The sequence below is a fragment of the Betta splendens genome, chromosome 4, assembly GCF_900634795.4.
Source record: "Betta splendens chromosome 4, fBetSpl5.4, whole genome shotgun sequence".
Lineage (NCBI taxonomy): Eukaryota > Metazoa > Chordata > Actinopteri > Anabantiformes > Osphronemidae > Betta > Betta splendens.
In genome coordinates, this window is record NC_040884.2 from 27,532,836 (window position 1) to 27,654,999 (window position 122,164).

A 122,164-nucleotide genomic window follows, 5' to 3' on the forward strand; every position below is an offset into this window, starting at 1 on the left:
GCGGCGTTATCGGCCTGTGTTGCGCCGATGATCTGTTTCTACCGGTGTGGATTCTGGGGTGAGTTGCCAGTTTTTAGTCGTTGTGCCATGCGTCACACGAGACACGAGAGTCGCGAATCATTGCTTGTCGTTTGCCAGGATCCTGCAGTCACCTGCAGCCTATGTTCCCCTGGACCCAGAGGCTCCGGGACTTCTCTCTGCCAGAGTCATTAAGATGAGCGGTCTCAAGTACTGTGCTGTGAAGACGGACCTTCTGCAGGTCAAATATTTCAAATCAAATATGATGAAAACACGCGAACGTGTGTTATGTGTTTCTCTAAGGAATACAACTCAAACAATAAAACATATATGTGAACATCAGAAACCCAGGACCAGCTATATTTGATAACAGCCTACGATATTGTCTTTGGATCCATCTGGCGCTCCTCGTTCATGACCTCTGTGCAAGTGAAGGCAGCATATGCTTGTAATCAAATCTACGCAAAACTTTGTGTGGAAATCTAAGAGATTGTTAATTCTGTTTATCATCACATCAGGTTGATTTTGACAGCCCTCCCTTGTTGCCCACTAAATGTAATATTTATGCTCAATCTCTTGTGCAGAGGTTCCAAACTACACTTATCAAACACGCGGCTGTGGAGGTTTGTGTGGTGTTGTCCAAGTTCAACTTAACCCTGATACAAATCAAGCCACTGCCAGTCGCACAACATGGTCGAGGACTGGAGCAAACTGTGGCGCAGACGGCTTATGGTGCTGATCTCAGTGATGCAGCAGGGGTGGAAAAGGACACTGGACATCAGGACTTGGCCTATGTGCTCCACACATCTGGAACAACAGGCCTCCCTAAGATTGTGAGGGTCCCGCATAAATGTATACTCCCAAATATCCTGCACCTGAGGTGAGTATTAAGTTGCTTTTGTCATTGCTTATTAGAATTTTGATGTGGATTCACACATTGTTCTTTCTCTGTCAGAACTTTGTTTCAGATGAGACCAGATGATGTGGTTTTCTTGGCCTCACCGTTGACCTTTGACCCCTCTGTTGTGGAGATGTTTCTTACCTTATCATCTGGAGCTCGGCTTCTTATCGTTCCTACTGTTATGAAGAAAATTCCCAATAGCCTAGCTCAACTTCTGTTTAGGAATCACAAGGCAACTGTCCTACAGGCAAGACTCACATCATCAGAGATCATATTTTAGATAAAAGTCTCAGTCACTCAAAGGTTTTCTTATCTCCACAGATCACACCTACTCTGCTCGCTCGATTCGGGCACCGCATCATTCGCGACAAGGTGCTGTCGCCCGGCTCCTCGCTGCGGGTGTTGGCTCTGGGTGGAGAGGCCTGTCCCTCACCCGCTCTGCTGAGGAGCTGGAAGCACAAGGATAATAAAACGCACATCTACAACATCTATGGTATCACTGAGGTTTCCTGCTGGGCCTCTTGCTACAAAATACCCGAGTCTCTGTTGCAGTCCAGCAATGGGTGAGTTCACTTGTGTGTAAAAAAACAAAAAAAAGGTACTGACACCTTATCTTTGTTTAATTTCTAAACCAGCTGCGTACATTCCAGGTCCTCCAGCACTCTTCCTTCTGTGCCTCTTGGGACTCCTCTGATGGGTACTGTGATGGAGGTCCGCGATGAACATGGTGCAGTTGTAACAGAGCGTGAGGGACAAGTTTTCATAGGTGGGACACATTTTAGACAATTGATCACACCAAGGTGAGTTGAATTCAGATAAACTCTAATCTTCTGTTTTCTTTTTCTGTGGAGCAGGTGGAGAGGACAGAGTTTGCCTCCTAGATGATGAGCAGACAGTCATCGCTGGGACAATGAGAGCTACTGGAGACTGGGTGAACGTACGGGACTCGCAGCTCCACTATGTGGGACGTAGAGACAGGCTGATTAAACGTCATGGGAAGAGAGTTAACTTGGACAGCATACAGCAAGTAAGGATGCCTTCAGTGGAAGTGAAGTGAAAATGACAGTAATTCACGTCTTTATCCACTTGGGGGCAGCGTCAACACAGAAGCCTCATTCATATCCACACAGTGCACTTGAGTTGCAGACTAACACACATCCACCATGCACAGGGCTACATTAACATTCACTTTCATTCCATCCACCAGCTCATCGGGACTCTGCCTGAAGTGGAGGCCTGTGTCGTGGGTCTGTACAAAGGCTCTCGGCTCGTTGCCTTCGTTGTGCCATCCACATCTGGAGATCAGGAAGCAGCTTCCCCTCTCTCGCCCATACGGCAACGTGAGAGACGAACACCTGCATCCTCGGCAGAGCGTCAGGAGGATGCATCGTCCCCCGTCGCCCAGCGTCAGAGCGAGACGGGGAGTGCAGGAATTCTGAAGCAGCTGTCTCTGCTGCTGCCGTCTTACAGTGTTCCTGACTCAGTGGTGCTCATCCCAGCCTTACTTCTGACTCATCACGGTGAGCTTTGGACACAGTTACTAGGCTCTTTTCTTTATGGGTTTAGAAAATTTTAATTTTATTTCCTGGCAGGTAAAGTAGATATGGAGGCACTTATGAAAATATACCAACGACAGAGACGTCTTTTACAGTCCCAATGTAAAGATGTCATCAGCCTGAAGAAGATGCTTCAGCTTTTATGGCAGGTGAGTTTTCACATTAAATGGCCCAGTATAGACTTACTTTGTCTGCATATGTTTAGCTACAAGATGTTGGACTTAATGTTAACAGGAAGCTCTAAATCTTCCCGAAGACGCAACCATCAGTGAAGAATCCAACTTCCTGGTGAGTGGAGGTGACTCTTTGAAAGCGCTGTGTCTTTGCGAAGACATTGTGACCACTGTAGGAATCGACTCATCAGAGCTTTTGGAGATTATTCTCGACAGAACATTTTCTGACATCCTGCACCACGTTGCTGGACAAACACTGCCAGCATCACTATCTGTGGGCAACAGACAACAAACTGATGCTCAGCCGGAGGATTTGGCAAAGAAAAAGCGGAGAGCGACTGAATCTCATGCATTAGAGGAGATGCACAAAAAGGAAAGGGTTCTTAAAGTTATAAGACGAGCAAATGAGCTGACGGAAGTGAATATCAGACGTCCCGAGAAAGCTGCAAGCTCGTGGGTTGGTCCGTTCGGAGCTCTGGACATCAGTCTGAGCTGGTCCTCAGACACAGGCAGGTGCGTGGACGCATCCCCCGTGGTTTTGGTGCAAGAAGGGACAAATCAGAAAGGGCGCGCTACAGTTTTCATCGGCTCACACTCGCACAGGGTCCAAGCCTTAGACCTGGACTCTGGGAGTCTTCTGTGGGAGCGAGTTCTCGGGGGCAGAATTGAGGCCTCAGCTGCTGTGTCTCACTGCGGGACCCTGCTCGTTATTGGTTGGTAACATTAACGTTATGGTGCAGTATTCAGCTGTCCTATACTATGCTGAAGGATTTTTCTTGTATTCCCCAGGTTGCTACGATGGCTGTGTGTATTTCTTGTGCACCGCTACGGGAGAGACGCGCTGGATGTTTGAGACGGGAGACGCAGTGAAGAGTAGTGCTGCTGTGGATCCCCTCAGAGGTCTGCTGATGGTGGGCTCACACGACGGACACGTCTACGCACTGAACCCAAAGGTGCGTATGGTTGACACCTAGAGGATAATATAACGACTTATTCAGAAATAATAGTTCTAAGATATGGCCCATCCAAAACAAGCAGGATCGTAGTGTTTAAGGACCCAGAACCTTAAAATTCTGCTATTAGTTTTGAATAAAACAGAGAATGATTCCTGGGATTTACTTAAACAGAATAATTCATATGCCTTTCATAAGAATTGATATGTGCCAAATGTTACGTTATTATTACTTATAGACTATAGTTTAAAGAATCATAAGGTAACCTCCACCCTGTGATTTTGCAGTTTTCTGTAACAGATGCTAACATGGTGTGAATAACGTGAGAACTAAAGGGTTCCCGTCTGTTTTTAGGTGCGCCAGTGTGTTTGGAAGCATCACTGTGGGGGTGGGGCCGTGTTCTCTTCTCCGTGCATCCACCCCTCTCACAGACAGCTGTACGTGGCGTCACTGGGAGGACACCTGCTCTGTCTGGACCCAGTGAGTGAGAAACTAGCCGAAGGAAGAGGCAAATGCTGTGTAAATGCAGTGATGTCTGACATTTGTGTGTATTAGACTGTTAGAAATGTGCCATGTTTGTTTCCAAGGGGAGTGGAGAGGTTCTGTGGTCACTTCGTAGAGACGTCCCGTACTTCTCGTCGCCAAACTGCTCCTCTGGTCACATGCTGATCGGCTCAGTGGATGGAAACATCTACTGCTTCAGCGATGCGGGGAAGCAGGTGAGAAGCAGGACCGCGAGCGGTGCCTTAGCTCCAGTCAGCAGATGCAGGTGTTACTCTGTAATGTTCCCCTGCAGCTCTGGCGGTTTGAGACCAAAGGGCCGATCTTCTCCTCCCCGTGCGTCACGCCCGACCATCGGATGGTTCTGTGCGGGTCACACGACGGCGTCCTGTACTGTTTGAACAGTGCCGACGGCTCGCTAGTGTGGACCTTCCAGACATCAGCCAAGGTTTACTCCTCGCCATTCGTGTTCGATGACCTTGCTGCCGGCGGTAGGAGAACTCTGGTGGGCCTGGCCTCTACGGACGGCACCGTCTGGGTCCTAGACAGCGAGGACGGACAGATGCTGGCCTCTCACTCACTGCCCGGGGAACTGTTCTCATCCCCAGTGGTGCATGAACAGTCGCTTGTGATCGGGTGTCGCAATGATTATGTGTATTGTTTGAAACTGACTGTCAAGCAGGAAATGGGGGATTAAATGGAGTTTGATGCAGATATTGGTGTAGCAGAGTGGAGAGTGCTTTGGGAAATGGGATTTTATTTGAAGTTCAGGGCTCAAGATCTAGTCCAGAAATAATGAGCCTTGCACATCAGACATCAGTATTTATTTACATTTTCCATAACATTTTATTTCTTTTTAAGAATGTTCTCATGAATATCTTTTTAGTGGGACAAAAAAAGTGCAAATAATACCAAACATTTTTGTTACATATACTAACACTGCGTACACTACACTATTGTGCACGACCAAAGTTAGAAACAAAATGACAAAGTGACTGAGCTGCCTTCAAGGCCTCTGATCGAAGCCCCGAACGCTTTCGACTTACATACAGTACATACTTACATACATACAGAGCATTAAGTGAATGTCTGGAAATTAGTGCTTTTTTGTTATCGTCAGAAGAGATGCTCATGTTGTTGTGTAGGATTGTATTACATTTATAAGGAAGTGATGGGAGAAGCCTACAAACACAAGTGTGTTACATGAGGACTGCTACGAGAATCGTATGTTACAGCAAGCGGGTGGACGGGTCCCCCGTCAAAGGAGCAAGATGTCCGGATGACTTCATCACACGACTGTGAGGATAGTTTGGACTTTATTGGAAATGCCCAGTATCGTGTGGTCTTTAGTGCAGCGGATAGGTGTGTGTGTGTGTGTGTGTGTGTGAGAGAGAGAGAGAGAGCGATCAGGACAGGATTCTGTTCTAGTTGTACAATAGCTTTGACAGCCGTCACAGTCATCACGGACACAGTGAGAATTGTTACGCCAAGGTTTCGAGTAAGAGTACAAAAAAAACGTTTAGTTTGTACAGGACAAACGAGGCTCAGAGGAGATACAGTATCATTTCAACATGGATGAATCAGCTGTCGTACATAAATCTCACCATCCAGGGCAGAGGAGATGCCTGTAACATCCTTCAGCTGTTGACCAGCAGACTCAGCAGGGTCACGTTGAGTTATTGTTACTTTTAGCCCTTAAAACACAGTTCAGTTCCCCTCTGTCATATGTCAGAGCTTCAGCTGTTCAATACAAAAGTGTTAAATTGTGTTGGGTGGATTATGTATTTACAACCATGGTGACACTATTGGCTACAAAATAAAAAAGGGGTTTGGCTATTGCACTGGCCAGCCACGGTTGATTGGCTGCTGAGGACTCTTTTGGGGACATATACTTTGTGTATCTGTATACAGTATGTGCATGCTCGCAACAGTTGTTTACATATATCTGCAATTTTATTACAATATTCGAATGTGACTTCATAATAGTTCCAGCCAGTGTGTGTGGTTACGAGGTGATGGGGAGCTCAAATTTGTTTGTTCACAGTTAGGAGCATTCTCATGGTGACGGATCAGATGTGGAGCTTTAGGGGGGAAGCAGGCATGTGACGTCGACTCTCAGGGCGCTTCAGAGCCTGCGGGGCAGTGTGCGGTCTCGACGCGGGCCGGAGCCGAGAGTCGTGTCAGGACGGTGTGTTATTTGATGATCTGTGGACAGTCGCTCCAGGCTTTGGCCTTTCGCTTGGCCAGGGCCAGCCAGGCCGGCTCGGTGGACACCTGCGGAGAGTCACCGGAAGGGAAGCGCTTTGACACCTCCTTGACAGCAGGGGGCGATGGTGTAGAGTCTGCAATCTCGACTGAAACTATAGAACAAATGAAGAAGCTGCTTGTAATTACGCAGATAATTTAGCTGAAACTATTATTTTATGGTTGTCACTAATAATTTTCGGCTATACATATGTCGCTCTGTTTTGTATATGACAATTAATTCAATCAACAGTTCAAACCCAAACATGAAGAGAAAGCATCCATTCTTACCAGTGACAGAGCTGGGCAAAGTGTTGGCTTTTTTCAGGTTTTCTCTGCGCTCAAATCGTCCCAGGAGGCTGTCGGGTCTTTTGGGCTCCTCTGGTGTCTGAGCTTTAGAAGCAGGACTCGTGCTGGCACCTCCTTTGCTCTCTGTGGGACTCACCAGTGTAATCTGCAAATGGGATTTGTGATTATTTCAGGGGATGCAAACTGTGCCTATTGCTCTGCTTGAGCAACAAAAGAGTTAAAAGGCGAGCCAGTCTGGGAAACATACACTGTCTCTCTCTCTAGCTTGCTTCTCGGCCAGTTTGGCCTCTCGTTGGCTGCGACGATCCTCCCGGTTCTGCTGCTGCTCCCTGAAGCCTTTCTGCTTCTGTAACGCCAGCGTGATCCACAGTGGCCCAGCCTCCTTCTCCTGGACCCTGGTACTGTCCAGTGAGTGCCTGCTCTGGAGGGATGGTTTTTCTGTAGGACACATGTTACCATGTTAATGGGAGGTTGACCTTTTGACACTATCCCCAATATAATACCTGACTGTGCTAACATGTTGGATGTCAAATTCCTTTATTGCATGTATGTGTCCCGTGCATCTCTTTCACTGACCTCGCCTGATGAGCTCGGTCTTCCTGTCCACCTTCTCTCTCCAGGGGATGTTGATAGACGGAAAGAACGATCTTTTCTCCTTCGGCTCCTCCTCCCCTTGGACTTGACCCTGGCTGCTTCCGTGCACATGGGCGCCTGCTGAAGCTTCCTCACTCCTGCTTGTGACCTCCTGTTTGGACAAGTCTGCCCCCACTGAGCCCTGTATCAAAGCATCACTGGGAGGAGCATGGGTTGCTTTAGGCAAAGGTGACGGAGGAGGCGTCGGGACCGACCCGGTAGGTTTGGGGGACGTAGTTGGTCTGCGGTAGAGGGAAGGTTTTGAAAGTGCTTTCTCACCTTCGCAGTGTGTAGACGGGCTGCTGGACTTGCTTGATTTGGCCCGAGGGGTGCCAGGGGAGGCACATGAGTGCAGGTACTTGCTGACTGCACCTTCTTTTTGGGGTGACACAGGACTTGTTTTGTTTGAAAAGACAGAGGAAGCATCAGAGTCTGGCTCAATGGGGGTGAGAGGTGAAGGGACTCCATCGAAGCTGTCCCCAGCACTGTAGCGTTTCTTCCGTTTCTCTGTCGACTGTTCACTGTGAAACCTCAGGGAGTAGTTGGTTCTTCTTAGCTTTATGCCAAAAGGCGAGGGCATGTCTTCGCTGTCCTGGCCAGGCTCCTGTGCCTTCTCCCTGCTTTCAGAGGTTTCTCCCTCACTCTGAGCCCTAATCTTGAAGTCTGCTCCCTCGGGTTTTGCTCCAGGACTGGGAACCAGGAATGACGGGAGGTCTTTGGCAAACATACACTCCTCGGACCCTCTTTCTACTATGCGGACGCTTTTACTCACCCTGTTCTGAGGTTTGCTAGTCGGACTTGAAGAGGTTGCAGTCGGACTGTGGGAGCATGTCGGTTCTTCTACTGCTTCCTTATCATCCGAACCAAACACCTCAGAGCTTCGGTTCGAGTCGCCAAACTTCTTTTTTGCCGGGGTGATTGAAAATTTGGCGCTGGCAGACACAGTCTTCCTGAGGTTTGTGTGAGCAAACGAAGGCTGGTCTTCAATGCTGGGCTGAGGCTGGTTCCTGCTCGGGTCTGGATAGTCATCGTACTTGCCATCCTCCACCCCTTTGAATATCTTTGATCTGATACTCGCCCACTCTGCTAAGACAGCAGCACTGGACTGGTCCGTAGAGGCCGAGGACTCGTTGAGGGATTTAGTTTTGCCAGACTTGCGGTCTGGTGACACCTTAGTCGTTGTTGGCAGTGGTCCCTGGACCTTTCTGTCCTCCCCCAGTCCCAGCAGAGATTTGCATGCCGTGTCTTTGATCTGGTCTAAATTGACAGCTGTCCCACACAGTTGGGCCCCGGTGACTAGAATGGCTGTGTGGGGGACATACGGAGATGCTGGCAGGGTCGGGGAGTCCGCTCCTTCAGGGAAAGCAGCGTTAGCTCCCTCCCTTTGTTCAGTGGTAGCACCACTCTGGTGGCTGGATGTTGGTGTAACAGGCGTCAGGTTGACTTTTTGGAACAAAATCTGCTTCTCTCCAGAGGAAACCTTGAAGGTAAAGGGCCTCTGTCTCTCCTCCATCTCCCTCCAACGTAGCTCCTCAGCTCTCCTCTTTCTCTCATGTGGATCCAAACTGGCGTCAGACTCCTCTAACGCCATCCTCCTCTGCTCAGCCTCCGTTCTCATGATCTCCTCTGCTTCCATTTTTTTCTTTTCCTCCATCTCCTTCTCTCGTCGAAGCTTCTCTGCCTCCTCCTTTTTCCTCCTTTCCTCTACTTCCTCCTCCAGCTTCCTTTTCCTCTGAGCTTCAAGCTCCTGCTGCCTTCTTGCCTCTTCTTCCTCCTCTCGTTTCTTCCTTTCTATCTCTTCTCGCCTCTTTCTTTCCTCCTCCTCCTTCCTCCTCTTCTCCTCCACTCGTCTCCTATTTTCTTCCTCTTGCACCCTCCTTTCCTCTTCCTCCCTCCGCATCCTCTCTTCCTCTTCTCGCTGCCTCCTTTCCTCCTCCTCTCTGACCCTCCTCTCCTCTTCTCTCTTCTTCTTCTCTGCCTCCTCCTGGCGCCTTTGTTCTTCCTCCTCCTTCAGTTTACGACACCTTTCCTCCTCCAGCTCACGCAGTCTCAGCTCCTCTAGTTGCTTCCTTCGTTCCTCTTCCTCCTGTCTGAGCCTCTGCTCCTCAAGCTCTCTCCTTCTCCTAAACTCCTGTCTTTCTTCCTCATGGAGTTTCTGTTTTTTGAGGATTTCTTCAACAGATCCACGGCGCTGGGCATCTGTGGATACACCAGCCGCCTCATCGTCCTCTTGTACGGCACCAGGAATGGATATTTCCTCGAGGTCCTGAGAACGAGGAGGTACACCTAGCTTATCTACACTGTCACACAACAAGTCATTGACAGGCTTTTCAACAACTTGTTTGTGGCTCACCTGGGTAAAGCGCCGGTGCTTGCGGGAAATCCTCTGATTTTTTGGTTTAACAGACAGCTTATGTTTGGCAGCGGTGTTGTCTAAGCGAGGAACAGACTGTGGGACAGCATCTAGGTTGATGGACTCGATCGTACCAGTGGGTGGAAGAACTCGTTTTGACCTTGGGGACTTTACTGGGGAGCTCTGTGGTCCAGCCCCCTGGATCTGCTTTAGTCAAAGAAACAGAGCCGTTATTTTGATTGACAGTCATATCAAAGCTTAAGATAGCAACTTACAGCAGTGGAAAAACTGTGAGTTGCTGCTAGGCTGCATGATAAGGTTAATGCTCTCTTACCTTTGGCTCCATTTTCGCTGGCTCGGCTTCTACCTGGGCCAACACCCTTAGAGGGCTTCGTGGCAGATCTTCATCATCTGAACTTCCCTCATCTCCTTCACTTCTCCTCAGGGAAGGAGGCCTCTGTCCAAACTTTATACCTTGTGCTATTTGCCTCTGTTAGATCACCAAAACAAGTTTTGGTGCAGAACATGCAGAACAAGAACCATTAAGCAAGTGCAGATGTAGAGTAGACTGTGACTCACCTGCAGATTTCTGACTTTGTCTGAGACGTTTTCCTGGGACATGCTGTGATCAGCACTGGGCCCTGTTGCCGGCTCCTCTGGGATAAAGATGCTGTCGTGTGAGAGAGCTCGCGATCCAATGGGATTCAACTCCCTGCAGAGGTATGCAATGCACCATGTCATCACTGTCATTCATTTATTTATCATGAGCAGGCTGCAACGTCGGCCCCTGTAAATCATATTGCACAAAGGGACGCATGACCTCTTTACAGTTTCAGCCCATCAATTAAAGGCTGGGATGATGTCACGTTTTTTGGAAGCTGTGTTTGAGAAGAGCTTCACCCTTTTTTATACAGATTATGGTAGTACAACTTGAAACATTTACTATATGAGCCTGTTAAGAAGACTGCATCTACCCTGTGTGCCTGTATAAAGGTGACAAAACATGGCCAAACTTTCTGTGTAGATAACAAATCACTGATAAGACCTGTGGCTGTAGCTTTATTCAGCAATAGCAAGAAGTGACTAAAGGTTCCATGTTGTTGTGTTCTGTAAAAATTGCTACTGACCTCAGATTTTGTATGGCCTCTTCATCGTCGGACACAACGCCGTTGCACACTTCCCCAGAAGAAAAGCCCGTCTTTACATCTGCGCTATCAAAGCGTCTTTTTGCCTCTCGTTTCTTCTTCTTGCCAAACAGTCGTCTGAAGGGCTGGAATTTGCCCTGTCGCCTTCTCTCTGTTGACCAAAGAAAACGGATGATAACCACAGCTACTCAGATCATCGATCCTAGGTGACCCGATCCGCAGTGCATGTTTTTGTGTATGTGTGTCAAATGAAATGCAATTGATTGAATTAAAGGAATGAGAAGATAATCATAATAGCGGGTGGAATGAGGTGGAAAACCTGGGCTCTTCATACTTACTTGATAAGTGGAACAGATAAACCACATGCATAAGAAGAGAGCACCTGCATCCATCCCTGCTTTACAAACAACACATCCTTGGTTTAATGACTGAACATACTCAAGCTGCTGATTGCTCCCAAGAAATCATTGAATCAGTGATAAATCCTGGTCATAGGTTTTCGTGTGCGATTTAAGTAGAGTAAACTTTGACCCGCTAAAACAAAGACAGACAGGAAGTGAAGGAGAGTGAACTTTCATTGCTACTCATCACGTGTTACAGCTGGTGAGTCACTTCTCTACAAATGTGTCCAATCAGAGCAACAAATTAGAAATGAGCTGCTAAAGATAAAACCTGTCTAATCCAACAAACCAAAACATGCCAAAGAAAAACACTAGAAGAACAACAAGAGTTGGGTCAGGAGGAAGTCCTGAACTCGGTAAGCACTGAACTTCTGCTTGATCTCTTTGTTTTCTTGTTGAACCGTTTCACATAATGTCAAAAAAAGCTGCGTGTTTTGGTTGTGCCTGCGTGTTTGTGGAGGTCCACTGGCTGAACTAAGTGGGTGCGATTACAGAGCCACTCTACACCGCTGTGCAGGCAGGCGTTCTCGGGGCCCTGTGGATATCCATTTCTGAGCTATAAGTAGCAACTGGTGTGGGATTTCACTTCGCGTGCTGCTCCCTAAACCAGATGCATCATGGGAAATTATACAGTAAACGCATTTCCCCAGTCAGACCTCTGACCCTTGCATGTGAGTCATCAAGTTTATGTAGGAGAGAAAATTCTAATTGTCGGGTTATTAAAACTAATACATTCTTTGTACAACCAGGCCACAATTACATGATTTTTACAGTCACCAGGATATTTATTACATTTCTGTATCTATCCATAGTCCCATTTGTCAGAAATCACTGTAAATGTTTCCATTGTTGAAGAAATACTAATGACATAATAATAATAGAGCTTTATTGATTCCACATTAGGGAAATTAATCTCTGCATTTATACCCATCCCCTGAGGGGAGCACTGGGCAGCCACATTGCAGAGCACAGAGAGCTGTGTAATGTGTCTTGCTCAAGGACACACCTGGTGTCCTTCTGCTTTCTAATGCTCTGGCTACTGAGCTACCAGGTAGCCTGTTTAAAGGATTTCAAGTGCTTCACGCATATTTTGATCACCTGCCATGTATAGACAACATGAAAAAACAAAAAGCTTTGTTAGAAAATGTAAAATGTTTCTCTGCAAAACAAACTTACATAACAAAAACATAAAGACAAGACGGAAACGTTTGCTGAGTTGAGCAATTCACTGGATGTAAAATGGGCCAAAACATCAGAGCAGTAAAATTACAGTAAGCTCTTTTTTTCTAAATCTACCATGAACCTTTAGAGGATTTTATTGCCAATTTACTAAAGAATGCTTTGTTTGGTTTGAGCTATTAGCTCAGAGTTAATGAGTCACTGTGACTGTGACTGTGTCGTTCTTTTTAAACAAACGTTCACATCACCGGTGAAAGTGACAGTGCGCTCAATACCCTGTCCGACCCTCTCCCACTTAGCCTTCGTCCAGCGAGTGATGTGATGGTGTAACGCTGATGCTCTTTCAGCATCAGGGCCCGTCACTGCTTCAGTGGCTCTGGTACAAAGCCCATAATGCACCGCCGTGGGCGTGCTCACACACTCATGCGTGTAACGAGAGAGGACGCGTTTTTCTGCAGCGCAGACGACTCGGCGGCGGCGGCAGCAGCAGCAGCAGCAGCAGCCTCCAAACCAATGCTACGGTTAACTTGTGCTTCCTGTGGGCTCGCAGCGCTCAGAGTTGTGACCCTGGGCCTCTGGACCCAGACCCCTGCTGCCGTGTGATCAGGGAACATTTCACATCTGGTGAGAGGACCAGCAGGAGTTTGGCTCGGACACTGCTTTAGAATTCCACAAATCTGAGATAAGATGCAACACAGCTGCTAAGAAATTGAATGACACCAGAAATATACTGTGCTACAGTAATAAAACCATTTAAGAAAAGATCGTTTCTCAGTCGTCAAGTCAATTTAAGCTAAACTAATGGCCTAATGGTCTAATTGACTATTTAATTGGTATAATTGTATCCCAGTGTGAGTGAGTAAGTCTATTTCCTAAAACATCAATTTATTGCACATGGTTATTTGCACTTCATGGAAACAAATGTCCTATTTTACTAATGCAGTGTTTGAATAGAAGAAAACAGTCCCCATTATGTAAAGGTCAGTTCTTTTAAGTCATTTAATTTGATTTCACTGACTGGTTCACTGACTGGTTGATCTGTACAGTGGCTTTTGTTGAACTGGACTTTTGTTTTCTTGATGTATTTCGTTTTTGCCAGAAGACTGTTCCACCTGTATTGGGCTTGACAGATACAGGTGTATTTCTACTACAATCCCTGAAGCACACTCACTGCACTGACCACTTTTAACTAACCATGTGATCTCTTAAATCATCTGGCTGCACCAGGGATGATTTAAGTGAGTTACAATGCTGGAAAGAATCATGTTGAAGCTGGTAAACGTCTAGGAAATCAGAAATATACCCATCACCACACCATGCACTCCTTAAAGAGACAGTGGGTAAAAGTGCAGAAAACGGCTCTAACACATGATTTTACCAAGAAGTCAGTTACAATACACCGTCTCTTTAAGGCTTCACTAAAACACTTGGTTTTTCCAATTTACCTTGGCCTGTGGGTTCGGTTACCTCTAAAAGCATCTCATGCTTAGTTTCCGTGGCGTCTGTTGCCATGGTCACTGCGCACCTTGGCTGCGGTGAGAGAAGGAGGAAACGAACATGGGGATGCTGTTATCCACTTAAAAGCAAGGGGTTAAAAAGAGCAAGGGAAACAAAAGTCACGTGAGAGGTCCCAGAGGAGGCTCTGGACATTTAGAGCAGACCTAGGTTGACTTCTGCATATCTTGTTCTCTACATCACCCCCAGCAACAGTATCCAAAAGCCCAGATTTGGCTGTTGGCGATCAGTTTGCCTGATTGCCTCCACTGTCTTAGAAGGCAACAGAAGCCCACTGAGGATGCTAGCTCATAAAGAGGGATAATGAAACATAATGTTTTCTTCCCCCACCCCACGACTGCCGCTCCACCAACACATACTGTATCTGCAGCACATCAGTCGAGTCACAGGTTTCCTGATGTTCTGAGGAAATGCACGTAGTTGGTAAAACCACAAACAGCTGGAACGACAGCACACGCCTATAGAGACAGTAGTGAGAGAGCCGGGGAGAAGCCTGCTGTTGTCCAGTGGGACCAGCATGCCCTGGGCTTCCTTCCTGAGGCTGACAGAGACGGACAGACTCTCTCAGAAATGTCTCGCTCCCAAAACAAAGACTCTTTGTTCTGTCCGAGTCCAGTCAGTGCAGAACAAGGAGTGAACAAGCATGTTTGGTGGCAGGGGTGTGTGAACGCAGCCAGTGTGCGACACTGTACGTGGCAGGCGTAATGGGACATGTTGTGTTATTGTTTGTCTGCTTGGCCGAAGGGCCGAGTGTCTGCGCGACACTCGTAGAAGCTTGTTTCTGACCCGCGGGCGTGTGTTGGTGGCCCTGCTTAGGAAGCAGGTGGAGGTGGGATGAGAGAAGCATGAGGAGCAGCCATGTGCTCTGCAGAAACAGAAATGCCATCTACAGTGGCAGCTGCGTCAAAGCACGGCGCTGTGTCTGAGCCCTTCGTCGACCCATCGGCTCAGCATCGTTTGATGATGACACAGCTCTGCACCAGAGCGGGGCCGGACCACCGCCGGAGTCCTGCTGGCGCGGCTCGGTGCCGTGAGCTCACGCACAAGTAGCTTGCTGACAAAGCAGACGGACGAACGTGAAGGGCCCCCGCGGCGGTTTTACCTATTTCAGCTGCGCAGCTCGAGACGGCTGCGCACCACTGCAGTAAAACTTTAGGAAACATTGATCTGCCCTCATGCACAAAGCTGGCTTCACCCAGGTGAACGCCGCGGCTGCCTCCACGGCGGCTTTGGAGGGAAAACGGGGAAATAAATACAGACAAGAGACAGATGAGCAAGTTTGTGTCCGCTGGGTCTGTTTACATCGGTGTGGAACACATGACGTGAGAGGAGACACGGGGGAGGGATGGGTGAGGAACTAAAACTAAGAGCATGACTCATTGTGATGAAGCATGTGACAGAGTGCTGAGTCTATATCGTAAATAGTACATTTTTACTATCACGTTCACGTCTCATTCTTTATAATCCTGAGTTGAAGCAACCTCTGGTTTCCATGACATGTTTGGAGCAGGCAGAGGAGGCAGACAAAACCGGAACTGGCACCACAGCCAGTGGGTCGCAGACAGGCTCACGTTTCATTTTTCTCTTTCTGAAACTTTTTTTAACGTTTGACCTCTATTGCTGTTTTGCACCATACTTCCGAAAGAATTTGCTGGTCTCCCCTAAATAAAACCACAAACAGACAGCTGTGCGTTGCCCTACGCTGCGTTCACGCTAATAGAGACGCATCTAATGAACTGTTCTCGTCCGTTTTCACCAAAAACTGATGAAGGCGATCGGATTCCTCCTCTGAGAACCAGCACAGACTGAACACAGGAATTCATTTGAAGTCATTCTACATTTCAATCTGTTCCAAAGCGACAACTGACAACAGACACACTCCTACTGAAATGGGCTAAACAACACACGTCACCTTCGTCACACATCTGCAGTATGTGAAGGAGGAACGTGGGGAGCGAGACAGTCCATACGTATGTATCACATGACCCTGGTTGTATTTTCCATTGTAACTGGTGGTTCAGCCCTCAGCCATGTAAACAACAACAAAGACACATCTTTGTCTTCTTAACTCACAAACTGTAAGTCACCGACAACAACAACCTGAACGTCGGAGTTCAACATGGACACGCTAGACTGGGCACAACACGAGCCACTCGCTGAGGTGTCGCACGCAGACAGCCAGGATTCGAACCGAAAGAATACACACATCAGTTCATAGCACGAGACCTAAACATGACAGTCGCTCAACTCTACGAGTGTCAAAAAACCCTTCTTACCGTCCGGCGGTCGCTGAGCGTGCAGAGCTATCTGCGAGCGTGTGGCCGTTCCACCTGCCTGCTGTCACTGAGGATCTGGGGCATTACCTGGAGTCAGGTGTCAGATGCAGTGAGAGCTGTGTGTGTGTGTGTGTGTGTGTGTGTGTGTGTGTGTGTGGGCGCACAGGAGAATGACGGACCAAACATCCCTTGATATTCCCATACTCATGAAAGGTTTGATTGAGCAGATACATGAAGGGTTTGAGTGCAGGAGGTGTGTCTGCGAGGGATGGGCGTTCTCCTGTGTCTGCTAGCGCTGCTGTGCTGAGGAGGCACAAAGTCACACTTTGTTCGCCCGCCAGATAGCCAGTGTCCAAGAACAGAGTGGCATTCATCTTTTCGACTGGCTCTTTGGCCACAAAGACTCTCATTGTGGTTTAACAGTAAGCACATATGCACGTGTGTGATTATTATTCTAGCATTATGGCCGCAGGCGCGCGTTACAAGCCGCTCCGAGTGAGCTCGCGGCCTTGCGAGCGTCTGTGACTGCAGGAGACAGAGACCTTCCTGTAAACGGGATGAAGCGGCGGCTTTGCTCATTTTGCAGCTGTATCCTTATCCGTCGTGATAACCGTGCGCGAGCTGCTTTTACTGGTGGAGCAGCTCGCTGAGCTCTGCTCTGGCAGCGTCACACTGCTCTCTCACAGGGATATGCTAATGATGGGGCTTCACCAACCTGGACGCTGCCCACACTACAGCGGCGGCGGCGGCCTTCGGGGACAGACGGCGTCTGTGCCGGAATAGAAGCAGCGCAAACACGCCGACGTTCACACCCGCGCGTACGAGCGGAGCCCCAGCGACGCTCTGTGCGGATGAGGGATCTACCGCTCCCACCGACACCAGAGCAGAGACATGAGGTGATGGGTAATATTAGGGGAAGACAACGAATGAGGAAGACAAATACCACACATAAAGTAAAAATAAATATGCAAATGAGATGACATTTCCAGAATCCTGCAACATGAATCAAAATCAGCGTTGCTTTCTAGACTGCACGTTGTTCTTGTTGCTTTAGACACATGCTGGAGACTCTGTGACCTATATACTGTACATCAAACCTGTCAGATGTATTCAATATCAGCATGGATTCTAGCAGTATAAAGAGGGAAGGGTTAAGGACAGTATGTAGCAGAGATATGCTACATAAACATGTTCTAACTATTTTTTGGAGCTAAATCTCTATAGAGCTGATTATGACTCGCACCACACAGGACAGAATAATTAGGACAGAATTCATAAGGACCCAGACTGAGGCTGACTGTAATTAAAATATGGTGCTTTAGATAAGCAAAGACTGGAATACTACAAATATCTGCATATTATACCAAGTACATCCACCAATAAAACACATAAAAGACCTGTTCCAGTATCAAATTAAATGCTGACATGTTTTAATGACTTTTATGACTATTACATTGCTACTCAGCATTTGATTCAATATAATTTCTAGAAAACCTAAGTCACTTCTCTTTTGTTTTCCATAAGATGGGGGTTTTCCACCTTTGTTTGACTGCAGATCATTTGGGCTTTTAAACCCACAGACACGTGTGACTCAGATCTTCGCCTGCCTCGCGGTGATTAAATTCCCATCCATAGCTGCAGTTTAATATCAGGTCAGCTGGTGACAGGTGACTCAGACTGTAAAGGTTCCACAGACGTCTCTGAAAAACACTGTTAGTCACAAATCTTGGATCGCTCCGCCAGATCACTGTTTACTGTGCATCAGCAGCTGAGAATCCAAACCATCTTGTAGGACGTGAGAAAGAACAGTCCATTATTAAACATGACTCTGGGATCAGTGATAGTGGACCAGTCGTTACTATGACAGCTCTGCACTATTTATTGGGCAAAACAAAGAGCAGTGTGGCACACAGAGCAGCCCCGAGGCCCTAAGTGTCACCATTCAACCAATCAATGTGTTGTTTTTTTATTTTTTTATTTTGCGTTTCACATACCATCCTATACAGATATTGCGCCTATAGGCAGCTGGGCGACAGAGAAGCGGGTGCTTCACGCACATCTGAAGCCACGCATCCAAGAGCTGCGAACGGTGGATTTCTCTCCGACAATCCGCTGTTCGCTCGTCCCGCGTCACATCACGGCACGGGAGTGATGATATCAGTTCAAGTGACGGGCAAAATTAAAAGCACATGTAGGCCCGCACCATATGGCCTGTGCGTGTTTTCCAGCTTACGCAAACATCTTGACACTCTAAAGAGCTGCACTGACCATATCGCTCGGAAAGAGGCTGTAGGGAAAGACGAGCTGCATCAACATGGACCTGAAGGCGCTGATCGATAGCCCACAGTACCGTTAATGGCAGATTAGCGGATGCTGCCGCACTGGGATTAGTCTATTAATTGCCGACGGAGAACAAAGAATCTGGCCTTGGCTTTTTTACCATGTTGTCAGGCATCGCATCCAAACGGCGTTAAACTGATTAGCATCACGCTGGCTTTGTTAAATGACTGATTTAAAAGCCCACACTTCGGCCTGTTGACATCGGTGTTTGCGCATTTCAAGTCGGCTCAAATCGCCAGTGCCATCCCGTTCACAGCGCGCACACACGCGCATCCGCGAAGGATGGAGCGGAGGATCCGAGCAGCTCGGTGGGAAATGAGGAGTGGGATACGGTGACAAGGTCACGAGAGCAGTGAAAATGGAAATCAATCGCCCGTGAACGCACGAAATGGGGAAGCAAAGATGAAAAAACGTCTCACCGCCTCGTCGAACCGTTCGTCCCTTCGATCGGCGCTGAGGAATCAGCCCAGCTCCGGCTGCCTCGACCCTTTTGTGTTGCTGATGCTGCGGGTGCCCGACGGCGAGACGCACGCACCGACCGTCACAGCCCCGCACAGCTGCACGCGTGCGAGATGGAGAAGGGAGGGTGTGGCCGTGAGAGCGCGGAGAGCGGCGGCGGCGGCGGAGCGGGGTGCAGCCCGACGCGTGAGCCGCTGTCACGATGCGAGCGCGTTACTGTACGTTCACAGGAAGTCAGAGGAGAAGCAGCGGGGTGGAAACGATGTAGGCATCAGCGGGAGCACACACTGTGTGTGTTTGATTGGAATGAATCAGGTCTGAGGTTTGACCCAGCCCACACCGCTTCCTGTTTAGTTACTTTGTTTATAGAGAAGATTATTACTCCCCTTCATTTTACTGATGTGATGAATTCAGCAGAAGGGAACAAAGAAAATTATTGTCCCACTGAAAAGGAAGACCTTCTTTGAATCATAGCATAACTAATAACAACCTTATTGTAAATCGTGGGCACTCACTCAAATCTTGGGGTCATTGAACCTTTATTTCAGATTTTTCTTCTTAGTCTTTTTTTCAGAATTCTCCCTCCATCTTCCTTCTAAAGTTTTGTTTCATCAGACCAGAAGCCAAATCCCCAAACTCATCCACATGGTTGAAATGTTTACGGCCAAACCTCAACTCATCTTGTACTTGCTGTTTTGTGAACAATGTTGTTTTCTTGGTTGATGACGTCCACTAGAGAACGACTTCACATCAGTCCTCCTTAAAGTAACTCCAGACGATGCCAGCGAAGCAACAACCACCAGACAGGGATCCAGGGAGTATTGTTAAGGTCTCAGACTTCACTTTTTGTCTAATCACCCAATCACTTCCAAAGTTCCAGACTGAGTAACCAAAGATCTCTGCTTCCTGCCTATGTGAATGTAGCAGAGAACCAACACAGAACAAAGAGAATCTGCAACCATAAAGCAAGGAAGGGTGTAAACAGTGGTTAAAAATAGAATCAAATGGATCTGTATAATTCAAGTCTTGAGTATTGTTCAGTTTTGGTTATTTAAGATGATTGATGAGTGCATTACTTTCTCCCTTTTGTAAAATTAGTTTTTGGATACGTCTATCCGCTGGATGCACTGGCCAGACTACATCTCCCAGCGGGCATAGGGGCACTTAAGGCTCAGGAGGTGGTCTTGGGAATTAGAGGAAAGTTCACAGCACCTCTTTCCTTATTACGCAGTTATAAACACAGTTCAACCGACAACAACATGTTGTGTTTTGATTCCGAATTCCCTGTATTTGCTTTATTTATGATCGTGGACGTGTCTGATGAGATGAGGGCAGTTTTACTTTGAAAATGTCCACCGGACGTCTTTTTCGAACATTGTCATTAGCTTGACATTTGATTCCTCAGTTAAAAATACCTAGAGGGAAACCGATGAGAAGTAGTTGGGTTTATTCGTCCTAGTAATTCCGCAGTAAACATTTGGCTGGAGACTGCGTTGGTTTTATTTTGACAATTCGTACAGGAATACCTGCATTACGGCAAAAAACAACTTTACGCAGCTTACTTTTAAAGTTGAGTATGGGTACGTGTTAGTTACCAGAGTTTGTTCTCAGAGAACACTTAGGAGTGGTAGGACTGAGAGGCAGCGCAGTATCAGGTCGGACACAAAGCATGGCTCCTCGCAGGCAGGAGTACGGAGCCGCTCGGTCCGTGGGAGCGCGGAACAGCTCGGTTCTGGGCTTTAGGACCGTGAGCTCGGGCTCAGTCCGCCGTGGCTCCGCCGTGCTCCCCTCGGTGCTAACGTTCCTGGTGATCGTAGCATCCGGTGGCCTGCTGCTCATGATAGAGAAAGGAATGCTGAACAGCATGCAGACACCTTCACCGCGGGGGAACGGCCAGAGGCTGCGCTTCAGCGGCCAGGTCGGGAAGCACGACGCGGCTGCGGTGGACGTGGAGTCCCAGGTAAGAACCGCCATGCGGTGCGTGATGGAGAGCCGGGGGTCTGTCAGTGGATGGTTCGGAAGATTTGGGTTTTAGCACGTTATTAACAGATGGATGAAAGTAGATCGCAACTAAAATTTGTTTGCGATTTAAACTAATTAATAATAATTAGTTAAAGATGTCATCAATATAGTTAAAGTTAATAGTTAAAGATGTCATCAATGTTTAAATAAATAGTAAAGACATTACGAATTTTTTTTACTTATAACGCTCTTTACTACAATTCCCATAATGCCAGCGACTTTCTTTTTCGAGTGTTTTCCTTAAACCTTGCTTGGCGCAAGCCCAATTCCTTCCGAACGTTACACATACCGTTGTGTGCAGACGCAAAGATGATAGAAATACAAACTTCAAGAAGTTCAAGGTATTAAAGTTCCCTGTTTAAGAGGATGTATTCGCATTTACATGTGTGAAATGTAAAAGAATTCCACTAGCTGGAAAGCAAATATTGACATTGATGCCGGCCACAGACGTAAGTGTGCATAATACAGCTTTTCAGGCTTATAGCAAACAACTGTTTGCTGCATTTGGTGGAACTAAATGCAGGTAAACAGCAGCTTGTGAAGGTGAAGCTGATTCAGAACCTTACACAACGACAGCTGATTCATCCCCAATAACGCAATTTAGAACTTGTACAACTGCAAAATGTAACTTAGAAGTTCACTGGTGCAGAAACTACAGTGTTTTTCTCCAGTGAAAACACTTGAGGATATTATTGCAGTACCTCAGAAGTGTGTGTATGAACAATGTTGTTACTGTACCTGCACTTTTACCACCTCTGGTTCTAACACGTTTTCACTGAACGTGAAAGCTTGTTTTGTTGGTCTTAACAGAACTGTGTGTCTCTGATTTGGATTTGCCTTTCAGATCCTCCAGGAGATTCGTAACCGAACCATCAGGAGCATGTGCCGCCAAAAGAACATGCCCCACAGCATTTGGTCCCTGAGCCCGTTGCAGAGGAAGACGCTGCTGCAGCACATCCTGGTGAATGACGAGTACCGCTTCCTCTACTGCTACGTCCCCAAAGTGGCCTGCTCCAACTGGAAGAGGGTTCTGAAGGTCTTGAGTGGAGCGCTGGAAAGCGTTGGCGTCAATATAAAGATGGACCATCGCAGCGACCTGTTGTTTTTGTCTTCCCTGAAACCCGATGAGATCCGCTACCGTCTCAGGCACTACTTTAAATTCATGTTTGTGCGAGAGCCGATGGAGCGCCTGCTGTCCGCTTACAGGAACAAGTTTGGAGAGATCGAGTCCTACCAGAAAAAGTATGGCGTGGAGATCGTGAAGAGGTACAGAAAGGGCCGTGCTAAGGACACATCCATCACCGGAGACGACGTGACCTTCGCAGAGTTTGTCCGCTACCTGCTGGATGAGGATGTGGAGCGAATGAATGAGCACTGGATGCCGATGTACAACTTATGCCAACCTTGTGCCGTCTCTTACGACTTCATTGGCTCCTATGAGCACCTGGAGAGGGATGCAGAGTTTGTTCTGCAGCGTGTTGGAGCTCCTTCTGACGTTCATTTCCCAGAAAGGCAAACGTGGTACAAGCCTGTTACCACGGAGACATTGCACTATTATCTGTGCAGTTTACCTCAAAAACTACTGAGGGAACTTCTGCCCAAGTACATTTTAGACTTTTCCCTCTTTTTGTATCCTCTGCCCAACACAACCACTGAACACTGCCGGCACTAAAGCTACAACAATGTATAGGTTGGACAGTTTTTATAGAGAATCTTTGTATTTTTATGTCTAGGGAACAAACTGTATTCGACTATCACACACTTTCTGTTTACACAATATTAATTACATAAAGACTTTAAAACCACTAAAGCTTGAAATCAACATCATATAAAAAGGAAAATCTATGTTACATGCTCTGTTTCAATTGCACCAATCCATTATATGCCTTAGAGGAACCTTAGAGGAAGAGAATTGTTTGTATCCTCATATGTACATGCTGGAGAAGCGAAGTGGTTAAAGGCTTGGGCGGGCATTCAGTGGTTTAGCAGGCTAAAGCACAAGCTACTCGCAGGGTTTTAAAAGTTTTAAAAATTTGTCAAAGTTTTGCACAGCCGTCCAATCTTTACTCACTTTTGGCTGTTAACTATTAAATAAAACAGAAGCTCAGGTTCTGTGATACATGACACTGCAATTTCTGTAACACCATTTTAAAAATATATTTTTTAATTTTGTGAATAATTTAATAATTTAAACAGTTAAAAACACAAATACAAAGCATGTGGCATATGAATGAATATTTGCCACATGAAGTTTTACCACCATCCAATTATTTTTGAGCAGCAGGAGTGCGTATTCGCTTCATATTGACTTCTGAGCATAAAGTCAATGGGAGAATACCAGAGTAAAAATACATTACAGATGTCAGAGCTGTGATTAGCTTTACTAAAGACCCAGAAATAATTTAATTTCATGTGCCTTCGGTTGGCTGGCAAAATAAAATGGCACCATGGTCCTACAGTCAAATAATGATAAGGATTGTTGAGGCCTTCATAAGTCAAACCCATACATACAGCTTCAAGCACAGTCTGCGAGTGGTTTCTGACTGACTCATCAGCTCCTTCATTTGCTTGTCTGCGATAAATCCTTAAAGCTCACACTTCTGCAAAGACAAATATAGTAAGTGGTAAATGTTATGGCACATTGGTTTTGATTTTCTATCTAAAGTGAATGCTACCATTGTTTATTATAAACAAAGAGCTAAATTAAATCTAGAGACCATTAAATTAAGCCAAATATAGGCTCAAATAGCCTAGTTTCTATATAAGTCTTACTTGTCTGCTGTCTTGTCAGAGCGGTCAAGACTTCGGAGGATGGAGCGTTCTGGGGAGAGTTGATGGGGACTAGTGGAGACACTGAGGGGAGGTGAACTATGAAGGGATGAGAAGGACAAACCCTGTCTGCGCATCTCCTGAACTGCTCTTTCACTGAGGATACAGAAGAAAAAAAAATCTACTACAAAAATGATATACATAATATTCAATAAACCATTATCATAAAACTAAAAATACCAAATTTGAGACACTGGTTCCAATGAATTTCTGTCCTGGAGCTATAGTTTGACAAGGTGAAAGCTGTGGAACTCACCGTTCAAAGCGCTCACTGGTCAACTGTCTTTTGAGGACGTCCATCTCTGTCTGCAGCTGAGACACTCTACTGCGAAGTTGGGACACCTCTTTGGAATGCTCTGCACTGAGTTATTACACAAAAATGACATTCGTTTTTTAGTTAATCAAGTTAATGAAAATGATATTTTATTTCGATGCAGTCTAATCAGTTAATGAACTGGACGTGTTTACGTTTTGCTGTCAGCCAGGGCGAGTCGGTCACGTAGAATCTTTAACTCTGACTCCCTTTCGCTGGCTGTCAGCTGAGTTTGGAACTCCTTGTGGCGATTGGTGGAGAGAAGCGTCTCAAGGTTACGAACAGTCAGTCTCTCGCTGGCCAGCTGCTTTTTAAGTAGCTCCATCTCACAGCGAACATCCTCCAGTTCCCCTGTGACCTTAAAAAAATATGCATGTGTTTACAACAAGAATAACTATCCAATGACAGATAACGGCTTGTGCAATGGAATGCAACAAGTCAGTCAAAAAAAGAAAAGAAAAGAAAGCAAGAGACCTCTTGCAGCAGACCTCACCCTCTCAAGGTCCATACTCTTGGAGGTGAGCTGCCGTGCAGCTAGTTCCTTTCCAGAGTCCAGCTTGACACAGAGCTCCCGAACCGAAGCCAGATCAGACACAAGATTAGCCTTCTCCTGCTGTGCTTTGTGCAGCTCCTCCTCCAGTCGAGACGTCCCACGCACCAGCGATGATACTTGACCATCATAAGCCTGCAGAGCCTGCAAGTGCTTGAAAAACATCAGATTTATAGTAATCTGTGTATGAGCTCAGCAGTTCATTACAGCTGCTGTTAATATACGTCTATAATGTGAAGGTATCAGCTGTGTGTACTAACCTGCTGTATTTCTCTCTCCTGTTGACTGACTGTATCGCGGAGGTGTCTGCGTTCTGTGTCTGATGAGAGAAGCTCCAGACGGATGGAGTTATTGAGGCCCTCGGCTTTCTGCAACTTTTGATCCCGTTCCTCCATCTCAGAGTGAGCCATTCTGAACCTCTCCAGCAGGTCCCTGTTCTCCTGCTCCTGTGGGTCCAAATGACAAAGGGTGTTTGTTTATGACAAAAGATCGTAAAAAAAAGAGGTTATGGTCAAAGCTTCCCAAAGAATATATCTACCATCTAGAGACTTGAACAATGAGAATAGAGGACACAGCGGTTTCGCACCTTTGCAGCCATCATTTTCTCGATCCTAGACACTTCAGAAATGTAAGCGTGGACTCTCAACTTCAGCTCATCCTTGTTATGCAAAACATCTTCCATCTCCATATGTACAGCCTGAAAAATATATATATATATATTATATAGGTTTATTTTGTTTGTCAAAGCATTTATATAGTAGCCTTTAAAAATTATGAAGGTGGAGGAAAAGCAAAAATACCTGGTTCTCTCTGGTCATTGTGACCAAGTCGTCTTGCAGCCTCCTGTTCTCTCTGATCGTGATTTCTTTGTCTTTCCTGAGTCCAGTCAGCTCGTCCTGAGCAGCATCCAGCTGTCTGCGCAGGCTGGTTATCTCCCTCTCACGGCTGTTTAATGCCCCTTGGAGCTGACTGCAAGGACCAGGCATTATCATCTCCACAAGAACAATAATGACAGTTTATTAAAAGAAATGTTGCTCCGAAATTTAATGTTTAAAATATTTGTCATTTATTTGTTGTAATATGAACCCTCTAACAAGGCACTCACCCTAATGACTTGTCCATGTTTGTGACTGTCAGTCTTACATCTTCAAGGGTCTTTTCCTGTGGTAGGAATAAAATTTCAACACTTTTTTGGCAGGACTTTAAACTTAGCAATGCAAACTTAAGTTTGAAAATCGTACTTTATTTGAGAGCTCTGCCTGGAGAACAACCAGCTTTTCCGTCTTTTGGTCCACCTCATCCAGCAGACCATCTTTCTCCCTGTCCAGGGCAGAGATTGACTTCTGAAGAACAGCCATTTCCTCCTTGTGCTTTGAGTTACGCTGACTCAGCTCCCCTGACAGAAAAAAATAGAATCAAGTCAACGCCTCAAGAACTCAGAAAAAAAAAGGAAAAAAGAAAAAGAAGAAGCAGCAGCACGTCACACCAAACATCTATTCAGAAAACTGATAAATATTCACCTATTTTCTCCTCCAGTTTCTCAATCTGTTCATGGGCAGCACACAGCTCATTCATCTTCACAGACAGTCTGTGTTGTATGTCAGACAATGACTGCTCCATCTGCTCCTGAAGCAACCTATAAACAGAAAGGCAGAAGTTAATCAGTCTCCAGTCTCCATTAGAACAGAAACAAGCAGTTAGAAGCAAATCTGTACACCACAGACAGTATTTTAGTGCAGTCTCGGTCAAATATGAACCCACAATTTTGAGCAATATTGTTTTTAGAATATTTTAATTGTTTTGAACTTTTTGGTTCAACACAGACCTCAGAGCGTTCGACTCTACTCGCTGCTGTGCCACCTCCTCTGCTATTTGGGCTTCAGTAGCAGATCGAACCTTTAGTTCTACTTCCACAGCCTCCTTGCTCTCCTTCAGCAGACTAACCTGTGACCGAAGGTCAAGTCTCTCCTTCTCCAGCTACAAAACAAATGCAACAAATCACACCAGGCCAAACTATCCAGCCACAAAAACTACTGAAGATCAAAATACACAAGTAATCAGTACAAAGTAATTATTTGCCTGGATTTGCAAACAGGTTCTGGTTAATATACGTTTCAAGAGTTCCAGAAACAGACTTACACTCCTAACTGCCTTCTCCAGATCAAGAACCTTCTGCTGCGCTCCCTCTCGGTCTATGAGAGCTGAGGTCTCGGTAACCTGCAAAGTGTTTTGGTTCCAATTAGTAAACAGATAAATAATATGACATTGCAGTTTTGAACAAGGTAAGTTCAGACCATGAATCTTTTATTATTTTTTTTTAATGATTTGAACCTCAAGTCTAAAAATGTGAGAAAATACTAAACTAGTCACATTACCAACCAAATGAATTTAGTTAAAACGTTTATATTTGTTGAAATGTTCAAACCAGTGAACTTTTGCTTAGGGAAGTAACTTAAACCTGGCGATGAGGCAGTTCTAGTTGCTACTAACAATTGTACTGACCAATACATTTACTGATTACACACAGGAATTTAATTACTGAAAAATTAGAAAACAATGACCAACATAAATGCATGTACATGTGGGAGAAATGTACTTTTCTGGTAAAAAAATAGTCTCATTAACTTTCTACATGTTGCAATAAAATTATGCACATTCTGAAACTAACCTTTAATCTCTCAGTTAGCGTGTCTCTCTCAATGGATAATTGCTGCATTTTAATTTCTGCCTGTTTTATCTCCTCCTGCAGTTTTATGACATCAGCTGACTGGTCTGTGCCATGCGCCACGTCACCTTGTGCCTGAATACACAGCAATTATAGAATAAGCATTTTCAAGTACATGTGTGATTATACACATGTTTTTAAAGCTCACCTTTCTAAACAGCGCTTTGTAATGGTCTCTTTCTTCACCAAGTGCCTTTGCATTGGTTTGAACTTCATCCATGTGCTTTTCAAACTCCACAAAAGCAGCTTGCATCTCATCTCTTTCCTTTAGTAAGCGCAGCAGTTCTTCCTCTGCAAGACCTCCCTGAATAAGCCATAATATTGTAAACCTTTTGCATATTTTTTCATAAACATAATCTAGGAAATATAATTTAATATAGTTTCTTACATGATTGGCTTTAGACTTAGGGCTCCTGCTCTTGCTTGGACTCAAACTGGGGCTTAAGTCCAAAACACCACCTCTTCTGGTTCTTTTGTAACGTTCAGCTTCCTGGCGATAGTAATCTCTCTCCTCTTCTAGACTCTTTACAAAAGCATCCAGACGAGATGGGGAGCGTTCCCTCCCACAAACACCATGTTTAGTCCGCAGGGCCTCCAACTCCAACACTAGTTGTTTGTCTGAAACACAGACAAGTTATGTATTAATGTCAGCAATACAAAGTTCAGCTATGGTGTTATGGTATGTCAAACTGTTGCTTACCGGCAGCCATCATTTTTTCAATTTTGTCTTGTAGCCTGATTTTCTCCTCTTCTAGGAAATTTACTAGGCCTTCCATTTTCTCGTTCTGGTCTTTGAGCTCCACCAGCTGATCTCTGAGACGGTCTTTCTCAAAGTCACCTTCAGTCTGCTCCTGAATTAACAGATGCTTTTAGCTTGTGTAAAATTACAACACAAGACATTTTTTTGGCAACGATAAGTCACTTATGTTAACTGAGGAATATCAAACCTATAAAGTAGAGTATTTAATTGTATAATGAATAGTGCGCACACCCTCCTGATTTTTGTGATGATATCCTCCAAGCCTTCAATGACTTTCTGTTGCCTTTGAATTTCATTCTGTTTAAAAACAAAACATCAGTAATGTATTTTGTTTCTAAATGTACTGATTTACTATGTTTCCTGAAAGAGTGTGCTGTTGATAAGACATATGCAGGGTTTTGTGCCTTTAGGATTCTTACTTTATTTTCTTGGAGTTCCATGTCAGCAGTTTCCAACACTCGCTCTTTGTCCATCTCTAGCTTCTTTGCAAGGTCATCTATGTGCGTCAGCTCCTCACACAGCTCCAGATTCTTTAAAGAGAGATTGGCTACTTCACTGGAGGCATCCCTCTTCTTCTGCTGAAGTCCCTGGACTGTCTGCTCTAGAGTTCGGTTGGTCTCCTGCAGATACTCGATCTGTAACCCATAGCAACCGTTGACATTCTCAATACATTTGTTTGGCAGAGAAACATAAATGTGTTTACATATCAACCGATGCTTGCCTGAAGATTAAGATGGGAAATCAGTTTTTCATTGCTGACGTTTTGAGCCTCAAGGGAAATCACATCATGGGGTCGTCCTCCATGAAGTGCCCGATTCAGACGCTCAATCTCTTTGTCCCTCTCCTCCACCTAACACAAGTCAGTCAAAAAAACAAAACAACATATTATCTTCACAGGGCCCTTCATCATGCCATGACTGTTTATTCCGTGAGGTGTTTTGCTTCTTACCTGAGTATTTGAATGTTTTATACATTCTTGAGCATTCTCCAGCTCTAATTTAACTTTTATGATGTCTTCTTGCAGTTCATGTATTCTGTGAAAGAAATTTGGTTAAGATGCTTGGTATCATAGCAGTAAAGTTAACCAGCACTGCTCTCCATAACAGTTCAGGTGCAAAAAAAGCAAACCTTCCATCAGCCAGCTGTATCAGGTCAGCAACATATGGATCATCAGGCTGCAACACAGGATAACGCGACGTAAAAGGTGGAGGCAGGAGCTCGTCAATCTGCATTCGCTGACGTCTGAAGGGTATGCTGCGCTTCTTTCCACCTGGGCCCAAACACACCAGGAAAAAGTGGTATTATAACTGATCTCATTTTAATGAAGCAGGAGTTTATCTTTACTATCAAAGTCAAATATCGCTTTACCTGGAGTCTGTACCACAGCTTGCATGTTCTTCTCCTGCAACTGTTGAATGCGTTCAGCTTTAGCTTTGCTGTCCTTCTCCAAGCAGCGCACCTTGTGCACATACTGATTATTTAAAAACTTTAGGTCGCATGTCTCATGGTCAAGTTTTCTGATATGGTTCTTAAGCTCTGTAAGGACACAAGATGTAAAGTGGTTAAACCACTGTTTAACCTTTGTCAGGAAAGACTATAGGAAAATGTGTTGAATTGACTGGTTGGTTAGTTTACCTCTAGTCACACGATCCTTCTCCTCCTTCAGTTTGAGTAACTCTAGGTGCAGATCATTGTTTTCCCTGACCAATCGACCATTTTCCGTTTTATACGGCTCCAGAAATGCGTCAAGGTTCTTGTTTTCTTTCTCGGTCTTGCCTGCTGAAAGTTTGGCATTGCGCAAGCTTTCAGTTGTGTGGACTAGATCACTGTAAGAAAAACAGCAGAAGGCACCGCTGAACAACATCTGATCACCGGTGACGGGCCGATTGGAAAACAACAAAAACAAATGCATAGATTGGTTTTACCTGAAAAGTTTCTCAACCAGTGGCAGTGACTCGATTCCCAGTGGCTGTCGGTAGCCGAGCTGATCGAGGCGTTTCCTGAGATTGACGAACTTTCTCTCGGCAGTGCTCATGGCTCAAGGTGCGGTCCTGGCGGAACTGTAGCTCAAACGGCACAGCAGTGTTCGTTGGGCAGTGTGGATAAATCCATTCGCGTTCAGAACGCCACGGAATGGCTAACGCTAGCTACTAAGTAGATGTGTTTAATACTGCAGAATGTGGCCGCTTTACGCCGAGCAGCATTAATGTTAGCCTTTCTGTTTGGTTAGTGTTTGCTAACAAACATCACAAGGCTTAAAGTGAACAGCCCTCCAACAGTTCAGTAACCAACGCCGTTTTACTACAGTTTAACCAGCTGGCTATTATTAAATCAAGAACTTTCGAGCCTACCTTGTGTGGACAGACGTCGCCGTGTTGGCAGCTAGCGTTAGCTTAACCAACGTCAACTTAGCTAATTCGGCATCGCCATTGTACCAGTCAATGTATCGCTTTCACCAATAATACTGCACTGCTTTCATTATAGCGTTGCCGTATGACCTCTGTAAATGAATTGACCAACAATGCTTAACTTAACATGTTTTCGCGGTAAAGCGGTTTGAAAAGAGCGCCGATTATCACCGATTTGGGATTCGTCACCATGGAAGTGAGTCTCCGAACATCCAAAGAAGCGTCTTTTGCATACCGGCGTGGTCCGCTCAGATGCGGAGGGGCGGAGATATGGCAACCATGAAGTTAAAAACGTAAAGTAAGTCCAAATATCACACAGAACGTTAACTGAACGGAGGGGAATTTATTTATATACATATGGCATAAAGTAATAACAAATATATAACAATACAATGATTTTAGAGCTGAGTAGTAGCAGATATCTTCATCCGCTGTGCAACGTACACGTCCTTTTCATCGAACACACATATAGAGGAAATGTTTGACCAAAGCAGAAAGGCAGGGTAATTCGCAAGCAGCTAGTGTATGTGAGGAAGTAGTGAACTGCTAGTCATAATCACAGGTAAATTAGTGGGACTGAGCAATGCTGGAGAAATACTCCAACATGTCTTGGATGGTGAACTCCATGGTGATTCCAGATCCAGGGTAGCACCTGCCAATCAACCCTTCAAAGTGCTTGTACTGACGGATAAACTCGTCTTGCATGGAGTGCCACACCACCTAGTGGAGCAAATCAGGACGTACGGCAGATTAGATGAGGCTTGACAGACACCTGTCTCACCCAGCATCCAACACCACACATTCTCACCTGCAGCAGACTTTCCTCCTCACACAGGTGTTTATCAACCTTCTTGTAAAGGTTGTCGAGTCCCTTCTTCACCTCTTTGCCAGGATACTCCTTGATGACCTTGCGTAGCTCTTGTTTGTTGAAGGCCAGCTGATAGCTCACCTCATCCTCACGCACACCCTGGGCCACACGCGCCTCGACGCCTTCGAAGAAATGCTACAAGCAAACAACATGAACAATAGTTTACCTATGATGCATCGAAATACACCAGTCACAATAAAGGTTACTAAAGAAAACCAATAATACAACTCACATTCAGTTTTTCTAGAGGCTGACCCAGAGAGTTGATTACATAGGACTGCAGATGATCCGTGTACTTGTGCTTGGCCTCTCGTCTCTCTGCATCCAGGCAGGAGATCTTCAGACGTGACAGTGTAGAGAAGATGTGGTGAAAATTCTCCATCATTACAACATCCCGTGGTGTTTTCTGGCTTTCGTTTGCCACTTTCTCCACTGGAAAGACAATTAATATTCAGCACTGGGTTTTCAGACCAATTAGTAGTAGTTGGCGTTAGATGCCCAGTGTTCTCACCATTTATAAAAACAGCCCTGATGAGTTTGACATAAGCTTTATCTAAGTCTCCTCGGCGTTCGGCACTACGGAAGATTGTTTCAGCCAACTCCGCAAACTCCTCGAATCCAGTAACAAAAGACAAGATGCCAACTTTGCTTTTCTTGGAAATCTTCACCTCCTCCATTTGTTTAATTTGGCCAGACTGCAAGAAAACACAAGATTACTACATAAAAAAACTCTTGACTGCTTAACAGTGCACTAAGTATAGTTCTGACGACAGACAAATAGGAACAGAAAGATGTTACTCATAATGCCAACTTCACTCACAATGCATTTGTCAAAGTTCCTCTTGACAGTGACCAGCACATTTCCCAAAGTAGTGCTGAGGTAAGAGGCCGGGTCAACGTTCTCAGCTGTCCACACATGGTGACTCATCTTCACCAGCATGTAGAGAGAGTTGAAGCTGTCAATCTTGTCACCCAGAGCAATGAGACTGTTGAGCTCTGTCTCAATGCACTGGAAGATTTTATTCATCATGAGCCGCACCATGTCCTTCCTGGGTTGCAGAAAGAAAGTTAAAAAAAGCAGGATGCTCAAGATGATCAGTAGCAATATATACAGCTAAATATCCACAAATATTTCTGGCTCCGAATATGAGTGATATATTCAGCAGAAATGTGATTTGCAGCAACTCACTCTGATGACAAGGAATGTCTTTGTTCAGCCTGAGAAGGCATTCTCGATGGCACACTTCCATCTAATTCCTCTGTTTCAGGCTGAAAGGACAAAAACTTGACAAATCTATAGGAACCTTTTTGCCTTTTTGAACTTTAGTTAAAAACATTTTTAATGGTATAATTGTAACTTATTCTAAGCCATTTCCAGGTTGGAGTCACATACTTGAGCAAGAGGTGGTATAACTGTGGGGTGTTGCTGCAGCTTAAAGAACTTGCTGATGAAATCTTGTTCTGCAAGACACAGAGGCTCCAGCTCACTGAGGACCTGCTCAAATATCTGCAAAACCAAACACACAAAAAAACACAATTTCAATGCAGAGTAACATGTGTAGACAGAGTTTTATTTTCAATATCTAGCAATTTGCTGGGAGTCTGGAAAGTTTCACCTTGTCAAACTTTGTCCTATCTGCCACATCCAGGTCAGAGGCCGACATGTTTCCCATGTCCAACAGTGAGGAGGACTGAGAACGCCTGCTGTTGGAGCCCTGCACTGTGAGCTTGTTGAGGCTTGAGGTGGAGCCTGTCAGTTTCCCAGAGCTGCCGTGAAGGCCTAAGACAGTAAATACAGCCATATTCAGCTTTTTGTAGTGAGAGGTAACCTTCTTTTCCATATAATCAGAATCTGTGACCATACAGCGTTGTGAGGACACAACCATCCATATATAGTAAATGAAAAGTACAGGTTTGTGGGGCTGGTGGCATATACGGAGACAATAAAGGCGTTTGAGCAAATGATCCTTAGTGCTGTTATGTACGACACAGTGGTACAAAGCAGATTGGGTAAATGACAGTGGAGTAGCTCTAGCTGGATGTCATACTTACTCTCTGTTTCTTGTTTGAGTGCACTCTCTTTCCGCGGAAGCGTGGCTGCAGCCAGTTAGAAAGGCAGGCATCAAAGACAGAGACAGGTTAGGCTTAAACCATGCAGCATGACAGAGGGGAGGGCTTGATGTTAGATGTACAAAGTTACATATATGCTGATGTGCACTGCAGTGGTTTGATTACAGCTTTAGACAAACTTTGAGAAAACATTTTTTTTTGCTTTCTAGAAGGAAGCTGTCATTACATTAGGGCATACCTACAGCTGGGTTTTCCAACAACAGAAATAATCAGATTCGAAACATTTATAAAGCTGAGATTTGAATATGAAATGAGACAAATAGCTTAAACAAGATGTTATTTTTTTAAGCACAACTACATGGTGGAAACCTACTTATAGAAAAAAACCATTATTCTGAAACAGGTACAAAGTAATAAGACAACTGATTTGGTACTTATACATGAATATTATATTAATTTATGCTTAATAGCACAATAAAAAAAAACTAGAAAATCATCAGAGGCAGTGGAATTTATATTAAATTGCAGAAAGAGAGAGAAAGGAAACACACAGATATTCTAAGCTCCACAAGAATTGCAGGAGGCAAACATGCTCTGTATCAACACTAACAGGTTTCTTACCAAACTTGCTTTTCGCTTCCTTGCTTGTACCTGCCATCTTTATCTTGGCAACCTCAAAGAACTCTTTGATTTCTCGTTCATATAGTCTACTCATGTAGTCAACATAGGTCTGGAAAAGGGAAAAGGTGAAAGATTTGTTCAAATGCAAAATACGACATTATAAATGCATATGGAAAATGAATAATTAGACAAAGATAAATAAACTTTCCATTTAATTAGATGAAGATATATTTTCTGGACTATTAATATGCATGATTCCAGACTTGAATATCTTCTTCTGTTGTTGTATCTTAGCATATTTCTTTCTTTCTTTCTTTAGTAAATAAATCAGGCATGTCGTCATAGAACTCTTTAGAGCTACTGAAAGTCTAGAACAGCAGAGACAGTTTTAGTGAACCTTCAGCAGTTGCTAATGTGACAGTAACGTATCTTTCTGTCGGTTCAGAAGATAAATGCTTAACTATTTTAATGTACATAAAGCAAAGCAGCTGCTCAGCAAGTGTCAGCACGCTGTTACCCCTCTAACAACGAACACTTTTCACAAAGTGCACCACTAATCCTCATTCGTTGACCGTTTTTTCACATTAAAGCACTGACCCTTGAAAGCCCTTCATACTTTTCCCTCTGGGTGTTCTTTAACCACTCCATGAGTTTAGCGTAGCGTAGCAGGTCCCTGTGGAGGGGGTTGTGCTTGGGCAAGGTCAGCTCTGCTGTGTGCTGGGACAAGGTGGAGCTCTGGTCATGGCCCTGGTGAAAGAGTTAATAGACATCATTATCAGCATGTTTCATCAAACAATATAAAAGTCTGTGCTCAAACTCTTTCCACACATGTCACTCATATTTTATTCTGGTACAAGACATATATACTGTACCTCACATTAAAATGGGACCAGACAACAAACTCCACAAACACTTCTTCAGCTTATCTTACAGACAATCCTAATGAAAAGCACAACCCTCATTGCCAAACTGATGTGATGTTCTCCTCACTTCCCCTCAGCTTATTCGGCCTCTCTACTGCTTCCAAAACAGGACATGCACGCAGAGCAAACAGGCGCAGGAGTTTAATGCTATCTTTTGCAACAAAGCCATGTTATCACCCAAAACATAACAAGCACTTTTTCAAGTGCAGAAAATTAGTGAAGAAGGAGACAGGTGATCTCTCTGTAACTTTGAGATCAGATGAGAAATGTTAGGTATTTAGTAATTTATGACATGCAAAGAATGATATTCTATGGAAGGCTTTAGGTTTAATTAATGACAAATTGGAGTGAGGTATGCCAGGCCAAACATTAGCAAGGAGGGTCCACATGGTGGTTGCTGTGAGGGTACTCACTGGAAGTGACAGACAGGAGGACCTATAGAACTGAGGGATGGTCATTTTGAAGTGACTGAAGTGGTTGAACTGACACAGAGACAGAGAGCAGAGGAGGGTGAGAGCAACAGAGGGAAACAAGAATAAGGTGGGAGACAACTGGAAGGAAAAAAACACAAGGAAGCCCCAGAACAGTGCCAGCTAAACAGGAAGTCCACGAAGAGGGAGGGGGGTGGGGGCAACCTGGAAAAGAACAGGACAGACTCTATCCCACCAGGGACAGCCACAATGCTCCCTTATGGCCCTTACATGTCACCAAATGTTTATTCAAGTTCCTTATAACCTCTGTGCTAGGCTTCAGTATAACACACAACTGCAGTTACCTGGTGAACAAAAACGTTGTTGAGGTGATTGGTGAGGCGACGAGCGAAGGTGTCTCTGAGCTCAGCAAAAAGGAGTTGCTGCTGTTTCACAGCCATCAGCTTGTCGTGGCCTGCATGAGGAGTGTGACAGCACCTTAAATATGTTCTTTAATCACAGCAACCCACGTTGCGTTAGGTTAATGGGAAAGTATCTTGATCGCACCAACCTGGTCGGAGGGCCACATTCATGCACTGCAGAAGAGCTTCAGAGGCATTGATGCAGGCTTCAATACCTTTAGGTGAGGTAAGGTCTCCCTCCTGTAAGGCTCTGATATGTCCTTTTGATAGGTCCATGTAGTTCTACAGGAAGAGAGAAACATTACTCTCATCAGAAAAGGTCTGAAATCAACAGAATTCGAATTCATCCATTAAAAACTAGCATATAACCACACTGCGGCACAGATCAAGTAAAGCACAGTAAGAAACAATCAAATATGCTCCTAACCACTAAGAACTGGATCTCATCCAGCAGTTTCCCATTGTTGGTGTTGCTGATCTGAATTAGGCGGTTGCTCTGTGAGATCTGGTCCATCTGCTCTTTGACACTCTGAAGCATCTCCTCGTAACTGCTCAGCTTTCCCTCGATGGTGTCCACCTCATTCAGAGCCTCATCCAGAAGCTGCATCAAGATATTGACCTGCTTCTCCGATGCCATGATTGACTGGATGTTGGCCTTAAAAGAAAAACAAAAACAAAAAACAAACTATTACTATTCTACTGTGTTTATGTCGGCTAATAGATAGATAGCTAGATGAACTTTATTGATCACACAACGGGGAAATTCAATTGTTGGAACGGCCATAGGAAAACAATTGTGCAGAATTGCAAGAAAAGGGAGCATAAAAAATAATAGTAGTAATAGTAATAATAACAATAAAAAAACAAAAAAAACATTATGTACATGTTAAAAATTTAGAAATAGTGTCCAAGATGAAGTGGCCAAACAACAGTGCAGATTTGAGCCTGTCAGGCCTCTATATTGTACAGTCTACCAGCAGTGGGAATGAAGGACCTGCAGTACCGCTCCTTCCTACACTGTGGGGGGATCAGTCTGAAGGAGCTGCTCAGAGCTCCCACAGTCTTGTGCAGTGGGTGAGAGGACACCAACATGGGAACATCCCAGGACAGAGCTGGCATTCCTCACCAGCTTGTTTTGTCTTTTCCTGCATAGTGAATAACAGAGGCTACCACAGAGTTATGGAACGTCCTCAACATGGGCCTGCACACTCCAAAGGACCTCAGTCTCAGCAGGTGGAGGCAACTTTGTCCCTTCTTGTACAGAGCGTCAGTGTTATTAGTCCAGTCCAGCTTAGGGCTGAGGTGAACACGCAGGTATTTAAAACTGTCCACAGTCTCTATGTCTGAGCCCTGGATGTTCTCCCGTGTGTGATGTGTTGTTCTCCTCTGGCAGTCAATCACCATCTCCTTAGTCTTACTGCTGTTTAAGCAGTAAGTGGTTGTGTGTAAGTGGTTGCGCCCGCACCACTCCACAAATAATATATAATCTTAAATTCTTGTTATTGTGTTATATGTATTGTTATTATTTTCACCATCACTTTTTTAGACTTAAATCTGACGTTTTTCATTATAACCATTGTGTGGAGTCCTTCCTTGGCCCCTTCCCTCAGCAGCAAGGAGCAGCTGCTTCACTTACCCCATCTAAAACCTGCAGCTCCTTGGAGAGCGCCTCTGCAAAAGCCTCAGCATTAGAGATAGCGTCCTCGCACATCCCCATCATGCTTTCAATGTCCTGTTCCTCACGGGTGCTCAACTCTTGGTATTCATCAAGAGCATCCTCATCACCGCCAGCCACACTCTGGATCTCACCGCTTGGTACAGACTCTAATACACAGAAAAGATACAGAAAGTGTTCAAGGCAAAGTCAGGCGTATTACTGTAAATCATGTTTCATACAGATTTGGAGGGACTGAAAACATAAATACATTCGAAATGATTTTTTAAACTGATTTGAATAAAGATTACTGGTTTTTATTTTCTGTCATAAAATAATTTGCAGTAATTATGTTTTCAATAAGGCGTCAAATAATTCATTAAATCTTGCAAAGCATGTACGTACAACAACAAAATACTGCATAAATGTGAATCTTTAATAATTGTAATAGCAATTTATGTAAATTAATAAACATACAAACCTCCATCAAACTGACGTAGTAAAAAAAGTTAATTACAAAGCAGGTTTGAAATGGGTGTTATACTGATAAAATTGTAAACTAAACTTGCATTGTGTCCACTGCTCTTAAGCAGTAAACTCAATGGGTCTGAGTCAAATAAATATAAGTTGGCAATTAATTGATGAACACATGCCAGTAAATAGTACTATGAATTAAGGTGGAATGGCATAAAAATGCTAAAGGTGAACCAATAACATGACCTACATGTGTTTTTGATGATTAGGGAAAAAAATCATGCCCATCATTATTAGGTGACAATACAGTGAAACAGAGGACGCCTCAAGGAGGTGAACATTTCTAATGGGAGTTGTGGTTTGAGGTCACAAGATAAGAATGGAGACAAGTGAGGAGGGGGGTCGGGGAGTGAAGTCCTACCAACCTTCCGCTTTAGGAAGTTCTGGCCAGAGAAAGTTTAAGAGAGAAAAGTGAGAACAGAAGAAGAATTTAACACAGAAAGCCATACCACAAACCAAGATACAAGGAAGGGATTTTTAAAGTTACTCTTAATAGGTAAAATAAACCAAAATCCAGCAAACTTCCTCATTTTTGTTTTGGAATACCTCAAACAAAACCAATATACAAGGGGGACATCAAAGAGGCAACAGAAAAGCCTTATAATATTTATAATTCATTTATAAAAAGATGCATGTAGTCAAATTATAATGGAGAGTTTTCATACCTTCAAGCAGCTGAGAACTGACATTCACAAACTCCACCTTCTTTCTCAGATAACGCTGGTTGAGCTTCCAAATGCAGGAGATGAAGGAGTTTTTTTCAGCCGTACTGCTGGCCACCCAGCGGTAAACCTTCTCAAAGTGAAGGTCAAATTCAGGGTTTTCCTATAATGCAAAAGCAGAATAATGGGAATATTGAGCCTACATTAAAGAGGGGAAAGTATTCATCACAACTAAAACAATTCTCAAAGAAAATTAAGATAGAACAAAGTAAACAAAGTGTCAGACTTTGCTTGCATCTTTGGCATCGACTTCAGTCAAATCTCGAAGTTCCCAGGTCTGCTGACGCTTGTAAAAGTCCCCTTTGTCAGATTTTTTCACCTTCACCACTTTAACCTGAACAGGCCTCTCTGTGGTAACTGACAGAAAAATGCAGAAAATTTCAGAATTTTGTTTACATTTGAGATTCTTGTTTAATAAAAACAGTTTGTGACGGTCATGAGCAACTTACCTGTTGCACACAAGAAGCAGTTCTTCTTTTTCTTTCCGGCCTTGCAGACATTGACTATGCCGAGGAGACGCTCATCGTTGGGTGTGAAGATGTCCCTCTGGAGAGCATGCTTTATGGCTGTCATGGTGGATGCTGTTTTGGAAAGCACATCAGGGACTAAATTACCATAAGGGACATAACGTTGGATGTAACTTTGATGGCATTATGTTACATAGTAAGTAACCAGTGTCGCCTAAACACAAAATGTAAAGTGCTACTAATGCACCCACTGTATTTCAGCAGGTCTGACCGGTCTGTCTCTTTCACAGACCAGTCTGTCTGTGCTTTTGATGATGAGCAGGGTCAAAATCGCAATAAATTATTAAGCGTCGTTATACTGTTTGTGGGCTTTTGATGATTTTTCTCATGTCGTGTTGTAAAGGTTCTTCATAGGTTATAATAATACATTTACCAAACAGTCCTTTTCTTTCGACCCCTGACACAATCACCTGACACGAAACTTTACAACCACATGACAGGAACAACCGACAACAAGCTGCAGTTGTTGTTCAGATTAGACAAGAATAATAAAGCAGACACACACTGTCAAAGTAAATGTCTCTGTTAGGCGACTGGCTGCTAAATCTGCTGCTAGCTTGAAAAGGCTAACGGTAGCTACTGGTTATTATTCTTATTCACGTTCATGCGAGGAGCACGTAAAAATGTGGCTCTATCGGCAAATTGATCACCCAATCCAGTTTAGTTCCTACAATCAAATGCACTTTGTCTGGATTGGTTACAGTTAGACTAGATAAGTGTATATTACCTTGTTGTGTCAACCTAGCAGCCCTTTGCTAAGCGCCGCCCTCTCACTTCCTGCTTCTCAGGCGCAGCTGTCACGTGACGTATTGTCAACGTCACATCACGGCGGCGACCGTGCGCCGGTGAGTCTCAGATTTTCACATCTCCATCACATCAAACACTTTGCTGTACCAAAATAAAACAAGTATTGACGAATGGTCATTTGTTTTTTGAGTGATTAAACTTTTTCTAATGTGTAGTAGTAGATTATAATAAATCCAACAGTCCTGACAGTTAACTTGAATTATATCTTAAATAAGTGTGTTTCGCCAAATATAAGATGTTATCAGTACGTATCCCAGACTGTAAAGAGACTATTGACATTTTTTTAAAACGCACTTCTAGTCTCAAGAAGGTGTCAACATGTTCTGTAAATGTGATTTTGTACAACACCAGGTGGCATTGTTAACCTACATTACATTTATCTGTACAATTCTGTTCGGTCACAATAAATATAGTCTCTGCTCAGTTCTGAGCTGTCAAGGGTTGTAGTGACTCATTTTGTTTTGTAGCAGTAAAAATGATGTGCCCACACGGTTCTGGGCAAGAGCAGATGTACACAGAGGACACAAAGGATTTTAAACAAACACACAAAGAGTGAACTGAATGTCACCAGAGTCAACACACTGAGTCAGACACAAATAAAAAGTCAGGGATTATCAAGTGATCTGCAGACAATGCCTTGAGGTGCACTGTCTGTGCTGAAGCTCAGTGCTCGGTCCCCCAGCTGGTGAAAGTGTCACCAGCAGTTAAGTTCATGGCTTATTGCTGCATGTAGCATAAGCCTTACTATACAATAATGTCAATTATTACTTCATGACTTCAGGAATGATACAATAATAGTTTGTATGAATAAAAGGAAAGTATAGCCATTTAGAGAAAACGGTCTTGCATAAGTTATTATTAGATAATGAACAGTGTAGATTGTTTAACATCATATTTAAATTAAGTTTTACTGCAATGCAAGTGGGATTGTTGTTATCAAATTCTCACATCTGGAAATACTGTAACTCCTTTTGTTCATTTAATCTCTTTCAAAAATGATGACGTATTTCTTGTATACTGTGTGTCTATAATAATAATATCCCTCCTCAGTCCTAGACTCACACACACACACACGCACACACACACACACACACACACACACACACACACACACACACACACACACACACACACACACACACACACACACACACAACCATTAACTGAACTTTTGTTTTGCCACATGCTTTTCCTGCAGTCGTGATTCACCTCTAGCTATTCTAGCACTTAATGCCGGCATAGCTTGTGAAGGCCTGTTACCAGTGCTGACGTTGCTGCCGACACAAAAACACGGCGCTCACTAGATTGGACTTGCTGCAAAAAACTCATGGCAAAAGTTTGACGAAAACATTAAAAATACACAGGAGCACAAAGTCGCTGCGGTGATGGCAGATGAGAGGTCTTTGAATGAACTTGTGTCAGGAGGACTCTACGGCAGTGAGGGAGCCCCAGAGACACACATGGAGGTTGACACACAGATGTGACTTGCAAACAAAAGGGCTTTTCACGCCAACGCCGCAGCATCAGGGACGGATGATTACATCTGCATAATCTAGTTGACATTCACACCGGTGATTAAAAGCTGATACCATTTTCTATTTCTGTTTGGAATCAGGAATGTTTGAGTTCCTATCAGGATGGCATTTGGTGCAGGCCTTTAATACGCTTGAAGAAGGCCGCATCCGTTTTTGTTTTAAACTCATATTTGTTGTGTTGTTTACAAATGAATACATCCGAGTCAAGTTGGTTGTTGTGTTTGTTTTGAGTTTTGAGCTTCAAATAGAAACCTTTTCCTGACTGTTGTCGCGTGGCTTTCAACAAAAGTCCATAAATGACAGTGACACCTGACATCACGCATCTGCATCAATACGACAGCGTAGCACAACAAAGTGGTGGCAGGCTAGCGAGGACCCCACTTCTGTAACCTCAGTTTGAGGTGAGGTCTTTACTCATCCCTGCCAAATTACACACGGAGAAGAACACACCGGTTTTCCAAAGTGAAGTAAGCCTGAGAGCCGCTATTACATGAGCAATGTGCCCGTATAGAGCTCTCTGCTCGTTAGGAGGGTCGGCCGTGTATTCGATTTGGTTTTAAAGTAATCATGCAGCGTGCGTGTGTGAGGGCTTATGACCGTGTGAGAGCCTTCCTGTTTGTTTATGTACGATTAGGATTAGGTGACAGTCTGGGGATGTGAGATAAAATGAAATGAAGGTATTCGTATAAATTAATGTGAAGAAAACAGTTCAGATTAGAATGTATATGTTATGTATTTATAGCAAAATGCATTAGCTTCATAATCAGGTTCCTTTGTGTGTACAGTTACAAACAATGTTAATAATATTCATTCGTAATAAGATAGATTGCTTTTTGTTCTTTAGGAGACATTGTGTCATACGGGCTTTTTGGTAAATATATTTTCATTATTAGGTGTCTCTTCATCTCATTGAGGACCTTTATATTTTTTTAGGTCTTTTGTCTTCGCTGTATTTTCCTCATTATTATTTATGCTTCTCTATAATCATATTACAGCATTATGAAATATTTGTTCTGTTTCTTGTTTCTTTCAGGGGATGCATTTGTAAACTAAAGGCATAATGAGGCATAACAGTAGGTAATGATATTGATGATGTCACTCTTCTGTCTGATGAAAACAAGAGCAAAGCATTGTTTTTATTAGTCATTGTACCACAGTATCAGAGTTTGCTTTGGATCAAATAATAGACGGTCCACATAACTATGTGACAATAACAGTCTGATGTTTTCTATGTCACTGTCTTTCTTTATTCTCCCAAGGGTCTCAGGGGAGCTGGACTCTTTTCCAAATGTTTGTAGGTAAGAGTAGGGGAATTCACTGTGGACAGGTCACTAGTCCATCAATAAGTATATATCAATAAGTATATATATATATATATATATATATATATATATATATATATATATATATATATATCTATATATATATATCTATATATATCTCTATCTAATCTATATCTATATCTCTCTATCTCTATCTCTATATATATCTCTATCTCTACTCTCTATCATCATCTCTCTCTATCTCTCTCTCTATCTCTCTATCTTCTCCCTATGTGTGTGTCTCTATCTCTCTCTCTCTCTCTCTCTCTCTCTCTCTCTCTCTCTCTCTCTCTCTCTTCTCTCTCTCTCTCTCTCTCTCTCTCTCTCTCTCTCTCTCTCTCTCTCTCTCTCTGTCTCTCTCTCTCTGTCTCTCTCTCTCTCCCTCTGTTCATATTTATTATTGCATCCTATTACCTGGCTACACTGAAAAGGCAAGGGATTGTAAAATCTTTCCACTGTATTTTTCACATTTATTGCAGTGAGGGTAAGAGAATTGCTTTTTGCAGGATTATATTCATTTAGCAAGTCTGCCTACACCGGAAATTGTTAATGTGCTTGGACACAAAATGATACTCAGCGTAATGTTAAAATATAATGATGAGCCATGAAGGACCCATTTACTTTAACACAAACGCACAACAGCTCATATAATATGAATGCAAGAGATTCAGGAGGATTCTGATCCTTGATACATTAATGTAAAAAGCATTACACATGTAAGTTAAAGAGCCCCAGTAGATACATGAGTGAAAATGAAAAGATTTATGATGTTAGTATAAAAGTCATAGGCAGCTTTTCAACAACTCATATAAGATAAGATAATGTACATCATTCCTTCAATCTGGAAAGAAGCTTTGGTTCATCATATTCTTTAAGCTTAACTTTGCAGGAGAATGTGATTAATTTCAAACATGAACCCGGTGAAGTTCATTCAGAGCTTTTTTTTAGTATTTGTATAACGGCTTTAGAAATATGTAGTGTGTAATAAAATATATAATATGAAAGTTGTGCCTTGTGATGACTGTCTTACCTATCACAGCAGGTAAGCAGTATAAATGATCTCACACTTCTTATTTTAGGGGGACTATAATGGTTGTTGAACTGGACCTTCACATGCCTTAATATTTCAATGCATTAAAGACTGTCGTGCTTGTTGAGGCTTTCAGGTTTGACAGCGTGTGAATCACAATCATTCCATCTGTACCTTTGGGTTTTAACTCAAACAAACCAATTAAACACATTCATGTAAATGCCAGTCAATTTTGTAATAAAAGAAAACTCCTCAAAGGTCATGACATTTTAGAACTTTTCCAGAATAGTGGAAACCAAAGGGAGCCTGACTCTAGAGCTTTGTTTACCAAAGTAGCTTCAATAACAACAGACTGCGTCTAATAAAAATTAATTCTACTATGATAAATCTAGACAAACAATACACTGTAGTCATCTCGTTGCTATGCAAGCCCATTGAGCTCCACTGTTGCCCACTGATTTCTACTTAATTTAGGATAATAAGAAAAGTGGGAGATTAAAGCGGGTAGAGAGATTAGTGTAGGAGGATGACAAGGGTGGGGATGAGTGTGATTATTCCCAGGAACTGGTCAATTATCAGTGCTCTCCATTTGTTGCTGGCCATGCTCTGAAACAAAGTCATGCTTGGTCACAGGAAGCTGTTGTTTTTGTTTGATGTTAAGTATGTATCAAATTTATCTGTCTTAGAAATTAACTTTTATTTGTAGAGAAATAATATTAACATAATTTATTCCTACCAGACAATGAAAGCAATGAAAAAACTCTCAAAGTGGTTCCCGCTAAAACAAACCCTCATCTCCACTGATGTCATTTTGTTAATGTTAAACAGTGACTATTAAACCTGTGTGACATGTGGCACATGATCAAGGCTGCTACTCAGTCTTTCTATTGTAGAAAAGATTGAACTGATTTTTCTGTTTCTTCAAGATTTTTTTTTTACTATTGATAGAACGTTTCATCAATTATAACTAAACCACAATTATGCTGTTCCACTGCAAACAGTTTAGACAAGCAGTACAGTACAATGAAGGGTAGTCATGTCAGACAGAAAACAAAAAGTGGAGAACAGAGAGAGAGAGGATCAGAAGTGTCCTCATAGATAAATACTACATACTGTAATAAAGGACATTATTATAGACTGTTTGTCACTTAGTAACAAACAGTCTTTCAAGTGTTATTGTTATTATATTTGCAGTAGCTTCAGTTCAGTGTCTGTGGATGTGTTTTCAATATTTCCAATGCTTGAATATAAATGGTATATAGTACTGGAGTTGAGTTGTTTGTATCTACAATATTCAGTATAATCCCAGTATAGTGATTCCCATTGTGAGTTGATGGTTAATTCTTAACACACCTGTTCACAAGCAAACGTCAGCTCTAAAGTTCTGCATTTTTTAATTTGCACAATGCTCCTCTTAAATAAAAAAGGGTGAAATTGATAGCTAGTTTACATAAAGAGGCTTAGCCTATAGAATTAATACTTTGGATGAGCAGCATGGTCTGAAACAGAGTCAAATTGAAATAAATTTTGCTTTAAGTCTGTCTGTGTATTAGCTTTTACCAAATTAAATAGGAATAGGATCTATCCTATTTAAAATCCAGTTTTGAGGTTTTTCTTTACCAGACTAATGCCTAATGTAACGCACCTTTAAGTGAACTTCTGTAATTTTATTAATTTTGTTGCTATAAAGAAGTGGACAGAGTAAGGTTCATACCAAAACGAATGAGATTGTTTTCTGACCGTCACCAGTTCGTCGTGGACTTCACGTCTCTCCCTGAAGCCGAGCGCGGATCGGTCTAATAACTTTTTTTCACGCGCGCACAGATTCTCGTGACGCACTCAAGTGTCCGCGCGAGGCGGGCGTGCCTTCATATTCCTCTGGCGTGAGACGCAAACTCTCAAGGGCAACAAGTTAAGCGAACGGACGCGATTAAGAACAAGCAACAAAAAGGGGAGACGCGGGGCGAGCGAGCGCGAGAAGGATGAGGACCTTCCAGAGCCAGAGTCCGCCTGAGCAGCGCGGAGCCCCCCGCAGCGCCATGAACCCCAGCGCGGCCGGCGTCACCCTCGCAGCCCTGCTCATCCTCACCATCCCAGTCTGCAACAGTGAGTTGTGTTTGTTTGATTTTAGCAAATGAGATGAGGATGCATTTACATCAGAGTACTGCAGTGCTAAATAAATATTATTACCATATGTGATCATTAGCCCTTATGTATATTGTGTATTCCAAAGAAAATGGCTGTGTATAGCATGTTGTAATGTGATTATTTGTAGTGTTTCATAAATGTTCTGTATTGCTTTTCTTGTTTATTATTGATGATAATTTGCAGTGTGTATTAATATATGATACACATGTATTAATTAATTATTAATTAATTAATGAAGAGAGCGATACATCATTCAAAGAATATGTAATTATCCATCCATCAACCAGTTTGGCCAGAACGTGCTAAAAAAACAATGTTCTGGTTTCTGGTTTTCTGACACAATGTCTCCACCATGTGTTTCGGAAACGCTTCCTCGTCCTCCTGAACTTCGCAGTGGCCCAACATCAACCACATTTTCTTTCACCAAGGACAAACTTACTTCCCATCAATCAACACATTGATTGAACGCTTACTTCATTGTGTTAGAAAAGCTTTTATCCACTGAAGTTGCCAGTGGCGCAGGAGAAGCCGAGGAGTTTCAGCTTTAACTGTTTTCTTATTACTGTATTAAACACAAGGTGGACCAGCAGAATTCGAGCAGTCCACAAAAGATCAGAAGCAACTCCTCAGTCAGGTATGCAGCAATGCAACACTTTCTTTCTTTCTTTCTTTCTTTCTTTCTTTCTTTCTTTCTTTCTTTCTTTCTTTCTTTCTTTCTTTCTTTCTTTCTTTCTTTCTTTCTTTCTTTCTTTCTTTCTTTCTTTCTTTCTTTCTTTCTTTCTTTCTTTCTTTCTTTCTTTCTTTCATATTTTGCCATGCTTGCTGCAGATAGATGCTGTGTGCTCATCCTACCTCTCTGCAGACATGAAGTTTTGGGTAAGTGACATTGGATTATGTCCGGCCTATTTTTTAATATTAAAGCATCTTAGACATGTATGGTGCTGACACTATCATATTGTTTATTTTCCAGGCATCTGACATTTTAGGGGAACTCTGTGTCTTGATGTTGGTTCAGAAGTCAAAGGTATGTTATGAATACCTTACATTTTACATGTTAAATGACAGTGAAACAGAGAAAAGTGAAATTTTGTAATCCTTTCAGGAACTGAAAGTGCAAGAGAATAGTAAAAGGGTGAGTACGACTTTGTCAACTATCTGCCTCAACCTGTTTAGAATATATACAAATAATACAAATTCTACAATCACTGCACTGCTACGTTCTGATGCTTTTCCCACTGCATTACCAGTACTTTATATTGTTTAAAACTAAATGAGTTACTGTTTGGCAAATAGAAAATGTTGTACTAGTTCTCCCTCACCCGCTTGTGTGCGCTGCTTGTTAGACGCTACATAACAATCCCATGTTATGTGCAGCTACAACAGTATGACAAAACTGCTTTTTATAGTTTTATGCCTCTTTTACAACAAGTTGCTACTGGATAAAACATCAACAACATTAGAAAGTTACTTCTTCTGAACATTTACTCACATGAGACTGACTATTTCTATAAAACATATTTATTTTCCTTTGTACACATTTATTCTCAAGTGATATTTTCTCTTCAATGGAATGATTTCTATCTAGCTTGTTCCCCTCTACCCCTGGTGCTGTGTGGTAAATAATGCTGAATGTTATGTGGTCATCACTGATTGCACCAACAGCTGCACAGAAGAAGCGTTCTATTATGACCGTGTTGCTGTGTTGCATGTTGTTGTGTGTTAATTAGAGAGCAGCAGTGCTTCTCTCTTCCTGTGTGCACTCCCTGCGTTCTGGAGCGGAGCTCTTATTCATGTCCATGTGTCTGGCTCTACCTGTGTGTGTGTGTGTGTGTGTGTGTGTGTGTGTGTGTGTGTGTGTGTGTGTGTGTGTGTGTGTGTGTGTGTGTGTGTGTGTGTGTGTGTGTTGATCAGAGCCCTGTCCCTGTGATGCACCCTCTTCTTCATCTAGTTTCTCAGCTCCACACCAGAAGAGAACGAGGACTCTCAGCGCGCGTATGTACCACTCATGTCAGTTCTCTTTTCACTGCCCATTTGTTGTTTCTTTGCCCTTTACTAGACACCGTTATGACCACTGAGCGATAGAGCAAAGCTGTCACAAATCAAGATGCTTTGTTTACAACATACATGCATGTAGTTTTTTGAGAGAAATAGGAAGCATACTGCTGTAGTATGGTGGACCCATAATATGCTTTTTCACATTGTGTGGCTCTGTTCTCAGTAAGAGCTTATTTTGTATTAGTTGTTCTTTCCCAAGCTGACTATAATTATGGTTTAAAATGATTTCATCTGAGAGGTGAACAGACCCCACGGTGCTGTTACACCGTGACATTTGCATAGTGGATGCAGTGAAATTGTGAGATATAAACACGGACGGTGGTTGTTTCGGAAAATCCAGATGTGAGAGAATCCTGCCAAATTTGTTCTGTCTCTGTACAGGCTGAACTGCAGGGACCTGCAGGAATCCAGAGCAGAGGTTACTTCCTCTATCGGGTACAAACATTGTTTATGTCAGAAAATTCCTGTAGATCACACGAACATACAATTAAACTTTGCTTGCATTTGCAGCCACGAAATGGAAGAAGATCGTTAGAATATGAATAAATTAAAGGTAATATTCTAATGACACTTCAACATCCATAGATGCAGCTTCCAAGTAGACATTAATTGACTTTATTAAAGCCCAAGAAAAATTCAATAGGCATTATGTGTTACCTTCCTTTGAGATGTATTTAATAATAAACTGCTGTGAGGATGTGTGAAAATGTGCTTGTATCATTGTTGTCAATACAGATCTCGAGACTCAAACCACTGCCCTATGACTGAGGGACCAAACCACAGCCCTCTGACACTTCTGTATAGTGATGTATACAATGAATGTACATAAAAAATGTGCATTTTTCAGTTTTTATTTTGTCTTGTATGTGTGTTATTTAAATTAAAACTGCTATAATGTGATTAGATGTTAGTAAGTCGTATTTGTCACTGTGTCACAAACATTCATTTGAAAATTGGGTAATACATCACATTACAGATACAGTGGACAACACAACTATATGTAAATAAATAAATGAAAAATTTAAATCACAAAAGATGACAAAGAAGCTGAATGTTGGATGTTGCAACGAGTTACTGTCTAAAAAAAGAAGAATGTGGAGTTTTTGAGACCACAATGCGTGATGTTATTGTTACCACACAAATTCTTCTGCAAAAAATCAGGTTTGCACATGCTTTGAAATTTCGATGAGAAACAAAGAAGCTGTGAAAATGATAAGGTTACCTAATCACACTAGTAACTCTCAGCTTAGCATCCCTCTATAAATATACAATTTCTAATCTATATTTTCCAATGTGTAATTACTATTGTTGACAGCAGATGACGCCATCATCAGCTAGTTAAAGTTGACCTGGTTGGTTACACTGAAACAGTACAGCATTGAACAAGTTTGACAACAACAACAAAGAACGAATGATCTTTTTTATAGAAGATTTTAGGTTTTGACAGCTTACTGTGTCAAATTTCTACGCCTTATCTTAACAAAAAAGGGCAAGAACATTAGAACACAAATGGGTATTACTATTTTGACACAAATGAACATAGATTACATGATACTCATGTCAGGAGCTATTACTCCAGCGGGATGAATACATGTGCTTCTCTTGGCAATGCCACTGGAAAATCGTTGCTATTTATATTGTTGCCAAACGTCGAAAATATAAAATAAGATAAGAAAAGAAAAGACTTTAATAGTCCCACAGCGGGGAAATTACTTCACAAGACAGCAAGTACGGGGCAGAAGAATACAGCGACGTGAAGCAAAAACAGTTTAAAAACACTTTGTAACATTTCGTGTTCGCACAGTCCAATGCAGTACAGTACAGGTAGAATGAGTATGAGGTCTTGGAGGGGTTATTGCACAGTAATAAATATAAATCTTGTATTAGTTCGCACATATTTTGCACAGAAAAAATGGTGCACACTGTGTAAATATGGAATATATATATAATAATGCACAGAACTTGCACAAATATTGTTCAAAATATAGGAAGTTTTCAATAGATGCTTGCAAAAAAATTGTATTATAGACACTTTATTATGCCAGATCATTAACCGTCAAACATAAATAATAAAGAAAATGAATGTGCCTGGTTCCTTTTGGGGCAATGTTTCCATTCACCGTCATTTACTGCTTCGAATGTCTTCCTTTTAAAGTCGAACAGCGCCACATCCCAGTTGAATCCATCGTTGTGTCCAGTTGCGGTACTGCATCTTCTGCTACTTTGGCTGTTGCCATGGTGATGAGTACCACGCCAGGGAAGGGACGGACAATTAATTCACTGATTTTCCTTTCCTTACCCAAAGGTTAGAAATAAAGACTATACCAAACAATTAAAATATATATTCATATTCAGACTGTTTTAAATAATTATAAAAAACAAACAGTGTCATTCACAGGGGTCTTTTGTGTTTTGAATTATATTAGCACTAGACACAAACATGGGACATTATAAACTCGTAAAAATGATATTTTAGCCCTTTACCGTTCGGAAGTTAAAATGTTGAAACAAGTTTATATTTTAAACAGCATTTGTTAAGACTTCACTTCATTTCACTTCACTAAAGGGTCCAAAGTGGCATCTTCCATAGTTTAGTCTGACACATCGTGAAAACTAGCCGGCAAGCCCACACGCGATGCAGGTGATGTGAACGCGGTCGTGGGTCGCTCCATGTGCTGCCGACTGGAGCTCAGCGACGGGCCTCTTTGGCTCCGCTTCCATCTGCCTTCAGCCTGACTCGGCTCTGCGCAGTCGACCGTCAGCAGCGCCACTGGGTGCGGGGATATCCCGATGAGAGCGGTGACGGCTCGGGGTAAGTGTGACAGCCGGAGCGGGACACTCGGCCCCGCATTCACGTCGCCTTTGCGTGCGTCGTTGACAGACGCGGTGCCGGAGAGCGGACCGTTTTGCTTTTGCCGATCCGGTGACGGACTGGCCGGAGGCCCGGTGACCCACATTCTTATCTAACGCTGCACGCTAGCTAGCTAGCTAGCTCCGGCTAAAAGTGGGTTGACACGAGTTGAATGCTCGTTGCGTTATATTATAAAGTCGCTAGCGAGCGGAAAAAAACAAGGCCGGTGTCGTTCCCCGCGGACAAAGGTGCCTTGACAGTGTGTGTCACGCGTCACAGTAAGTGTGTCAAACTGTTACGCTTTTGTTTTGTGGCTTTGTCGTTAGCGGGCATGCTAGGCGGCGTTAGCCGCGTATCAATCACTGCCCGGGTTCACCGGCCGGCATCACCGGCGGGAGCGACGCGGACGCACCGTTGTGCGCTCGCCGCGTCTGTCGCCTCCATCTGCCGTTAGTTTCGGCGGCTTTGCATCAATGACAACCCTGCACATCGCACCGGTGCGGTGTTCCCCGCGTTTGCCGCTGCTTTTTGGGGGCTTGTGTATGTTTATTGTGGCGTTAACCACTGGGTCTGTGGCGCTTTGCATGTGCGTCCTGCTGCGCCTCATTCAAAGCGTAACATTTAAAGCACAGTCACGCCATCTGTTCAAGTACAGGACGTTCAGAAAGCGTCCCCACAAAGCAGTGTTTGTTAACGTTATGATCGAACCTGCTGTAAATACATAAACATGGCCGCGTATGTCACCAACGAAAGTTTGCATTTGTTTCTGTCAGAATAACAGGAAGGTGTGTTGGTTATTATGAAGTCCAGTAGTGATTTACATACATGGCCAAAGTCAAAGTCTCACTCTCTCATGTTGTTTTTCAGTTGTATGGCTCAATTCAGCTGAAAGACTGGGCTTAATTCTTATCTTCTATAAATACATTTAAACACTTTATAGGCACAAATATCTTCCTTACGATCCTAAGGGCTCATTTTCAAACACTAAGGTGATTTGACTTTATGATTTCATCTAATGGTATTTGATATTATGTGACTTATACAGAAAATGTGTATAAAATAATATCTACAAATGAAGTAATAGAGCAGCTCTAAGCATCATTGAATTATGTTAGAGCAATACCTCAGCATTTTACATTAATTATTAAAATTGCAAACAATTCTCATTGGCTTGGAACATGAACAATTAAATGTCTTGTGTAATTATTTGCAGGTGCTTCACAGTATTCAGTGATAATGACCGAGCTGTTAGTGGAGCATGGAAAATACGTTGCCTTGTTGTTGTTGTTGCCGTGTCCGTCGGCAGGTGAGAATTGGATGCAGGCACATTCCCTGCGTTTCTCTCCATTCTACACACAACGTGAATCTGTAGTTCCTCTGCTTGTTAGGATCACTGCGGCTTGTTTATTAAATTGTTGCTTCACCTCTTTCTTTCACACATTGAAACACGTTTATCAAGTTTCACAAGTTTCTCCAACTTTAAGACCTAAGATCCTTACACCTTTTATGTGTATTGTGTTGTTCTTGTTATAAAAAGAAAAATAAGCAAAGTCGGCAATGGAGATGTGGAAGCTTGTTTTTTTTTTGTCTCGCTTGCTGACGGAGGGATGTGGAACTGACAATGACACTTGAGGAATGAGGAAGGAGGAGAACACATCATTACATGTTGTCATAATAAATGTTTTAATAAACAAACAAATTATTGCTCTACGCCTGTCTTGTTGAGCTTGACAGAGCAGCATGTATTGATTTCGATGTGATAATCTTCAGCCTTCATGCTTTGTAATATTTTTAATTGTAGAACTAATATGATTAGTCATCTAATCATCTATCCTGTATTTCCAGACCTGCCTCTGTGAGGTTAAAGGGTTGAGTGTGTGTTTTGACCCGTGCCAGAGGCTGGCTTTGATCTCTTTGATCTTCTGTATTTGTATTTATGTAACTTCTCACTTTAAGAAGTAAAGGAAAAATACAGTACATTTACATTTCAGCTCATTGTACTTTGGTACTTTTAATGAGCTTGTGGATACTAGAATACGTGCAGCTATAACAAAGGGAATAAAGGTAACTCAATTGAAATTATTTATCATATATTTTATCTTATCTTATTCATTTACAAGTACAGACAAAGTACGAGCAAGTAAAAGAGGCAAAGAATATTAAGAAACACACTGAGCGACCCTTTTACAAGAGACCAGAAAGTTTACTTACTGTACACTTACAACACTTACAACACTTACAACCGCTTGCACGTGCTTAGGATGAATACATCCATAGACGGCAACATTAGCTGCAGGAAACTTCGTTCTGCTACACAGGAATGTTTGTGTCAGACTGACCTTTACCAGAGATTTGAAAGGAGTCCTCATGTTGAAGATCTGGAACAGATTTTTTTGTGAAGTTACTAACCTCATTTTCAAAAAACAGGTTGGTGATTCTTTTCTGAAATCCATAAAAAAAAGTACCTTTTTGTTGACCAATATTTATCTTAAACCACTAGAACAATTGTATCTTGTAAATATCAGCCAATCTGGGCTTCAATGCTTGTTAAGACAAAGGCACCTTCACTGCTGTATTACATCTCCATCTTAATTACTTTTTAATCATTGGACTTGTCTTGCTTGACTTTCAGTGTTACTTGTATCTCTTTAGCACTTACTCTACACTATGCGGTTTTCTTATGTCTTCATTACGCAATCATTTTTTAAGGAACGTAGTACTGTATGTGTAACTCCAGACAGTACCACCTTTACCATGTAGACACATTTGGTCAGGGAATTTCAGAGAGCAGCTGTCATGTTGAAGTTGACCTACATGAAGATCAGTCATCAACATGAAAATCAGTCATCAACTGTCTTAGAATAACACTCAATCTGATTTTACTATGATCAAGAAAATAAATGGGTCAAGTCTATTGGGCTTTCCCTCAAACGTGTTGGTGTAGAAGTACAATTCTTATCCGTCCACAGTCGTTAGCAAATGAATTTTACTGAATTGGCAAAGTCAACTAATTATTTACATAGACGCTGTGACTTGGGCTGAATCACTCACTCATTTTCTACACCACTTTTCATTAATTAAACAGAACTCTTGAATTAGTTCTTGGTTTAGAGAAGTATTTTTTTTTACCTTGTATTGATATTTAAGGCTCCAGTGAAATAAAAACAATTGTTTTAAAAATATGGCAGGGGTCCTTTTGAACAAAAGACTGTGTACATTAGTGTATTAATAAAAGCATGTTAACAATGCTGATGTTAATGAACTGCTTGATCTGTGTCATATTCAAGTTCAGATGTACAAACACACATCTCCACAGCTTCAGTGCCAAAACATCAATGCCTTTATAGGTATAGATTCTCATGTTTGCCTGGAACTAAACCACCTCCCAGCTAATGACTGATATTTTGGGTGGTGAATGAACTTCCTAGAGACTTGTGAGAGTCTTAGAGCTGCTCTCTTATTTCTGCAGTGCTGTGGGAGGTTCACAGTGACCCAGATGTTCTAGCTGTGTTTCACTGCTACGACTTTATTAACCATAACCTGCTTGTTTTTCTCATGGAGTTCTCATCTTTCTGTTCCACAGGTGGAGAATTCAGACCAGAGTTGGCTACAATGTCATCCATCATGAGGTGAAGCAGTTACCTCCTTACCGATCAGACAAAGACACAAGGTAAGACATTATGGATTACTGAATTGTGCTCTTCATGGCAGCTGTGGCTTGTTTCAGTATAAACACATAATGTATCAGAATTATTTGCACAGTAATATTAATAGTTTGGAGTCTGTTGTTATATTTATACCAAAACATGTTTTGTTGTTTGTCCATTGTCTCTTCTCTGTTATTGTACCCAGTCATTTTAGATTGTGGCCACTTATAATATTTGAGGATTTCCCAAGCTTTGACTTGTATTTTTATTAGTGTTGTAAAATTTACCTGATGACATGTGTTGAGACGCAACAAACCCATTTCACTCCCCGTGATGCTTAACAGGAACAGATGGATGGAACTATCCTATGTCTATTAAATTACTGATGCTTTACAATTCACATACAGTAACAGCTGGATGCAACTCTTTGATGGAAACCTCCATTTTCCGTTTATGTACGCTGAGAAATCGTTTCCACTTCAGAATTGTGCCCGCTACAGTTAGGCATTCAACAATGAGACATGAGGCACAGATAGCTGCTCTAAAACAGGTTTCTCCTAATTCACAGCAACCTGTTTTGCTATTATTTTTGTAAAGACCATATAGTCTGCTATCATATAGAGGTGATGGCTCTATAATTTTATGGCATATTATTTGAAGCTTCACTTTTCAGTCTTGTGACTTTTTGTACTAAATGTTTTAATCCTTTAATCCAGTGTGCCTACTTTTTGTGTTTTCCCCTACTGTGCAGAAATATTCTACTAGTTAATTTTAATCATGATGTCACCTTTTTGTTTAGTGATTAAATTTTTTAAATAATTGTTTTGAAATATGAGAAAATGTAAACTGGGAAAGATGTTAGGCATACACTCAGTATGTGCTGGAATCATCTCCAGCCCATCCTTGATAGACAAACAATGTTTTATTTTAAGATTGTGTAGCAGCGGTCTATAAAATTCCTCCCTGGGCGAATCAGATTAGACATCCTGTGTGTTGGGTGTTGGTGGTCAACTGTCAGTCCAATATCCTGATAATAAATTGGGGTATTACAGGGCTGTGGGTCAGTAGTCATCCCCCCTTGTTTTCTGTGGTCCTCCCGAACCTCCGTGACCCACTTGGCAAAAGTACGATGCACCTGGCTGAGCTCCTGCTCCTCTGGGAAAGGACGCCAGCAACAGTGGAGGGACCCCACTGCCAACTGCTGCTGCTCTGCCTCTCAGAAATTCCTGTCTGTGGGCTGTAGAGTAAAAATGCAAAAACAAAGGCTCCCTTTGTGTTGCTGCATCTGCCTGTGTTTGCAGTTAGTGGAAGCACAGCTGGCCAACACCTAGGGTTGGGTTAGTGCAATGTAAAAGACGTGTTGTGGATTTTATTGCTAATAGGCCAAATGATTATGACAATAGGAAAACCATCCCCAGTTGGGTATTGGGCTGTTTTTACAGGTAATAGTGATGCCTGTGAACTCAAGAAACTACATCTTCAATTGCTGTGTTGATGCCTTAAGGATATGCAAACCCTAAAGCTGGCGCAGACAGGATGTGCTACTGTGTAATTTATTCGTTGATGTGTTTTTGTCGACTTGTGTGACCTCCTTGGCAGCAAGGCTGTCGCTTGCCAGCTGTTAGGAACTGCATAATATTATCCTAGATATTCCCCAGTACTTAGAGCCGAATGAACACCCACCTCCTCTTTGCATTTTGAGTGGCAAGTAGCGTTTGTCTTTTGTTGCCAAATTTTCCTCATACAGAATAATGTCTCATAGAAACTTTTTTTTAGAAAGTACATAAAGGTTGTTCCTTCTTGTAACATTTGAGACTGTGAGGGTCCATAAATTGCCTTATCCTAATTATTCTGTATAAAAATACCACAGATATTGTGATTTATAATTGGTATTATAAATTCTCTAAGTTATAAATATTATTGTATAATGTAATAATTTTAATACAATTTTTTTGGTAATCAAGATTATTGTCAGGCTCAACTTTATAGAGCTACACTAGCTGTCAAGACTCCTGTTAATATTGTTGTTGTTTGATGAATAATGCTGTGTATTTATTATGATTGTTGGTTTTACAGTAAACAACTAATGGAGTTGAAGTGTTTATGGTCAAGTCCATAATGATCACACTCTGCAGTTGAGTATCTGTAGTTTCTCTTGATACGGTCTTTTGTAGAAAGCTCCACTTAATGGTGAACATAATATTAACACTACTGGATATCAGCACGTTAGTGTTGCCCTCGTAAGCCTGTTGTTATGCTGGTGTTGACATAGGGTGTAACGCCCCGCTATGAGCCGCCAGTATTACTGTAGACTCTTAGTCTAGTTCATCCAGTTTTTGTTATGCTTTCTCAAAAAAGGAATTTAATAGCAGTTTGTTTTCTACCGAATTAGAAAAATAATCACATTATTAGATTAGTGCAAGTGCTTATAATCTTTATTTTATGCAATTAACAGCAAGGTACATTGTACGTACACTGGATAATTAAATATCGAGTGATATTATGTCATTTAGTAAAACTTTAAAATCCTAAACCTCCACATCTGGTGGATATTGGGTTTTTTCATGGAGCTTACTGATTGAGTTCACAAATCTTTATTAGTTCATTTTTGCTTCATCTTTCTCCTCACAGATGATCCACTGTATAATAGAATAAGGATGAGACAGGATTCTTTTGCTTGTGTGAACGCAGAGCGTCCAGTTAGAGTTGTGCTGCACTGGTTAAGTCGTCACAGCTTTTTACTTTATTCATCCCAGCGTCCGGTTCTTCTCTTCTACTGTCCAAAACCTCCCACTGTGTGATGGAGGGAATCTCAGCTGTGGAGGAATTCAGGCGGGCTATTTTTACTCTGCACGGTGAGGCTGGTTGCTATGGCGTTACTCATTGGCACCGTTGCTGTGTTGGCATCTCGGTGCGGGGTGTGGCGGGGTGCGTGACAAGCAGCGCCATAGATCCACTTCAGAGTGACTCATATCCTCAGAGCTCCGCTGCCCTACATCTGAGTATGTGAGCGCACTCCCACACGCACACACACACTCAGACATTCAACAATGCTGTGTGAGCAGTAGACAACTAGTGATAAGACTGTTTTTGGTCCATGATCTGATGCATTTTAGGGCAAGATAAACATCTGTGAGCTGCGTTATTCAAATAGTCTGCTAATCAGCATGGTTGAATTGCACCAATACCTGGTATTTAGTCATTGGAAATTCTTCATTGCTGTTATTTACTTGCCGTGTGCCTGCTCAGGTTGAGGAAACACCAGGAAACGTTTGCCTCTCGTGATTGAATGATGTAATAATATAATGTAGAATGCAGTATATTGACTGCCTCCTCACATCTTCAGTAAAGGTGCTCGCCGTTTGAATTTCTTGGCTTTTAAAGGATTTATGTCGACAGCAAATATAGTGTTATTGGTATGAACAGGAAGGTGTTGCCTGTGGAGCTGTGATTAAGTTAGATCGGAGGAGGAGGAGGAAAGTAGGTCATTGGGCCAGCGGGTCAGTGAAGCACAGATGACATCACAGTTATACAACACCACCGCTCCTGCTTACACAACGCTCATTCTGTGCTACTGCTGCAAACTCTGCTGACGCTCTGCTGTTCGTGGTTATACTTCCTCCTGTTTTTCAGCCTTACTGAACTTTTAGCACAATACTTTGTCTTGATCTTTGTCTCCGTTCACTTAACTATTTCAGACATGGAAAACTGTGAATGTTGCGTGTTTTAGTTTTTAGTAGGGTCCCTCTCCACTTCTCCCATATGCAGTTGGCTGCTGATAATGAAAGGAAACAGTAATGCTAGATAAGACACTGCTCTTTATAGCTTGTTTGTCTCAAAAGCCATATGCCAAAGTCACATACATATCTGAAAGTTAACGAGTCATGGGAAAACCTGCTCCTCCTCTTGTTCACACGCTTTTCACATACAGGCCCTAACACGAAGGTGTAACCTGGTGACTTCCTTTCCATGTTTTGATGAACACAATAAGCAAATTAAAGGCTCAACACCAATAATATAACAACAGGCAGAGTCCTGGCTAAGGTTTCCCTCAGGGTGTTTTTGCCAGTAAACAGAATGACGTCTTAGTCAATAGTTTATATAAATGTGTAATCTATAGTATTGTAATTTTTTTTATTAATTCATTATTCATTATTCATTAATTTAATAATGTGGTGTTGAAATGTCCACAATAATAGTAAAGAGATTTTTGAGCTGATGATGGAAGTTTTTTTAAATTGGTCAGCTTTTAGGCTGCAGACCTAGTGTCCCAGTGTCCCTTCTTCTTTTTTATTTGAATACGTTGTGAACCTTCCTGCACAGGGAGAACAGATACAGATCAGAGAATGATTAGTGCATTCCTCACTCTTTTGCCAAGCAGTTCTAGCCTCCATCTCTTTGGCCATAATGTAAAAAATAGAATTCACAGCAGAGCCGCTCGTTGGATTGACATGGACTCTACAGGCTTACCTTATAAAGTGGCCACTAAGAATAAAAGGATGCTACAGGAGCATGAACAAGTGTTCGTGTTCCAAACAACATCTTTGATCTTAACGCATGTTTGGGTTCATCCAAGGATTATATTCCCTTCTTGCATTTAGAGTTAGGTGCTAATCAGATAAAGCAGACTTCAATTGACACTGTGTCAGACATGAGCCCTTGTGGCGACTTGTCCAGGATGCAGCCAGTCTTTACTAAAGTAAACTACAATTCTTCAATTTCAGACTCAGATGAGGCTGCCATGTGCCACACTCACAGTCGAAGCAGACAAAAACCCAAACTCGGCAGCTTTTATCAACTCTCTACCCTCTGACTGAGGACCCCTTCAGTGAGCTTCAGCCCATCATTGCTCATCATAGCAGCCTCACCAGCTCACAGCAGTGTGGACTTTATCGCCTGTAAGGCAAGAGTTGGATTTGAATTCAAACAGTTACTGGGAAATTGTTTTGAGATGTGTTTGTGATGTGGTGTTTTGCTCGTAAAGGTTCATTCACAAATGTCTACCTCACGATTAAAAGACCCCTTCCCAACACCACAGCGCTGAACAGGATACAACATGACATCAAGCATTGACCGGTGAGTCCGTTTTGCCTTTTTATTATGCTGTTGTGTAGTGTACAGTATAAAAAGTCAAGTCAACACATCAAGTTGGGTCATGTATTCTATTTATTACAATGTTTTCTACTAGAATAATTTGTCATGTCAGCTACCTATCATAATTGCCATTTTTTATTTTGACATAAAAATCAAACTTTAGGCTTTGGAGGGACTTTCTTGTTACAGTGTTCGTATAAGGTTATTAGGTGTTTACTATGAAAGGATCTACTCCAACTGTTAGTTTGTTTGCTCTGAAGGGATGACAGCAGTATCTTTGATGGCTTAATGGAAGAAAATGAAAAAGGCAAAGCAAAACGGTGAGATCCATTTAGTTTGTGTTCAGATAAAAGACATTTAATGATATTAAAACATCTTACATGACATTATTAGACCTGACTGTTTTTTCTTCATTATTAAAAGATTTCATACAGATTATCCCTAGCCTTGATCATGATGTGTTGTCCCAGTTAGATGCAACTAACTAGTATCGTTGTTTTAAGCAATACTCAAGGTAAATGGTGGAAAGAAAATTTGACATTTTTTTTTAAATCCACAGCGAATCCCGTAATAAGTCTGAGAAGAAGCGCAGAGACCAGTTCAATGTCCTCATCAAGGAGCTCGGCACAATGTTGCCAGGAAATACCCGAAAAATGGACAAGTCCACTATTCTGCAGAAGAGCATAGACTTTCTCCATAAACATAAGGGTGGGGAGCTTTCAATACTACTCAACATCAGTTTGTCATAGAGACTTGGATTTATTTACCCATGGGCTATCTGAAGTTCTGACTGGGCTTTTTCTTTTCCGTGGAAACGTTTCACCACCAATCCAGGTGGCTTCTTCAGGCTAAAGAAAGCTGGCTGAAGGCCACACGTTTATCCTTCAGAAAGTTTTTTTTTAATGATGGTTTCGTTATGAGACCAAAGGGCTGAGGGTTGTGAGGAGGTGTGAACTCTCTTATTAGAGCTACTTGGCTCCTCCCCTATCGCTACAGAGTCGCTGGGTGGGTCTTCTTGGGAACAGATGAAATGGCAGCATGATAAATGGGAGACAGATTGTGTCTGAGGCCTCCTCCTCTGTTGAGGGAGGGTGCGTTATTTATACATGTAACGCTTCCTTCACCCCTCTCAAACCACTTGTTATCTGGGTTCAGAATGTGAACATCATTCTCTTCAAACGAGTGGCCCTTTTCATTCAGCTGGAGCTCCACTGCTAAAACTGGGCCTGATGTGTTGTTCCATCTGTGCTGGGCCATCCTTCTTTGTAGTGGCTGTTTGGTTTTATCAGTGTACAGCTCTGAGCCTCTTCACTGCACTGGACTGCGTAAATGAAAAGCTCTGATTGATCCTAAATGTCTGTCTTAGTTTAATGGTGGGTTTGAAATAAACAGGTACAGTATGCGGAAGTTTCCAAAAATACTTTAAAGCTTCTGAAACACTGCTAATGTGTTTCAGAAGGAATGACCAGGTTCCTCTGCTGGTCTTGGGTCTCAGGCTGTTCTGTGGTCCTTCTGCCTTGTTGAAGGCCCATCTAGGGTACCCAAAGCTCTTAAGACCTGTGGTCTTTAGCCAACTTCCTTCCGACTGAAGAAGCCATCTGGATTGGTGGTGAAACGTTTCCATGAAAAAAGAGAAATCTAGTTGACACGATTCTACCTTCAGATAACTTCACCTGGAGCAGTCTCCATCGACTTACTCATGGGCTGAACCTGTTTCACGTATTTTTTTAAATTAGAAATCGCAGCGCAGTCGGAGTCGACTGAGATCAGGCAGGACTGGAAGCCTCCTTTTCTTAGTAATGAAGAGTTCACTCAGCTGATGTTGGAGGTGGGTCAGTGCACAAACTTTCATTTTGTTCACATGACAGTGTATGTCTGAATTAAAATATTATACTTTGTTTCTATCAGGCTTTGGATGGATTTTTCCTTGTAATTCAGACTGATGGAACCATTATATATGTCTCAGAGAGTGTGACTTCATTACTGGAACATTTACCTGTGAGTAATATGTGTATGTGTTAGCAATCATATTGTAAATATGTTAAATATATAAACCATATTAAGCTTTAATTCAGTATGTATATACTTATACAAAGATTATAACATTTTTGACATGTCTGCATGCCTCTATAACATACTGGATTCATTCATGTTTCAGTGTGATCTTGTGGAGCAGAACCTATTGGACTTCTTGCCTGTAGGGGAACATACAGATGTGTACAAAGCTTTGTCATCTCATATCACGGATGGAGAGACGCTGACGCCAGAATATCTTAAAAGTAAGTCTAGTCTGTGGTTACGCTGTGAGCTAACTGGTATATTTAGTTGTTAAATACCAAGTATCTAATGCTTTAATGCTGTTGTTTTTTTCTTTCAGCAAAAAATCAGATCGAGTTCTGTTGCCACATGCTCCGAGGAACTATCGACCCAAAGGAGCCTTCTGTGTACGAATATGTTAAGTTTATTGGAAACTTTAAGTCCCTGAATAATGGTGAGTCACATTTCACAAAGTGTCATAGCCTTGGGATAAATCTCCTAAGGAGCAAGATTGTAGTCTTTTGTTCCTTTCATCAGTGCCTAACTGTACCCGAAATGGTTTCGACGGATTGATCCAGCGATCATTTCACTCTGCCTTTGAAAACAGAGTCTGCCTAATAGCTACTGTGAGGCTCGCCAAACCACAGTTTATCAAGGTGAGGACCATTAGCTGTTCTTCCACTTCCCCTTTTATCTGCTTGACACACTTTTAGTTTCATGCTTCAGGGTTTGAAAGAGGGTAGTGTTAATTAGGACGAGGGCTCAACAGTAAATGTTGCCCAGGCAAAGCACATTTGGACTCCTGTCAACAATTATGTACAGTCTCCTGCTGCCGCTTTCCTTTGTTTAAGTGAAATAATTTTGTCCCTTATTTCAGCTATGTTTAAGAGCTATTGTTTATCCTAATTTCCTCTAGTATAGTCTTACTTCATTACACTTAGAAATGTGTGTAATTGAATAAAACACAGATCATTTAATACATATTGTGGGTGTTTTAAATAAATGTAGAGATTGATTAAATATCCTCAATCCCTCACAGGAGATGTGCACTGTAGAAGAGCCAAATGAGGAATTTACCTCCAGGCATAGTTTAGAGTGGAAATTCCTCTTCTTGGATCACAGGTAAATATTTGAAATTATAATATGTATTTATGAACATTCATTTTAAAAGAACAATTCCTTTTTTCTACTTTGTTTACTTTTTTGACCTGTTTCAGCTGTCAGATTGAATTTGCAATAGAATAGTGTTGTAAACAGTTGATAATACATTTAATAGGAAAATATTGCCTTTTAAACATTTAACGTTCATTTGTTTCATGTGTTTTGGCATGTGAGCTCATCTCAAACTCAAATGTCTTCTAGTGCTTCTACTATGATCTTCCAGGGCTTATTGTCGTTTACATTTCCGTTGTTCTAGAGCCCCGCCCATTATAGGTTACCTCCCATTTGAGGTCCTGGGAACGTCAGGATACGACTATTACCATGTAGACGACCTGGAAACACTGGCAAAATGCCACGAACATCGTAAGCATGATTACTTTTATTATGGTATTATTAAGACAAGTTGATGTTTGATTATCCACTTCCTCCTTACTCAAACGTTAAACAGAACACCTCTTCTCCTTGTGTCCCTGTAGTGATGCAGTATGGCAAAGGAAAGTCCTGCTACTACAGATTCTTAACCAAAGGGCAGCAGTGGATTTGGCTTCAGACCCAATACTACATCACGTACCATCAGTGGAACTCCAGACCAGAGTTTATTGTCTGTACACACACTGTTGTAAGGTATGTGGAACAATTTCCCTTATATTTACAGATAAATCAGGATGTTGTATACAGTTTTTTACACATATCTGTCGTACTGACCTTACAGTTACGCAGAAGTAAGAGCAGAGCAACGCAGAGAGCTTGGAATTGAAGAATCACCTCCCGAGGTCACAGCAGACCTGAAGGTAAGTTTTCAAGGATGGGAAGTAATTATTTCCACACCAATGGTGACTGAAGTTCATTTTAAAACACCCCTCAGTCACAAGACTCGGAATCTGAATCTCAGCTCAACACTCCGAGCCTGAAGGAAGCTCTAGACCGCCTCAACCACAGCAGGACGCCCTCAGCCTCGTCTCACAGCTCACGCAAGTCCTCACACACTGCTGTTTCTGATCCAGCCTGTAAGCACCAAGAACTGTTTACTCTCAACATGTTGTTTTCAGTGATGATTCTATATTGTTAGAATTGATTTTTTTCTTTCACATTTTACCCTCAGCATCACAGATGAAGCTTCAGGGAGACAGAAGTACACCAGGTCGTCAGTCTGTCTCAGTCATGGACATGACACCACAACGAAGATCATCTGTTAGCAGTCAGGTTAGTAAAGAAAAAACAGACACTTGATCATTATTATTATTCAAAAGTTATTATGTTCTGACTACGTTAACTACAAATGAAGAGATTATTCGTCTTTGCTGCCCTTTTCCTGAGTTTATCTTATCACTGTATTGTTTCTATCAGCAGTCAATGAGCTCCCAAAATACTGGACAAACCATGGCTCCATCCCTGGTTTCACAGCAGCAGTCTCAACAGCAGCAAGTACAGACTAGCAGCCAAGTAAGATATTTATGTCCTTCTTGTGAACGTCTACCTCATATTTATAAATCTCAGACTGCCAGGCTTTTATGCATCCCAGATCTGGTGATCAAGAGTGGCCTCTAGATGGTGTCTGGAAACACCTTGAAATGTTTATGTTGTTCTCCTTCATCCTGACCATTTTTGCACCGTGGTAGTGTGCCTAATCCTGCTGAGAGAGACCACTAACAGCAGGACATGGTCAGCCTAGTCATGCTCACTGGCTAATCTGTGTACAGTATAGTTAAAATAACACTTGGAATTTTTAAACAAAAAGCTTTTAGTCTAAAGCACTGCTGCTCTGTATTTTGGCTGATATATTCATTCTTTTTTGGACCATTCCTGTAACTGTCATTGTTTTTGACAGTCAATGGTGCAGTTCTCCAACCAACTTGAAGCCATGCAGCACCTGAAAGACCAGCTGGAGCAGAGGACCAGGATGATTGAAGCCAACATCCAGCGGCAGCAGGACGAGCTACGGCAGATCCAGGACGAGCTACAGAGGGTACAGGGACAGAACCTACAGGTGAATTCTTCAGGAATGTGTGGACAATTGGTAATTGTACAGACACATTAATTACTTCCATGCTTCCTATCCTTTGCTGCAGGAATGAGAATCCTTTGTTGTTCAATGTTTTTCAGATGTTCCTGCAGAAAGGAACTGGAGGATTAAACCTGGGCTCTGTTCAGATGGCCCAGGGGAACGCTGTACAGCAGGGGGGTGCACTGAACATGCAGGGCCAGGTGGTGTCTGCAGGGCCTCTACAGAACAGCGTACTACAACAACATGCTGTCCAGCCTCAACCTCAGCACCAAGCCCTCTCACAGGTCACATAAGCTCCATGACAGATGTCACTGACTCTGTATTTTCTATGTATTAAAATCTCAGCTGTTGTCTCTCACTCTACAGCCCCAACAAAATTCACTTCCTGCATCTCTCTACAACACGATGATGATCCCTCAGCAAAGTCCTGCTAATGTGGTTCAGATTGCTACGAGCCTGGCTCAGAATACAGGACCCAACGCTCCAGCTATAGCTACATTTGCACAGGATCGTGGAGCTCAGATCAGGTTTGCATTTGCACTGGGTTGCTGTTATGGCTCCATTTTATAGTATTTCTTTATGCTAGTTCCTTAGGTTTATGTAGTTTCTATAGTATCTACAGTGCTGAAGAATAAAACCAAAACTAAATCTATAGATTATTTATTTCCTTGATATTCAGTTAGCTCTCACTCACCTCTGTGTATTGTCTCTTGCAGGTTTCCCACAGCTCCTCAGCTTCTCACTAAGCTAGTGGCTGGACCGATGGCATGTCAGGCAGTCATGGTCCCTACAACAATGTTTATGGGCCAAGTGGTGACGGCCTTTGCTCCTCAGCAGGGCCAAACCCAGACTATTAGCATCTCCCAGCAGCCATCAACGCAGCAGGAGCAGCAGCAGCAGCAAGTACAACCACGAACGCCAATTGCAGCCATGCAGCCAGGACAGGCTACGCTGAGCCAGCAGCAAACACAGTTCCTGCAGGTATTTCTCCAAACAATCTCAATGTTGATGTTGACCAATAGCAACTTTTCGTTGATTGTTCATGGCAGGAGAAATGTCACTCAACCTATGCAGAGGTTATGCATCTTAAATATTTTGAAAAGTCCTTTTAAGAAGAATTCATAATTTCAAAATGAACTAATCTAGTGATTCTATTTGCAATGCTCTAACTGACAAAATATTCACTTAAGGCTCCTCGGCTTCTTCATGGGAACCAGTCAACCCAGTTGATCCTGCAGGCGTTCCCCTTGCAGCAGCAGGGTACCTTCGCTGCCACGACCCAACATCCGCAGCAGAAGCAGTTACAACAGCAGAAACATCAACAACTTCAACAACAGCAGCAACAACAACTGGCCACTCACAGAGCAGACAGCTTGTCTGACCGCTCTGCTACACAACCACAGTAGCTAGATGAAGTAAGCTAAACCTATGCGTGGGTGTTTGGTGACGAAGGCTTGAAGAGGGGGGCTCAGCTCAACGTGCAGTCGTAAGGCCCTGACTCGAACGGGGTCTGCATGGGCAGGCGGTGGCTACTCTCCCATCACAAGGTCTTTTGCTGTTTGCACTTAACTACTGAGCACAGCCCTGAGTGCCGCACATAACCCAGGACTGGGCTCGCTGTGGCTCTGGCAGTCCGCTTTGGCGCAGCTTGGTCGAAGCCTTTTCTCCTTCAAACAGGGCAGAACTAGTCCTGTAGTGGACTTTCCTTCACACCCCTTGTGTATGTGTGCGCGCGTGTGTGTGTTTGTGCGTGTGTGTGTCACCTTCACAGAATTATTTCAATCAGAGTTAATGCATTGAAGTTTTTATCAGAGCTTCACTGACATGCAGAACAGCCAGAGGCTTTTAATTTTTTCCTATTTTTTTGTTTTTCATGTAAAAATTACGATGGGTCAGAAAATATTTTTAAGAACGTGGTATAGATTGAATTTTATTGTACAGAACATTGTGTAATATATATTGTAAATATATCAAAAGAAAAGGACTATTATTTTATATGACGCATGAAATGAAATTGCATAGTCTGATATTTGCAGCTTTATGCTTTTTCTAGTACTCTAAGAAAAAAGATCTGAAGATGCTGAGTGGTTCATTTTTTCAGGCGTCCTTTCTCCTCGGGGATGTTTGTGTCTGCATAGCAGACGGTGTTGACGTTGCTTGTTGTGTCACAGTTAGTTTAAGTCTTGACCCATATTTTTACACTTTTGTAAAAAAAATTAAACAAATGTTAGATATGTTGGATGAGCTTCAAATCCACACTCTAAAGATTAACATTATGAGGACCGTTCCAAGATAAAACTATGGAAGACAGTTTTTGGTATTCCTTAACTTTTAACACTTATAAACATCTTATAAACATTTATCCCTTAAAATATATTGATAAAAAATAAATCGAGTTGGTTTACTGTTGGAGCTTTTTATTCCACACAGAGGTCTCCTTTTATCTCTGGGCTGCTTATGTTGTCTGGAACAGCAAAGGCACTCACTCCAGTAAAGAGGACCATCTTTACTTGTTACTAACAAGTGCTGAGTGGTCATTAAGATAGAAATGCATTAAGCTTAATCACCACTCTTTCATCATAATCATTAATGTTGATATAATAGGAAATGCCAAGGCTGGAACATCAGAGCGCTAAGCTTAAAGCTGCTAAGATGCTCCTCAGAGCTTAGAGGAGCGACTTTGTTGGGTGAAAATTCTGTTCATCTTTCTGATTGTTCTCCTACGCATTCTAGCAGGCTTGCCTGGCAGCCTCCTCACCATCTGATCCACTCCCAGATGGCATCGAGCTGATAGCTCAGCCTATGCTGCAGCCGTGAAGTGACGGGCCCAGCTCCTCACATAGCTCTGGAGAAATATATGCAACCTTTGGCTCAAGGTGTGTGTAGTACTGTTAAACCATGCACCCTTCAAGTACAGTTAGTGGGTAGAGTGAGAATTTATTAAAGCCTGCCTTTGACCTCCATATTCTTTTTTTTCTGTAAAAACATTGAAGCTTTTTACAGCCAGAGTGGATCTTTTTTTTAATTTAGTCTCATTTCAGGCTCTGTGCAAAACGAACCTGGACCCTTAACACAACTGTTCTTTGCTTTGCTCTACACCAGAGTCAGTTGTAGTGCCTCAACACATATAAGAGCTTAACACTTTTCATGTTGCACAAACATGAAGGAAATCGATATTGAAGTGAGGTAAGAGCAGTGCAATATATCTAAGAGAATGTAATTAAAGATCATTAACACAATTAACTTGCACATGGCTTTATGATGGGCAAATATAAAACATCTAAATCAAAGTTTCAGCTCCAAGCTATGCATCTAAACTAACTGTGACATGACAAAGACTGAACCGTTTCCCTTACAATGAGCTGGTTACTTGTATGGTCGTGCAAAGACCTAATATCAAATTTCTGGGATGTTTTCCCTGTGACAAGCTTTCAACCCAGCGTTGACACCCAATCTCCAGTCCAGTGATTATCCTCCATTTTGGAAAATGACAGACTTATTCTTTTTATTTAATGCATAAATACAAAACAGCAACAGTGTTTCCAATTTCTAAGTTGCTGTATGACTCAAGTCATTTCCCAAAAGGGAAAATGTTCATCCAAAGAGAGGGAGAATTCGGAAGACAGGCCCTGACTGGAAGGACAGTGCATTTAGTTCAATGTTGTGTAGTTCTGCTGTACACACTAGAAACTCTGAATGTCTATCATTCTCTCCCTGCTTTTGTTTGTGTGCTGTTATGTTTGGCTCATCAAATTCGCTTCAGCACATTTGGCAAACAGCATCAAAATGCTGCTATTAAAGGCATGCAAATTAAATACCACACATACTTCTCATAACCGGTGATGTCAGAGCCTGACAATGACGGATTCAGGTGTGGCTAGAAGTTTAAGATGTGCAGAGTATTTGGCGGTCGCTGCTTCAATTAAGGTTCATAAGTAATGTAATAAGTAATAACTAATGGCTTTATCAGTTTTATCAGTTATCAGTGTAAAAGGATTCAACTAATGCTTCAGAATCAGTTCTAGTGCACTCGTAACAGTGTATAGACTCTGTGTGCAAGCTGCACAAGGCATTTGTTGCATAATAGTGGAAAAACTGTATTGTGGCCACAAACAAAACCTTATGTCTGAAGTTTGGCCAGTGATCTTGGTGGGCAAATTAAATTCTGTACGCTGTCTCATTCACCTTAAGGTGTGTGTGTGTGTGTGTGTGTGTGTGTGTGTGTGTGTGTGTGTGTGTGTGTGTGTGTGTGTGTGTGTGTGTGTGTGTGTGTGTGTGTGTGTGTGTGTGTGTGTGTGTGTGTGTGTGTGTGTGTGTGTGTGTGTGTGTGTGTGTGTACATCTGATCGCGTGCTGCAGATGGACGGGTGGGCTCAGTGTATGTGTCAAAATAACATAGCATACATACATGTACGTATACAGACTGGTTTTAATACTTGAATAGTGTTTCAACATGATAAAGTTGAGTCATTCAGTCAGATCTGATCAGGAAGCGATGCAAAAATGGTCTTTGTGCAGAGAACCGAAACTATACGCAGTTGAATGAATGACAGATCTTGTAATGTTGTGAACGAATTGTAAATAATTGTAATTTTCCAATTTGAAAACTGAGTCAACGCAAACGAGAAAAACTTTAAAACATCAATAGCTCGTAAAGGTCTATCTAACTGCAGACAAAAGGACATATGTCCATAGCTACTGTTTCCTTGCTTTGTGTCATAATCCATTTATTACGTTCAGAGTTAATTCTACACATTAAGACGCCCAGTTCATGTTCCCCTGATGAACAGCGTCCTCTACTGCCACCTGCTGCTCAGTCTGACCTAGCACCATTTCAGTCTGTTTTCAAGCTTTGACCAGAATTATTTTTGCTTTATCGTACACTTGTCACACTATATTAAATATGTCCCTGTGGGTGGTTTTGCCTTAAAAAACGACCCCCTGCTGTGCTGATCATTACAGCCTCATATCTGAAAATGTGCTGCATCACAATTTCTTGAGCCAAACATTTGATAAATTTCAACATAACATTTTCAGGCAAATGTATAAAATGTTTCCTTCCCTTCCATTTGGAAATAAATCAGTCTGAAATGTCTGTGGTGTCGTGTTGTGTCCAGCTGCTCTTTACATGTCCCCACCTTCCAAAGCGTAGGCGTTCATTGTTGTTGGTCAGCTAAAGCACAGCACATACGACTAGTTTAGAAATCACAACACAGAAAACCTTTTTATTGAGCATTTCAGATTTATAGACATTCCATTCAACCTGTATCACAAACTGAACTATTTCACATGTGGCCACAGAGCCTGTCAAATATTGACAATGCAGCTTTAGCCTGTTCACATAAAAAAATATTTTGACGCTTATAGTGACCTCTCTCCCCTTGTGTACAGTACAGACGCTAAATAAATAGGTGATGTTACCGTAGCTACAACACAGCTGCTTATGGCATAAGGAGTGACTTCTACAACCAGGTTTGCATTGGATAAATCACATCAAGTGTCACTCACTCAATCTGTACCTGATGTCTTATTTACATTCACGGTTATGCAGGGCAGTGCTTTTCAAACCAAGAACGGCTTAAATCACACACTTTAGCTTACTGGCCTTACTGGTCTTCACCATCAGCAACTGAAACTAGGTGAGTGAATTGCTCTTACAAAAAATCTGGTGTTTTTTTCCCAAAAGATGTTCATAAGCTGAAGACAAGCTGTGTTATAGCTCCCCGAATACTACACAGGTATGATACTGAAAAAAAGGTTGTCAGCAGTAAAACAGAGCGATAGTATAGAAAATAAAAAGTATTTTAACATGACCTCAAAACTAGGATCTTGCTAAAAAGCTTTGCTTTTAAGTGAAGTGCGAAAAGGAACATCTTAAAAAAAAACACAAGTAGGCCCATTCATGAGGTTATAGTAAGTATGACCAGGAAAATCTCCTTCCAACAATTAAAGGCATTAAAGAATTTTTAAAATGGACTTTGCATGTAATTGAGGTGGGTGAGCATGGAGAAAGAGCCAGATGGCAACAATAAGTCGTCTCCCCCACACCTGGTGGTGAGAATGCTTGTTTTGCAGATCTTCACCCCCCCCCCCCCCTTCCCTGGAAGCCAGCCTATATGTGCATGTAAGTAATGTCTGCATCTCATGAAGACAAAACACTGATCCTTTTGTTAGCAGTCATCTACGACGCCCACTAGACTTCACTGTATAGTCCAGCTTAAGGCTGCTGGGAGAGGTTTCCTAATATTCTTTTCTCTAAGAAGGCTGACCTGTGGCAGGAGAGGTTTCTGTGAAGGAAAGGGGCAGAAACGGTCTCTGTAGGACACACACCACGTCAGAACTACAGTCCCTCTACAGCAACGTTTCCAAATTTTACACGTATGTACAGGCAGACGTCTTTTGTCCAACTACAGTCCCGTTTCTGGCTTGATGAAAAGGGCTGAGAGGGCAAACGCTAGAAAGACAATCCCTCCAATGATTGTAACTGTAGAAACAAAACCACAGAACATGTTTATTAATAGTAGAATAGAAGACAAAAACATATGAACAATAATGTCCACAAGGTTTGTGAAATTGATTTTCCTCTCTGTTCCACTATTTCTGATTTGTAACTTTATAAAAATCTAAATGTAGTTAAATTGTCACTGTAAGTTTAAGTGCACATTTGCAGTATAATCGGAAATGTGTACAGCAGGACTTAAAGCCGTCATGTTCATCATGACCCATAAACAGGTGTTTGACTCTGTCTGTTCAGCATCTCGCACTCATTGGTCACAACAAATTTGTTCGACCTCCCAAAGATTGTTCCTAATCAGTTTTTTCTAAATCTCTAATAAAAAGTGTGAGTAACACTTTTTATTAGAGATTTAGAAAATCATCATTGGCCTGAACTCTAGACTCTTGCTCTTTTTGTTATGTTCCAGGTTAGACCTAATTCTGGCCAAAGACTCAAGTGGCTTTATTTCTGCCTCTTTACCCCATCACAATTCTAACTTTGTCCAAAAATCAAACTACCCTCTTGGTGTTCTGCTAATCTGTACGTTTAAAGATTACTGTTTATTATAAAAGGTAGTGAAGATGAAAACAAACGCATTTTTACCTGTTCTGACAGATATTTTCTGGGCAATCATTCTCCCTCCTATCACAGCTAGTCCTGTACACAAGCAGTGTCCAAGTGTACCACCCACTGCCACTCCAAACGGATCCTGGGAATTAAAAAACACTTATGTTGATCCTAAAGATAATTACACACTGCGTGTGAGTTGTGTTCAAACAGCAGCCATTTGTAAAACAGCTCAAAGGGATTTATACACCTCAGGGGCCACACATGTTTTTAAACAAGACCTACAAGTATGGAAAAGAGACAGCAGTGCACCATACAAGACATTTACCTACCTCCCGGGCAGCTAGAATAATGGTGGTCAGTTGAGAACGGTCCCCCCACTCTGCGAGGAAGGTGAGGGTGAAGGCTTGGATGAAGATGGGAGAGATAAAGCTGTGCCACTTTCTCTGAGGAAGGGCAGTGCCTGGTCCAGCCTCCACATCAGGAGCCCCATTAGTCAGCTTAGACCTCTGGAGCTGCGCATTCAAAGAAAGTCAAAATGATTTGCAAACACTAAATGCTAAACGTGCCAAATAATTAAGTGAGGTTTGACAGTCATCTGAAATATTTAAACAGTTTGTGAAATGTTTCAAGGACACTGCACATTCAGACAAGCTAACCAATTGGAGGTTGACTGGTGAAGAGTGTGCTAATTTAAAAAAAAAGTGTGTTATTATGAAAATTAGATGTTCTGGATGTTCTTTCTACATATACAAGTACAATTCAGTTCATTCGAGAAGCAGCAACACTGTGAATGAGCTGTTCTGCTTATAAAGTAAAGTAATGTGAGCCATCAGGGAGTTGTGATAGGGCTACTATTTGGAAACATTAGACACACTGAGGGCTGACGTGTGATTAGAATGTTGGCTTATTCCAAGGTCACAGCGTCTTTCTAGAGCAGGCTATGAAACTCACCTCTTCGTCTTTTTTCTTGATCTCTGCCTGCACCTCCTCCAGCTCCTCCTGGCCTTCGTCCGGACTCATTTTCAACCCCTCTCTTAGCATGCGTATGCCAAAGATGGCAAACAGCGCCGTGGACACATAGTATGTGTAGATTCTTGGGATGATGGTGGTGGCGTAGCCAAAGAGCACTGCAGAGTGGGGCAGTAACCAGTTCATTACCATCATAAAACACAGGTTATGGCCTGAACAGAGTTATGTGCAAGGGGAAAGTCTTACTTGTACTAACCTGAGAGACAAGTCATGACTCCCAGGGCCAGCATGGCACCTGTCAGCACAGTGAGACGGTTGTACCGCATGGCCATGATGGCTGCAATGAAGAATGTCTTGTCTCCCAACTCGGAGACGATGATAACGGAGATAGAGGCCACAAAGGCGTGAATGAAACCCAGGTTTCCTTTGGTGGCGCCATCTTCAGAGACAACTGGAACCGCTGTATGGGAGATCAATGCCTTCTGCTGGAGAAGAAACACGGTAAGCGTTAAACGCGGCTCATCTTAAACACTTTAAACATGCCTGTCACGGCTAGCCGAGCTCAGGGCCCAGCGCTTCACCAACGTAACCGAGCCGGTAAACAGATCGGGGGACTCTGGGGGCACCGTGGCCTGGTCGTGCAAACACGAGCCCGTATTATCCTCACTTGTCGCACGTGACACCGCTAATAACGAACGAAACCCTTACTTGGCCACTTTGGGCAAATACTTGGGACAAAATGTAACACGTCTCTGTTAGCATGTTGGCTAGCTGGCGCTAACTACCAGCCAGCAGCGGCCGCACCGGCGTCTTCTTAAATCTACCTTTCCCACCGACGGCCATAAAGGGCGTCATGGGTAAATGTGAAGTTAGAATGAGAACCTCTTCCTGCGGTTGCTCTTGAACTGGTTTCTGCTCTTCTGGAACAGCAGCAACTCCGACCGTCAACGACAACACGGCGGCGAGCAGAAACAAGACGCGCGTCAAACTGCCAGCAGCCCGTCCATGTCCGCCGACCACGAGAGGCATTATTGCTTGTAAAAAACTAAGTAAACGGGACTTTTTAGCCTAGATATATGTAACGTCAATCACTTGTTGACGTTGGTAGTACGAGTAGCTAACTTCATAATACACAACTAGATTGGTTTCAGGAACTCATCGGCGATACACGTCACGATACGACCGAGCGAACCCCGGAAAGGAAGTTACAACCCTGCTGCCGCGGCTCAGAGCGCTGATTGGACGACCGGTCTAATGATGTCACACACAGCCCTGACGTGCGCAGCGGAGAGGTTAATGATTGGACAGTGTCATTGTCACATAGACGTGTCCGAGGTCATTCAATTAAGTTCTTTGATGCAGGTATTTAACAAAACTAAGTGAAAGCTCGTCAAACCTGCCACTGTTTCCTGTGAAAGAGACTACTTACTCTCTTTTATTGAGATATTATCCTACTTTTTTAGTACAGTACAGGAATGCATTGAGTGTACAGAATATACACGCACACATAACTCTGTAAAGAGCCTTTAAAATCAAATAGCTTAAGTTTTGCAATGCAATTTCTTTAAGCACTACTGTATATTGTCATATTTGACATATTTGTTTTACAGTACTTTTACCTGTTTACCCGTTTTAAGATATTTAACTGGTTTATTTAAACAAAGATTAATAGATATATAGATATAGATTATACAAATATTTATTTTTTATTTTCACAGGGCAGGAACTCAATTCCAAGTGATCTGATGAGTTGGCATGATGTACAAATAAATCTTGTCATTACATAAAAGTATATTATTTTATGAACAAATGGTCTTGCTGTATTGAATAGGCACAAATCCTCACAGAAATCTCTTGGCTTCATTTGGAAAGAAGCACCATGTGAATTCTAAGGGCGATAAGTTTACTCCCATACTCTCAGATTCCCAGATATGCCAGACATTTTAAATGCAATTACCTGCTTTATAAAACAAAACATTCAAACAATGTAGAAATAAAAATGAGTGTATTCATAGCAAAAAAGGTATAAATGCTTTTCTGTGCTTTGGGTAAGACTCATATTTACTAAGGTAAAGGTCATGACAAAGCTGTGCTGCCAGTGCCTGGTTGAAGAACACATAAAGGACAACAAGCCACCAGGTAAAAGACAAACCGCCGAAAATCAAGCTGAATGAGACATAGATCAGAAGCTCAGCAAAGTAATGTGGGCACGAAACCACCTCAAACCAGCCTCCCCTTGGCAGCCTGTGTGCCAGAGTCTCCACTGCTCCTGAAACACAATACAACACAAAAGACAGCAGTAACTGTGATGATGATTGATGTTACTAGTTGTGTGTTTGTTATGTATCCAAACAGATGAAAAGTCATGCTGTGTTGTTTGTCTGTTATGTAAACTGCAGGAGTTTCCTTATTCTATAAAGGTGATTCTACTGTATGTCAGCATGCTCTCCTGTCCATACTGTAAATGCATAAACCCAAATAATGCAGCGTTGATTCTCAACTTTATGTTTAGCTAGACTTTGGTAAAAAAAAATATTTGACAAAGCTTTCTGCAATAAGGTATTCTTAAATACAATAAAATCATATATGTATATATATATATATATATATATATATATATATTATCCAAATATGACATATTACCCTTCATATCATCGCATGCACAATCTCTGAAGTTTGTCCTGTGAAGCTTTACGTTATTGAAGAAATAATCGGCAACAATTACCTATACCCATCATATATCAGTAGTAAAACACAGCTGCACAAGCTTACCTGACCTCCCAGTACGAAGCCTGGCCAGCAGGAGCATTGACTGATGCTGCAGCAGTGAAGCACCAGCAAAAAGTCCAAACCCAGCAACATGAAACCATTCCAGCTGAGAAAGGAGAGTGCCCGTCCCTAAAAAAAACAGCAAATATCTGCACCATATAGTTTAACCAGCAACTAGTAGCAACATTGTGACCTAATATACTAACCTGTCTCTAGCCTATCTGAGCCGAGCACCGTCAAGCCTAGCACAAGATAATACCCCAGTCCAAAGGCATACTGCACCAAATGCATGGCTCCATCAGAGAAAACACTGACAAACAGGCACTCCAGCAGCCTCCTGAGGGAATGGACCCAGAGCAGCAGCTGCACCAGCAGAGTAGACAACTGTGGGACTACACACATCACTGGTAAGTAAATGCAACACAAAACACAACATCAACAAAGCAGAGTCATGTCAGGTTACCTTGAATGGCAAAGTCTGGTAAACCTGTTAAAATAGCCAAAATACCAGCCAGCCACTGGTGACTAGGATCCTGTGACTGATGCTGTGAGACTAAGACAAGGTAGACGATGAGGAGAAATCCGTTCCAGCAAACAGAGACGGCATAGAAGTGCCAGAACCACCTGAAAAGAAGAAGGACGCTGAATTAAATTGCAAACATTAAAATTTTAGAAGCGGCAGATAACAAAACACAGCACCAGCATATACAAGAAACCACATTTTAGCCTACACTTACCTTTTTGGGACGTCAAACACACGCAGCCACTCGTCTCGTTTGAGGTGCTGTTTGGTTTTTCCATAACGGATAAGATCCTGAAATAACACATAGAGGCGACATGTTTCATATCTTCTCGAGGTTTTGTGAATGCAGAATGCTACAAGAAAGCATAAAGCCAGAAAACACCATAACGCATCAAGGAGGTTCAAAGAGTGGGAGCGTAAAGTCGTGAGCATTGTTTTGTGTAACGCTGAAAAGAGACCGTCAGGAAACGAGGAACAGTTCCGGGCACGAACTGAATAGTGAAAATACTTGAAATGAAAAATTGAATGAACTCAACTTAACTCTATTCATTAGGGTATGTACCTAGTGTCATAACGTAAATAAACAAATAGAACAGCTTTGAAGTGGACTACTGAGTTGACACGTAGGAGAAAGTGGTACAGCAGGTGGCAGCATTTGAAGCTCGTCATATGACAAAGGGAGCTTGACCGGAGTCCAGTGCGTTCGTTCTACACTGGAAGGTAGGGTGTTAGTACACTATGAAAAATGTTTTTTCATGACAGTTGTTAATAACAACTTTCTACTTACTAATAATCACATGTATGTCTATGTGGGTCGTTACAGCACACATGTCTTGCATAATTAAGAACCTGTGCATGCAAAGTTTTGTGAATTCAAATTGGTGACTAGGTAATGGTTATTTTCACTTCATGCCACAAATCATGTTTTTAAGACGATTTGAAAAACTATGTCAAAAAATAGCCACAACCACAAATATTAACCCTTAATTCTGGACAATTCACTAATATTCTCAAAGATCTATTCTAATATTTCAAAGTGTTATTAAGAGTCATTCCCTATTATCTAATTTGGTTACCAAAAAGATTAAAATAAATAATCAATGTGTGTGCCTGGTGTCCAATGTATTTATGATTATTCCACTTACTTCTCACTACTCACTTTCTGCCACTTTGCCTTTGTTAGGGTCACCAGCCCGTTGGATCCCGCTTATCAATGGGGCCACGTACAGAGACAGGCAACCATTCACTCCCACACCTACTCCAATCAGCCTAACTGCATGTCTTTGGACTGTGGAAGGAAACAAGGAGGCGACCCACACAGACACTGGCAGAACATACAAATTCCACTCCACACAGAAAGGCAGTAACTGGCAACAGTTCTAACCACTACAGTCAATGGGGACTCGAAATGTGTATCAGCTGATCACACTTTGATCTTAACGACCATGTTGCCAAACACGATGGCCTTGGTGCCTCAGCCGCTCTCCAGTTTTGCTGAGCTTTCTTCTCACTGGTTCATGCGTCATTTGCGTGTGTTCCTCCCCTTGACAATGCAGTAATGTGCCAAAGGAAAAGCATGGTGTTTGTGTGAATGACTTGCTAAAGCCTCTGAGACATTAGATTCCAGGATACCTCTTAGAGAAGCAGAGTATCCTGCCTGAGGAAGTATGGAGTCTTTCCTGCCCCCTCTTCCTTCGCTGTCCTCAGTGTCCTCCTGTTTTTTTATTCAGCCAAAAAGCAGGACCCCCTTTTGGGCCCCTAAACATAATTCCTTGCCCCAAAAATACAATGGATCTGGGCTCTAAAAATAAGATTTTACTGAATGTTCATTAGATTAGCCAGTATAGGGAATAATAATGAATAATAAAATGTTAAATAGAAAGTTTTGACATGAAATAACATTAAATAAGAACCTCTTGTTTCTCACAATTTAGGACAATTAAATGTAATCTGGCAAAGCGTCCATGAGTTACTGTTGCTACAAACAAATCTGATTCTGAGATTCTCCTTCAGAAAGGAAAACATGACAATAGAGGGTTTTATTGTAAGAGTTGAAGTCTTCAAAACATGAAATGTCTTTGTCCCGCGTACAATAAATTTCATAACATCTGTGCAGTGCTGATGTTATCTGACCAGAGCTTATATTTATCCCTGATTCCAGGAATGAATGGTTTTATATTTAATTTTAGAAAGTTCAAATAAACCTTTATTATATAACCTTTATAACTGTTGACTATGACTTTGTGGCAAAAATATTTCTGTCTGTTTTTAAATAAGTAATCAGAGAGGTCCTCTTTATTTTCCGTGTTATTCCCGTTTTTAAATCAAACAGACGTCACTCACCTAATATTTTTTTAATTTAAGACCGATAAATATATCTTACAGTATATCATATTTCACTCATCAAACATTTCCTTCCCTTATTCTTTCCTCCTCCTGTGCCCCTCCCCCAACACATACACTCTTTTTGTCTTAGCCTGGGCCAGAGTTCAAAGCAATAAACTCATATAAAGCTTGAAAAACAAAGCCACAGAAAAATGGAAACTGTTATCTGGTTCCAGCTTTCCACGCGTTAATTTAGTGTGCAGTGCCCTCCAGGAAGCATTGGTTAGTGGGAGTGGAGGCGGTTTAGCAGGCAGAGAATCCCAGTAGAAGTGACCAGGCCAGGAAACATGTGGACCCAAAGCATACACTGTCATCATCTCCCAATCTCTTCCTGAACTCACATGAAACACACAAAGCTCCTCCCTCCTCCCAAGCTAATGTAGAGGGCAATGTTGATTCCTGTGGAAAACATGATCGTCAGACGTGTTTTTCTTTTATTGTTCAAGGCCTATTAGGAACCAGGCGACCAAACTGAGTAATCACAGCATAACTGCACCTGTCCCTACAAAAGCATGATTAGATCACATTGAACTTCTAACTCATTCTCATTGTCTGTGTTTTTAGTTTGTTATTAATAAGTTTTTGTTTTTTTCACTTTTAAACAAAAAACATTCAAATAAAGAATAAAAATTTAAAACTGCATTTACCTGAGCTCACACTTCTCAGGACACAGTTCTTTAATAAGTCTCTCTCTCTCTGAATATTTTTGATTTTCTGACCATAAAAGTTAAATTTTCACCAGGCATTTAGTAGTTTGAAAAAAAAAAAGAAATAAAACACTAAACTAAACTAAACTAAACTAAACTAAACTAAACTTGTTGGGGATATAATACGTTACATAAAAATGCATGATAAGCTACAGTAATTAACTGCAGGTTAAACAGTATCAGTAACTGTTAGCACCATAGATTATATAAAAAAACATACTACTGTGCTAGTGATTAAAAAGAAATATTCAGCAGACAGCGACCCGTTCATCGTCTCACCAGCAGGAGCGGCTCCGTCAGTCACGTGTTGGTCTCCACGGCCACGCGCGCACGCTCCTCCCCCGCGAGCTGCTCCGCTGGAGCGCGTCTCTCCATCCTCAGCAGCAGCTTCAGCTCCATGGCGTCACACGCACTTTACTCTGCGCTGACCGCCGTCTTCTGATTGGATCCATGAGAGTTCAGCAGCGAACTTCAGCAGGAGCGGGACATAAAACATGAGAAGTTAATGGACCTGTAGTGAGCGTTGAGGTCTGGCGTTACTGCGGTGAAGCTTTTTGACTTGACTCAGACTTTCGTGAAGACTTTGTCCATGTCTCCTGTCGGATGATGACTCAGGCGGTCTCCGTGTTTCAGATACTTGCCATTATTCTGGAAATAAGCAGTGCTGCAGGTAAGATCATGGTACACGTGTTATGTTTACCTGAATAACATAACCCGGTTACGTTTTAGGCTTTTAATACCACACATGCCACCAGAGTATTTTATGCATCTGTAAAATGTGTTCTCTTATCATGTGGTCACATCCTGAGGATAACAAATACATGCATGAGCCTGTGCACTGAATAAACCTGAAACAGGCCAATCGGACCCGTTCTATTCTCAGGTCAGTCAGGCATAGTTCAGAGGGTGTTATGGAACATTAATTAAGTCATTAAGTTAAAGTAATGCTTATTTGGAAGCGTGGCCTGTTCACTTTTTTCCATGCAATAGAATGTGAACTTTAGAGCCTCACAGGGAGGTGGTGGGCAGAAACAGGAACCCCACCTAGGTCACAATGTGCTTGGCTATTGAGCCTGACCCGGCCCATCTTCCCCTGCTTCCTGTTTTGACACAGCTCGGCCATTTGCTGCAACAATGGAAAAATGGCCTCTACAGCCACAGAGCTGGTTCCAAAACACATCCCATGTTGAAGACTTGTTCCCACACTTATCTACAGGCTGATTTAAACCCGGTTTTATTTCAATGACCTGTGACCTCCTTGCTTTGACCTGTTAAGAGACTGATGGCATCACTGCTGACTGTCTGTTGTCTCTATGCCCACAGACACTAAGTGGAGGTTTATACCTGATCCACCAACACTTAACATCTATGGCATTCATAGGATGAACAAATCTGAAAACCTGGAACTTACATGCAGGTATATATACATATGCAATATAACATGCAGTATCATAGACAGATAGATTTACTATCTGTGTTGTCTGGCAGAGGCCGCCAGTACCTGAGGTGGTCGACACCTCCAACAAGCACACGCTTCTCCACCAGGGACTGCAGTGGATCAGGACTTTTCTGCACAACGCTGACGATCATCAATGCAACTGTCAACGAAACCGGAGAATACCAGTGCTCCTATAGAGACCTGAAAGCTGAAGACGGAAAGACCTCAGTAGCAGCTTATGTTTTTGTCCACGGTAAAACCTACTTTACAATCGTATTGGGCAGCTTCGCCGATGAACCCTTTTATTGTGTATGTTGTGTTATGCAGAATATAATATAATATACTTTATGGAAAGTGCTTAGCTCCAACCTTGATGAGCTCTTTTATCCCATTTTGTTTTTCAGACTACAAGGTGCCATTTGTGCCGTCTGACAAAGAATACACGCTGGTGTTCATCCGTGAAGGAGAGCGGGTGGTGATACCATGCAGGGGTTCAGTGGAGGATCTCAACGTTACGCTTTACACTGTAAGAAGATCCAACTGCTTATTTCCTATTTGAAAGGATGCACCACTTTCTTCATCAGTGCTTCATTTAGGTTTAACTTTTGAGCCGTACCAAGCATTCATTTGCAGTTTGAAGGTTGTGAACTGCTGTTCACTTTACAGTAATGAAAATCCTTTCAATACGCTGTCTAATGGTGGAATTCACCTTTAAATTAGTGCCACTAAATACCTTATATTGTTTTATATTAGTTTTTTTTTTCAATTTGTTTTTAAATAAATAACCAAAAAAAATCACATGCTCATGAGTGATATCAGTTCCTTCCTTCAGTAAGTCAACTCGAACCAGATAAGGCTGTTCGTGTGTAAAATGAGTCACTTATTACTGGTGTGTGTGTTTTTTTTTTTCAGAAATACCCACAGAAGGAGCTTTATCCTGATGGGAAGGACTGTCTGTGGGACGCCAGGACGGGTTTCACCGTCCCCAGTCACCTGATCAGCTACGCTGGCGTCGTGTCCTGTCAGACCCACATTGGAAATGAGACGTTTAATTCCCCTCTGTACTTTGTGGCTGTCGTGGGTAAGACGATACTGATAAAAACTAGACCAATCACTTGGGTGAAGTAAAAAGCATAGAGGAAATCTAAATGTGTGCTTCATTCTCCTAATTAATTATTAAGAGAAAAAATAATGTCCAACTTCAGTGCCTGATCACCATGACCAAGTAAAACAGGGGCCTGTACCGAGCGAGCGAGAGCCTGACGTCTCAGGAGAACAATAGGCTGTCGACCGACTGCCGTGTCTTCCCTTCCTTTTCCGCAGGATTCAAGATCTACAACCTCACCCTGACCCCCGACAAAGTGAGGCTGTCAGTGGGCGAGCGGCTCGTGCTTGTTTGCACAGCCCACACCGAGCTCAACGTGGGCCTGGAGTTCAACTGGACGCACTCGGGTCAGGCCCTGGTCAGTACCCCGGCCCGTGTAATGCTGTAACCAGGCTCGACGCACAGCCGAGGACACGCAGGGATACACAGAGCATTGTAGCTCACTTCCTGTTATCCCTGTCCAGAATTCTCACTTCCTGCTTTGAGGAATTCTTAAGTTTATCTCTGTCGCGCCAGGTCACATGCTCAGATTACATGACAGCTTTTTTATATAAATCCGTGGCCGCACTTTAACATCAGATGATCAGTTTATAACATAAAGTGTTTGTTTCCGTCAGGGTGGTTTGAAAACACCTCACAAGAAGAAGCTGTGGAGCTCCTTGGAGCTGTCCAACACGCTCATCATGGACAACGTGACCGTCAACCACACGGGGGAGTACACCTGCACCGCCTCCAGTGGACAGATGGAGAAATCCGCCTCTGCCAACCTCAAAGTGTACGGTAGGTGAAGTAGAAACCTGACAGGAGCTTCCACAGACCTTTAATGTGCGTTTTCCATGTGTCACTGAGCGCTTTTCATTCGCTGTGTTCTCAGAGAAGCCTTTTATTGACATAAAACATTCCGCGAAAAAGGTGTGGGAGGTGAACGTGACGAAGCAGACAACGCTGGCGGTGAAGTTCTCCGCGTACCCCGACCCCAGCTTCAAATGGTGCGTCCACAGCGGAGGAGCGGGAGAGTCGCCACGTAACCCTGGTGTTGTTCATGACCTCCTTCTGTCACGTGTCAGGTTTAAAAACGGCCAAACAGTCAAGGACAGCTACAGAATCAAGCAGAGGAGCGATTCCCTGACGATCCAAGAAGTCAAAGAAACGGACGCGGGGAACTACACCATCGCTCTGACCAACAAGATAACGAAAGAGGAGAAGCGCCGCTTCTTCCAGCTCATCGTCAACAGTACGTGTGTTTTGGGCCTCTCTCCTTTTTCTTAGTCTTTTGTCAGCCTGATAACGCTTCACCCTCCACAGTTCCTCCTCGCATCTTTGAGAACGGGGTGGCCGTGGACGTGTACCCGTTCGGCAGCAGCCCCACGCTGAGGTGCACCGCCCGCGGGTTCCCCGTCCCCACGCTCATCCAGTGGCAGTGGATGTCCACGGACGACTGCCCGGAGTTCTTTGAGTAAGCGGCCTCTCGCCAGCGCCTGTGTGTGTGTGCGCATGAGGGGGGGCTTCCTTTTTGTGTCATTGTCAACAGGTTGTTGATTCGGCTCCTTTTCGTGATGTTGACAAAAAACAAGAGACGAGACAATGGCTGATGCAGATCAGCGGACGTGACGCAAGCTCCTCACAATGGCCGTTTTTAGCATGACATCAGTCTGTAAGGTGTCCTCTCCGTGTGCTTGTGAAACAGAAATCGCCTGCATGGCTCCTGGAGCTTGCAGCAGGCTCCTTATCTCCTCCTGCACTTCTGAACGTTTTCACAGTCAGGCGCTCGGCTTCCTGTTATTGCTGTCGTGCTCTCTGTGGAAAATAAGGTCCTTTCTGGCTGAAAGCGGGTTTCTTCGTGTACCTTCAGTGTTTTCTAGCCTGAATCCATTTGTGGTCAACAGGTCAGGGCTGGTTAAGACCGATTTGCAGCCCGGGTCGTGTAAACAGCCGTGGAAAGACATTGGCAACGGCAGTGGCCCCAACCTTGTAGAACCACCCGTCACAGCCACGGACCCCGTCCAAAAGGTGACTGCGCGAGAGTCCCAGCAGATATAGCAGATGTTTCATTTTATAAGTGCAATTGTTAACACAGTCAACTTGCTTCCATAGAAAATCATGAGCTCGCTGAGGATTAAGAAAGCTGAGGCACATTCCCTCTACAGATGCACGGCTGCCAACAAAGTAGGAAAGGACTCACGCATCATCTTCTTCCACGTCACACGTGAGCGTCCTGCTTCTCCTCCAGGTGGGTGGGTTGTGCATACTGTACGCTTGTGGTCACGGACGTTCCTCCTCCGTCTCTCCCAGGCGGCCTCCAGGTGAGCGTGTCGCCGTCCAACGAGCCCGTGGAGGACGACCACGTGACCATGAGCTGCAAGGCGGACGGGCTGATCTACGACAAGCTGGCCTGGTACCGCGTGGCCGACGGCGCGGCGGCGGCGGCGCCGGAGCAGGTGAGCTCCGTGCAGCCGTGCCGCTCGCTGAAGCTGCAGCCGCGGCCGCTGTCGCAGGCCGTGCTGTCCACGCTGCGGGACAACAACGTCACGCTGGAGCTGCCGCTGCCCAACGCCTCCCGCCGCGATGAGGGCCTGTACGCGTGTCAGGTGGAGAACATCAAGACCGGGGACAGGACCTGTCTGCTCCGCCGCCTGTCTCTCAAGGGTCAGACTAATGTTTTCATTCTTACGTTAGTTGTTCACTTATGAATCTGACACTATGAATGAATAATAGGATTTAAAGGAACCTGTACAGTAAATATTAGCAGTAGAATATCCTGCATGACATTGTTATTTTTGCAGATCCTTTACTTTGAAAGTTCCCCGCTGTGGGACATATACAGGTTCATTAAGTGGTTACAGGCTGAAGCCCGTTTTGCCTGATTCCCGTTCTAGGTCTCGAGCCTGCGAAGATCGTCAACAATTTCACCGACCAGAAGGTTAACATGAGTGCAACCATCACCCTCCTCTGTGATGCGGTGGGGACGCCGACGCCTACGGTGACGTGGAGCAAAAACAACCACACTGTGGTGGAGGGCTCAGGTGAGGCGGCTGCTCAGAGGCAGCAGAGCGACGGCGTAACGCGTTTGGCTGCTGTTCAAACACCCTTCTTCTATTCCAGGCGTGTTTCTGAGCCAGCGAAACCACAAGCTGACCATCCAGCGCGTGAAGAAGGAGGACGGCGGCCTGTACACCTGCACCGCCTGCAACAGCCGCGGCTGTGACGCAGCGCAGGCCTCCCTGACAACCGAAGGTCAGTTCCAGCACAGGAACAGGATCCGAATGGTGCTAATTATAACTGGAATAACTTTGGCGGACTACAATGATGTATTTCCTGTTTGCTGATAGCGTGGCTGGATTATGAGACAATGGGAGGCCGAGCACAGATATGTACAGTAAAAGGCCACACACCCACATCCTTCGAACAGGAGCACTATGTTTTTGTTGTTATGTGCGTCTTTGTGGCTGTGTGATTGAGTTTCTAGTAAGAACTATAACCAGGGACACTCGACCTCTCGACCTCTGCTGTTATTAAAGCTGGTTCCAACAGATACAAGAGTAAGATCTTGGCGATGCCCATAGTACTAACAGAGACGTGTATTTATACCAGCTGAAGGTTTCCATCAGCGCACATATTTACACATACACCGTTTTTTTGATCTCCAAATGTAGAGTAAGAATAACTTTGTTTCCGCATGACAGGAAACTGTCCCAGTTAGTGCACATCCTCCTGGGAGGCTCTCTGTCCCAAACAATGAGCAGACAGCGGGACAAAGGGGGGGTCAGCCTCACCGCGGCATCAGCCCCGTGCTCTCCTGAAGCAGGGCCTACGTGACCCGGGCCCCGCCAGCAGAACGCAGGCCCGGGTACTGGACCCCAGGTCTGCTCAGGCGATGGAAATCTGGGATCTGCCTCTGGCCTTTTTTTTGGCAGACGTTTGATGTTGTGAGACTTGATGATTGTGATTTTTCTGACTGATTAAGAAGCAGTCTCCGTCCTCCAATCTGAACACAGAAGCACATGTTCTGGACCTGACGCAATTCTGACGCCCAAATTCTGCTCCACACTTATCTGCGACTGCTCCATGTGTGCACAGTATGATGCACCGTCTGACGTAACACACATTGTTGTGCTTTTTTTTTTCTAGGCGCTGAAGAAAAGACCAACGTGGAACTGATTGTTCCCATCGGCTCAGTGGTCATCGCCATGGTTTTCTGGTTACTGATCGTCTTCGTCATCCGTGGAAGAAAGAGAGTAAGAGCTTCCTCTTCCTCTCCAGTTTTCCTTCCTTGGATTCTCCCATGTGGTTGCGCCCAGGACAGAGATGAAATACATAAGCAGTTAAAGCTCACACTGGAGGACACACACTGTGGGAACGTATGATGGATTGGAACTGACCTGTCTGGATCGGAGGTCGTTCTCCTTTGTACGCTGAAACAACAGGGCCACTCTCTGCTCTCATAAGTCACGTACGCCCGCATCGCCGCCTGGGCCCCTTTTTATTGGAAGGGCACCAGCGGCACCATTAAAAACTGCTGAGGCGTTTTATTGTGGTGAAAGGGCCGAACGGGAACAAATAGAGGCTCATTCATTCGCACAGGAAATCTCTGCTTGTCCGTCATATTTCTCACTTTGTCCCTGTTGCAGTCGAATGGCATGGAGCTGAAGACGGGCTACCTGTCCATGATCCTCGACTCGGAGGACATGCCCATGGACGAGCAGTGTGAGAGGCTCACGTACGACGCTAACAAATGGGAGTTTCCACGGGACAGGCTCAAACTGGGTGAGGAGCAGACCACCAGCGTTGTAAAGCTGCTCTGGAAGCAAAAGGTCTCCCTGGAAGAAGTACAGTCTCAGGCTAGAAATCACAGGCTAGTTCGATTAAAAGTACCTTACTACCCCCAACATGTTGTGGTACTGTAAACTGTAGGCAGTAAAGTGGCAAAATGGAGAGGAGGAAGTTCTTAATCATGTTCAATCAAGCATCTAAACTGCTGACAACCTCTAAATCCCTCAATTCAAGTTTAGATTTGAGGGAGAAGAAAGAACAGACACTGAAGATTCTGAAAACAAATCTAATATTTTGATTTGGTATGAGGTAACCTTGTGTAGTCGGTAGGCACAAAATAAACTAGACTAAGTAATAACATGGGTTAGGGTTAGTTCTCTTCAAAGCAGAGCAGACACTGTACACACTGTAGTAGTTGTCTAAATACCTCAAATGAGTCCAATGTGCTTCACAAATCACTTTCCCAAAAACGTTGGGCCCAAATAAATGGTAAATTAAACACAGTAAAAATCTTCTCTTTGTGTTCATGCCACGTCTATGTGTTAAAGGGGATCCCCTTGGTCGGGGGGCGTTCGGGCAGGTGGTAGAAGCAGCTGCGTTCGGCATCGAGAAGGCCACCGCGTGCACCACCGTCGCCGTCAAGATGCTTAAAGGTCGGTGTTCTGTCCAACACGCAAGCAGCCAAATAAACCCTTCGACAACACACTCACCTGTGTCTCATCGCGGTGCAGAGGGCGCCACGGCCAGCGAGTACCGTGCCTTGATGTCAGAGCTGAAGATCCTCATCCACATTGGCCATCACCTCAACGTGGTGAACCTACTGGGAGCCTGCACCAAGTCGGGAGGTGAGTTCAAAGAAGGAGTTCAAATGTGAGATCGGGTGGTAAAACTTAATAAATGTCTCCTGGGTCACGTCAACCTTTACTCAGTTCATTTCCAGTGTTTGTGCTCTTCCTTATCGTCTCAGGGCCGCTGATGGTGATTGTGGAGTACTGTAAACATGGAAACCTCTCCAGCTATTTGAAGAGCAAGCGCGGCGAGTACAGCCCCTACAAGGTAAATGGAGCGTAAACCGCATGCGGCTAAGATGTGGTCTGATGTGGTCCCACTCAGCCCGAAGTCCTGCACGCGGCCCATCGTTACGCTCATAAACAGAGCCAAGCCTTTCTTCTTGTTTCCTCGAGCCATAATGAGAATAATGCTTTCTGTGGGTCAGCAGAGGAAGCGCGTGGACAGCCAGAGGTGGGCGTCGAAGGAGGACGTGATAGACGGGGATTTGGGTCTGGGGAAGATCGCCCAGCTGGACATCTGCACAGGAACCGTCTGCGCCGCAGCTTCAGGCAGTGACATGGAAGGTACTGAGAGTCTTTTTGCTTGGTTTGTGTGATTTGCTTCTTTTATTTTTGTAAACTCCATCTTATGACTGCAGGGAGCACAGACGATGAGCATCTGACCATGGAGGACCTGATACGCTACAGCTTCCAGGTGGCCAAAGGCATGGAGTTCCTGTCCTCCCGCAAGGTACTGTACAGTGGCACTGAAATTACCCCAACATAGGAACTAGAGATGACGGCTCCACTGTGATGCCTGTGAATCCCTCTGTTTGGTGCAGTGTATCCACAGGGACCTAGCAGCCAGAAACATTCTACTCTCAGAGAACAACGTGGTGAAGATCTGCGACTTTGGCCTCGCCAGAGACGTCTACAAAGACCCAGACTACGTCCGCAAGGGAGATGTGAGTACCTGTTACTATCACGTTCTTTGGAGTAAATCCAAGCGGAAACCTATTTACATGTTGATCATGGCTACAGGCACGTCTTCCTTTGAAATGGATGGCTCCCGAGACCATCTTCGACCGGGTGTACACGACGCAGAGCGATGTCTGGTCTTTCGGGGTTCTGCTCTGGGAGATCTTCTCCCTTGGTGAGTTTGGGAATCGCTAGAACACGTAACGGGAATAGATCATCTCCGCCATGCTCACCTCTGTCGCCCCTGCAGGAGCTTCTCCCTATCCCGGTGTTTGCATCGATGAGTCCTTCTGCAGGAGGCTTAAGGAGGGCACCAGGATGAGACCCCCAGAATACGCCACCAACGAAATGTGAGCGGCCGCTTAGCACCATGCGTCCACGTCCACTACGAGCGTGGCTCGCTTGGCTCTATTCCTGGGATCTGCCGCGTCTGTGTTCACAGATACCAGACCATGCTGGACTGCTGGCTGGACCGTCCCACAGACAGGCCCACTTTTGCGGAGCTGGTTGAACATCTGGGGAACCTCCTAGAGGCCAGTGCGCAACAGGTGTGCATGTGTTTTTATCCAGCATGTTAGCATTAGCAGTAACAGTAACATTAGCATAATAAATCATCAATCTTCATCAATAATCATCAGTAAATCATCTATACTTCATATCACTGGTGAGGTATTGATCTATCGTGCATAAACTCTTGGTCTCTAGGATGGTAAGGATTACATCCCGCTGACGCCATGTGAGGAAGGAGGACCTCCCGTGACCCCTGACCCCAGAAGCCCCTACAGCAGTCCCCAAAGTGGCCCCATCCTGGAAGCTCAGCTGCACTATGACAGTCCCCTGTCCCTCGGGTCAGCACCATTATCTTAGCTGTGACTGTAGCTCCTGAAGCCGCTCAGCCGCTCACTGGTCGCCTGTATTTCTGTGCAGCCTGTCTCCGAGTGAGCGTTGTGGGCGGCCCCTCAGCATGAAGACGTTTGAGGACATCCCTGTGGCACACAGCAGTGTCATGGTGAGTGGCCGGGAACCAGTACACACTGTACTCGCTGCTATACACGTGCTAGCGCACCTTAGCTTGAACCGGCTGAATGTTGCAGGAGGGACACATAGACAGCAGCATGGGCTTCTCACCAGAGGACGCCAAGGGTTTGAACCCACAGCTGCAGACGCCCAACTTCAGGTGCTGGCTGCCGTCCACCATCACCTAACTCTGCGGGCGCTGCTCTGAGAGGCGTTGACGATGCGAATGTGTTTCCCTCCTCAGCCAACTAATGCGATGTAAGAGTAAAGAGTCCTTGGCCTCGGAATCCTCCAATCAGACGAGCGGATACCAGTCGGGCTACCACTCAGACGACACGGACGCCCCGATCTATGCCAACGAGGAGATGATCATGAAGCACAGCATGCTGAAGAAGCCGCCTTTGCCCCCGACGCCGGACAAGTTCAACGTGGAGGCCCGCTACAGCACGCCGCCCGTGTGACCCCCCCCTACCCCCCCAAACACACTGTACAGCATCCGTTTGCCTTCCACAGGTTAGGAACAGTGGCAACACACGCAATGGGGCTCTGATCACAACACATCACTTTAAAGGGTCTGCAGGGAGACATCAAGGCTGTATGATAGGTGAGTGCATCTCTGCCTTGAACAAGCAGAGGAATGCTATCGTGTTTTCACAGCGAGGACACACCTACAGCACGACTCAAGGCAAAATCCACCCCCTTCCGCTCCTTCAGGAAATGGGATCTGGACTATTTAGATGATAATAATCAGCGAATGTTTTCATTTGTGGTCGTACTAGTGCACACATTGCTGGTAAGGAGGCAGTTCTCTCAGCTCCATCAGACTCTTTTTTTCCTATAACATGCAGTATTTTATTGATGTGTATTACTTAAACCTGTAATAAATGCTAACTAGTTTTATAAAATAAAGTACTCACAGGTTATGATGAGTGTTGCCTGTTGCTTTTCCGTGTTGGTCCCACCAGTAGTTCCGTCAGTCATCGTCCGTGTCTTTGTTACGACACTCGTTTCCTTTCTCTGTGTCTTATGAAAAGAAAACAGTCCCCTCTCACCACAGCTCAGTGCGTGTGTCTGAGAACAATGCTCTTCCAGCCTTGGATATTTTCTTAGCTGTTTAGAGCTGCACGGGCCCATAATAAAGCAGCCAAGGCCAGAGTGTTCCACCTTGAGAACCCATAGGACTCTGGGCCCGTTTGGTCCATTCACATGGGTTTGGTTCGGGTTTTGTTTTTATGTTGGGCTATGTGTGAGTTCATGTGTGACGTCTGGACGCCCTGTGTGACAGAGCTTTTTAATTCATTGTTACGTGTTTGTGGAGCATTACTTCCGCTCCTGATGCCGGTGCCTGAAAGCTCAGAGGTGCATGAATGGGTGCATGAGAACACAATGTATTGTGTCTACAATCAAGACCAATAAACGTTCTGCCTAATTATAGAAAACTGGAGGAAATGACATTCAGCCTCTGACGAGTGGAGTGTTTCCTGGTCTCCACACATAATACTGAGGTTAAATTTAGGACACCCCCCCCACACACACACAGATGTCCTTGTACTTACATTGAAGTGAGGACTTGACATAATGCATTAACATAATGCCTTAATAACCATGACAGGTGACAGCTCTAATCCGAAGCAAAACTCAATTCTAACCTCAGCCCTAAAATCACATCTTGACCCTCAAACAGGCCTTTAAAGAAGTGAGGACTGGCCAAAATGAAAATTACGATTTTTGGTTCTCACTTCGATGCAAGTACAAGTACACACACACACACACACACACACACACACACACACACACACACACACACACACACACACACACACACACGCAATTACTGTAGCAGTGAAGAAAGAGAGTGTTTGCGTAGATAAATAGTTACACTTTAAACGTTTGAAAGGTGGATTGTTAAAATATTAAGTCCATTAGTGTCACAGAATTTAGAAATACGTGAGCAACAATGCCCTCTGCTGTGATAAAAGCGTAATCACGTGCGTTGGTTTCAACAATGGATCATTCATCAAAAGCAGTAACATATCCACTGAATATGAAACAAATGTGCTACAACGATCTGGTGTCTTTGAAGGAGACACGTCTCACCTGCATGTGGAGCATGGAAGCACGGAAGGAACGCAGTCTCATTTCCTCATGAATGGACAAGCGTGCCCCAGGCAGAGCTCTGCACTGGCAGAAAATATGCATGTGATCCACAAACACACACATTAACCGTCTTTATGGAACGGTACATACCCAGACAACCAGGTGGAGCCAGACACACACGAGCTTAACAAATCAGACAGATCATCTGAGACAATTAAATGAGGGAGAGCACAGAATATTTGACTACTGCGTTGCTGTATGTGTATTTATATTGAATCAGGGGTGAGGCCTGAGCATCAATTATTACAGCTATGAAGCAACCAGCAACCACCTACTTTTATGCGAGGATGAAGCTGAAGGATCACTTGATTTGCAGGGTTTTCAAGCTATAACCGCCACCACTAAGTGGTAGTAAAGCTCTAACTTTGCTTCCCCGATCTCTGCTCGGGTCTGACTTCCCTGAGAATCTGAGCATCTTGCAGGTTCTCAGACGGTGAGTCGACGGCCGACTGAATTCTGCAGCCCGAGATCCTGATGAAGATTTGTGACATTTGACAATAGTGCGCTGCTTTTCAGCATCCCACAGGTAGGAAGGCGCTAGATTAGCTTGTCAACCTGTCAGACTGATCGATGTGTTGCTCGGAGATAACAAGTTGTGATTTCTCTGTATTAAAAAGTGTCAGTTCACAAATAACTACCTAACCAAGCTAAACACAACTGTGTGTGTGTGTGTGTGTGTTGGGAGGGGAGGGGGGGTCAACACATGGGATTAGTCACATTATAAGACAACACATAGCCACATGCATCGATTTAACAGATACGCTTGTTTCTCTGACAGGTTTGGAGCAACTTTATCTCATTCTTGTCATGTGCCCCGAGCTTTCGAAGGCTGCTTCTACAAGGCTGTCACTCACATCGCTGGCAGCCGAGATTGACTCCTGTGATACACAGTAACAGTCTGACTAGTGAATCAACTCCTGTGGCATTTGGTGCCTGGAGGCAGGGAGGGGGAACGTGCCCCAGATTGTGCTTCTGAACTTTTCCAGGAAACCCAATGAAATTAATTCAACTTCGCAATAAAACACCGTAATTAACCGCATTAAGCAAACAATCATAATGATAAGGTGTGTGTTGATGATTAATTGCAGTTACTGTAAGCCAGGCTGCTCATCCCTCGTTTAACTGTGGGTGCTGTCTGCAGGGGGAGCTGAGGCCTGGCAGCAGCAGGAGGTAATGTGGAGTTCAGGAGAGTTGTTTCTTCAAATCCTATAAAAAGCTCAAATGATGTGTGTAATCATGTAACGTGTAGCTTACTGCAGCGGCTGGACTGTTTGGATGCTCCAGAGCTGGGAGACTTTACGTTTCTGTGGTCTGTGCATTGGGGAAAGGATTTGCAAATACTGTAACTTCCTCGTTGCCCTTTAAATTAAAGACTGATCCAGATGTGTGTCCTGTAGATGTGTGTAACACCACAAACATGACAACAATTCTCCAAGCGTCTGCCAACACATGGCTGATCGAGGTCCTGATTTAACCTACAGCTGACACCCATCCAGTCGTTTAAGAAGCAAACTGTGGGTTGATTGTCAGTCACGGTGCGCTGTGGTTGAACCAGTGGTTCTGCAGACATGGTTTTATCCAGTTATCAAGTCATCCTTGCAGGTAAATCGTCTTATGCTTGGGAACGAGTTGAACAACAGAAGGTGAAATATACTGGATTTGTTTTTTTGTAAATAACAACAGAAGAAAGTATGAATGGGGACTGAGGCGTGAGGAGAATCAAGTATTGGAGTTTGGCTATAACACAGTATATATTAATATGCTGCATAGGTTGCAGAATCAAAATCTGTGATGAATCACATTGCAGAACCTTCCAAAAAAGAACTGGGACTGAAATCACTGATGTAATTAAATTGTTTAAAATGACTTCATATTATTACATTTCAGGTTGGTGTGTGAATAACGCAGCGAGAGATCAGGAGATAGTTTTAATGGAGGTTTATTTAATCAGGCGAAGCCTCAGATTTCCCATGGTGCCTTTTGTCCACATCAGTCCTTGGGAGACGCTGGTTGGTTCAAGGGGACCTGAACAATCGTTGTTAGTTTAATGCGACTATCTGCAGCTGGTATCGGGGCATGAACCTACCGATTCCTACGCAACACTCACTGTATGTTTGCAACAATCGATTGCACAATTATCCATTATGTTAGTGAGCAAAGCAGGATGTGCTGCCTCACTGTTATTGTGTCTTACGGCCCTACGCGGCCCTGTAGTCTGCGGAGCCAGATAACAGGACCGGACCGTCCATTCACCAGTGATTTCTCATGAGGTCACTCAGCTGTTGGATAATAAAAGCAGCATGGGGGTCTGGGGGTGGTGTGTGTGTGTGTGTGTGTGTGTGTGTGTGTGTGTGTGTGTGTGTGTGTGTGTGTGTGTGTGTGTGTGTGTGTGTGTGTGTGAGACTGTGAGAAAGTATTAATCTTCAGGATGTTTTCCTCTCATGATAATAACATGATAACGTGGTTGTTTCCTTCCTTCAAAAGAAGAATACCCAACTGCAGTGAGTTCGCTTTATATCAAGGAAAAGACGAGTATCTGTGTCACTCGTACATCCGTGTGTGTGTGTGTGTAGGTGTGCATGCGTCTTTGGTGAATAATTCATTCACAAATGTTGTTGTCCCGGTCAAGCGCAGCTGTAGAGGAAGGAGACCCTCTCAGGTTATCCGTGCTCTCACCGGACATTCACATTAGTCCCCGGCTACGCTATGCCGCAGATGTGGGGTTTCACTGCAGCAGTGACAGAGTCACAACAAAGAGGGAAGAGTCCTTTGTGATGGTATTGTTCTTGAAGACGAGCTGAAGCATATTCAAAGAGAAAGTCAGAAAAACAACACGTTCAGTTAGATCATAGGTCACTCCGCCACAGCTGAGGAGGCACTGTGCCAAGCTGACCTCAAGACGCAAACACTCTGCAAGTAGTGGAACAATGTGCAAATGATTTTGTGAAAGCGATTTGCAGCAGGGAGAGAACAAACAGGAACTGAAACCATTGGAGAAGGAACAGATCTTAATAAAAAGCACCTCACCAACCTGAAGCCACATTAGCTTCGACACACTCTAATATTATTCATTCATATAATGTTCTCCATGTGTCTCAAAGGAAATGAAGGATTGAGATTAGCCTGCAATATAAAATTACCGCGTCAAATAAACACATCGAGGGAATAGAATTAGAGGAGGGAGAAGTGGTATTATATATATATATATTATATGCAGGAGAGAATAACATTAACAATGGCTCAGGTCTGTTCACATGGTAGAAACCTGAAACTGAAGCAGCTGGAAGGAATCCAGAAAAACACTAACTGGGTTAGAGAGAGTGTAAACACCAACGCAGAGGTTATCTGTGCCAGCAGATTATACACAGGCATGTTCCAGTGTAATCTGTGGAGTCCAGAGTTTACCAGTGGAACCAGTGGTAGATGGCGAGCGAGGGAAAGTAGCGATGCAGCTGGATTTGTTCAACTTCGTAAAAGTCTTGGTCTTTTAAAGGCTATTTTAAAGTTACAAGTTGTTCTCAAATAACAAATTGTAACGCAAATGCCAACATTTTCCTAAATCTGACCAAGCTGTTTTGCATCTAAACCTAATAAAACTGTGACATTCCAAGCCTAGTCCTCCATGCAGTATTCCAGAGGCTCAGGTTCCATGAGGTTAATTAGTTTGGACGTGTATCTCTTAATGATGTACCATATGATCCTGGTGTCGCTTTTTTGTTCTGCCTGTGAGCATTTATACATATGGTTCCACTGAGCAGGGTTGTAAGAATGGGAGAGAGAGAGGGAGAGAACGTGTGTGCATGTGGATGTTTATTTAGCTGCAAACAGCACAGACTGAAGGGGAAGGAAGACCAATATCCTCACTCTGAAAATAACGAATGCAGGAGCAGGATGTTTGGTGCACGCGACACAAGGTGAAGCAATAAAGACTTATAGTGCAGTAAAAAGTATGTTTAGCCTGAACACAAGTCTACATTTAACCTCTTAAGTCATCGGTTATAGTTTTGAAATAAAATGTATCTGGAATATTTAAATTCAGACCTTTCTTGAGTCCTCAGATGGGTTCCATAAAAAAACATTATGAAATGACCAAAGTAACATTAGAGCAAATTTTCAAAGCCTGATTCAATATTTGGAGAATCTGCTGCCTTTGCTCGTCACTGACCCCCAAACATCCTGTAGCGTTTCACACAGCTTTAACCAGTTATCCATAGAATAACAGTGAGTATCCTCGGGGCAGCCTGACTTCAGGCATATTAAGCCTAGAAACACCAACAATACGCTTACAAAAGCACAACAGCTGAACAGAAAATATTCACTTATGGCCCCCGAAATCATGTGCAGGTGAAGGAATCTGCTGGAATCCAGGCAGAATATCTGTGGATGCTGGAACGACAGCAGGAAGGATGAACCAGGCTCACACCCCCTCACGGCTGCTAATCATTTCCACAGTCGGGGTTGGCATGGAGGGACCTTTCGTGACACTGTCTCACATTCAAACCAGCCACTTGCTTTGAGCTGAGGCTGGCCACTAATCCCATTTAAATTAATAAAGCAGGCCTAAAGCCTCACAACACAGTTTAATTGAAGGTTTAGGAGGAGACGTGTTATCCAATAAAAGAAAAGTTGTTATCTTTTATTGATTTTGAAAGAATTTTCCTGACAACTCCTCGGACTCTTAAATTGAATAATTTGAACAAGTAAATGCTCTACGCAAGACCCATCCAGGATGGTCCACAAAAGAATCATCCAGATTACTGTTTGTATTTTCAGCAGAACTGAAAGATGTAGCAGGCATTTAGGACAGGGCCCTAGACATATGTGAAACAGATTAGCATCACTTCAGTGTCTTCCTCTTCTGATGTCCCGCGTGGTGTACCGCAAGGCTTCACTTTGGGACTTGAACTATTCTCCCTAAAACATATACACTGTTGTCAATTCACACTCTCTGTCCTCAAATGTCTGCACACATGCCAGGAATTAAAAACTGGTCTATGACCCAGTTTTAAGTGTAACAAACAACTACATTTTGTTGTCAGCAACATCTTCTACATTAGCAAAGATTAAACATTCTTTTCCTCTTGTGTTTCCACTTTAGATCTATGAAGAGACTCTTGCCTTTGAGACCCCATCATGTTACTCTGCTTTGGGTTGCCTGTTATGGCTAGAATCCTATTTTTGCATTTTAGTTTATCTAGTTTTGAAGTGGCTTGACTCATACTCACGATATATCAATCGAATAGAAACTAGACAACAAACAGAAATGTAATGTATTGCCTGTATGTGCTCCCAAGATTCCATCTTCTCTGCCTACAAATACAGATCCATCAGGCCCAGTATTTCTAATACACACAGGCATTCTTGGCCTTTTTACACTACTCTACTTCATAAGACATCTGGAGGCAAGGCGTGCGATCGCATGTCAAAAATGGATGCGGTGATGAAGAATTTATGTTGAAATCACCTTGGCATCCCAGACAACCCAGACGTGGCATCATATCAGGTATTATAGCCATATCTGAAAAAAGAAAGGTGGTAAAACTAGTGGGACCCTGCAGATAACTGTTCCCAAGTTGTGGCTCGTCTAACACTGATTTCATATTGTCTTAAATGCTGATTTTACTGTCGACACCTGTGGTTAATATCGTGATCAGTAGGACTGGTCTGTCTGCTGACAGCAGGGCTAGCAGTATTAGCCCCATCTCCTCCTGCCCTTGGGCAGCACACTACTTGTCAGCTGGGGTGAGTGTTTCTCACTTGTCCTTGACTATGACCAAAGGATTAAGACTAGTCATTAGTGGACTCTCTCCACATGTTGTCTGACTCCACTCACACCCAAGGACATTCACATGAATTTATGCCTGATTTTCCGGATTTGTACCACTGTTACCATTTCAGATCAGATGGCTGAGCAGAGCAGAGGGTAAATTCTGGTATTAACTATAACACAACTGTGATGGACCTTCGCTTACCTGTTTTTCTTGAGCACATGCAGACAGGTGGTCATTAAACCTATAATGACTAAATATCTGTCTGTCAACCTAATGGCTGCAGCGGATTCCTCCACTCACGCTTCAGTGAACTATGTTGACATACCAGACACATAGTTACAGCTGTCATGACAGGACGCTTGCTTGCAGGAGTATCTCAGTAAAACATCCTTTCAGCGTAATCGGCAGATTATCTTGTTTTGAGGTGATGTGGGCATGTATGACGGCACAACCATTTTGTTGTTGTGTATTTTATGTTTTCCATCTCTTTGGGAACTGTGCTGTATCATAATAGAGTTGTGCCTTTAAAGTGGTTACCATGGATTTAAACACACTTTCAGAAACCTCAGAGTAAATTATAAAAAACTTGGTTTGCCTCTACACATTCCTACCTCCTACCTCTTAAGCCAACAGCTTGGAGTTGAGCTACAGACATGGCGTTCAACTTCTTTTTGTTTGCCATGCACTGCCCCCTTGGAAAGCATCAGTCTGGTCATGGTGTGCTTCAATTCTGTGCACATACTGTATGTCATGACCACCTGAGCCTTGTCTGATGCATGATCTAGTTGAACCAATCAACAAGATCTGGGCTCCATTTAAGAGAACAAGGCTGAGGATTGTCTGTCGTCAACAAAGCCTGTTCAGGTTTAAAACACACTAGAAGCTGTGACCAGTCACAATGTCTGTAAATCCAGAGTTACTTCTCCAGTAATGTTCAACTGTTGAAAAAGACAATCAAAGGATTATGTTGCTGTTCAAAATATGCAAGTTGAGACATCTGAAACTAAGCTTTTGGGTGAAAAGCTACAGTATATCTATGACTCACAGCAGCGTATGCCCCCATGTGACATGTTTCTTAAGGAGGGTCTGACGTACAGAGAGGTTTAAAGCCAAACGATAATGCATCTACTGTATGACAACAGCGCTGCTTTGTGCTAGAAGAGTCCAGATGATGAACTGTCCCCAGACCAGTTTCAAATATGTGGTGCATCTTAAGACATCCCTTCATCAGACAAGAATTGGACAACATTCCTTTCTTTTCATGTAAACGTTTGTTTTTTATGTTCCACTGTGAACAAACTGTGGGTTCGTGAGATCGTTACATTCTGTTGTCTACAATAAATGCACAAAAAAACAGTTGTTTCCGGGATTTGATTTAGAAAAACAAGTTTATAAGAGTCATATGTAGTAAAATTTGAGGCCAGGAGCTGCTCGAATAGATCATCTGACTGCAGACAACCTGGATACCTGACTCCAGGGCATGTTGTCCCACGTTTCTATCTCTACGCCATCCGTGATGGTGCCGAGGGATCATAACTACAGTCTGTTCAGAGCGCTCGCCACCTGAGTCACTGCGACATATGCTGAAATGAAATGTCCTACATATGTTTAACAACATCATAAAATAAACATGAGGATCTTTGAAACAACTGTATTTAACAGCAACAGACTGTGTTGGAACCTTTACAGTCAGACACTCAAAATCAACAAACAGTGCTTGGCTCCAGTGATTTGGAGTCGCATGAATCCAGTCGAATGAATAAATATGTAAATAAGGGAAATTCCAGATTATTGTAAAAAAGAAACTAGTTTATGGGAAAGAGAGCTAAGAGAAGATGTGTTGTTCAGACGACCTGATTGGATTGTTGATGTTTGTACATTTACATAAATGAATCCTGTGATATTTGAACTCACCAACACACAGAAATTAGACGTACCGTTGCTGTTAAATCAAGATAAGACAGTGAAGCGTGCAATAAAAGGGAACGTTGAGCCAGCGTCAGGAGCCGAGCTCCAGATTAAAATGAACCCAATACCTTCCCTTTGTCAGGCCCGAAGCACCACTTCAATATTTAATGAGCAGACAGGCGATCTCCCTTTGACCAGTGGAATGTTTCCTGCGTGCGGGAAAACGCTCCCGTTTACCCTTCGTGCTGCATGTTACGTGTTCATCTGCGTCAGCGCTCGGATTTGCAGTTGACAACAGAGCCTTTGGAGCCGTTTGAACTTTTACTGTATTGTTGTGTGATTGGTTTATGTGCATATTAAAAAAAAACGGCTGCTATGGGTTACCATGGTTACCTTTTTTGTGTTCTGGTGTAAACATTGCATCGTGAGTAGACGAATAGGCCCCCGGAGCTGGTCGGCATCTTCAGGTGTGGTGAAACAAGGCAAGATTAAGCTCAGCGAGGCCCCCAGGGCCCGGGGCCAACACGCTGACATGGCCCCAACACACTCCCATGCTCACATCAAAGAGCTGCCTGTGACGGTTGCGTCGCCTCGGGTCACCTTCTTATGAGCCAACAGGTGGCGTCAGGGAAGAATTCGTAGACTGTCCACTGCATCGTGACTAATTTCTTCTCTCGTGCAGGGATTAAAAGATGAATAGCCACTCAGAGATCGGATCTCTTCTTCAATACAGCGTGTTGACTGAAAAGAAGTGTTCACATACACCTCAGTTTATGATCAATACTCTGTTTGGTTCATCCTTTGGTTTCACCCACTGGTGTAAGCCTCACCAGTGTTCCCAGTGACCCTGCTCTAATCTCCACTATCTACAGTGTGCAATATTCAGTCCTGTTATTATGGCCTGTCCTGCAGTTATTGCATTCGTGCCATGAACCTGCTAAACCCTCTTAACCCCCCTCCGTCAAACTGTGGCGTTCAGCCTGAAACCTTCCAGGCTTTATGGAATATGGCGTGTATTGAAGTAAAATTGCAAAAGGATTTTAAACCGTATGTGGGTTTATAGTGGAGCCTGTTACAGGATCTCTTTTCCTCATGTGCCGGTTTTGTTAGACTTGTTGCCTTTTTATTGGCTTTCTTCATCACTATGGCTACAGAATAGTTCTCCCTTCAGCTCCTCACTACTAACCCAGAAAACACAGGCCTGATCCCAGGAGCGAGGCCTGAAATTCACCAGGATTTAAGGAAGACGGAGGTAGGGAACAAACTCTGCTTTTCCCCAAAAACATGTCACAAATTAGTTTGTCGAATAACTGTTGCCCAGTGTTCAAATGGCAGCCATCTGCTGGAGGCCTGAGCGTAGCCTGCTACTGACCTGACTTTGGGAACAGAAGGTTCCCTCTCAGCATAAGGAAGTGCAGTGTACCTTAGATAAAATGTTGCCCACTCCCCATATCAGGCACACACACACACACACACACACACACACACACACACAACCTCGGCGCCCTTCTGCATGCACGCCGCCTTTCCTCGCTCGCCCATCTCTCCCTCTCTGTGGTCTGTGCCTACGAGCCTCTGGCTCGCGGCCCACAGCGGGACCCCTCTCTCAGGGTGCACGCAGGAGGGCGTGTTTCCGGAGCAGCTTGAGCAAATGTGGGAAGTGGTGGTGACCCCAAAAGTGCCTCACAGTGTCACCTGTGTCGCCTTGAGCCCAGCGCACCGTTTCTGACTACATAAAGCGTTCATGTCGCCTCTTTTCATCAGCCGTTTGTGTATGGAATGACTTATGGAAAGTAGTTTGGTTTATGCAGAGCAGCGAGTGTGACAATGCTACTATTCAGCCCAGGAAGACCGTGGGAGTGGGAATGAGTTCTGCTGTACTGTACATCAAGACAAGACTTTTTTTTCAGCCAAAGACTTGATGTTATCTCCACTACATAGCTGCCTTCAAAAAAAATCACTCGGAGCTTGAACATCACATGGTGAGTACGGCATGAAGCATCACATGATGCCAAGGAAAAACATTGTGATGTGGTCAAAGAAGGTAATTTATTAGACGCCCCGGAGGAGAACTGTTCAATGTCCCTTTCTCTTAATAAAGCGGAGATTAGTGAAGCTGGAGGCGAAGGAGTTTCAACAGGATTCATAATTCCTGGAACGCAGCAATGCAGACAATCAGAAACCAGACAAAGTCGCGTTCCTGTCAAGACGGGCTGTTCCTAATCTCTGTACCGGCCGACGAGCAACGACTGTCCTGCCTCTTTCTCATCTGGAGATTAAACACAGGAGGAGGTGTTTCATATAAAACGGCCAGATTTACCACCAACAGTGTCGGAAAAGGGGGGGGGGGAGTGACATCTTATCAAATTTACAACCAAAGCAAGGAACCACAGCGAGTTGTGCAACTTCAGCCGCCACATATTGACAGGGAACGCACACACACAAAAAACGGCTTTACAGCTCAAGCTCTTGTTTGTCTTACAAGCACATGCATTCTTTCAAAGCAGCCCAGACAATGGTTGTGCTGTGTAACATTAAATAAACACTAAATTTTACTGGCGGGATCTCGTGGGCATTTTTATATTGTGGTGTTGATCTTTTGCACAGCATGTTCGGCCTTTTGAGCCTGAAACTCAGCATCGTTTCCACTTTGAACGTTGGTTGGTACAGTAGAATGACAGAAACAATGACAGACTCTGTATTGCCACAGCTCAATTAGCATTAGCTTCAGGAAATCAACCGTCAGTTTCTTAGACAAATAAAAAGATGCAACCCAATCCTGAGGGCAAAATGACACCAGATTTAGTTACTACATATGTAGCCGTGTGAAAGTCTGGTTGAGTTTCTGACAGATCTTACTCACAGTCAAGTCTGAGTATGACACGTTTACACTCAACCACTCTGCTCCAATGGTGGGATTTCCTGCCCGGGTCTTATCAGTTAGATTGTCAAACAATGGACTCTGCCCACGCAGAATTTGCTGCTGTCCTCCTCGTGGCTTTCCCCTCGCAGCCAGATGTCCTGCTCTGGGCCCCGGCCAACGGACTCGGGAGTCTGAGCAGGAAGAGCGACAGCGCGTCACCCCATTACTCCACTTTACATTAGCGTGTGGCTCTGCCCCACGAGATCCACTTACAGCGGCTTCCATTTCGCAGCAGAGCGGAGATGATGTGAACCGCTGGTGACAAGGGCCTCGGGGGACAAGTAGCTGCAAGCGCACACACGCACACGCACACACACACACACACACACGCGCGGATGGCACCGCGCTTGGAATTATAGGATTGTCAGGCGTCAGTCAGAGGCATGAGCATGTTGGGTTCCAGCAGCGTGTGGAGCAGGGTGCATTCGTTAAAAAGGACCACAAACTGTGATTGTTAATCCAATGTACACAATTTTATTTACATTGACACATGTAATAGCAATGCGTAAAATTTACATAGTAGCAGTAAAACCTTTAATAAATATGTAGCAAACTGCATGAAAACTACTGTATGGTTCAGGGTAACAAGGAGGAGCACTCCTCATCTTTTCTGGATGAAACCTACTTCTACTGTACTGAACTGTTTGTTACTGTAGAATCTGTGTTCTTTGTAGGTACCAAGCGGGAAAAAAATGGTTGGACTGATGAATCTGGAAAAATTAAAATATTAGCTGAAACAATCTTGTTTTAGTTTCCATGGAGACAGAGACCCAAACTGCTTGACCAATTAAAAATCTGTGCACAGATAAGAAAATACAGCATAATAAAACTCAGTGTACCACATTTTCATAGATAAACGTTTCCAAAGCATAAACATCAATTTACAATATACGCACATTTTTATTTACAAACAGACAGAGCGGAGACTGTGGAGTGTTAGTAGCCTACACGACTGGATGAATAGATAGATAGTAGTGGCACCTCTTAATAAATCTTTTAATTCTGCAGACACACACACACACACACACGCACGCACGCACGCACGCACACACACACACACACACACAGGACACTTTCCTGGTGCTCTTCCCAACAACATCCACCAGCGGGAAGAGGGGAATCATAATGGTCTGGACTGATGCAGACTACTGGCTGAGAGGTGCTGAAAGTCCCGCTTCCGCTGGAGGAAACAGCTGGATACAAAGAGAAGAAAGACAGATGGGAAACCAGCTACTGGCCGGAGAACAATGCGATGACCCTGAGCCGAGCTTCATAGCCAGCGTCGGCTGTGCTCTGCTCTGGCTTGTTGCCTCAGGGAACAGTGCAGCCCATTGGGTGACACCGCACCAGCATCGCCTCGACTTTAACTCCGACGCGCCGCGTTTACAGTAGTTCAATGCAGAAATCCAGTGGAAAGCGTGGGCAGAAACGCACCAACAGCCCAAACAGTCAGCCAAGACTAAAAGGTTCCCGTTGTAGAGGAGGGAAGGAGGGCGAAAAGCAAACAGAACACGTCTCAGAAATGGCAGTACCTGCGATGATGCATGTAAACAAGGAACAATACGTTGGAAGGAGCAGGTGAGGAATCGCACAAACCCAAACATTTATTTACACCACAACGCCAGAACTCTCCAGCAGCCCAGCTGTCAATAGAACGTGAAACCAAACACCTGCTTTACCTGCTAGAGTAACAAAGCTGAGAACGCTGACTCCTCCCAACTCATCATATATAGCATTACCTTCAGGTATGTACACATATACAGTCAACAAGCACATAAATAAAAGCTAGCGTACCGTGTTTATGCCATAACTGTGTGTGTAGTGTTACCATCCATTAACAGATGTAACATATCCAGTAGACGCTGTGCAGGTAGTAAAACAATTACATAAAAAAGCTGAAATGTTGAGTCCAACCATCTCATAGCTTATTCACCATCTCCAGTATATATATTGGCCAACAAAGGCATCTCCTTCATATAAACATAGATCTGATAGAATAGTTGGAATAACACTGATAATAAAAGAGTAAAAAAAAAAAAGGAAATAAAAGCTGTATCATGTGGTGAGATGTGACGTTCAAGTGCCTCATCTGCTCTTTTTTTCCTTTTACCTCCAACAACTGCAACAGTCGACCAGAAGTCGACAACAAAAGATGAAATGTAAAAAGGAAAATGAACCTCCGGGAAATAAAGAGCAACGGTTCCATGCGCTAAACAAGTTTTATGAAATATGTAGGAAAAAAACGCGAGCGACGGATTCAGAGTAACGGTTGATGGTTGACGTCCCTCCACCTTCCCCAGTGACTGCTCGTAGCTGGGAGCAGGGGAGCATGGGTCCAGCTGTCCTCCCTATAATCAGTCCGATCAGCAGGCAGTAACAACCACAAAACACATTTTTCCTTTGTTTCATTTGCCAGAAATCGGCGGCAATTTCCCCTCGACTCTCAACGCGTGACGGCGAGAGGGGGGTGGGAGGGGGCGAGCGGACGTAGTAGTCAGGTGGTTTGTGGTGGAATGTTACAGGCACTTCATGAGGCAGCCAGACGGGTCGGATCGGGTCGGGGCGGGTCGGGGCGGGTCCTCACACCCGCTGGGCTCTGAGGGACATCCCCTCCAGGAAGATCTCGTGCTGGACCAGTAAGGGCTCAGAACTGGAGTCGTCCTTGGCTCTGGGGATCGCAGGGAGCTTGGAGCTGAAGTTCAAATAAATCTGGCAAAGAAGAGGTCGAGAGGAAAGAGGACTGCTGTTAGGCTTTAAATCAGCTCAGAGGTCGTCTCATCTGCATTAGCTGGCTTTTCTTTATATGTAAATTAACTAATATCACAGAGAAAAAATCCTGCTCATCATTTATTCCGATTGCTCAAAGCCTCCTTAGTTGCTCTTCTGCACAAACTTGTCACGCAACGCCTAAAAATAATTCTGTTTTCCACTATCTTGGTTGCTGTTGGGGTGTTCCAGCAGAGAACAATGCAGGCCCTCATGGGAAGCCTGGGTACATCAGATGAGCCGAGGACTCGAACACATGCGAGACGCCCCGGACCTTCACTGAATCGCGTTGTCTAGCGCTCGGGAGGCGTCTTTAAAGCAGGGCTTTCCCACGGTCACATGCCCGGCGCGTTTGCAGCATTCGCCCGGCGTTCAAAGAACTGAAGGTTCTGAGGACGCTGGTCGCGCGCTAGCCGCCGGCTCGCCGCTTTTCCACCTACGTGCTTGGTGGCGTCCGACAGCTGCTGCTCAATCCTTTCCACCACCTTGGTGAAGGAGGGTCTGTTGAAGGGCTCCGGTTCCCAGCAGGACCTCATGATCTGATACCTGGGCACAGCGCACAACACTTTTAATGGTGGTTCAGTACATCGATTACATCATTGTTTTATCTTCTTAAAGCTTTGTTGTCCCCATGTTTGTGTTTGAGCCAAAGGGCGGTTATATCAGGCTGCTGTCCCCCACATTTCATTCTGTCTCTCTCACCACCCCCGTCCGTCTGACCACACCACCGTTCTTATGGGTATTTTATGAACACTTGCATTTCGCTTCAACACCTTTCATACGCGCTCGTGTCTCACTCCAACCACTCACATTTCGCTGGGCGCAAACTCGGGAGCATCCATCCTGTATCCGTCCTTTATGAGTTTGTAGAACTTAGCGTCCACAGGCATCCCGGGATACGGACTGTTTCCTACATTCAGCGGAGAGATTGGGTTACGATAAGCCGCCCGCCGGACAAATACACACAGAACGGGGGGCTGCGCGTACCGAGTGAGAAGATTTCCCACAGCAAGATGCCGTAGGACCACACATCGCTCTCGAACGTGTACACACACTCGAAGATGCTTTCTGGAGACATCCACTTCACCGGGAGACGAGCCTGGAAGAAAAGCACTCGCTAAGTGGACGAAAGGCTCGTTTGTCGGTTCCTCACTGCAGAGTTAAGGGGCTCGTGGCAAATGCAAAGTGCGCGCATACGCACTTTAAGGACACACATAGCTCTGTGTTAGCTTTGCGTTGCCATGAGCCACCTTGTTTGCTATGCTTTGCTTAAGGCTAATACTTTAATTCAACATTTGTCTAAATCAAACAGATGAGTCAACAAAAGCAAAAAGAAAAATTAAACAGTGTTAGAGGAGAACGTATTCCTCCGGTTGAAGAAAACGCCAAATCATCAGGACCTCAGTTTAACAACTGAATATTTCTCATTTACTCAATAGAAAGTAAATGACAAGACCCTAGCATTTGAATGATCATTTACAAATACAACTAATTAATTACCTTCCAGATGCGATTATATTTATTATATTTTTTTTCATTTTTCGTTTTCTTGAATTATTGAATTTATTATTTTTTTTATTTATTGCTTAAATGACAGACTGATTTTTAACAGCATCTTTTCTAAATCCTGCAAGATGAATAAACTATATTTGTTTTGATGTGAATCTGTGATGAGCTTTTGTAGTAACTATTTCATGTGGAGCGTCCCTTTTTAATTTAAACAAATCTCGTCTCAGCAAACATTTAATTTACATAACGTTAAACCTGCAAACAGCTTATGAAGACAGGACAACAGGATGCAACATCAGTTAAATTCATGGTAAATAAAAACCGTGAGCTTTGGAATAATAACTTAAAATTACATTATTTGGACAATTTATCATATTAAAAACCTTCTTCAGACATTTTGCAAAAACAGACCATCTGCAGACTTACATTTCCTTTCACTACATAGTTGGAGTCTGTGGTGATGTCCCGGGCCAGGCCAAAGTCACAGATCTTCGCCAGCCTTCCTTCAGTCAGGAGGATATTTCTGGCAGCAAGGTCTCTGTGAATACACTGAAAAAACGCCCCCTTTTAATAAACCGTGACCCACGACACAATCGAGCTCAAACACTGATCAGCCCTGGATGAAATGGGGCCCTGCAATGGACTGACCACCTGTTCAGGGTGCACCCACCCTCAGCAATAGCCCCGAACAGCTAGAAAATGGACGGATGGATCAAAAGGTCTCCTAATGCTGTTTGCTCCTGAATTTCCACACTTGAAACTGTAACCCACAAACGAGCGACACTGGAGCTCACTGGAGCTCAGTGGCCACAGGAGCGCCGGCTCCGCCGCCGATGAATCTTTCAGCAGCGTGCTCCGACATGTGCCGCGTGACAGTTGTTGTTTTAAAATATGCAAAGTGGGGCTGCCGCTCACGTTTTTGGAGGCCAAGAACTCCATGCCTTTGGCCACTTGGTAGGAGAAGCTGAGCAGGTCCTCGGTGTCCACGGCCGTGCCGTCCTCGTCGAACAGCTCGCTGTCTGGGTCGGCGCCGACGTAGGAGCCACCTGAGGAAACAAACAAAGCCCCGCTTGTTTCTCCGCAATTACATAAGACTCCAGTCGGCTGCGGTGTATTTTAGGCCCGCGGAAGCCGATGAATGGCTGGCTCGCTTGCCTTTGCGTAGTGACTTCTCGGAGGACGAGCTGATGGGTGGGCTGCCGGCAACAGAAGGCCTCATGGTCATGTAGCCGTTCAAGCTGTCGCTGTGAAGAGGAAAAGGAGCAGTCTGGTCTCAGCCGAGCACAGCCACACTTAGACGTGCTGCCGTCCAACTACCGTCTCCTACGCACGTTCTGGGTAGTAAACACTAGCGCTCGCTATTCTTCTCTACAACACTCTCTATGCATAAGAAGGAGCCTGACCCAGCGGCGTCTCCCTGCAGCGCAACGTTGCGGTAGTAGCAGTCCTCCTCCAGCTTATAGCAGATGAAGGCGTCTCTCTTTTTGCGCAGAAAGTTGAGAAGGTCCCCGAAACAACAGTACTCTGTGATCACCAGCGTGGGGCCTGCAGACAGAGAGGTGCTGCGCATGAGAAGGATCCCTTCAAATGTGGCGTAATGTGGCGAAAGGGAAAGACTCCTAAACGCTAAATGCTACTGCGGGACTACGGGGCTGGCAGACCTCCCACGGTGCAGGCTCCCAGGAGGTTGACGATGTTGATGTGGTTTCCCAAGTAGCTGAGGACCTTGAGCTCCGACATGAGGGCCTCCGTCTCCGTCGCGTGAGCGCTCGCTGTGGGAGGCAAAGGGCGCGGCGTTACGCGGCTGCTGCACACGCGAGCTTATTAGCATGTCACGCGAAATGAAAAGGTGCGCGTCCACTGCAACACTGCAGCTGTTTGTCTCTACAACACCCGCGAAACAAGTGGCTCATTCACCATTCATTCACGAGAGGCCTCGGCCGTTATGAAAATGTGTGAAACGGGCAAAGCCCCGCTCGCAACCGCGCTTACATTTGAGCATCTTCACCGCCACCGTCATGACCGAGTCGGCTTTGGACAGGCCGTACGCCGTGGCCTCCACCACCTTCCCGAAGGCGCCGGAGCCGAGCGTCTTCCCTGCGGACGAGGAGACAGACACAAAGCTGTTACTCCCTCCCACAAGCTGGCCGCGCGCCAGGGTTCCCAGGACGACGCCGGTTTTAGCCTCCCGGCTCTCCACGCAGGCACCAGGACGTGCAGGATCCTGTTTGAGGTGGTTTGTCAAAAACAACTCCCAGAATATGTCAACAATATTGTGTTTGCTGTGAGGGAGTGGGTTTACATCATTAATGGGCCATGGAACTGGTTGCGCTGTCAACCGCAGATGTGACTCAAGCCCGACAGAGTGGGTCAATCAGCGTGGAGTGGCCCGAGGCTGCGCAGATGATGTCACGTCAGCGGCAGCATCAGGCTTTATTAGTGGGACTAACCCCCATTTACTGTATCTCCACATCGCATTGGCCCTGCTGCTGCTTTACACCTCACGCTTGGCTGCCAGCGTGTGCTGCTCGGAGCAGGAAACACTGTATGGTGATGACAGGGGGAGGCCGCCGCTCACCGAAACGCAGGTTGTTCCGAGGAAACTCCCACTGGTGATCGTACGGCAGCTGGCTGGGGTCTATGTACACGTAGTTGTTCCCGTGGATGCCCTCGATAACCTTCCACTGGATCTGGTACTTTGGTTTCTGCAGATAAAAAGAATTGATGAAATCAAATAAAATAAGAGTGAAGATTCTCGCCCCTTTTTTAATTGCTCAAGGTTACAGCGAGCGTGTGATCCGAGCGCTGCCCTACCTGCATGTACTTGTAGAACAGCATGATAATGACGAGGCACAGGATGCCTGCAGCTGATACAGAGCCAATTAGCAGAGGGGTGAAGAGGCCGTGCGGAATAATGGTCTCTGCGGGGAGACAGAAATGATAAGGTAAGATCAGTGACAATAGAGTCAATTAGAGACTCCTTCATTGGTTTCCCGTGTTTACACTCTGAATGACATTGTGGAGGGGTGTTAAGATAAGCCAGAGAAGGCTAAGTCACCGTGAAGCCCACTTTGGTCAAACTAATCCAATTACATACTGTATGTTTACATACTATAATGTTCCCTGCTGTAGTCTAGTTTGCTGATTTAGCACTTTATTCTTTTAATTGCACTAAACTCCCTTCAACACTGCAGAGTTGTGTTTTCTAGTGTCTGTCTTTACAGCTGTGGCAGTGAGTAATTGTTCACGCTCGGGGCTTCTGTCCCCGTGCGTCTGGCTGTTTGCGATGCCTTATTGTTTTGCTCCTCTGTACAGTAGGGTGTAATAAGCTCTTTAGCGCTAAGAAGCTTTCTCGCCACTTCAAATCTGAGAATGCCGAGTCTGCAGGAACTAATCCGCTGTAAACCTGTCAGTGGCTTCTAAAGCCGCGTGTGTTCTCTGCCGCAGCGCACTGACACCTCCGAGCCCCCGGGGCGCCCGGCGTGGCCCGGCCTCCCGCTGAACTCCTGGTTCTGAAGCCTCCTGGTTCTGAAGCTTCCTGGTTCTGAAGCCTCCTGGTTCTGAAGCCTCCTGGTTCTGAAGCCCCCCCCCCCACCCGCTCTCCTCCCGCGCCCACACGCACCCGCCGTAGCCGCATTTAGCGCCGCGGCCCCGTGCAACCCGGGGCCTCCAGACGCGGCCACAGACAAACTTCACTGTACTTGCAGTTCCCACACTCAGCAAGTGCGCACAGCAGATGGCGGAGCCGTTATAACACAGCAGATTTGGAGTCACAGAGTAAACAATGGGCTAAAGCTTAGTCCGTTTTTTTAAGTGACAACATCTTATCATTTTCCCATCACTTCAGCGCTATCTCTATGTAAATGTTTACCTAATAGATTATGGACTAACCCGTAGTTGTAAGACCACACTTGTGATATAATCCACACTGAAATCCTGTCTCTAGTAAATATTTTGAGTTTGGGTTTACTGAGCTTTGGTGCAGTTACATCAATTCTGAGACACAGCTTCAGCTCACGCTGCCCGTGCGTCGCGTACCTGCAGCCCAGAGTGTGCTCCACTCACCGCTAATGGTGAACAGCGTGTAGGCCTGCTCTCCCTCCACCGTAGCCACGCATTCCAGAGTACTGAAGCGTCCCCGGCTGATGTTCACCCGACTCTCCACCTCCGTCTTCCCGAACATGGGGCTGATCAGCGTGATGGTGATGACGTTGTGCTCCTCCTGTGTGGCGTTCACCTGCTGGGAGCACCTGGAGCCAGGAGATTATACAGTGTTGGCAAGGAGCAGGTGGGATCACTATTGTCCTCTGAGACGCTCATTTATAGAGTGCCTGAACAGCACAAACAAGTCTCAGTTATTTATGATGGGGAATTCCTCCTGCTGTGGTGAAATAGAGGTGATGTTTGTATCATCTAGAGGCCGCCTCAGATCTCCATGTACGTTTGCGTGCCGGTACTGCATCTAATGACTATTAAGTGGATTTGATTGTAATAAAAAATGACTGGATAAAGTTTGGATAATCACTCGTGATTCATTGCCTGTGCTGCTTGGGATTTGTGTTGCTATAGCAACCAGGTGCTCCTCCTTTGACACACATTATATTTGACATAGATGAACCACGTGCGGTCGTATCCGGGCAGACGTCCCGGCTCCGCCACCAATGACAAGTCACCCCTCGGCAATCCCTCGTCACATGGGGGTCATCTTATCACTGTCAGCCAATCAAAAGGCAGGCCCCGTCAAATCCCATGTTCCGCCGTCATCATCAGTCTCCGACTGCCGACGCGTGAGCGTGCGACCTTTGGGACCCTGGCGTTGCGCATCTCGCGCTTTTTGTGGAAAATGTTCGGACGTAGGAGTTAAACTGCAAAACAACTCCCGCCTAAAAAAACACAGCACCTGCAGGACATTCCAGAGGAATTCCAGCAACGCCAGAGACAAATTTATGGATAAACACAGTGTGCACGGCAGAATAAAAGACGTGTTGAATGAAAACGCCCCCGGAACCTGCATGCAGACATGCCTCACTGCTGTTGTAAGAGCCGACACATATTATGTCTACTGAGACAGGATCAAACACTAAATATTGGGGCCATATACATGCAGTATATTATTGGGGTGTCATGTGAAAATGACCTCATACGTGAGCATCCTGGAATCCGACTTGTTCATTTACAACCTTAATCATTTAAGACCGAAGGAGGAAGAATCTTGAATCTATTGATTGATAATAATTGTGCATTTATTAATGTAAGTGCTTTCCAGGGTCTCACCTGACATAAGGGTGCTCACAATAGTACCAGGTGATCTGTGGGGCAGGGAACCCCTCTGCTACACAGCGCACCTGCCCATCCACTGGACCCTCGTGAGATTTGATGGCAGGTTTACCTGTAAAACGTCAGACACAACACGTGCTTTGGCGAATGGGACAAAAACTGACGCACTGACGAAAGGGTCGACACTTACTGATCACGAAGATGATGAACGTCTGATTCACTGACGCGTCACCGTTGGATGCTTTGAAGCTGTAAACTCCACTCTCGGTTGTTTTCAGCCGCACTAGTCTCAACTCATGAATGAACCTAAACACATAGAGGACACGTTATTAGCTCTAGTGCATGTGGGGATATTTACTAAGCAACTGTTTGGTGGTGTTTCTATTATGCTTTTATTGTGAAGGCCATTCTTATGCTCATTCTAACTGGGAATCTCATTGTGTTCTATAGTACAAACAGATATAACACTGTTAACATTATATGGTTTCTGTTCTACTTTCATAATGTGACTGTTCTCTTCTACATTTTCAAGAGTTTATCCACAAACTAACCCCATGGTCCACGAGCAGCTGCAGCCCAGTGGAGGTGTCACATTCCTCTGAGCCAGTGTAATCACCATTCAGCTATGTGGCAAAACATGAGGCGAAGCCCGCGTTCGCACGTTGCCTTACGTGTACTCGTGTCTGTGCGTGGTGATGACATGGTCCGACGTGTTCCTCAGCTCGCGGCCCATGAAGCTCCAGCAGGAGGCGCGCGGTTTGGGGTAGGCCTCCATTTCAACGGTCAGCGTCAGACTCTCGCCTGAACGCACGTAAATGGTTTTGTTGACTGTGGGCTTCAGGCTGATGAATCCCCTTTCTGGAAAATATAGAAAAGGAGGTAATTGAAGAGCAAGGCTTTGCTGCCAGCTGAGGTGTGTGTGTGGGTGTGTGTGTGTGTGTGTGTGTGTGTGTGTGTGTGTGTGTGTGTGTGTGTGTGTGTGTGCGCGCGCGCGCGCACGCGCTCACCGTAAACATCGAGCCACACTGACTTCCGGCTGACACCCTTTTCGTTCTCAGCCTCGCACTGGTACCTCCCAGTGTCCTGGGGCTTGACCTCCCCGATGTGCAGCGTGCAGCTGCGCACGTGGGTGAAGTGCTCGGCCAGGATGCGGGAATCGCCGTCAACTTTTGCTGGTTGCTGTGGATACCAGACGGCACCCTGTCAACGCCCAGAGATCTCTAAAGGTTAACCCCGTCTGCTCACCAAGCGCACAAACACTGACACAGATGCACGTCTGCCTGCATTCACACACGGAAGACCACGTGGGACACCCTGAAGGCAACACGGCTTCAAAAGAAAAGACCACTGCTGACACCAAGCGCGTAGTCCAAAAACGTGCCGTTATTGTACAACACGAAACACGACAACGTTCCCATGAACACAACTCTAGGCCAATCTATACAACCGCCAGCACAGCACACAGCCAGACAAAGGTCAAAGGTCTCACCGAGCCAAAGGGGGGGGTCCACTTCAGCTGGATTTCTCCGTTGACGTTGGAGGTGTTGCAGGTGAGGGAGAGGTTCTCGCCACGAGTGAGGATCAGCCGTCTGTACGCTTCCATCTCGATCACAGGAGGCGCGGTGGGGACTGCGAAGACGCGTGCGCGTTTAACACAATCCACACAACACAACAACACAACACCCAACAGTGCGCGCCTCACCTGGCTTCACCAGCAGCGAGAAGTTGTGCGACCTGACGTGCGCCCCCCCGAGCGTCCCCGTGCACACGTAGCAGCCCTCGTAGGCCGTCTGCGTGCTGCGGATGACGATGCCCTGCTCCAGGCCGGCGGCGTAGCGGAGGCCCGGGGCCAGCGCCGCGCCCGAGCACGTTTCCAGCCGCAGGTTGTCTAGACTCGGATCGGTTGCCAAGCAGGGGATGGAGGCGTTCTCTCCCACGCGAGCGAGCAGCTTGAACACCAGAGGTTTCCTGAAGGGATTCTCAGGATCTGCCAAAGACGAAAAACGCACATCAGAGGTGGTGTCAGAGGCGTGAGTCGATGGAAGCTTCGGTTGTGAAGCTGTAGTTTGTTTTACTCCTTGAAAGAGGATGGCTTTAATTTGCTTAGCTACAATGATGCTTGTAGGAATCAACTAGATCTATACTATATTTATACACTTATACATTATATATATATATCAACATGACTCAAAACAATCACTCTGTGAAGCAATGGGACTTGTCAAAACAAACTTCCTTAAAATCATTAACCTGTCTGCAGCTGAACTCTTTCAAACTGTTGGTCAATGTTTAGCTATTGATCAGCAACTTCACTGTTTTGGTTCACTGTCACAGCCGTCACGCTGCAGCTCTGGGACCCGGGGGGGGGGGGGGGGGGGGGGGCAGCTCCAGATGTCCGTCCTTATCCAACAACTGACAAACAGTAACAGCTACTCGGCAGCTCCATTTGAAATCACAGTCACTGAGCTTCACTGGCCTAAACGCCCGTTTTGGCCCCACATCAGCAGCCAGATGTAACCAATCGACGATGGGCTCCACTTGGTTGCCTTAATTCTGATGTGTGGAGTGTTGAGTAGAAATGATGAAGCCTACAGTGATGGCACTGGGCCAAGGGAAGGCGGGGTCACACGGAAGATGCGCTTCATCAACCGCTACCGTGCTGCACTGCACCGTACCTGTCCAGGGCAGACGCCCACACACACTGCTCCCTGTCACTGCAGTGAGTAATGCCGAGCGACTGCCTCGGCTCCAGCAGGCAGGCCGCGTGCACCTGCTCCAGATCCCATCCCGCTCGACTGTCTCACAGAGCAGTCATGAATTCACGGAGCGGCCACGTACCTCTCACGTAGACGTAGACGGAGGCTCGCTCCCCCGAGCGCTTCTCCAGGCAGCTGTAGCGGCCCCTGTGAAAAGGCAGAGCCCTGCCGATGTGCAGCGTGGACGCGCCGTCCACCGCTCTCTGCCCGCTCTTCACCGCCCGCTGGTCCCGCAGCCACTGCATCTCCCCCTCGCCGCTGCAGTGCAGCTCCAAGGGCCGGGTGAGGTCGAAGACAAGGTGGCCCTGGTTGGCGGGGGCGATGACGGGCTTGGCGGTGCCTGTGGGAAGACATGGAGGACATTCAACCCTGCAATGCATCACCTTGGACAACTTATGATCAGGAGAAGTGGGAAAGAAAAAAGGGCATATTTTAGATGTAGATCTGGCTCATCTCCACCCTCTCTCAATCCCTGATCCTAATGTAAACAACGGGATTGCCCCACCACAAGCTTCAGAATATTGGATTTGTACAGGCTTCACATTTAAACTGAGCAAACCTTTCAACGAACTTCTTGAGTTATAGCATTGGTTCCTAATGGAGGTATACTGTAGGCTGGAGCCTCAGCACTGAACTGTAGGACCAACAGTAAAAGACTGATCTGTGTCTATAATGTCAAGAGAACACAATACAGTATGTTAAAGTACAGCTCACACTTTATCACTGCTCATATATTTCAGCTTGTTAAAACATGGCAGATGAAACTGTTACGTGTTGCCCACTGTCACTACGCAGGTGAAGATTCTTGTTGTGACAGCAGCGATCGTAAAATCTGAGATCCCATGACCTGAGACAATAAACAGGAGCTGATGTAAAAGCCCTTCTCTTATCACAAATGGCCTAAAATGAGCCCAACGTGAGCAGCTTGAGAGCCACATAATGACACTAGTGAGAGGGTATTTCTAAAGGGGCGCGGTGAGAGGAACGATTCAAAGCAGGTGTGGGGGGAAAACACGATGGGTATTTGTTCTGTTCCCCCGGAAAGCATCATTCATACGGTGCAGGACTGTGGCTGCAGCTCCCACTGCAGAGCTGCTCGTCCATCGTTGGGCACCTGAACCAGAAGGGAGTTTATTTCTCTTTCAAGGACAAGGGAAACTCATCATAAGGTCAGAAGGGTGTGCTTAAATTGGCAGAATCACTGAACAGCAAATAGCAGTGCACCATTATGCAAATATGGTTCTGTTTAGACATTAGTAATGACAATATTTACAGCGTTTGGGAAACCTCCTTGTCTACATGTATGCGTAAATATTTGACTTGAGTGAAATTTGATATCAAAATAGACACGAGATACAAAAATGGATCGACGTGATGTGAGTGAGTGAGTGAATCATTCGTCAAGTCGCGGTTTCATCATTTCTTGACAGCAGCAGAGTTCGAGGATACCTTATAAAAGTTAATTAGGTCTGTAGCGTGCGTGCAGCGACTTAGGGCAAACTTCTCTTGCGTCACATGACAGGTAAACACGGAGACGTGGCAGTCACTCGGATTCCCCGACGATATCAACATGGCGTGAACAGCAGCGGTCCGGCATGAGTGCAGTATTTGCTGTCCGGTGGAAACGGACACAGAGACGACAGTATCTGATGCACGAGGCTCCACGGAGCCACCGAGCGCGCGACGCAGCGCAAAGTTTAGTGTGATCAGGCGGAGCGGAGCGGCTCGCCTGCGCTGCTTTACATAGGCTTGCGGGAAATCGCTGGGGAAATCCCGCACTCTGCGACCATGACACGCGCAGCCCCGCGAACACCTGTAACGGACCTGTTCTGAGATAACAGCGTCGCTGATTCGACAAAAGCGAGTCTTTAAGCTTGACCTTTGCATCCACACTGAAGATGACGCAAAGTCATTAGAATGTACATTTCCCCCCAAAATCCACCCGCAGAGCAGAAACACAACAAATCAGCGGAGTGTGGTGGTAATTGCGCAAAAGTGTTCGGTATGTCACACATCTGACAGTTTTTCACACACACAACACAAACACAATCCTGGACAGAGCAGCCGCCCGTTTGCATACTTCCCAGGAATCAGCGGTTGCCAGTATATTTCCATAAAGACGGTTATGTTTCGTTCAAATACGAGGAAAAAAAAACACATGAACCAATCGCCCTCGTGCAGCATAACACGATCACAAAGACTCTCTGTATCTCCTCCAGCATCCTGCTTTTTGCGTTTGATTACTTTTGTGTTAATGCGGCCGCCTTCTCCGAATAAAATGATGAATTATTAAAGCAGCGCGCTTGGTTTCCACACCACCAGCCAAAGTATCCACTTTCCTCATTGGGTTTCAGAGACTCCGTCTGCTCTTATCAGCAACCTTTAGATCGGACTCCACCACTTCCCAGAACAAAGAGAAGTGTGGCTCAGTTCACTCCTCTATGATATGAATAAAATCTACCATGATGAATAATAAAAAAAATGTCATTAACGTTGCCATTGAAACGCTCCTGGGTTGTCCGACAAGTTGACCGCACATTCGAATACAAAGCGCTCCTACCTGGAGGGAAGATCAAGTGCAAAACGGCGGAGAGAAGTATCCAGCGATATTCCATAGTCATAATTCCATGGGTCTGGCCGTAAAGGTGAGCCAGTCCGTTCTGCTCAAAGTGGCGCTACTATACTTTCCGAGCGCGTCGGAGTTGTGGGAAGTTCGGTGCGGGCGCCGGCACGCGCGCTTACAAGTGTTTAAAGGCGCAGATCCCCAGTAGAGTTCGCAACTGTCGTGTGTCGGCAAACATGCTGCTTTTTTCCCTCGAGGGCTTCCGACCGGACGGCGCACAGCGACCAGGTACCTGTGACCGAGTGCGCGTCAGCAGACGGCGCAGACGCAGCCTATTATCGCACGAGGACGGGCGGAGGGAGGTTACCGAGCTCACGCGCACGCAGATCAAGGAGTAGACGAGCGGATCCTGTCCGGTTCATACATGTTCTTTAAAAAAAACGTGATGTTTAATGTATGAGTCTGTGCTTTGCATGTCGTTAAGCTGGTGCAGCACTAAAAAGGCCTCAGACCTACAGCGCAGTGGCTGAAGTTCGTTTTTTCTCGCCTTCTCTTCACATTCAGAACATTTTTGAACACAAGCGTCTACATGCTCCAAAGTGCGGCCGAGCTTTTCCACCACACTCCAGTCAAGGCTGCTGCTTGTGTTAATAGTAGCACTGATACCAGTGTAACAACACACCATGATTGGAAGCAAGCATAGGGTGTGTTGAATAAGGATTCTGATTATGTATTATTTTTCTTTCATTTGCATGTGTTAACATTTATTGGCAGGGACTCACAATCAAATATCTGGACTCTCATGCGCTGTGGCTACAAACACACCTGCAACCCAAACACTGTGTGTGATTAATATGACACCTCGTCATCACAGACTGATGCCAGCGAGCACGTTGGCTCGGGCGCATTTAACCCGAGGCCCTAAATCTCGAAACCATGTGAGCAATAATTGATCCGCTGCCTTGGAAGCAGGGGATCGATCAAAATGGAACAGGCCTAAAACGACATGTGCTGGATGCATAAAACCTCCATGTCTGCTGTCGAGATAATATATAAACCACAGAGCATGTACTCAACCTAATCTTGCCCAGTAGATGTTGAATAATTTTGCATACACTTATGTGTGTTTTCAAACCGTCCCATTTTAATCTGTAGTAAAACATTAGCCAAAACGACATTGTTGCAGCGAAAGGCGCGGGCCATAAATGTTCCTCTATCATTTGATATCATTTCTCATAATGTGAGCAGCGCAGACCACTCTTAAAGGCTCGAATGGCTCCCGCTCTGAAACCAAACCTCTAATTTAACTTTCCCGAAGCATTAACTCCGGTAGGAAACCCATCAATTATCACACATTGATTTTGCCATTCACATAAATGTCTTTTAGGGCAACACAAAATAATGTTCGTCCGACCAGGTTGTAAAAACACCACAGTTTATTTCATTGCTGAGCTCACTAATGAGGGGGATTTGCTGCATGGTTTTGATGATGATTACGCTTTAAATTCAGGAAGTCGTGGGCCAGAGACCGAGGCTGTTGGAGGGTTTCGAGAATTTAAGAATTACCAGCATGTTTTCCGAGCCCAAAGTGATGGAGCCGCTTCCTGCAGACCAAAGAACCACAATAAACGGGCGATGTCAAAGCAATGAATGAGTTGGTGAACTGGTGAAGTGCGCAAGCGACATTTGTAATAATCCAAACAATTTGTCTGTGTGTTTTATGCGCACAACCAGGAAGTGTTGATAGGTTTGATGTTTCCTATGATGAAGCAGAGGGAAGAACTAAGGAAATGCAAAAAGAGGCAGCGACAGGGAACATTATACAAATCCTCTGGCTAAAGGATTCAGCAACAGCCGCTTGTACAACCTCCAAAAGGAGCTCCTCCTTGTTTCTTGTTTAAGGTAGGGGAGAAACTGACATAACATAAAAACAGGCTATACAAAAAATGTGTGTTTAAACACACAAAACAAAAAGCGGTGCAAACAAACAGGATCCAACGCTCTGGGAGCACTGGGAGACGCCGGCCTCCTTCACTTGTGGCTCTGTAATCATGCACTCTGTGTCCGGTAAAATTGATGCTTTACTACAATTTACAGCTCATCAGACAGGACAGAATGTGCTGCCGCGCGGCCGCGCATCTGTGGTGTTATTTACATTCCTTTCCAGTGAAGAATGGCATTGTTATAAAAATTTAAAAGCTACTCTTATGCTTTTTTTCACCACACCTGAAAAACAAAAGACAACACAAGGGCATTGCATGGATTTCCCCGGGCTCCGGCTCTGCCGTGGCCAGAAGGTCACACTTGGGGCAGTCAGGCTGTGAAAGTGCTGTGTGTTACAGGTCACACACATCACGGTTCACCAAGCCGAACTGGCATTCAAGAAAACTGTTGACACACACACACACACACACACACACACACACACACACACACACACACACACACACACACACACACACACACACACACACACACACACACACACACACACACCACACACACACACACACACACACACACACACACAGATGAAAAACAAAGCTATGGAAGTTAAACAAATTTGAAAAACACAGACTCCATCAGGGAAATGGGTGGTAGGGGGTGGGTGGGAGCCCAAACCACAGACAATATTGGTTATAATAAACACTATGACTTTTCATCAAGACGTGATGGAATTTTGGCCACAACTGAAAGAATCGTGCAGCATCAAAGCCAGAAACATCTCGCACTTTTAGAGCACTTGGAAATGGCTTTCGTACATAGAACTCTCATTATTACAGTCCCAAAATGAGGGATCTGCATCTATTAAACCACACATCTATTAGTGTGAATTGTAACATAACAATAAGCACATGACACAACTACACATATTGCTATATAACATTATTCTACTGGTAGAGTTTGTATAGACCCTGTGATAGACTGGCCATCTGTCCTGTACCTCCATCTACCCCGCGGTCCTAATGAGGCCATGCAGATAGGAAATGAAAAAAAAACAATGGATGGATGGATGGATGGATGGATGGATGGATGGATGGATGGATGGATGGATGGATGGATGGATGGATGGATGGATGGATGGATGGATGGGAAGATTGTAGTTCTTGCTAATGGAATGGAATGGCCCTATGTATGAAGACAACATTTCAGTGCAGTGACATCCTTCAGTGAACTGTAGATCTATAGATACAAAACATCCACATTATTAATTAGCAGTAGCAGTGAGTGATTCACTTGATTTTGCTCGGGTTCCCCCGTCCTTTAACGGTTCCCAGGATCTTTGAGTGAGAAGAACTGCTGCTATCAAAATGAAGCCCAGGTGAAAACCGAGAGCTTATCTGTGGTGTGAATAGTCAACTTGGCACTTCCTTCAATTTACCACTTGTTACATGACCCTGTTGCAATCTTGTCCAAATATACCCCTTTGTGTGCTATGAGCCGTAAACGGATCAACAGGCCACTAACAGCCTGCAATGACTGTCTGAGAGTTACCAGAGAGGAAGTAGCGAGCCTGACAGAGCCGTGCTGCTCTGGAGCGGCCCAGCTGTTGGGCCTGCGTCGCTCCGCACAGTCTAGTTTCCCAGACTTGGGAGTGTTGTTTGAGCTTAGACACATTTATGACCAAGTGTAGATGTATATGGAAATTGCAGCCTTTATGACAGCTTATTTTAGCGTTGAGCCTGGTTTAACAGTAACAGTGCTCAATGAGTCACAATCAGACAGCTCTATCCCTGTTAAGTCCTCAGCAGAACCACACAGTAATAAACACAATATGTTTTGATTGCTGTCTATTATTCAAAGCATCATCAATCAGGAACTGTATCATTATAGTTTTCAGTGAAACCTGATTTAATGTTGCCAAGTGAATTAATTGAAATGTAAAGAATGAGCTGTTGAGCTGCTGTGTGGCAGCCTGATGCTTCTAATTACAGGCCGTGTAAACCGAAGATCTCTGCTTGTCAGACATGGCTTTACTACAAAGCTGAGAACTCAAAGACGCAGCAGCACAATTAACAGTTTAATAACTACAGTGTGTGAGATGGGCGATAGCGTGCGCACAGCCGCCGTTCCTTTCCTCACACCTACGCAGATTTCCAGGGAGTTTGCAGAGGACGGTGCACTGTGGTTTTGTGGCGAGCTGTGACCGTGCGTTGATGTTTGTGCAGCATTTACATTGAACGTATCCTATTTTGCATTCAGACGCTAGATAAGCAGCTTTCGATGCTACATTTGCATCCATGTTCCTCTTTTCGTCTGTCAGTTGTTTGTTTGTGTTTTTTTTTTTGTTTGCCACGACCTCCATGTGAATAAGGTAAGGCCTTCACGCTAATGCAAGGAGACTTCACACGTTATGTAAGAGAGTCATTACTTTTTAACAGTATGTGTTTCATTATCTCCTCTTACAGATGAAACGCCGACTGTGTTCGATTAAAACTAAGCCGTGTAGATCTGAGGAAACCACAGTGTTCTCCATGCAAAAGCATGAAGCACCGGGGCCAGACTGAAAATTACCAGTAAATCCCTTATGTCTCACGCTTCAAAGGGCTGCTGCAGGAAATATTTGACTTCTCCACGGACACTGTCTAAATGCCACTAATTGTTAAATCAAATGGGCAAACAGATGAGGTTACAACTGTTACTCAGCCTTGTTTTATCAGGGGGAGGCGCTCCTCACTTTAATGTAGGGAGTCAACAAACAACAGAAAACAACAAATCATCCCTCACAACATGACTAGATTCAGAAGACAAAAACATCTGAAACAACTGTGGGATGAAGAAAGTTCATCTTAAGATTCAAATTGGAGAAAGAAATCTATAAAGTGCTGTGAAATCTTTCGAAGAACGAGGCCCGATGTGCGACGCAGACCTGTAACTGTGGCCACGTTTCTTCACAGTTGTCATGACTCACTATCCAAGATGGTGGATCGGGTTTGAGCGGGTTCATTTGGACCGAGTCAGAGCCAGAAGTCGAAGTACTACAACAAAACACTCTTTATTAAACTAGACAAAAGTACACAACAAACCCAGG

The 122,164-nt window shown here is 44.2% G+C and overlaps 11 protein-coding genes and 1 long non-coding RNA gene across 28 annotated transcripts in view; 5 read left to right on the plus strand and 7 right to left on the minus strand.

Annotated features, from left to right (window-relative positions):
• The window catches only part of aasdh (aminoadipate-semialdehyde dehydrogenase), a 5,098-nt gene extending 282 nt beyond the window's left edge, over positions 1-4,816 (plus strand). The window contains exons 1-14 of the mRNA XM_029145929.3: positions 1-58; positions 139-259; positions 603-898; positions 974-1,166; positions 1,241-1,482; positions 1,570-1,685; positions 1,774-1,946; positions 2,127-2,439; positions 2,512-2,624; positions 2,710-3,361; positions 3,438-3,601; positions 3,956-4,081; positions 4,189-4,320; positions 4,398-4,816. The exon at positions 1-58 is cut by the window's left edge and continues 282 nt beyond it. Of these exons, the coding sequence (XP_029001762.1) occupies positions 1-58; positions 139-259; positions 603-898; positions 974-1,166; positions 1,241-1,482; positions 1,570-1,685; positions 1,774-1,946; positions 2,127-2,439; positions 2,512-2,624; positions 2,710-3,361; positions 3,438-3,601; positions 3,956-4,081; positions 4,189-4,320; positions 4,398-4,799 (3,101 nt within the window). The 3' untranslated portion in view covers positions 4,800-4,816. The remainder of the gene's footprint in view (positions 59-138; positions 260-602; positions 899-973; positions 1,167-1,240; positions 1,483-1,569; positions 1,686-1,773; positions 1,947-2,126; positions 2,440-2,511; positions 2,625-2,709; positions 3,362-3,437; positions 3,602-3,955; positions 4,082-4,188; positions 4,321-4,397) is intronic.
• A 95-nt stretch (positions 4,817-4,911) lies between these two features.
• Positions 4,912-19,076, minus strand: cracd (capping protein inhibiting regulator of actin dynamics). Of its 4 annotated transcripts, none has more exons than XM_029145926.3 (9): positions 18,917-19,076; positions 10,769-10,937; positions 10,221-10,353; positions 9,976-10,131; positions 9,642-9,848; positions 7,232-9,554; positions 6,903-7,093; positions 6,638-6,800; positions 4,912-6,462 (listed from the first exon to the last, which is right to left on the minus strand). In XM_029145926.3, the coding sequence occupies exons 3-9, from the start codon at positions 10,260-10,262 to the stop codon at positions 6,296-6,298; spliced, it is 3,249 nt and encodes a 1,082-aa protein (XP_029001759.1). In that variant the 5' UTR covers positions 10,263-10,353; positions 10,769-10,937; positions 18,917-19,076; the 3' UTR covers positions 4,912-6,295. The 4 variants fall into 4 exon arrangements, with proteins under 4 accessions (XP_029001759.1, XP_029001760.1, XP_029001757.1 ...); XM_029145927.3 differs by lacking the exon at positions 18,917-19,076 and adding an exon at positions 16,158-17,334; XM_029145924.3 differs by lacking the exon at positions 18,917-19,076 and adding an exon at positions 13,812-16,081 and having other exon boundaries at positions 9,642-9,845.
• Positions 19,077-19,220: 144 nt separating this feature from the next.
• chst14 (carbohydrate (N-acetylgalactosamine 4-0) sulfotransferase 14) lies at positions 19,221-23,102 on the plus strand. The gene is made up of 2 exons (XM_029145939.3): positions 19,221-20,916; positions 21,823-23,102. The coding sequence occupies exons 1-2, from the start codon at positions 20,626-20,628 to the stop codon at positions 22,648-22,650; spliced, it is 1,119 nt and encodes a 372-aa protein (XP_029001772.1). The 5' UTR covers positions 19,221-20,625; the 3' UTR covers positions 22,651-23,102.
• Positions 23,103-23,121: 19 nt separating this feature from the next.
• cep135 (centrosomal protein 135) lies at positions 23,122-30,758 on the minus strand. Of its 3 annotated transcripts, XM_029145921.3 has the most exons (26): positions 30,507-30,756; positions 30,081-30,215; positions 29,791-29,981; positions 29,524-29,691; positions 29,284-29,425; positions 29,105-29,189; positions 28,877-29,005; positions 28,575-28,790; positions 28,387-28,452; positions 28,096-28,246; positions 27,784-28,013; positions 27,544-27,699; positions 27,339-27,470; positions 26,810-26,887; positions 26,496-26,647; positions 26,191-26,306; positions 25,912-26,066; positions 25,776-25,831; positions 25,471-25,639; positions 25,257-25,367; positions 24,931-25,116; positions 24,614-24,823; positions 24,276-24,478; positions 24,064-24,168; positions 23,751-23,903; positions 23,122-23,578 (listed from the first exon to the last, which is right to left on the minus strand). In XM_029145921.3, exons 2-26 carry the CDS (start codon positions 30,188-30,190, stop codon positions 23,539-23,541), a joined length of 3,510 nt encoding a protein of 1,169 aa, XP_029001754.1. In that variant the 5' UTR covers positions 30,191-30,215; positions 30,507-30,756; the 3' UTR covers positions 23,122-23,538. The 3 variants fall into 3 exon arrangements, with proteins under 3 accessions (XP_029001754.1, XP_029001753.1, XP_029001755.1); XM_029145920.3 differs by having other exon boundaries at positions 27,544-28,013; positions 30,507-30,758; XM_029145922.3 differs by lacking the exon at positions 23,122-23,578 and having other exon boundaries at positions 23,747-23,903; positions 30,507-30,758.
• A 128-nt stretch (positions 30,759-30,886) lies between these two features.
• exoc1 (exocyst complex component 1) lies at positions 30,887-40,195 on the minus strand. Of its 6 annotated transcripts, XM_029145931.3 has the most exons (21): positions 40,042-40,195; positions 39,237-39,368; positions 39,014-39,144; positions 38,731-38,890; positions 38,431-38,448; positions 37,514-37,701; positions 36,305-36,532; positions 36,027-36,159; positions 35,821-35,930; positions 35,459-35,527; positions 34,720-34,869; positions 34,123-34,231; positions 33,484-33,528; positions 33,048-33,211; positions 32,825-32,938; positions 32,621-32,700; positions 32,252-32,480; positions 31,943-32,126; positions 31,664-31,863; positions 31,372-31,566; positions 30,887-31,283 (listed from the first exon to the last, which is right to left on the minus strand). In XM_029145931.3, exons 2-21 carry the CDS (start codon positions 39,358-39,360, stop codon positions 31,131-31,133), a joined length of 2,784 nt encoding a protein of 927 aa, XP_029001764.1. In that variant the 5' UTR covers positions 39,361-39,368; positions 40,042-40,195; the 3' UTR covers positions 30,887-31,130. The 6 variants fall into 6 exon arrangements, with proteins under 6 accessions (XP_029001764.1, XP_029001766.1, XP_040926142.1 ...); XM_029145933.3 differs by lacking the exon at positions 38,431-38,448; XM_041070208.2 differs by lacking the exon at positions 35,459-35,527.
• A 5,543-nt stretch (positions 40,196-45,738) lies between these two features.
• Positions 45,739-49,114, plus strand: nmu (neuromedin U). 4 transcript variants are annotated; one of them, XM_055508356.1, is made up of 9 exons: positions 45,739-46,114; positions 46,735-46,790; positions 46,985-47,032; positions 47,127-47,180; positions 47,259-47,288; positions 48,105-48,163; positions 48,593-48,646; positions 48,722-48,764; positions 48,947-49,114. In XM_055508356.1, exons 1-8 carry the CDS (start codon positions 45,991-45,993, stop codon positions 48,744-48,746), a joined length of 450 nt encoding a protein of 149 aa, XP_055364331.1. In that variant the 5' UTR covers positions 45,739-45,990; the 3' UTR covers positions 48,747-48,764; positions 48,947-49,114. The 4 variants fall into 4 exon arrangements, with proteins under 4 accessions (XP_055364331.1, XP_055364332.1, XP_029003342.1 ...); XM_055508357.1 differs by having other exon boundaries at positions 45,741-46,114; positions 48,105-48,148; XM_029147509.3 differs by having other exon boundaries at positions 45,742-46,114; positions 48,068-48,163.
• A 1,674-nt stretch (positions 49,115-50,788) lies between these two features.
• Positions 50,789-70,100, plus strand: clocka (clock circadian regulator a). The gene is made up of 23 exons (XM_029147837.3): positions 50,789-51,023; positions 54,646-54,732; positions 59,434-59,607; positions 59,694-59,785; positions 60,064-60,123; positions 60,363-60,511; positions 61,540-61,631; positions 61,712-61,801; positions 61,962-62,082; positions 62,181-62,294; positions 62,378-62,496; positions 62,880-62,962; positions 63,258-63,364; positions 63,478-63,625; positions 63,714-63,792; positions 63,867-64,008; positions 64,104-64,204; positions 64,349-64,444; positions 64,830-65,018; positions 65,105-65,290; positions 65,373-65,533; positions 65,723-65,987; positions 66,197-70,100. The coding sequence occupies exons 4-23, from the start codon at positions 59,766-59,768 to the stop codon at positions 66,410-66,412; spliced, it is 2,538 nt and encodes an 845-aa protein (XP_029003670.1). The 5' UTR covers positions 50,789-51,023; positions 54,646-54,732; positions 59,434-59,607; positions 59,694-59,765; the 3' UTR covers positions 66,413-70,100.
• Positions 70,101-70,202: 102 nt separating this feature from the next.
• On the minus strand, positions 70,203-74,269 carry tmem165 (transmembrane protein 165). 2 transcript variants are annotated; one of them, XM_029147144.3, is made up of 6 exons: positions 73,923-74,269; positions 73,297-73,522; positions 73,023-73,198; positions 72,401-72,583; positions 72,105-72,210; positions 70,203-71,489 (listed from the first exon to the last, which is right to left on the minus strand). In XM_029147144.3, exons 1-6 carry the CDS (start codon positions 74,067-74,069, stop codon positions 71,413-71,415), a joined length of 915 nt encoding a protein of 304 aa, XP_029002977.1. In that variant the 5' UTR covers positions 74,070-74,269; the 3' UTR covers positions 70,203-71,412. The 2 variants fall into 2 exon arrangements, with proteins under 2 accessions (XP_029002977.1, XP_029002976.1); XM_029147143.3 differs by having other exon boundaries at positions 73,297-73,525; positions 73,923-74,266.
• A 454-nt stretch (positions 74,270-74,723) lies between these two features.
• srd5a3 (steroid 5 alpha-reductase 3) lies at positions 74,724-76,795 on the minus strand. Its single transcript, XM_029145667.3, has 5 exons — positions 76,547-76,795; positions 76,273-76,433; positions 76,016-76,201; positions 75,813-75,938; positions 74,724-75,309 (listed from the first exon to the last, which is right to left on the minus strand). The coding sequence occupies exons 1-5, from the start codon at positions 76,762-76,764 to the stop codon at positions 75,050-75,052; spliced, it is 951 nt and encodes a 316-aa protein (XP_029001500.2). The 5' UTR covers positions 76,765-76,795; the 3' UTR covers positions 74,724-75,049.
• A 1,539-nt stretch (positions 76,796-78,334) lies between these two features.
• On the minus strand, positions 78,335-79,838 carry LOC129604022 (uncharacterized). The gene is made up of 2 exons (XR_008694547.1): positions 79,704-79,838; positions 78,335-79,116 (listed from the first exon to the last, which is right to left on the minus strand). It is a non-coding gene; the product is annotated as an uncharacterized LOC129604022 (long non-coding RNA).
• kdr (kinase insert domain receptor (a type III receptor tyrosine kinase)) lies at positions 79,838-90,425 on the plus strand. Of its 2 annotated transcripts, none has more exons than XM_029147141.3 (30): positions 79,838-80,094; positions 80,748-80,841; positions 80,913-81,115; positions 81,267-81,388; positions 81,775-81,943; positions 82,186-82,325; positions 82,585-82,747; positions 82,842-82,956; positions 83,035-83,201; positions 83,273-83,423; positions 83,854-83,977; positions 84,062-84,173; positions 84,260-84,613; positions 84,844-84,990; positions 85,070-85,201; positions 86,096-86,202; positions 86,596-86,731; positions 87,286-87,390; positions 87,469-87,582; positions 87,705-87,793; positions 87,954-88,092; positions 88,167-88,258; positions 88,350-88,472; positions 88,549-88,660; positions 88,736-88,835; positions 88,928-89,033; positions 89,191-89,333; positions 89,413-89,494; positions 89,580-89,662; positions 89,747-90,425. In XM_029147141.3, exons 1-30 carry the CDS (start codon positions 80,028-80,030, stop codon positions 89,961-89,963), a joined length of 4,008 nt encoding a protein of 1,335 aa, XP_029002974.1. In that variant the 5' UTR covers positions 79,838-80,027; the 3' UTR covers positions 89,964-90,425. The 2 variants fall into 2 exon arrangements, with proteins under 2 accessions (XP_029002974.1, XP_029002975.1); XM_029147142.3 differs by having other exon boundaries at positions 87,957-88,092.
• Positions 90,426-102,707: 12,282 nt separating this feature from the next.
• On the minus strand, positions 102,708-117,486 carry kita (KIT proto-oncogene, receptor tyrosine kinase a). 2 transcript variants are annotated; one of them, XM_029148195.3, is made up of 21 exons: positions 117,130-117,486; positions 114,652-114,909; positions 113,516-113,800; positions 113,303-113,442; positions 112,821-113,013; positions 112,485-112,671; positions 112,004-112,119; positions 111,811-111,925; positions 110,602-110,786; positions 109,351-109,457; positions 109,115-109,241; positions 108,529-108,633; positions 108,198-108,308; positions 107,940-108,081; positions 107,692-107,780; positions 107,452-107,582; positions 106,963-107,085; positions 106,015-106,126; positions 105,838-105,937; positions 105,468-105,573; positions 102,708-104,970 (listed from the first exon to the last, which is right to left on the minus strand). In XM_029148195.3, exons 1-21 carry the CDS (start codon positions 117,188-117,190, stop codon positions 104,842-104,844), a joined length of 2,922 nt encoding a protein of 973 aa, XP_029004028.1. In that variant the 5' UTR covers positions 117,191-117,486; the 3' UTR covers positions 102,708-104,841. The 2 variants fall into 2 exon arrangements, with proteins under 2 accessions (XP_029004028.1, XP_029004030.1); XM_029148197.3 differs by having other exon boundaries at positions 112,821-112,992; positions 117,130-117,485.
• Between the last annotated feature and the right edge of the window lie 4,678 nt (positions 117,487-122,164).

Excerpts from the sequence above, each read along its gene's own strand:
- cracd (XM_029145923.3), bottom strand. The coding sequence starts at position 13,878 with ATGGCAACAGACGCCACGGAAACTAAGCATGAGATGCTTTTAGAGGTA. Across the intron at positions 10,132-10,220 it reads ACAAAGTCAGAAATCTGCAG|AGGCAAATAGCACAAGGTAT; the intron begins GTGAGTCACAGT and ends GTGATCTAACAG. Across the intron at positions 7,094-7,231 it reads GACCGAGCTCATCAGGCGAG|AAAAACCATCCCTCCAGAGC; the intron begins GTCAGTGAAAGA and ends TGTGTCCTACAG.
- chst14 (XM_029145939.3), top strand. The coding sequence starts at position 20,626 with ATGGCTCCTCGCAGGCAGGAGTACGGAGCCGCTCGGTCCGTGGGAGCG. Across the intron at positions 20,917-21,822 it reads CGGTGGACGTGGAGTCCCAG|ATCCTCCAGGAGATTCGTAA; the intron begins GTAAGAACCGCC and ends TTTGCCTTTCAG.
- cep135 (XM_029145920.3), bottom strand. The coding sequence starts at position 30,190 with ATGAGCACTGCCGAGAGAAAGTTCGTCAATCTCAGGAAACGCCTCGAT. Across the intron at positions 28,247-28,386 it reads TCATCACAAAAATCAGGAGG|GAGCAGACTGAAGGTGACTT; the intron begins GTGTGCGCACTA and ends CTGTTAATTCAG. Across the intron at positions 26,888-27,338 it reads CGCTAACTGAGAGATTAAAG|GTTACCGAGACCTCAGCTCT; the intron begins GTTAGTTTCAGA and ends AACACTTTGCAG.
- exoc1 (XM_029145931.3), bottom strand. The coding sequence starts at position 39,360 with ATGACAGCCATAAAGCATGCTCTCCAGAGGGACATCTTCACACCCAAC. Across the intron at positions 38,891-39,013 it reads ATGCCAAAGATGCAAGCAAA|GAAAACCCTGAATTTGACCT; the intron begins GTCTGACACTTT and ends TTTGCATTATAG. Across the intron at positions 32,701-32,824 it reads TTATACCACCTCTTGCTCAA|CCTGAAACAGAGGAATTAGA; the intron begins GTATGTGACTCC and ends TTGTCCTTTCAG.
- nmu (XM_029147509.3), top strand. The coding sequence starts at position 45,991 with ATGAGGACCTTCCAGAGCCAGAGTCCGCCTGAGCAGCGCGGAGCCCCC. Across the intron at positions 46,791-46,984 it reads AGAAGCAACTCCTCAGTCAG|ATAGATGCTGTGTGCTCATC; the intron begins GTATGCAGCAAT and ends TGCTTGCTGCAG. Across the intron at positions 47,033-47,126 it reads CTGCAGACATGAAGTTTTGG|GCATCTGACATTTTAGGGGA; the intron begins GTAAGTGACATT and ends TTTATTTTCCAG.
- clocka (XM_029147837.3), top strand. The coding sequence starts at position 59,766 with ATGACATCAAGCATTGACCG. Across the intron at positions 59,786-60,063 it reads ATGACATCAAGCATTGACCG|GGATGACAGCAGTATCTTTG; the intron begins GTGAGTCCGTTT and ends TTTGCTCTGAAG. Across the intron at positions 65,019-65,104 it reads CAGGAATGTGTGGACAATTG|ATGTTCCTGCAGAAAGGAAC; the intron begins GTAATTGTACAG and ends AATGTTTTTCAG.
- tmem165 (XM_029147143.3), bottom strand. The coding sequence starts at position 74,069 with ATGCCTCTCGTGGTCGGCGGACATGGACGGGCTGCTGGCAGTTTGACG. Across the intron at positions 72,211-72,400 it reads TTATTCTAGCTGCCCGGGAG|GATCCGTTTGGAGTGGCAGT; the intron begins GTAGGTAAATGT and ends TTTAATTCCCAG. Across the intron at positions 71,490-72,104 it reads GAAAATATCTGTCAGAACAG|TTACAATCATTGGAGGGATT; the intron begins GTAAAAATGCGT and ends TTGTTTCTACAG.
- srd5a3 (XM_029145667.3), bottom strand. The coding sequence starts at position 76,764 with ATGCTCACGACTTTACGCTCCCACTCTTTGAACCTCCTTGATGCGTTA. Across the intron at positions 76,434-76,546 it reads GTGTTTGACGTCCCAAAAAG|GTGGTTCTGGCACTTCTATG; the intron begins GTAAGTGTAGGC and ends TCTTCTTTTCAG. Across the intron at positions 75,310-75,812 it reads GCTTCGTACTGGGAGGTCAG|GAGCAGTGGAGACTCTGGCA; the intron begins GTAAGCTTGTGC and ends ATTGTGTTTCAG.
- kdr (XM_029147141.3), top strand. The coding sequence starts at position 80,028 with ATGATGACTCAGGCGGTCTCCGTGTTTCAGATACTTGCCATTATTCTG. Across the intron at positions 80,095-80,747 it reads GGAAATAAGCAGTGCTGCAG|ACACTAAGTGGAGGTTTATA; the intron begins GTAAGATCATGG and ends CTATGCCCACAG. Across the intron at positions 86,732-87,285 it reads ACGGGACAGGCTCAAACTGG|GGGATCCCCTTGGTCGGGGG; the intron begins GTGAGGAGCAGA and ends TATGTGTTAAAG.
- kita (XM_029148195.3), bottom strand. The coding sequence starts at position 117,190 with ATGACTATGGAATATCGCTGGATACTTCTCTCCGCCGTTTTGCACTTG. Across the intron at positions 110,787-111,810 it reads TGTGAGCACCCTTATGTCAG|GTGCTCCCAGCAGGTGAACG; the intron begins GTGAGACCCTGG and ends TCCTGGCTCCAG. Across the intron at positions 108,634-109,114 it reads TCGGAACAACCTGCGTTTCG|GGAAGACGCTCGGCTCCGGC; the intron begins GTGAGCGGCGGC and ends CCTCGTCCGCAG.